Source organism: Tasmannia lanceolata, unplaced genomic scaffold (genome assembly GCF_043159265.1).
Source record: "Tasmannia lanceolata isolate RefF3 unplaced genomic scaffold, GAP_Taslan_0.1 ptg000021l, whole genome shotgun sequence".
Classification (NCBI taxonomy): domain Eukaryota; kingdom Viridiplantae; phylum Streptophyta; class Magnoliopsida; order Canellales; family Winteraceae; genus Tasmannia; species Tasmannia lanceolata.
This window is the reverse complement of record NW_027518698.1, coordinates 6,166,485-6,310,663: the sequence shown is the minus strand read 5'-3', so window position 1 is coordinate 6,310,663 and position 144,179 is coordinate 6,166,485. Positions and strand designations below refer to the sequence as shown.

General features: G+C 39.1%; 3 protein-coding genes, 1 long non-coding RNA gene and 1 pseudogene across 4 annotated transcripts; 3 read left to right on the top strand and 2 right to left on the bottom strand.

Moving 5' to 3' along the window:
• Positions 1-14,321: 14,321 nt before the first annotated feature.
• Positions 14,322-16,776, bottom strand: LOC143855402 (uncharacterized). The gene is made up of 4 exons (XM_077365519.1): positions 16,645-16,776; positions 14,973-15,461; positions 14,754-14,855; positions 14,322-14,666 (listed from the first exon to the last, which is right to left on the bottom strand). Exons 1-4 carry the CDS (start codon positions 16,774-16,776, stop codon positions 14,322-14,324), a joined length of 1,068 nt encoding a protein of 355 aa, XP_077221634.1.
• Positions 16,777-83,352: 66,576 nt separating this feature from the next.
• On the top strand, positions 83,353-118,841 carry CDC25 (Rhodanese/Cell cycle control phosphatase superfamily protein). Its single transcript, XM_077365546.1, has 2 exons — positions 83,353-83,721; positions 118,488-118,841. The coding sequence occupies exons 1-2, from the start codon at positions 83,497-83,499 to the stop codon at positions 118,653-118,655; spliced, it is 393 nt and encodes a 130-aa protein (XP_077221661.1). The 5' UTR covers positions 83,353-83,496; the 3' UTR covers positions 118,656-118,841.
• On the bottom strand, positions 89,961-126,218 carry LOC143855428 (uncharacterized). Its single transcript, XR_013237867.1, has 3 exons — positions 125,788-126,218; positions 121,440-121,512; positions 89,961-90,222 (listed from the first exon to the last, which is right to left on the bottom strand). It is a non-coding gene; the product is annotated as an uncharacterized LOC143855428 (long non-coding RNA).
• LOC143855426 (uncharacterized) lies at positions 91,167-95,953 on the top strand. The gene is made up of 2 exons (XM_077365545.1): positions 91,167-95,488; positions 95,584-95,953. Exon 1 carries the CDS (start codon positions 93,924-93,926, stop codon positions 94,761-94,763), a length of 840 nt encoding a protein of 279 aa, XP_077221660.1. The 5' UTR covers positions 91,167-93,923; the 3' UTR covers positions 94,764-95,488; positions 95,584-95,953.
• A 2,619-nt stretch (positions 126,219-128,837) lies between the features above and the next one.
• On the top strand, positions 128,838-129,233 carry LOC143855401 (putative mitochondrial protein AtMg00860 pseudogene; annotated as a pseudogene).
• Positions 129,234-144,179: the final 14,946 nt, after the last annotated feature.

Below are 144,179 nucleotides of genomic sequence, written 5' to 3'. Positions count from 1 at the left end.
CATTTGCAATTTGGTACCTTGGTGTCTAAAGAGTTGCCAGAAATTACTCATGAAGATGGGATCTCTATCGCTAACGATGGAGATCAGCATTCCGTGTAGCTGGAAACCATGGTCCAAAAAGGCTTGGGCTACTCCAACAGCAGTGTAAGGATGGCTCAAAGTGATGAACTGGGCATATTTGTTGAATCGATCTACGACAACAACTATTACATTCTTCCCAAACGACACAGGCAATCCCTCAATGAAGACCATAGAGATATCAGTCCAGACCCGCGTAAGAACTTGTAAGGGCTGCAACAGCCCTGGTGAAGCGATATTCTCCCCTTTATTGCGTTGGCATTCTTCACACTGAGCCACAAAAGCGACGGACATTAGAATGCATCCCCTTCCAAAACACCGAGCGGGCAAGGCACTTCAAAGTCTTGCGATAGCCCGCATGGCCATGCACGGGCGAGCTATGCAACTCCTGTAATAATAAGGTCTTCATAGGAGAAGTGCTACTGATAACGAGTCATCCTTTGTGTTGTAACTCACCCGCGATCCAAGTGTAGCTGGCTGCTGCTGTGGGGTCTTCTTGTATCCGATGGATAAGCTCCTGGAGTTGCTCGTCAGACTCCCATTCAGCCTTAACTTGTTGCATCCAGTCCATTTGTGGCACTGTTATGGCATAAAGCTCACTTGTATTCTTAGGTAGCTTTGATAATGCATCAGCCACTTTGTTCTCCACTCCACTCTTGTGTGAAATTTCATAATCATACCCAACTAGTTTGGTTAACAAGCACTGCTGAACGGGATTGCTCACTTGTTGCTCCAAGAAGAACTTGAGACCATGATGATCTGTTTTGATTTTAAAGTGCCTTCCAATGAGATAAGGTCGCCATTTTTTAACGGCGTAAACGATGGCCAACATTTCTTTTTCGTAGGTAGACAATCCCAAATGCTTCAGTGATAACGCCTTGCTTGTAAAGGCGATGGGCCTTCCATTTTGCATCAGCACCGCTCCAATACCAACTCCTGAAACATCACTTTTAATGGTAAACTCCTATGTAAAATCTGGTAGCGCCAATACTTGGGCTGAATTCATAGCCTGCTTAAGCTTGTCAAAGGCTTCCTCGGAGCTAATAGTCCATGAGAACGCCTCCTTCTTAAATCTCCTATAGTACCCAGTGAGACCCAAGAATCCTCGTACAGCCTCAAGAGTCTGAGGTTTTGGCCAGTTGAGAATATTCTTAATTTTGACGGGTCAGTAGCAACACCATCATCGGAAATGATGTGCCCGAGATACTCCAACCAGGTTTGGCCGGAAGAGCACTTTGAGCTCTTGACGAATAGCTGATTTTGTTGTAGTAACTGAAAAGAAACATACAAGTGGTGCACATGGTCTAACCAAGTCTAACTATACACGAGGATATCATCAAAGAAAACCAATAATAATTTCTGTAAATATGGTTTAAAAAAATCATTCATCAGACCTTGGAATGTAGAGGGAGCATTCATCAAGCCAAATGGCATGACAAGGGTTCCACAAGCTCAAGCTCAGCCCATGTCTATATAACGGGCTTCGGGCCGAGTTCGGGCCTGACTAAATTAGAAAATTTGCACGCCCAAACTCAGCCCAAACTCCACAACAGGCTTCGGGCCAAGTTCGGGCTTGCCCATCACCTCTTATTTTCTGCACGAGAAAAGACTAAGCCAAGCACAGAAAAGCCAATTTCATAGAAAGCCATTAAACTTGTTGTCTTTGGCATGTGACACCGATTGATTTTTTGCCAGGTTTTGTCTTATTCATTTAATAAATCTGAGGTCGAACTATAGCCTATAGGATATGATGATCCAAACCGTTCATATGGAGTGGGCTGAAGAGGGGCAAAATAAAGAAAGAAAAAAAACCTATTTAATGTCGAACTATAGCCTATAGGATATTAACGTTTAAGTAACCTATTTAATTAATATCTACTGATTTTTAAGGGCATAAAAAATCTTGAAAATTATATAGTAAATATTTTATCGGGCCCGAGCCTATAACAGGTTGGACGACCCTTGATCAAGCTCAGCCCAAATTAGAGTTCGGGCTTCAACTTTTGACCAAGCTTAGTTTGGCTTGTTCTCATTTTAATTATGGGCCGGCTTTTAGCGGGCCGAACGGGCGAGCTTCGAGCTTGCCCATCCCGATTGACAGTCCTAATCATGTGAACGAAATGCAGTTTTGTGAACGTCTGGCGGGTGTACATGGATTTGGCGAAACCCAGATCTCAAGTCCAATTTAGAAAATAGTTTGGCGCCATGAAGCTCATCTAGCAACTTGTCAATTGCTGGGATCAGAAACTTGTCCTTAATAGTGGCTTGGTTTAAAGCTCGGAAGTCGACACAGATGCGCCATGAATTGTCCTTCTTCCTTACCAGAAGAATAGGGGAAGAGAAAGGGTTCGCACTATGTCGTACTATGCCAGCTTGTAACATCTTCTGAACTCACCGCTCAATCTCATTTTTTTGCATGTAAGGATAACAATAGGCTCTAACATTAATGGGTGTGGTACCTAGTACGAGTGGAATCTGGTGATCATGTGATCGTTCGGGTGGAAGAGTTGAGGGTTCTTTAAAGATGTCCTGAAACTCATGCATTAGCTCAACAAGTCTCAGGTCTTCGACGGGGGTCGTATCATCAAAAGTCATGGCACAAAGCTGAGCTAGAGCCCCATGCTTTTGTTTCTTCAATATCTTCTCCACTTTGTCTTAGTTCATCGAATGAATATCTCCATTCTGTGCTCTTCTCAAAACAAAGCGCTTACCATTGATCTAGAATTCCATTTGTAGCTTTCCAAAGTTCCAAATGATGTCCTCGAGCGTTGTCAGCCATTGAATTCCCAACACAACATCATATCCACCTAACGGTAATAGTTTAACATCGGTGTAAATTGTTCATCACAGTTGAAACAGAACCCTTTGGCTCTACAATAGTTCATCTCAGCTTGGGACAAACTCTTGAATGTAGAGGTACCCGAGCCTCCGTCCGTTTTGGTCATTGATTTTGAGATCGCAGCTGGCTTGAACGGCTCTGGCTTGGTGGAATTAGATCATCCACAGCGTGCCAAGGCTTCAACATTTTCCTCCTGGAGCCTTGGCAATCCCAGAGTCTGGCCAATGGTTGTTGGCTTGAACATCTGAACGGCAGTGCTGATCTCTTCCTTCGAGCCACTAATGAAGCACCTGATGAAGAGATCATCGGTAAGGCTTGTGGTGCGTGCTGCTAACTCTTCAAATCGGTCCTGATATTCCTTCACCGTGGACTCTTGGCTCTGCTTTGATAAAGATCCAGTGAAGTCCAAGAGCATTTGGACCGAATCTGGTGCACATGGCATCGACTAGTTCTTTCCAACTCACCCGCTCTTGAGTTTTTTCAAACAAACGAAACCACTGCAGGGCCTTCTTCTTTATGTGGATTGATGCAAGTGGGACTTTCTGCTCTTCGATGATAGAGTTGTAGTAAAGAACTGTTCTACTCAATAGATCCAACCGAGAGGTTCTTCACCATCGAATTGAGGAAATTCGATCTTCGCAAATTTGGTACGTATAGGTCCCTGTGAGCATGTGGCTTTGTGTGACGTGGATTGTGCTGAGTTGTTGGTTTCTTGCCGTGATCCTGCAACTGATGCAGCTAACTGGTCATATTTGAGATCCATTGCTGCAATCAACTCCCGAATTGTCTTGAGATCCATTGCTGCGATCAGCTCCATAATCTCCTTGAGATCGGCTTCTTGTTTGGAAGAACTTTCCCGCAATTTGCCAATCTCTGCCTCCATCTTCTTGTCCTCTAGTTCCATCAGCCATCACTTTACTACACAGACCAAAGAAACGACTGGCTTTGATACCAAATGATAAGACTTTAAGTATAAGAAGAGAAAAAAAAATTCACAGGATAATTTCCCACATTCGGGGGGAGCCCTTTGCAACCGCTTGAATTTTAAAAGGGGGTTTTATTCATCATAATCCAACTCAATGACAATCTGGTTTAATATTTGCATACCTTAACCAACTACCATCACTATATACGACTCCAAACTTATCCTACCAGATTCTACTCCTATCAAATAGGACTTCTATAGTAGATAAACTCTATACCTTATCCTACCAAACTGATACTTGAATCATCATAAGAAACTCCTGTGAAATAGGACTCCCAAGAGTAACAACTAACAAAAAGTAAATAAAATGCATGTAACAGGTAAGCTTTTAAATGATGGTTGATTTCTGCATTAGGGTTTTCATTTCTAGATTCTACTCCTAGGGTTTTCAATTTATGTGGAAGGGCTTTGTCCTTGGAAATCTTAGCATATATGCCATTAGATTTTGAGGGCATTTCTTAAATCAGTTTTGATTAGGATTTCTTCTTGATTTCCTGACACATTAAGGCCTTCTTTGGATTGTAGGAATTTTTCGGTAAAGTTCTTAATTTTTTCACTCGTGAAAAAAGATAACTTTCTTCAGTGTATCTATTACTATATATGATCAAAGAAAAGGCCGTTTATTTTTATTTTTAATGGGATTTGCTAGCGTCCATCGCAGGGCATTTTGTGGATGGCTTGTTGCATGTGAGAGCAGCCACATCAACATCATGAATGAAAACAAAATCTGCAGAAAAGTGAGCCGGTGTGGAAACTCTCACATGCAACATACCATGATTTGCTTTATCAGGTATCAAAAGTGATAAAGCATATCTTGGGTGAAAGGAACATAGGAGTTTGTCGCTAGGGATTTGTCCAAATAGGATCGTCCAGTTCCTATAGAACTTATCACTAAAATACCCCTAGAAGGGGATAGGTCTAAGTGGAGCGAAAAGGGTTTTCCATGAGATGGGAAAGGAGAACTATTAGCCCCACACGAGTTTTGTGAATAAGTGATTGTTTGATAATGAGCAAGGAAGATCCGTCTTTCCGTGTCGCAACTGATTTGATAAGTTACGTGTCCGGTGCACGGAGAATTGCCTTTGGTCCACCAAACTAACTTACTCATGGCAGCCTTCTGGCCTCCCAACGACCTATAACGCTAGTCACTACTCCCACTGGGGCTAGGAAGTAAGCCCCACAACCCATAGCGGCGAAGAACAAATAGACTTGTCTTGTTAGAACTAATATTTATATCTGTAGTTAGAAATACTTTTTTCTTGTCTTTTCTGATTTTTTCTATTTGATTTTTTATTGTGGTTGTACCATCAGTCAGATCTTTCCTTCTTTTTTTCTGTCACTGAATAATTTGTCCAATCCATGGATCTAATTTGAATAGTCTAGTCGTAAGAAATCTTATTACTGATTATGGGATCTTTTCCAGTTTCACTCGGTTGATATTCATTTGTTCCTTTCGATGAATGCAACCACTTGAAGTAATGAATATTATTCAGATTTTGAGACAGAAAAACTCCCCCTTGATCAATCAGTTATTTTGAAATGTTTGACTGGCTACCCACAACCCATGAGTTCCCCTAAGAACAAGCAAAAAAGATCCTATAAAAAAAAGATATAGATGCTCATCAACACACAGATGGCAGATGAAGGTTACAGATTCGGCCAAGAGGAAGAAACTTTTAATATCGTCACTGCTCATGGTTATTTTGGCTGATTGATCTTCCAATTGTGGACCCGAGATCTTGAGGCTGAACCCGAAGGGGGCCTCTCTATCTCCACACGATGGAGAGCTCCTGCCACGGCTCTCTCGAAATGGTGCCATCACAGCATGAGTCATGACGATATATGAGATACCTCTTGATCCAAGGACAAAGCCCTGAGTCAAGACGTACCTAAAACAACTCAGAGTCGCCATCCATGGATAGGCCATGGAACCAATATAACACTTTGTCCAATGGATAAATCTAGAGATATAATTTGGGTTCGTGCCTGATTACAAGTTGGGAAGGTGTTAGGCATCCAACTCGCCTGAGCGCACTCGGTCTCTTATGCCATCTTTATTAACTTTGAGGAATTTTGGGTGAAAATCATGTAAAATGGGAACGAATATCCCCGAGAAAAATGTCTTCCTAAGCATGCATGACCCAGGGATGGGTAAATAAAACGAACAAGTCCTAACTCATCACATCTAATCCTAACTCATCACATCTAATAAAGCAGTAAACATTCACATGCACGGCTACAACTAAACAGGATAATGAGCAGATATGATAAGCTAGAATAAGCAGGAAAGTAGTAAAATAACTATAGCTAAGCATATGAATGACCAGTAATGGAAGCAGTAAAAAGAATAAGTATACTATAACTAAGTGTGTGAGGTGCAATAAAGAAAGTGGTAAAGGAACAAGTATACTATATCTAAGCAGGTGTATAGCAATAAAGGAAACAATCAACACTACAGCTAAGTGTGTGCTAACATGTGAGGCGGTGTAAGAAATAAAGATAATCAAAAGAAATGAATAAATACACTAGCATGTCCCTATGCAAGAAACAATACTGAATAACAAACTCAAATCCTAAAATGCTAACAACAAACCCTAAAACTCTAATTACTTTTCGGACCCGAATCTTGGATGATTTGATATTCCAAAGCCGCCTACGTATCCCTGCTTCTACAGGAATCAAGGCCAAGTAGTTCTTGCACTTCTATTCTAAACTATGATGCCTAACACATCTAGGACTGCTATCCTAGACTCAATCAACTAGACTCGACTAGTTTTTCAAGTTTCTTATGCGATTAGTTAAGTTCAAGTGGATTGTAGATTTTAAGACACCTTATATGTCCTAACTACAAGGCAAGTTTAGCCCTAAGCTAACGCAAGTGGTTCCTAATATCCTATGTGCAACTAGGCTATGTATCCTAAGAAAAATATGAGATCACTAACGCATCATATTCTAGTCATCAATCGGCAATGTGGATCGCTAACTGACCGGACAGAGGCGAGGACAAACTCCTAGCTAGGATAGACTCCTAACTCTAGAGGAAGATCTTTTCGAAAACAGTTTACAAAGTTTGTATTTGAAAGAGTTCTCAAAAGTTTTATTTACAAAGTTTGACTGGACCTGGGATAAGGATCCCAAGCTGCCTACGTACCCCGTCGGAGAGGATCAAGTCAACGTAGTTCGGAAACAGACTTTCCTAACTACTCCCCTAATGACTCTTGACTTTTTCAAATATTTTTAAAGTTTTTCAGATGTTTTTTATGTTTTGATTTCTGATGTTCTTTTATTGTTTTGAAATGTTTCAATATTTTTGATGTTTTTTTGTTGTTTTAAAATGTTTCAATGTTTTTTATTTTTAAAGATGTTTTCACCCTTTCAGCTAAAGTGAACTTATATGACCACACTTCGTGATCCACAGCCTGGCGGAGTGTCAACGCTAAGAACAAAATTCCTAGAGCTAAAGGGTAAACTCATATACTATGTAAGGGTAGGACAGATTCCTATCATCTATAAGGGTAGGACCGACTCCTGTATTCTGTAAGGTAGGACAGACTCTTAAATTTTCAAGGGTTGGACAGAATCCCATGACTTTATGAAAGGTTGGACATAATCCTAACTCCTTATGACGGTAGGACTGACTCCTAACTAGATGACAGACTCTAATCTATAGGACGAACTCCTAACTAAAGGGTAGACTCCTAGTCTATTGGCTAACTCCTAACCTATAAGCTATAAGGAGAGTGCTAGGTAGACTAAAGCAAGTCTCCTAGAAGAAGAGGAGATAAAAAGGGGTGCTAGCGAGACTGTGGCAAGTCTCCTAGACACAGAGGTGGGCTCCAAGTAACCTTATCATTGCCCTAGCAATAAATAAGGGTTAGGCAACTAAGAGACTATGTTAATCTTTAACTTAGAGGGGCTTTATGAATGAGAAGAACTGAAGGAAATTGAAAGTGAAAGCAAAACTCTATCCTTGCTTCCTTTGGAAATTAAACCTAAGAACTCATTATATTCCTGACCCATTTTAAAATACAAAGATAAGTGAAAACTCAACCTGAAAGTGTTAAAGTAAATAATCAAGTTTCAATCCCTATACCAATTAAAATATTCTACTACTGATAGAATACATTGTCACCAATAGCACCATTGTCAGAATTTAGTAATACAAATATCAACTCCTTAAAATGGGTGTCTATATCTACATATCTGCATTATAAATGGATGGACTAATTCTTATAAACCCACAGAACATAACTGTACCTTAGACAGATGAGCTGATTTTTATAAACACACACAACATGACTGAACTATAGATTGATGGGCTGATTTTTATAAACACACAGAACATGACTGAACCTTGTGTAACCTGTAGTACCAAAGGTAAAGTGGAAAACTGAGTTTGTACAATTTGCAATGCCACATGTAAAGTAGAAAACTAACTTTATGCAATTTGTAGTGCCATAGGTGAAGTGAAAAAATGACTTTGGGCAACTGTAGTGCTACTTGTGATATCAAGACCCTTATGAAAACACTGACATAAACACCACCTAGTGTCAACAGTTACACATATTCCACTTGAGTTCTTATAGTAAAATCCACCAAAATATCATAACTGAAGCAAGTATCTGAATTTTATCACTATATACCAATATACTCATAAAAAAGAAAACACTCAAAGGATCTGAATACTCATATAATAACAACGAACACATAACTTGTACTCTACACTTCAGAATACAAACATTTAGAGCAAGAATTTATCATTACCAATGTTATAACTTCCATATCAAATATGTGGCTGAAAAATAAAGCATGTTACTGGAATAAACACCCATGTCAACAATGTAAAGTGACAGAAACTTGAGGAGCAACACTTTGACAAAAGTCATGATCCATCAAACATATATGTGCTAATATTTACATCTACAAGAGTATTATAGTAAGAGACTATTGGGACCTAATCAAAGAAATAAACTTGAATTACTCAGGCAAGAGAAACTGATTACGTCTATTTCCCCCGTTTTTTTTTATCACATGATCAAGCAAACCTTACTCTATCTAGAACTTTGTCTTGCATTAACAAAACAAAATGTGCTCTGAATTTTATGAACAAAGTCGACAAAGCATGCTTCAAATTTTCGAACAAAATTCAACAAAAAGAGCTCTGAAATCTTGTGAATGAATGCAACAAAACGTGACTGAGAATCTCATCAAGAAAGGCAACTGCACATGCTCTGAATCTCATAAATGAATGCAATAGAACATATCTTGAAATCTCATCAATGAATACAAACAAGACATGTTCTGAACCTCATCAATAAATGTAATAGAATGTGTTCTGAAATCTCAAAACATGCTCTGAATATCTTTTGGAATTGTTATCTCTATCAATTTAGCAACCATTTCTTTTAAGAATTTAAACATGCTCTCATAAACTCAATGAATCATTAAGAGTAAATTTTGCATAGGTTACAAAATGTAATACAAGGAATTAGGAAAAGTTGAAAAACATCAGCTCTAAGTAAGTAATTTTAAGGCTGAAACAATTTCATCATGAATTTACTTTTGTTCGGATCAATTTCGTGAATCTCACAAATTCTTCCAGGTGTTAGTCAACATCTAAATCCTCAAGATAGCACTGATATGAAAAATGAGAGATCTCAGCCACAAGATAGAGGAAACTCACACAGTTATTGAAAATTCTGAAATATTCCATAGCAATCAAATGCATATCTGATCAGGAAAAATCGATTCACAATGCTTTTAAAAATATCAAGCCTCAAATTGAAATCGCCTTTCTCTAGTTCTCTCTCTCCTCGAGAATCAACTTTGCACGGACATTTTCGGATCTTAAGAAAATTGATGAACAATGCTAATCCTTCAACCTGAATTATGGTGAAAAACTCGCTAAATCTGAGATTCTTCTAGCTAGAAAAGGGCAAAAACAGATCTAGGGTTTGACAAAAAGCTAGAGGATGAGATTTGGAGGTTTGAAATGAGGAAACAATGGTGTAATCAATAACTTGTAGAATTCAGATATCAAAGAAGAGGAAAATCTAGATCGGACATAGCAAAGTTAGGGTTTCATGCAAGAAACAAAGAGAAAACAAGGGATAACCAGTAGATTAAGGGAAAACAAAGAAGAAAACAAAAGGATTGTGCTGGCCAAAGCTTGCCGGAGAAGATCGAAGAAGATCAGAGAAGAAGAGGATGAAAAGTAAGAGCTAGGTTTAGGGATTTGAATCAAGGAAATATTGAGTAATAGATGAACCTGAAAACAGAACACAAGATCAATAGAGGCTAAGAAGAAAGAAAGCTGACTAGAATTATTGCCGAAGAACGACCGGAATCTGGCCAGAATCTGACCGGAGGCTTGCCGGAGAAGAGAACAAGAGAGGTTAGGGTTTGGTTAATGTTCGAGCTCTCTTTGTTAGCTTTTTTTTTTCTCTAGCTCTGCTAGGGTTTGAAAGAAGCCCTAAAAATTAGAAGAGAATGCCCAAATGAGGGCCTTGTCTCTTATTTATAGATTTTTCCATAATTTTTAATTCCCTTAGGTTTATGAAACACCCCCTTTTTCATATATATTTAAGCTTTGTTATCATTAGATAAGGGTGGTTCAAAGAAAATATTTTAATGAAAAATTATGAAATAAAACCCACCCCTTTAGGTGCCCAAGGATAACCCTCTACTGCAAATCAATCTAATTGAAACACACCTAAACTGGATAAACCACTCCCATCTTTCTACACTATGCTAAACTACGCTACCCACATCGCTCGTTTGCTAGGCAAACCTCAGCAGATTTCAACAAAAATTTGCAGAGACCTAATTGAGACCTTAAACTACCCTAAGGAGAAATTTGGGGCCCTAAATCATTGATTTGATAGGGTTTTTATTAAAACTAACATGTTTAGGGTTCGGTCAAAATAGGGTGTCTACAGATGCCCCTCTTTAGTAGAGCGTGCTCGTCACGCGAATGCCAAAGCTGAACATACAACACATTTTTGCCGACCCGAAATTAAAATAAATCGAATTTTGGTCTTTAGTTTTGAAAATGATACTCACAAGGGTAAATTGGTGTTCACCGTACTCTGACTCTGTAGGCACTAGTGAGATAGCCTCTCTCTGACTCTTAACTCGTCATTCATGATATATCAGTGATATAGCCTCTCTTGCAAAATATCAAAGGATTGATTTGGCTATGAATGAGCTTGAAAATTGAAAGCATTGTTTTAACTACGAGTGATCTTGAAAATTGAAGAGAAATGAGCTTAGATGCCGTTTGAAAATGGACTTAGATGCCATGTGGAAACAGACTTGGATGCTGTGTGGAAACGGGCTTAGATGCCATGTGGAAATGGACTTGAATGCCGTGTGGAAACGAACTTAGATGCCGTGTGGAAACGGACTTGAATGCCGTGTGGAAACGGACTTAGATGCTGTGTGGAAACGAACTTGAATTACGTGTGGAAAAGGACTTGGATGCTGTATAAGGCGGGGTGAGGATGGATGCCGTAGCAGGCAGATGCTGAAGGATTAGGGAAATTGGACTGGATTCGAAATTAGAAGGGGATTTTGATTGACTCAACTGGGGATTGATTGATCATCTCTTGCCGAGAGAAATTAAGAGTGCATGTTCTCTGCTGAGGACAAGACTTGAATGACTTGCTGGGGTTTTGGGTATTGCCCCCCCCCCCCCCCCCCACCGTTTTTTTAAAAGAGAACTGTATTCTACTGATGTGAACTATATTGAAGAAACTAATTTTTAAAAATATTGACTTTGCTGAAAAGAATTTGATTGAGGAGCTAGATTCAAAGAATGTGTTCAAGCTCCTCTTATCTTCATTTGTTGAGAATAGCCATCTCAATTACCATTGTTGGGTTGGCATCTTTTATGACCTGATAGCTCAGGTTATATCAGGTCATAAAAGATGCTCCTAGTATAATTTTCACTTCCATGACAGATTCATAAGAGACCAAAAAGTAATAGGGAACAACAGAAGGCTTTCATTTCATGATTGTTTGAAGTTACAAGATTTTTCTCATGTATAGCAGACTGAATTTGACTGATTGCCCTTTTTTCCGTTTCTGATGACCACTGCCACGAGAATGAGTTTAAGAGCTTGCCAGATGGGACCTTCAAGGAGACACAACTTCATTTTTCCCTTCAATTTTTTTCTTTTTTTACCCCAGCTTTGGGAAGGATACTGACTACACAGGACTCTGGAACTTGACCTTGACTCGAAAGAGAAAGAACTTTGACTAGCAACAAACGAGGACTTCGACGAACACATGACTTAGACTCTAAGAGAGACTTAATCTGTTTCTTAGCCTGATAAATGTTTTAGGATGGTATAGTCTACCACTCTTAGAATCTTTTCAAAGCCATGTTTAAAGGTGTTTCATTCATCTTTTTGGTATTTTTGTCATGGTTATTATCCCTTTAGTTTGCTTAATCTTAACCACCTTAGCCTTGAGAGTGTTAGAAGAAGCTCTGCTGGCCCTTACTCAGACTTTGGAGTAATGCCTCAGAAGAAACGAAAGTCTTGCTGGCTTTCAGAAGTCCTGTTCTTTATGAAGTCACTGCCACGACCAAATCACCTTTTCAGGTTTTTGATCAGCGGACCGCATGCCTTATTTTTTGCCTGGACTGCCTGCCCTTGTAGGTTTTCCATCTAGCAGGCCCAGCACCATGATTTTTGCCTAAGCCGCCCTTTCGGATTTTCAACTTAGCGTGTGAATGACCCTAACTTTTGCCTAGCCCGCCCTTTTGGGTTTTTAGTCTACCGGGTCTAAGACTCCATCATTTTTTCTCTCTTTCTGTTTCTCTACAAACCTGGGCTTAAATACACCAGAAGGACTTTTAGGTAGGCTTGGGTTGAAAAGGGTTTTGACTTTGGTAAGTTTGTATGTATTTCGACCGAATCTGGGCCCTCCAGACTGCATATGTATCATCAAAGAGAATGAGAATCAGGTCCGCGTTGTTCGCCCATTGGGGTTTCATGGTTTGTTTTTGTTTGGTTTCTTTCTTTCTTTTTTTTTCTTTTTGAAAGATCGCGGCCGAACCTGAATTGATCAGGCTGCCTACGTACCCTGTAGAAAGGGATCAGGACATAACGTAGTTCAAATTTAAAAATAAAATGCCCCTAGTTTGTGTGTAACAAAGAAAAAGTTTTTTTAGGCCAAAGGGGGTTTGCAAACAGTTTTTTGACTTTAAGCTTTTTGGCTTTTAAGCTCTGGTCGATCAAGGACGACCTCTTGGTTTGTCTAAGCATAGTACTTCTTTAGTTGATCCAGGATTGTAGGTTCTGTTAATTTTTCTCCATTTTTATCAAGGAGTCTTATGGCTTTTCCAGGTAGGACTTCATCGACAATGTAAGGACCAGACCAGTTTGGCTTGAACTTGCCTTTGGGATCAAATACCGATGCCCTGTAGGACTTCAAGACAAGATCTCCTAGATTTAAATCTCGGATGCGGACCTTCTTGTTAAAGGCCCTTTTTATCCGCCTCTGATATCCCTGAATGTGATATAAGGCTCTAAGCCTCTTTTCATCTATCATCTGCAACTCAACATATCTAGCTCTTGCCCATTCAGACTCTAGAAGATTCGCTTCCATCATTACCCTTAAGGATGGGATTCTCAGTTCAACAGGGAGGACTGCTTCCATTCCATACACTAGAGAGTACGAAGTTACACCTGTAGAGGACCTGATCGATGTTCTGTAAGCCCACAAGGCATACAGGAGTTTATTCAACCAGTCTTTATATGTCTCTGTCATCTTACTGATAATGACCTTGATATTCTTATTCACTGCCTCTACATCACCATTTCTCTAAGCTCTGTAGGGAGATGTCTTATGATGTTTTATCTTGAACTCTTCACACAGGTGCACTACCTCTTTCTTGAAATGTGACCAATTGTCAAAAATCAACTCATGAGGTACCCCATATCTGCAGATGATGTTTGTATTGATGAACTTCACGACTGTGTTAGAAGTTATGGAAGCATACGAAGCAGCTTCTATCCACTTTGTAAAGTAGTCAATAGCTACAACAATGTACTCATGTCCACTTGATGATCTTGGATAGATTTTTCCAATGATATCTATCCCCCATACTGAGAATTTCCACGGCGATGTCAAAGAGTAACTCTGACGGATGCACATGAATGAGGTTTGCATAGACTTGACACTTGTGACATTTCTTCACGAATGCAAAGCAGTCTGCTTCCATTGTGGGCCAATAGAATCCAAGTCTTAAGATCTTTGTTGCTAACATCTTTCCATTCATATGAGGTCCACAGACTCCCTCATGTGTTTGCTCTATGAGTTCTGCAGCTTTATCCTCATCAACACATATAAGCTGTATCCCATTAAATGACCTTATGTATAATTCTTCACCACAAATAATGAAGTTGGAAGCTAGCCTTTGAAGAGTTTTCCTCTCTTTATTTGAAGCCTCTGGCGGTTTCCAGAAATGAGGTTCTTGATATCCATGTACCATGGATTTCGATCTGGACACCTTGATGATATCTCTATAGCATTCACATGTACTGGAGCCCATTGCAACCTCATAGCTAAAGGCTGGGCCTCTATTGTCGCAGAAATATCTAACATTGAAGCCAGAGTAGCCAGTGCATCAGCAAAATGGTTCCTGGTCCTCGACAACTGAGTGAAAGTGATACTTTTGAATTTCTTGACCAGAGATTCTAAGTATGTGTTATACGGGATCAACCTTGTCTCTCTTGTTTTCCATTGCCCATTAATCTGGCAGATGATCAATATTGAATCCCCAAACACATCTATTTCTTGAACTCGCAAAGCTAAAGCCGCTTCAAGTCATGCGATGCATGCCTCAAACTCTGCCATGTTATTTGTGCACTCAAACTGCAACTTTATGGATATCGGGATGTACTCTTTCTTAGGAGATACCAGAACTGCCCCTACTCCTTGACCCTGATTATTGACCGCCCCGTCAAAGTACATTAACCACTTGGTACTCGCAGTCTCTTCTTCAATATCCATGATCTCTTCATCAGAAAATTCAGCTTTCAGAAAAGCATTCTCCTCAACAGGAGCATCAACTAATTGCTCAGCAATGATTCGCCCTTTAATCGATTTCTGAGTGACGTAAGTGATGTCACACTCAGATAATAACAATAACCACCTTGATGTTCTTTCAGTAAGGGCGGGTTTCTCGAACAAGTACTTCAACGGATCCATCCGTGAAAGCAGAAGTACTTTATTCGATAGCAGATAATGTCTGAGCCTCTGAGTCGCCCAAACCAATACTAGACATGTCTTTTCCAAGATGTTGTACTTCATCTCATATTCTAGCATCTTCTTACTGATATAATAAATGGGCTTTTCCTTCTTAGACCCTGCATCCTGTTCAGCAAGCATACAACCCATTGCCGTGTCTGTAATAGATAAGTACAATAGCAACGGTTGGCCATGAATGACTGGTGATAAGACAGGAGTCAAAGATAAACATTTTTTAACTTTCTCAAACGTCTCCTGACACTCCTCATTCCACTTCTTAGGAGAATTCTTTTTCAGAAGCTTAAACATAGGTTCACATGTCATAGTCAAATGAGATATGAACCTTCTTAAATATTGCACTTTTCCAAGAAAATCACAAATTTGCTTTTTTGTCTTTGGTGGCTCCATTTCTTGAATAGCTTTGACCTTTTGAGGATCCACTTCGATTCCTCTTTCACTAACCATGAATCCTAGGATTTTTCTGATGTAACTCCAAATACACACTTACTTGGATTCAAACAGAGCTGGTATTTTCTGATTCTTTCGAAGAACTTTCTCAAACCAACTGTGTGTTGCGGTCGAGTCTTTCCTTTAACAATCATATCATCTACATAGACTTCGACCTCTTTATGAATCATGTCGTGAAGAAGAGTAGTTGCAGCCCTCTGATAGGTAGCACCAGCATTTTTCAAACCAAACGCATTACTCTGTAGCAATATGTGCCCCACTGAGTAATAAATGCCGTCTTCATCATGTCATTAGGTGCCATCTTAATCTGATTGTAGCCTAATAACCCATCCATGAATGATAAGAGAGCATGGCCAGCTGTATTATCCACCAGAAGATCAATGTTCGGCAAAGGAAAATCGTCCTTTGGACTTGGCTTGTTCAAATCTCTGAAATCGACACACATCCTGACTTTTCTGTCCTTCTTGGGCACCGGTACTATGTTTGCAAGCCACTCAGGATATTCAACTACTTGAATGAATTTTACTTCCAGTAGTTTCTTAACTTCCTTATAGACTTTCAACTCCCATTCTGTTTTGAGTTTTCAGAGTTTTTGCTTCTTAGGCTTAACACCAGGGATTATAGGTAATATGTGTTGTACAATATCCTCACTCAACCCTGGCATGTCATCGTAAGACCATGCAAAAACTTTCCTGAACTCCTTCAGTAAGGTGATCAATTCCTCGCGCTCCTCAGAAGATAAAGTTTTGCCAATCCGTATCTCCCGAATTAAGGATTCATCATCAATATTTACGGTTTCAATTTGTTCTTCAAGTGGTTTTGCTCGACGACTCTCCTCCTGTCGGATCATATGTTTGATTTCAGGGGGAGTTTCGTTTGCATCCTCGTCAGAGGGGGAGTCTTGATTGTCATTATTAATTTTTTGATCAGGTTTGGAAGCAGAATCAGAAATAGAAGCAGAAACAAGAATGTACACAAAAGAGCCCTTTATTTCATTCATGGAATCAATGATTACATCAGTTGAACTGGCCACATCAGGCGTTACATTGGACTCTGGGACTGTATTTACAGACTCAATGAAAACATCAACATCAATTGACTCAGAATGACTATGAACAGAGAGAACATCAGACTCAATAGATGACATCTCTTCAAACTAGGCATCGCTAAGAGAGGACTCGCAACCGACTCTAGAAGCGGACTCCACCCCTAAGGTACCTGTATCACAAAAAGAGTTAGTGGAAACAGACTCTATATCAGACTCAGAAACAGACACGTACTTTGAAACGATTGACTCTTTTACGGGAACCAGATTATATTAGAGGACTACTTCGGGAACAACCTGTGTGGTCCAGTTATCAAGTGGTCCCTCAGCTGGGGTAATGCGGTCCTTTGGGTTTATGAAGTGTGTGTCTCCTCCAATCATTGCAATGATTGGTGCCTCAACCTGAAACAGGGAGTCTAGGAGTTACGGTTCAAGGTTCCCAACCTAGTCGGTGTCTTGCTTCTCTGTCTCTGTAATCTGTTCAATGAAAAAGTCCTCTGGCAGTTCATCAGCAAAGAAGATCTCTAGTCCTGGCAACTTCTTCCCAGTCTCATCAAACCACGGCTCTAGAAAACCATAGAATGGACAATTAGCCCCTTCCTTTCTGAATCGGCCGTTCATGGCCATGCTGTACGGACCCATAGGTAATTCCAAACCCTTATGACGTAGCTCGGCCCATTTCAAAATGTAAGCTTTCATTTCCTGGACTTCCTTTCGAGTTGGCTTGTACCCTAACTATAACAACTCATTCACAGTTCTCATTTCTGGCCACTTAGTTAGACCTTGCAGATTCCTTCCTAGACCGGCTCCAGGGATATAACATCATTCTGACTATCTGGACATTAGTGGTTGATAAAAACATGATCTCTTCACTCATGGCTTCCTCTACACTGATAGCAGAGACTTCTAGTGAAAATCCTGTCAAGGTGACATCTCTAGAGTCCTCGTTGAGTGGCTCAAAGGTGATTTGTCCAATTTTTGGTTCAGGGACACCTCGAACTGTGAGCACTCTTTTATTTCTGATAAACTTTAGTTTCTAATGCAGTGTTGAGGGAAGAACTCCAACCTTATGCAGCCAAGGCCGGCCAAGTAAAAGACAGAAGGAAGTTTTGATGTCCAAGACCTGAAACTCAACTTCGAAGATCTCACCTCTAATCTCAATCTCTGTGGCTAATATTCCAATAACGTCTCTTCTGGTGTCATGGTATGCCAATATACCTTGTTCAGACGGTATGAAGTTTTCTGGCCCAAACCCTAAAGTAGTGGCAGTATTCAAAGGACATACGTTCAGGGCTGACCCATTGTCTACTAACACTTCAGATACTTTCTTCTTATTGCACAGTACGGTAATCTTGAGAGGGTGAGTATGGTCTTTTCCTTCTGGAGGCAAGTCCTCGTCTGTGAAAGATAAAGCTTTTGAAGCTTTTGCCATGGCCACTAAGTTGATTAACTCGTCAGGGGTGATTTCAACTAACACTTGTGATGCATTTAACTCACGAAGCACAACCTGTCTGTGTTTTGGCGACGCCATTAGGAGGCCCCAAATGGAAACATTAGCTTGCATCTTTTTCAACTGCTTCAGTAAGTTGTCTTCTTCTTCTTCAACATTTTGTTTTTGTTTCTGATTATTAATTGCCCTTGCAACCCCAACAGGATTTTCAACTCTTAGCTTTGCTGGTTTGAAAATGCGTCCACCACGTGTGACGTGGAGGAGTTCATCGCCTTAGTCATTCAGAAGTAACAGATCATCATCCCCTACCTTAAGGATATACGGAGTTTCAACTTTCCCTCATCATGATCACTAAGTCCTAAGACATATGAGGTTCTATTCTCTTTCTCTTCATCCTCACACTTAAGGACATATGATCTGTTAGAAGACTCAGCATCTTCAACATCTTTCCAGGACAAGACATAAGGTTTCTCTTCTGCTGTCAGCTCATCATCTTCCTCGAATCTCAAAACATACGACTCGTCAGATACAAAAGTACATATGAAAGAAGAAGGATCAATGACAGACTCTTCAGCGCAAATGACATTGATCGAAGCAGGAGGCGGCACTGCATGCGCCGGCAAGGGATTTCTAGTCACATTCAGCAGTTCAGCTGTAAGCTTTTCCTTTCCAATCATGTTCTGTATTTGGTGTTTCAGGGCTAAAACCTATCTGTTGTATGGCCAGTACTACGATGATAATCGCAATACTGATCTTCCCTCCAGTTTTTTGACAACGGATTAGGTAAGGCCCTAATGTCAGGTAATTAGATCTTCTTGTCCCTCAACAACTTCTTTAGAGCTACAGACAAGAGATAGGGAAGATGATCAAAGTGATGAGGAGGCTTCTTCTCCATTGGCTTTCCAACCTCAGTCATTGTCTTAGTTGGTGGTCTGACATAGTTAACGTTGTGCACCTCCTTCGGCACCACCACGGGTCTTTTTCTTTCTCTAACCTCAGATGAAATCCTTGTCCTTAGGCCCTTGGCCAATGCATCCTCTATTTGGGTTCCAGTTTTGATGAGGTGATTGAAATCAAGAAAGTACTGAATGGCCATATGATGATAGTATCGCGGGGATAGATTCTTGACGACAATCTTAATCTGATCCTCATCTGACAATCTGTGAGTTATTTGAGCAGCCTTTCTTCTCCATCTGCGGATGTAGGAAGTGAAGGTTTCATTATAACCTTGTTTCAACATTTTCAAATCTCTCTTAGTAACATCTATTCCCTCCTCCATGGAAAATTATTCTACGAACTTGTTAGCAATATCTTCCAGGGTTCTGATCTCCTCAGACTTTAAACTCAGGAACCACTTCTTAGCTTCCAACTAGATACCTAGGGAATAGTAGGGCAATTTGTTCTGGGGATAATCTATGTTGTTGCAGAAGAGGAATGACTGATTTTAGATGACTTCTGGGACACCCTGTCCCATCATACTTGTCCAAATCTGGTACTTTGAACCTTGGGGGTAAAATGACACCCGGAGCTATCATAAAATCTATCATATTCAAATTTTTCGGACCTTGAAATCTCATACTCTCCACTTCTTGAGTCAGCTTTTCTAATTTGTCGGCTAACCCCTTACCTTTATCAGGCCTATCATGATGGGGAAGGCAGTTTTCTTCTGCATATTGCTCATCGTCAAAGTCATCCTCAACAGTCAATACAGCAGGCCTAGTCACCACAGGAGGTACAAAAGGTATAACTGGGGGTTGCTGGGGTGTAGGTTCCTTAAGGGTAGAACCTCTATCACTTTTCAGACGAGCTATTTCTTCATTCATGGTACTCAATTGTAAGAAAATAGCTTTTATCATCTCATTCATTTCTGGTATAGTATTTCCAGTCTCAGCCATGGGTTCAGGGGTGGGTAGAACTGGTGAAACTATTTCCTGAAAGTTTGAAAAAGGTAATAATGGAGAAGTAAATGAAGTAGGTGACAAAGACTTTCTACTCAGCCTGGAATCAGAAGATTAGTGAGACCAGGTTGGTTTTGAAATATGGGTTTTTTTTGGGAGCTATGATTGCTCAGCGTCAGAATCCTGAGATGGAAGTATAAACACTAGATTAGAACATTGATAATTGGGATAAAATATTCTAATAAAATATAGATAGGATAGAACATGAACACATTTCATTGATGATATTTAAATTTTCATTACAACCACTAAAGGATAACAATCAAACAAGATAAAGTCTATTGGAATAATAAAAAAAATAACGTGATGATTGGATTTTCCGCTTTAAGAAGACTTTCCGGGTTCCTCTTCAATCCTAGCCTTCTTAGGCTCCCTATCTTCTAGTTCATCAATCAAGTGAGGGGGAAGATGAAGCGTCAATTCTTGGAGGGTTTTCGAAGCATTGATATTCAATCTCTCAATATCACTTTTATCTCATGCAGCGACTAGATGTTGGACTATAGACGGATTCAAGGCTTCACATGGAAAAAAGCGGTATATCCTTAGGCTCGCATTGAAGACCTCCAAATTGTCATAAAATTCGATTGGTTATATAAAATGAGGTTTGCTCAAGCCCCATAAAGCGAACATATTGATTTTTATGGGTACCAAGAGTAACATGTCTAACATGTGCATACTGCCAATTAATTTGGTTTTCGTCGATAGACTGCAACCACTGGTACCACTCTTCTTCGCTCTTACGACCAACCGAATGAGTTCATATGGAAAATTTCTCAAGATTGCGTCACGGTTGGTTAGTGGCTTAAAATTTTGGAGCTTCTCGCAGAGCCACACAAACAGCAACTTAGCACACCCGGTAAAGTACTTTTTGCCCTTTTTGTTAGGAGAATTATTAATACGGTCTAGGCCAAAAAAAGTTTTTGCCTCCCATATTAAACTGGTCCACCAAATCTAGAAGTACTAAGGAAGCAGTGTTTTGCTCTCGGTAAATAAGAAAACAAGCAAAGGCACTAATCTAGAGGGCATTACGCAGACACTGCTTGTAATGAGGATCATCAATCTTGGACATTTTGCAAAGGCCTTGATGATTTTAGAAATGTGTACTTCTTTGTCATCAGGAAAGGAGGTATCCACAAAATAGTTTTTCAGCAACCTATTAAATGTAGAAACTTGAAAATCTGAGTAGGTTGGCCGAATCAAGGGACCTTCAGGAGGAATTTCTAGCAAAGTACAGCATTCGTCAAAGACTAGACAAACATCATATGACCCAAAATGGACAACATGTAAGACAGGATCCCAACATCTAGCCGCTACACTGAGAGTTCCCATTCTATTCTCGACATATCCATGTAATGGAACATATCAACAAGCTGAGCGACTGAATCAAACAAATGTATGGGTTCTCAATTTATGGGGATCTCGTAAATCCAATTCTTTAACAAGTCATTCGACATGGTTACTTGACATTCAAACGATACAGGATGATGAGAAAAAAGAAGGGTCAACCTTTAATAGGTAAATACAAGGAATAATCTCAGCAATAAATCATGTAATGATGGTATGGATACACTCGGCAAAATCAACTCTTCCATCAATGATCTCAACCATGATCCGAAAGGTGAATCAATGGTAGGGGACATGGAGCAGGTTTAATCAAAGGAGCAGGAGATCAACCATGGTCATAACAATAGCAAGTAACGGCCACTGACCAGATCTTATTCCGAAGGATGGATAGATATATTTGATTACGATTGATAGAGAAACCATACTAAAGAGTATGTCCTCATCTAATTATCAATACACAGTATATGACTCTTGGAGATAAGATAAAAAACTGAATGTATAACCAAAGAATCAAAGGATAAATCATGGCCATAATGGTGGTGAGTAAGAACCACAGACCGGATAATGAACGAATATGTTTGATTAGAATAGATAAGAGAGCCTTATTAAAAAATAAGTCCTCATCTAATAATCAAAGGGAAGATAACAAAGGATATGGGTCGGACATATAATCAAAGAATCGGATGATAAACCATGGCCATAATGATGACAAGTGGAAGCCACCGACCAGATCTTCATCCAAATGATTTATGAATATATTTGATTAAGATAGATAAGGAAATCTTACTAAAGAGTAAGTTCCTATCTAATAATCAGAGGGATCAGATAGACTACGGCCATGATAATGGCAAATAAAAAGCCATAGACTAGATCCGGATCTGAACAATGGGTAGATATAATTGATTTGAATTAGATAAGGAAACCTCACTAAGGAGTATGTCCTAATCTAATAATCAATATATATATATATATATATCCTAACTAGGGGCACCAACCCTAAGTCTAATCTAGTGGAGTCAAGAAAGTCTCGACTCAAAACTGACTAGTGAGTGCTAAACAACGAAGCAAGTAGCCGCATAAGGCGAACCACTTTCCTATATTACATGGGTCAACGCCGGGCTATAACTAATATCTCATGTGCTAGTCGCACATGTACATCCTACACACACATATATATATATATATATATATATATATATATATATATATATATATATATCTATTTGTGTCAACATATGGCCCCATTATACACTAAAAGGGTGAACTATTGTAGATACTCCCATTTTGCTACGCTTTAAAAAGCGAAAGATTCGGTAGTATCATCGAGTCTTGAGTCCGTATTCAGTATTAGATTAGGCATCCATGCATTTTAGGGTAGATTTCACCTCATTATGGGAGTTTTGAAGTTGATTCACGATCCTAAAGGTCTCTTGGGGGTTCCTTTGGCCTCCGGAAGATGTAAAATCAAGTTTCCAAGTAAGTGAAAAAATCTGCTATTTTTAGAGTTTTCAGGGTTTCCCTCATTTTTGCCCATTTTGCACTACATGGGTATTTTGGTCATTCCTGATGTGTCCCGTTTGAACCCCGAGCTGTGTCCGAGAGATCTAGAGCGATTACATAATTTTAAAAAAGCTGCTATTTTTAGAAACTCATGGGGCTTCCACATTTTCATCATCTTATGGATGTTTCAATCATTTCTCATATATCCAAAACCATCTCGACGGTACAGCTGATGGATTAGGAGTAATTTCGCAAGATTTGGGAAACCTGCTAAATTTAGAATTTCTCAGGGGTTTCGCTTAATTTGGAAATTCTAAGTGTTGAGGGCATTTTGGGTATTTTCAGGGAATACCAAATGATTCTGTTTAATATTGCTCACCGAAAGGACCTAATTTTAAAAGTTTCTATTTTTGAAGTTTGACCACAAAGACTTTCCATTTTTAATTTTTTCCTTTAGGAGTAAACCAATTTGAGGGTATTTCGGATGTCTAACAGTCAAATAGGGGCATTTTGGTCCGAAAAGTTATTTTCCAAAAAAGATGGTCAGATCATGTGTGAGGGATGCACCATAAATGTCAAATGGGTTGGGTCCATATATAGAATGTTGAATTTAGAAAGATTTTATTGGATTTTTACGGAAAAACCCGAAACCCTTGTGAAATGGCCCATTGGGCTAAAGCCCGCAAAGATGGAGCTCATGTGGGTTCACCCATATGGGTCGACCACTGTGGTGGGTACCCCACATGGCTGACCCACATGAGTTGAGCACCCAACCTTGATGATGTCACAATGGTGACATCATATTTGTTAAAAGAAAAATAAAAAGAATAAAAAAAGGAAAAGAAGGAAAAAGGAAAAGATGAATGATTACTTAAAAATATTTTCTTCCAAAAAAGCAATGTGGAATGAGAATAGCATGTCTTGATTGACAAGAAATTAAGATTGGAATCAAATCAAATTTGAAAACAAGAAAGAAAGAAAGCAAGAGGGGAAAATTGGAAACAACCCAAAAAGGAAGCTCTCACATTGAGAACTATTATTTCTCTCTTAACCCTTGCTTTTTTGTATAAAAATCAAAGCAAACAATCATAGGAAAGATTAAAAAAAAATCCAAATTCGTCCTTTTTCTCTTTCCTACCAAGAAAAAAAAAGAAGAGAAAAAAACCTCCTCTCTCTTGAAGTCTTGAAGTGTGTTCATCTTTCTCTCAAGTGTTCTTCACAAAAGGAATTCTTGAATTCATTTTTCTTCTCCAAGGCTATGCTGTGATAATTTAACTGCTGAGATCGTAACCATAATCGTATACTAACTGCGATCGATTCATCATAATTGGAGTGCGTAAATTATAGTATGTTGTTGGCTTCGAGGTCCACTGTCCACGAAAATCCTGAGAAACATGCCAGGCAATAAGATACTATAACTTACGTGCTAAATTATACAAGGGCTGAGAGCACGATTCCCTTCCATGGTTGCGATTTGAGGCCGAAACTTACGAACCATAGAGCCTTTGGTATTCCTTAAATGTTTAGGAATCAAAAATTCTCAAAAATCCAAAATCATTAAGTTCAACAAATCGAATTAACTCGATCCGCGTCTTAGGAGCCGTTGGATTACGGTCTCCTATCGTAGGAACCTTTAGGAACCCTTAGGAACACTTACGTCACGTTGTGTCCTAAGTTTTAGGAAGTCCTAGAGTTAGGAGTCCAGCCTCATCACGGCTGTTTGCTATGGATAGCAACCGTGCCATAGATCTAGTTACACTAGTCACCCATTTTTTCCCTAGGACAAACCTAGTTACCTAGGATGTAGGTTAACCTGCATTAGTCTAAGGGACAACTTGCACTTAGCTAGGACCATATAGCATCTTAGATGAAGTCATAGGATAATAAAATCTTCAACTTGAATTAAATAATTTCTCTTAAACTGTTAAAACAGTCCAGTCTAGATCGGTGTCCTAGACGAGTTAGGCATAAGTAGCTTAGTTCAGGTGCATCGAACTACGATCGACTCTGATTCCAGTGAGGCTGGGATACGTAGGCAACTTGGATACTTGAGTGGCATACCAAGCCCGAGTCGGCTCCACACATAAGTGGTGGGGTTTTGTACATTAATCCTTAAATTAAAAATAATTAAATCACTTAGGACTTTCCATGAAATTAGAATTTTAGGAGAACTTTCACTTAGATTGAATTCAAACAAATTAAGAAAATCAAGATACACATTTAGGAATTACACTGAAATTAGATCTTAGGATGCATGTCATGTAGTTCGCACATTAATATAGAGTTAAATGAGCCATTTAAAAGAAATTCAAAAGAGTTAACTTTTGGAATTGAAGACCGATTATCGAGCAAGAATGGTACATGTAGTGGTAACTCCCCATACCTTCCATTCTCGTAACCAGGTAACGAGTCTAGATTTCTGCTCAATTATCGGTCCTAGATCCCTCATCTAGGTGGCGATTCTGTCACTCTCTTTTGCGTGGAATTCAGATTGCCTTAGTGATCCCAAGTTCACGGAAAAGATGAATTAAATCACACAGTCCTAGGCTCGGCGGCTTACCCCTATCCTCATGGGTACTGGGTTGCACGTTTGTTTGCACCCTATGGCTTGGTTGCTGCTTGCTTGGTTGGGTAATTAAAATCAATAATAAAAAGTACACGCCATTCGCGTGGGTACGAGAGACCAAGAGGGAGTGTAGCGCCTCGCGCGCTCGCGACCCTCTTGCGGGATCGGGTCCCATAGTTTGGCGACTCTGCTGGAGGCCGCCTAACTTCATTAAAACTTCAAAGGATAACTCATTTGAATTTAATTTAACTGGCTTATAAAACACTTTATCTTATATCTTATACTTGTTAGATTAGTTTGTATGTTTTATTTTCTCATCACATTTTACTCAAATTTAATCTAACAAAACCTGAAGGCATCATAGATTGCGCAAACTTATTGCACACACTTACATCACTTGCATCTAAACCCTTGCATCTCACATGCACATACGTCCTACTTTAGGAACCCGGAGTGTTATCTAGCATGGTTGACTGTGATTTCATCACCTGGTGCCTCTGTGCTAGAGAAGCATTCCACTCTTAGCCTAATACCTTTATGGTGCGTAAACGGATCTCTTGTTCACGTATTGATACGCCGGACACTGGTACAGTATATTAAGCATGGATTCGCGCTAAGGGAACTCTTGGCCTTACCCCTAGATTACCCCACACATGCATATAGTATACAAACACACGTGCACCATGTGTGTGAGCCTAGCTTAGGATATCCTACCCATTTTTGTCTAGATTAGGCAGTAGTCCATCTTCCAATGGCTACGATCGGTCCTTAGGTACACAAACAAAGTCAAGAGTTGAGATTATTTCTCCACTCCGCTAGATCAGGATTAAGATTGATGCCTTCAGGTAGCACTTGTTAAAATGTAAGAAGATTAAAAAACTTTCTCTTTGGGATTAGGATATAAATCCCATCATTCCAAAGATTTCATAGGATAGCTTCCTCTCGATCTATCTCTCAGATCTATCTTGCACGATCTTACTAAATCATATGATTATGATATCCTGATTTCTCTCTCTCAATGGCCTAGTCATGCTTGTGTCATTATAGGTCGTGTGACCTATCGCTTAGGCTTTCCCTAGGGCAGTTCATACATCTGGGATGCAGTTTACATATTCAGATTGTTTAGCCTAGATCATCTTTCTCTTAAGATCATTGCATCCCTAGCTTAACGTCAATTCCTTCTGACTCTAGGGGGAACCTTTTTCAAGATCATCTTCTAAATTCCTTCAGAGTTCATTCCGATAATCCTTAAACCAGAGGCATCCCCATGTGCTATCATGTCATCATTGTTATGTTTATTTGTTTTGAGGAACCATCATTTTATCTCTCATTCCTTAACAAGTTGTATTATAATTATCATATCAAATATCAATCATAGAAAAGAAAAATTCCCTGAATGTCAAGCTTACATCTCGTGTTTATTGTTTCTATGTCAGGATTGGTCATCACTGAAAATCTTGGAAAATTTCTTGGGTTTGAACTTATTCTGGATTAAGTGAGAAAATTTAACTTCCCATTTGTGTTGAAAGTCTCTCTATCCACTTTTTCCTACCTATGGCAGATTCTTTGGAAAATTTCCAACTCTTTCATGTCACAGAAACCCTGGCTCTGCTTGTCAAACAGATGAAATAACTTAAGGAAGAGAATCAATACATTAAGGCTCAGCTGGATGAGAAACTTGGCCCAGCCACTATTGCTTCTAAGGACAAAAATTACAGCCTCTATGATGCATTGAAATCGTCTCAAAATGATGCGTTCATAAATATGGAGAAATTCTTCACGAACCTCTCTCTGCAGACAGCCATGGTAGTTGGTGAAGTCAGTCAAGTGAAGAATCAGATACATTATATGTCCACCCATTGTTGTCAATGTCAAAGTTCTGAGCACTTCATCAACATGGATATTATGACTGAAGATGTCACTGCCCAAGGCAGTATTGCCCAAAATTGCGAAAAACCTCTTGAGACTCTAGTCTGTAAGGAAGAGAAGCCAGGTTCAAAACAGAGCAGAAAATTCACTGATTTGCCTATCTCAAGATCTGGTATCTTGAAAGGGTTTAAGGAAAGGGAAAAGGGGATTAACTGGTCACAGGAGCCTATGGTAATCGAATATGATCAACCAAGACCTACTCCTTAGTAAAAGCTCGATAGGCAATTCGCCCCCCTCCCGCTTCCACCATCTGTTATATTGCAACAAGGGTTCGCTTCAGGCGATATATATTTACCTCGCATTAGGGATCCTCCTAATCCACTCCCCAGGACGTGGAAGGCATCTAACACTACGAGTTTCACCGAAGATCAGGGCACACCACCGATCAGTGTATAACTTTGCGACATGTGATCCAAAAATTGATTGATGAGCGCAAGCTATCATTCCAGCAAACGCCAAATGTTGTGTGGAACCATGCCGCACCATTGCCAGATAAGGCTTAGACACATCAAAGTTTGAGAAGCTCAGGTCTAGCTGCAGTAGAACAGGAAGAATCCAAAATTGAAAGTATCAGCCATGATGATGATTCAGAACGAACCAGCCTTCGCCGAGCCTTCAACACCAGACAGTCGCAACTGTTAAAGTCTTAGTCCGTCTGCTATTTTTATTGAGTCTAATCATCTAGTTTTGTCTTCTGAAGTTTGAATAAATTTTTATTTCGGTCATGTCAGTTAATTCACTGTCAGTGCCTTGTCCAAGCGAGTCCTTTTCTGATAATGTAAATCTTGAGCTTGTTCAGGATGAGTCCAATAATGATATAATTTCTTTCCATTCAATAAAGCTTGCTTCTTCATACATTCTAGTGTGTTTGCTTCTAACTTTCATAACAATAAAAATAAGACTCCCGTCTCGAATGAGGAAAGAAATGCCGACGAAACTCCCCTTAGTTTGTAGCATATGCACAAACAAGAGGAGCGTCGAGCTTGGCCTCTTAAAGATAAAACTGAAGTGATAAACATTGGCACTGAAACTTTGATTCAGTGAATGCCGATTAAAAGTACATTACCCTCTGAAGAGTGTGAAGAATTGATAAACTTTTTTCAAGAATAAGAAGATTGTCTAGAAACGCTACAACCGATACCAGGGGCAAGACATAGATAGAAAGGTCAAGAGAATGAAGAAAGTGAGAGACATATGCTATACAAGAGGCATAGAGTGGAAACAACTTTCATATTTCCAATCAATGACCTTGGTTCTCAAATTCATAACATGAAGCCAACAAATTCAAGATAAGAAGTTCAAGCCAAGCATTGAAAAGTGATCATCAAATATCAAGAGTTACAAATCCAAAGATGGAGGATGTCAAAGAACAAGTTTTGCTCTATGAAAGTCGAAAGCACATGTTAGAATCTTGAAAGAAGAAGAACCATTATCTCTTACCTGAAAATGGCGTCAAACTCCGAAAAAAATAATAATAATAAAGAGAACTCATCAACCTAGATCAATTCCAAACCTGAACATTGGAAGGCCTCCTTTGGCCGAACAAATCCCAGAATCATAACCCAATGTCAAAAAAATACCCGTTTGCAAACCCTTTGAGCCTGAATGAATTTTTTTTGAAAATCCATCAAATTAGGGGCATCCGCCCCGAACTACGCAAGACCTGATCCCTACAGTGGGGTACGTAGGCAGCTCGGTTAAACCGAGTTCGGTCGATTCAAAAAAAGAAAAGAAATTCAATCGTTCCATAAAAAAAAGAGGGACCACATTCCAAAAGAAGAGAAGTCAATCATTCCAGAAAAAAGAAAAAAAAATCAATTAACCTTCAAACAACTTATCTTCAAACTAGGGGCATTTGCCCTGAACTACGCACGACCTGATTCTTACCCTGGGATACGTAGGCAACCTGTTCACAGATTTGTTCAAAATCTTTTTTCAACCGTAAGCCATTCTTTGAAAAGCCCTATCCTACATATAAAGTCCTCCAGATGTTCAGAATGAAAGATCTATTCCTAAAAATAAAATAAAAATGATGAATAAGAAAAAGAACGGAGTTTGAAGATCTGCTAGACTGAAAACCTGAAAAGACGGTCTAGGCAAAATTTAAGATCATTCCCCTGCTAAGTTGAAAACCCAAAAGGGCGGCTTAGGCAAAAGCTAAGGAGATAGCCTGCTGGATCGAAAACCTAGAAAGGCGGTTTAGGCAAAAGTTAAGGCTAGCACGGTCCGCCAAGTTAAAAACCCTGAAGAGATGACTTGGTCACGGTAAGAGAATCATTATAAGAAGGCTACAACCGGTATCAAGACTAAAGATAAAAAAGAAGTTCAAGCGAGTTCACGTGTCATCCTAGAAATTGGGGGCATTGAAACCAAGCAATCCTAGGAATGGTAACCAAATCCTTGAGGCATTACTGTTTTAACGCAGAAGTCCAGTATTTATTAATTGAGAAACTACTCTTTGAAAAGATAGACTTACCAAACAAAACGTTAACTAAGTCAGAAGCATCACTGTGTCTGTTAGTGTAGTTAGTCAATCTTTTTCATTCTAAGTTCACTCTTTCGGAGTTGCTCAATCCTTTGAATAATGTCCTTTACCCAAATTTTCTCTTTAAGAAGAGTCAGCCGTCGTCCTTGTGTCCAAATGATGCAACTGACTCGGTGAAATAGGCCCGGTGTCATAAGCTCCCTACGATTGTACTTGCGCCAAGTTAATCCTAAAGAAAAGATCTCGAGAATCTAGTCAAAGAGCTTCGTTTTAAAGAAGATCAGCTCAGAAGCATTCTGAAGTAGAAACATCGGGAAGTGGAGTTTCCATAAGAGGACCATGCCCCAGAAAGGCACCTGAGGCATGGAGCATTTCATATGTGATGATGATTGGGCCAGTTTCTCAGAAACATGAACCCTTAAAATTTTTAATTTCCTTCCTGGCAGTTGAATATTATCCTGGTCAAGAAGTGTTTATCTAAACACCTGTCAAAGGAAAAATCCCACTTCCCAATTTCCAGTAGCCAAGAGAGCCGTTGTTCTAGATTACCAATACCAGGTAGTTAGATCAAGGTTCCAGTTATCAAAATCCCCAGAAGAAAAGACTGACAATCTCTTTGCGAAAAAAAAAAATCATGTTGAAGCTTCCTGATAGCGTTCCTAAACCATTCTCGTTAATCATGTTGCATAGTTCCTAAGGTTTGTCGTCTCTTCATTCGTCAAAGTCTTAGTTTCCCATATCTTCATCGGGCACGATTTCTATTGTCCCCGATTTCATCCTACACCAATTTCAAGCATCTAAAATTCATCAAATTCGAGTTTACCTCAAATTCAAGTTCATGAAAAATCTACAAATTCTTCATTGTCGAATTCATTAATTCATCTCAACTGAAGTTGTCTTACCTCTTTTGAACCCGTACAACTACGGTGTCTCATTCTCTTTGAGTCCATATGACTATGGACTCTTATCATTTTAGGCCTGTATGACTACAATGTCCTATTCCCTTTGAGGCTGTATAACTACAGTGTCTCATTCCCTTCAAGGTCCGTATAATTACGGCGTCAAGTTCCTTCCGAGTCTGTACAATTACGGTCTCATTTCTTTGGAATCCGTATAAATACGGTATTTCATTCTCTCTGAGTCCATTCGAAAATAGTCTCTTTTTTTCTTTTAGCATCATATAAATATGATGTCTCATTTCCTTGGAATCCGTATAAATACGATGTTTCATTTTCTCTGAGTCCATTCGAAAATAGTCTCTTATTCTCTTTGAGCATCATACAAATATGATGTCTCATTTCTTTAGAATCCGTATAAATACGGTATTTCATTCTCTCTGAGTCAATTCGAAAATGGTCTCTGATGAACACATTTACGTGTGAATTGTAGGTAGTAAAAGCATGCATATTCCATTGTTTAGAGCGGTACTACTAAGGTATTTTGGTTGTTTTTTGTGTTTCAAGGTCATTACTGTATTCCACGGAAAATGAAGCTAAGAAGATGAATGCGCAACCCATTTATCACAATGCCCATCATTTAGAAGGATTGGACCTTTTTAAGACTAAGAAATGCAAGGCTTATTGATCTGATGATTCGGTCCTATATGAGGTTTCCAAATCAAATACGATCTACACAAGTGGGTCCACAACCAAGTCACATCGAGATATACAATTATGATGGTTTGGATCATATTATTGAAATAGTTTAGGGGTGCAATCGAATTTCATGGTAGGCAATAAAATGGAGGGTCTGGATTGTTGCATTGAATAAATTGAAGGGTTATAAGTGTCGAAATTTCTAGCTATATCTCAAGAATTGAGTGGGGCCTACCATGTTCTCTAAAGAAATAGAATTTTCTTTAAGTCACAAGTATTCCTATTTCTTATTTCAGAGAAAAGTGAATTTCAGCCAATAAAGCTGCTGGAATCAGGTTGCTGGAATTAATAAAGCTGCTGGAATCAGGTTGCTGGAATTAATAAAGCTGCTGGAATCAGGTTACTGGAATCAATAAAGCTGCTGGAATCAGGTTGCTGGAATTAATAAAGCTGCTGGAATCAGGTTGCTGGAATTAATAAAGCTGTTGGAATCAGTTGCTGGAATTAATAAAGCTGTTGGAATCAGGTTGCTGGAATTAGCAAAGCTGCTGGAATCGAACTGGAATCGAATTGGAATTGAACTGGAATGGAATCAGGTTGCTGGAATTAGCAAAGCTGCTGGAATCAAAAGCTGGAATCAGTTGCTGGAATTAAAAAGAAGCTGGAAACGAATTCATAAGTTGCTGGAATCGGTTATTGCTGGAAACAAAAGAGGCATGATGCCATGTATTACATGTAAAAGTGGGACCCACTTGAAGTCAAAACAGCAGCCCACGTTTCCTTTTGAAAGAAATAGCAATTTCCTAATTGCTATACATGCAAGTGGGACCCACTTGGACATGGGAGGAAAATAGCATGCACTCATTCCCACGTTTTGGTTTGGGTATAACAATAGTAGTTTCTAATTTACTTTGTTGCTATTATATGCAACAATGGTGGGACCCACTTACATTTGCTAAAATTCATTCCCTATTTATATGAGATTTTATATGGTTTCTAATATATGCATAATCATGCTATTTTGTCTTGTAGCAAAAGAGCACCAATTCCCACGTAACAGTAAGAGGAGGAAGAAAAGTCTACAAAAGTTGCTCAAAATTACCAAAAGGGAGTACCAAGTTGCTGAAATTGTGAAGAAAGAAAGGAGGAAGTTTTCCATTATCAACAAATACTCAGAGTTACAAAATTGTCAACTACAGGTGGTGATTTCTAAAAATACAAAAGGATGCCAAGATTGTGTCTTTCCTTGGAGATGAAAATAGAAGGGGAAGAAAGCTACATATTAAAAAAAAAAGAAAACAATTCTCTTCTCTCACACTCTCTAATTCTCTCTACACTCTCTAATTCTCTCTACAGTCTCTAATTCTCTCAACAATTCTCCACCATTCTCAAGCTCTCTCTCTCTCTCTCTTAGGTTTTCTTGTTCTCTTTCATGCTTTTTTTTTTTCTACTCTCAACCAAGGATCAATCATCCACCATTCAAACTCAAGGTGACATTAAAGCTTGAAGGAGGAAGATTCAACCAAAGATTAGAGGAGAAAAAGAATAAGTTCTTTTTGTTTTTTTTGTAATTTATTTTCAAGTTCAAGTTGATGTATTTTTGTTTCAATTCAAATTAGTGGAGAGTTTATTTTTCTTTTAGTTTTATTTTCAAGTAATTATACATGGCACTCTTTCTCCCATCTATCTCTTTTATTTTTATTTTTCTTCCCTTCTTCATGAATAACTAAATCCTAATTACTTAGGGTTTAGTTGAAGCCATGGGGAAGGAGAAATATTTATAATTAAATCAATCTACTCAATTGAAAAATTGTGTAGGATTTTGTGTTTGAAAAATCCCAATCATTCATGCCATTGGCTTTCCCCTTTCGTATGAATGATTGTTGATTAACAAATTTAAAGTTCAATATAATCAATGTAAATTGGAGAGTGGATTTGATTAATTACTTATAAGGAATGACATCCCTTTGATCTTATCCCTTATTGACTAGTTAATCGAATTTTCAACCCAATTCAAGAGTTGTTTTAATTAATCAATCTAATCCAAACCCATGGTGGATTTTAACCCTAAGTAATCTTTTATATTTAATTAAGATTTTTACACTATTCCAAATTACTTTCACAATTTCCCAATTAACTTAGGCCTTTAGAATTTTCGTTTTCTAATTAGATTAGATAAGTAGTTAATAAAGATCATTAGAATTTTGGTACACTTTGCCTAAATTAAGATTTCCAAATCAAGATCGTAGTTGAATTTGATTCTTAGATTGAATAGAATACACGCTTATATATAGTGTTGGCTCCGAGGTCTAAGTCCACGGAAATCCTGAGTCCATTCCAGGCAACATTTTATCATAGCTAGTATTCTAATCGGTACAAGAATAGGATTGACAACTAGATTTCTCTTCCCTGAGTTCGACCCGTATTTACACGATCCGTGCACTTGCGGTTATTTAATATCTCTAACAGTCTCTTATTCTCTTTGAGCATCATATAAATACGATGTCTCATTTCCTTTGAATCCGTATAAATACAGTGTTTCATTTTCTCTGAGTCCATTCGAAAATGGTCTCTTATTCTCTTTGAGCATCATACAAATATGATGTCTCATTTCCTTGGAATCCGTATATATGCGGTATTTCATTTTCTCTGAGTCCATTCGAAAATGGTCTCTTATTCTCCTTGAGCATCATACAAATATGACGTCTCATTTCCTTGGAATCCGTATAAATATGGTGTTTCATCTTCTCTGAGTCCATTCGAAAATGGTCTCTTCTTCCCTTTGCGGATCATACAAATATGATGTCTCATTTCTTTGGAATCCGTATAAATACGGTATTTTATTCTCTCTGAGTCCATTCGAAAATGGTCTCTTATTATCTTTGAGCATCATATAAATACGATGTTTCATTTCCTTGGAATCCGTATAAATACGGTGTTTCATTTTTTCTGAGTCCATTCGAAAATGGTCTCTTATTCTCTTTGAGCATCATACAAAATATGATGTCTCATTTCCTTGGAATCCGTATAAATACGGTATTTTATTTTCTCTGAGTCCATTCGAAAATGGTCTCTTATTCTCTTTGAGCATCATACAAATGTGATGTCTCATTTTCTTGGAATCCGTATAAATACGGTATTTCATTCTCTCCGAGTCAATTCGAAAATAGTCTCCTATTCTCTTTGAGCATCATATAAACACGATGTCTCATTTCCTTGGAATCCGTATAAATACAGTGTTTTATTTTCTCTGAGTCCATTCGAAAATGATCTCTTATTCTCTTTGGGCATCATATAAATATGATGTCTCATTTCTTTGGAATCCGTATAAATGCGGTATTTCATTCTCTCTGAGTCAATTCGAAAATGGTTTCTTATTCTCTTTGAGCATCATATAAATACGATGTCTCATTTCCTTGGAATCCGTATAAATACAGTGTTTCATTTTCTCTGAGTCAATTCGAAAATGGTCTCTTATTCTCTTTGAGCATCATACAAATATGATATCTCATTTCCTTGGAATCCGTATCTATACGGTATTTCATTTTCTCTGAGTCTATTCGAAAATGGTCGCTTATTCTCTTTGATCATCATACAAATATGATGTCTCATTTTCTTGGAATCCGTATAAATATGGTGTTTCATCTTCTCTGAGTCCATTCGAAAATGGTCTCTTCTTCCCTTTGAGCAACATACAAATATGATGTCTCATTTCTTTAGAATCCGTATAAATACGGTATTTCATTCTCTCTGAGTTCATTCAAAAATGGTCTCCTATTCTCTTTGAGCATCATATAAATACGATGTCTCATTTCCTTGGAATCCGTATAAATACGGTGGTTCATTTTCTCTGAGTCCATTCGAAAATGGTCTCTTATTCTCTTTGAGTATTATACAAATATGATGTCTCATTTCCTTGGAATCCGTATAAATACGGTATTTTATTTTCTCTGAGTCCATTCGAAAATGGTCTCTTATTCTCTTTGAGTATCATACAAATATGATGTCTCATTTTCTTGGAATCCGTATAAATATGGTGTTTCATCTTCTCTGAGTCCATTAAAAAATGGTCTCTTCTTCCCTTTGAGCATCATACAAATATGATGTCTCATTTCTTTGGAATCTGTATAAATACGGTATTTCATTCTGTTTGAGTCAATTCAAAAATGGTCTCTTATTCTCTTTGAGTATCATATAAATACGATGTCTCATTTTCTTGGAATCCGTATAAATACAGTGTTTCATTTTCTCTGAGTCCATTCGAAAATGGTCTCTTATTCTCTTTGAGCATCATACAAATATGATGTCTCATTTTCTTGGAATCTGTATATATACGGTATTTCATTTTCTCTGAGTCCATTCGAAAATGGTCTCTTATTCTCTTTGAGCATCATACAAATATGATGTCTCATTTCCTTAGAATCCGTATAAATATAGTGTTTCATCTTCTCTGAGTCCATTCAAAAATTGTCTCTTCTTCCCTTTGAGCATCATACAAATATGATGTCTCATTTCTTTGGAATCCGTATAAATACGGTATTTCATTCTCTCTGAGTACATTCGAAAATGGTCTCTTATTCTCTTTGAGCATCATATAAATACGATGTCTCATTTCCTTGGAATCCGTATAAATACGGTGTTTCAGTTTCTCTGAGTCCATTCGAAAATGGTCTCTTATTCTCTTTGAGCATCATACAAATATGATGTCTCATTTCCTTGGAATCCGTATAAATACGGTATTTCATTTTCTCTGAGTCCATTCCAAAATTGTCTCTTATTCTCTTTGTGCATCATATAAATATGATGTCTCATTTTCTTGGAATCCGTATAAATATGGTGTATCATCTTCTCTGAGTCCATTCGAAAATGGTCTCTTCTTCCCTTTGAGCATCATACAAATATGATGTCTCATTTCCTTAGAGTCCATATAAATACGCTATTTCATTCTTTCTGAGTCCATTTGTGAATGGTCTCATGTTCTCCTTGAGCTCGTTTGTGAACGGTATCTCATTTTTTGAGTCCATTTGTGAATGGTCTTATGTCCTCCTTGAGCCCGTTTGTGAACGGTCTAATTTTTCGAGTCCATTTGTGAATGGCCTCATATCCTCTTTGAGCCCGTTTGTGAACGATATCTCATTTTCTGAGTCCATTTGTGAATGGTCTCATGTTCTCCTTGAGCCCGTTTGTGAACAGTGTCTCATTTTCTGAGTCCATTTGTGAATGGTCTCATATCCTCCTTGAGACCGTTTGTGAACGGTGCCTCATTGTCCGAGTCCATTTGGGAATGCCTCTTATCCTCCTTGAGCCCGCTTGTGAACGGTGTCACATTTTCTTTTAAAAAACCGTTTAAGAACGATCTTTGTTCCTTTTCTTCAGAATCCATTCGAAAATCATATCTCATTCTCTCATTGCCCGTTTGTGACCGGCGCTGCATCGGGATTATTTTTCATTGTAAGTTGCATGATTTTCTTTCTTAGATTGAATTCATTTCTCCATTTATTCTGAACTACCAGCTCATGGTAGCAAGAATAAAAATGATTTTTTTATTACATTACAATTCTAGGACTTCGTTTAGGGTCTTGCATTAGTTAGTATATGTTTGCGTCTAAGTTGCATTTTGTCTAGAGTCCTTTGTTGATTAAAGCTGCGCAAAATGGCTATGTCACTTCTGCTTTGGTATTCGATGACTACGTCATCTCTATCAAAGAGGGGCATCTGTGGACACTCCCATTTTGCTACGCTTTAAAAAGTAAAAGATTCAGTAGTATCATCGAGTCTTGAGTCCGTATTCAGCATTAGATTACGCATCCATGCATTTTAGGGTAGATTTCACCTCATTATGGGAGTTTTGAAGTTGATTCGCGATCCTGAAGGTCTCTAGGGGGTTCCTTTGGCCTCCGGAAGATGTAAAATCAAGTTTCCAAGCAAGTGAAAAAACCTGCTATTTTTAGAATTTTCAGGGTTTCCCTCATTTTTGCCCATTTTGCACTACAGAGGTATTTTGGTCATTCCTGATGTGTCCCGTTTGAACCCCGAGCTGTGTCCGAGAGATCTTGAGCGATTACATGAATTTTGAAAAAGCTGCTATTTTTAGAAACTCATGTGGCTTCAACATTTTCATCATCTTATGGATGTTTCAATTATTTATCATATATCCAAAACCATTTCGAGGGTACAGCTGATGGATTAGGAGTAATTTCGTAAGATTTCGGAAACCTGCTAAATTTAGAATTTCTCAGGGGTTTCGCTTAATTTGGAAATTCTAAGTGCTGAGGGCATTTTGGGTATTTTCAGGGGATACCAAATGATCCTGTTTAATATTGCTCACCGAAAGGACCCAATTTTGAAAGTTTCTATTTTTGAAGTTTGACCACAAAGACTTTCCATTTTTAATTTTTTCCTTTAGGGTGAACCAATCTGAGGGTATTTTAGTCGCATTTGGATGTCTAACAGTCAAATAGGGGCATTTTGGTTCGAAAATTTATTTTCTAAAAAAGATGTTCCGATCATGTGTGAGGGATGCACCATAAATGTCAAATGGGTTGGGTCCATATATAGAATGTTGAATTTAGAAAGATTTTATTGAATTTTTACAGAAAAACCCGAAACCCGTGTGAAATGGCCCATTGGGCTAAAGCTCGCAAAGATGGAGCTCATGTGGGTTCACCCATATGGGTCGAACACTATGGTGGGCACCCCACATGGCTGACCCACTGTGGACCCCGATCCGAGGACGGATGGCGAGGGAACGGGTCCCCCACACCCTCCGGATCATCCACGTGTGAAGGAGAGCTCTACCAAGGAACTCTCAAAACGGATGCCACCCTCATAGCATAGCACGAGTGGCGATATAAAAGAAAGAGATATGTCTCGATCCGGAACCGAGGTTCGAAACCGAGACATACCTGAAATAAACTCAGAGTCGCCATCCATGGATATGCCATGGAACCCTAAAATCAAATCCTCTGTACAATGGATAACCAGAAATATATATGGGTTCGTGCCTGGTTACGAATGGGGAAGGTCTGAGAGCACCCCCGATTCGTCCGAGTGCAAGCACTTGGTCTCTTATGCCATTTATTATTAACTCCAAAGAAGTTCGGGTAAAAATCATCTGAAATGGGAACAATCCTTAAGAATCGTCTACCTAAGCATGCATTTCCTGAGGATAAAGATAATAAACACATATAAAATAAAATGAAAGATGTGCCACCTAAGCATAGCTAGGTTATGAGTGACAAACCTAATGGGTGTCTAAGTTCTGATGTGCAAACACATGCAAGCTACAGCAAAAGGTATAGGATCAGTACGAGGAAGTAAGAAAACACATCCAAACATATAATAACAACATAATAAATCCTAAGACTCTAAATTATTAGCCCGAGTCCTCGGATGGTCTGGTATTCATCCAAAGAAGCCTACGTATCCCCGCCTCCACGAGAATCAAGGCAACGTAGTTCTTCGCGCCTATTCTAAGCTATGATGCCTAAGACACCTAGCCCTCTATCCTAAACTCGATCTAAAAGACCGGACTAATTATTAAAGTTTATCGTACGATTATTTAAATTTCAGTGAATTGTGGATTTTAGGACACCCTATATGCCCTAACTAAATGCAGATTAGCCCTAGGCTAATGCAGGTGATTCCTACAACCTATGTGTGACTAGGCTGTATTTCCTAAGGAAAACCAAGGGTGAACTAGCGTATCCTGCTCTAGTCATCACTCGGCGATGTGGATCGCCGACTGACCGGACGGAGGCACTCCTATAACTCTAGGACAGACCCCTAACTCTAAAACAAGCACACAGCAAACAAACAATTAAGCAACCTAACAAAAGAAAATCCTAACTCTAAAACTCTCTATCTAGGAGAAACTCCTAACTCTAGAGGAAGATCTTTTGAAAACAAGATTAGAAAGGTTGCTTATTCAAAGAAAAAGATTTTAAAATGTTATTTACAAAAAGTTTGGCTGGACTTAGGATATAAATCCTGAGCTGCGCTACGTACCTCGTGGGAGAGGATCAAGCCAACGTAGTTCGAAACGAACTCTCTAACTACTAATTCTAAAACACTCAACACTTTAGGCTTTTTAAGGTTTTTCGAATGTTTTTGAGTTTTAAAATATTTAATGTTTTGGGATTTTTAACTGCTTTAATATGTTTTTGGATTTTAATTGTTTTCACCCTTTTAGTCAAAGACTTAAGGGAAATACACAAAGCAAAACCCTAGGGCTAAACCTTAGAGCAAATAGGGGAAACCCCTAAACAAATAACACTATCAAAAGCAAAGGTAAACGAATCAAAGATTCTCTAATAACACTCCTAAAAAGGACAAATGAGTCAAAGACTCTCTAATAAAATCATCCAAAGGGCGAATGAGTCAAAGACTCCCCGACAGGATCAATAAAGACAACTAGGTCAAAGACTCTAATAACACTATCTAAAGGACGAGCGAGTCAAAGATTCTCCTGCAAAATCAACCAAAGGACGAATGAGTCAAAGACTCTCTGAAAGAAACGGAAACATGATTCAAAGACGCCTAAGAGAGAAAACATGAGGGAAAGACCCCACTGACAACAACTAAAGGATATACGAGTCAAATACTCTCTAAAAGATGGAAACACGAGCCAAAGACTCCAGAAACACCGACTAAAGGATATACGAGTCAAAGACTCTCTAAGAGATAGAATCACGAGTCAAAGACTCCACTAACACCAACTAAAGGATGAATGAGTCAAAGACTCTCTAATCAAAGACTTTCTAAAAGAGAAAGAAACACGAGTCAAAGACTCCACTAATGCTTAATTAAAGGATAAATGAGTCAAAGACTCTCTAATAACACTACATTAAAGACAAATGATTCAAGACTTTCCTATAACACCACCTAAAAGGCAAATGAGTCAAAGACTCTCCAATAACACCATCTAAAGGATGAATGAGTCAAAGACTCTCTAATCAAGGGCTAACTCCTATGCGAATGAACTATCGAATAAGGAGAAGCTCACAAGCAAAAGGAATAAGAGACCTTGTGCATATTTGGCAAAGGTAAAACACCCAGCCGGGCCGGACAGCTACCTAGCCCTAGGGTGCAACAAATGTGCCACCCAATACCCATAAGGATAGGGGTATGCCGCCAAGCCGAGTAAGGTGTTCTCCCAAAACCAAACGACGCACAAAGAGGAGAACTAGCGAGAGAATGAGACCGGGCGGGTCTCCCAAACACACACAAAGATAAGCTCTAAGCGACGAGGCTTGCTCCCAGAAGAGAACTGCCTAACGAGACAAAACATGTCTCCTAGAAAGGAACTCTCTAATAAGACCAAATGGTCTCCTAAAACAGGAAAAGAAACTACCATCTAAAGGTTTCTAAAAACTAGAGAAGTCTACTAAAAGAGAGGGGAGCACTACTTGGACTAAGCAAGTCCCCTGAGGCTAAGCTAACCTTACAGAAACACAAATTGTCTCTCTAAAGGGGAGGCTCCGACTATCGTCATCATAGCCCTCCTGCAAATGAATAGAGAAGCAACACCAAAAGACTAAACAATTGCTGCAAATATTCAGAGCACTCAAAGGAATGAGTTCTATTCAAAGACAAAATTTCATATCATGCAAACTTAACTAAATTACAACTTCAAAGCCTATAAACTGCAGGACAGCAATTATAGAATGATAAGCAATCATTAATTAGCCCAGACCAGCCGCTGGGTGGCCTAATGAAATAAAAATAATATCAAACACTTCAAAGCCAACCACAAACCCCAATACAGGGACTCCAATGAAATCAGATGATGCCAAAGTAATCATCTGATATCATATACATATGATAATATTTCTATATCCCGCCTTGAAATCAGACAGTACTCATGTCGATAATATCGAATAGAGTAGTCATCTGATTTCCTCCTTCAATTAAACAATTTATTTAAACAAAATTAATTAGCCCAGACCAGCCGCTGGGTAGCCTAAAAACTTAACTAAATTACAATTACAAAGACTATAAACTTGCAGGACAGTAATTATGCATTGATGGACAGCAGATATGCCTTTTAGCTCAACTGAAATTACAGTTATAAAGTGCAGAAACTGTGGGATAGCAACTACGCAATTATGGACAGCACATAAGCACTTTTAAATCAACTGAAATTACAATTATAAAGTGTAGAAATTATGGGACAGCAACTGCACAATTATGGATAGCACATAAGCACTTTTAAATCAACTGAAATCACAATTATAAAGTGTAGAAACTATGGGACAGCAACTGCACAATTATGGACAGCACATAAGCACTTTTAAATCAACTGAAATCACAATTATGAAGTGTAGAAACTATGGGACAGCAACTGCGCAATTCTGGACAGCACATAAGCACTTTTAAATCAACTGAAATCACAATTATAAAGTGTAGAAATTATGGGATGGTAACTGCACAATTATGGACAGCAGATATGGGATGGTGAATTCATCCTATCTAGGTAAAATGCATTTTAAGGAAATGATATCGCTAGGTCATGCTTCTACCATTGCCTTTTCATATTGCTGCACTAACACCGCAACTCAAATCATGACAGCAAAGTAATGGGGTTAACAACCCCTTAGTAACTCAACAAGAATCATGTTCTAAAACCTTTAATAGGTAAACATGAGGAATTAACATCCAAATGAGTAAACTCAAGGCTCCAACTGAAAATTGTTAACGAGCTCAAACCATTCGGCCATAACGAAGACTATAATGAAAATTATTCAACAAGTGATTGCAATAAAGGCTTCTTGATAAACAGATTTCATGCCTTTAATAATTAAAAAAAAAAATCATTTAACGAATTGGATCTCATCAACCTGGTATCCCACAGAAATTTATGAACTTTATTAGCCTATTCTAAACAGCTGTATGGCTTAAACAAAACTGAGATAAGAGCAAATATATTTTCTTTGGCCTGTCATCAAACAGAGGCGAGTTATTGCAGGAAATGCGCAGAATTTGTGCCGAAAACAAAACAGATATGTGGCCTAAAAACTGTGCAAAGAATGAGCTGATCTTGTACAAAAACTGGACAGATTTGTAGCCTAAAACTGTGCAAAGAATGAGCTGATCTTGTACAAAAACTGGACGGATTTGTAGCCTAAAAACTGTGCAAAGAATGAGCTGGCAAATGATTTTTCTTAAAAAAAAAGACTTACGAATCCTTAAAACTATGCAAGAGAACAAATGGGAAAATCCGGATCATAGTACATTTATTCCACACAAATATGTACTTGCAGTCCCAACACAAATGTACAGACCCAAGATCAATGTAAATCTGCGGCATGGGCAACTGCAATCTTACAAGTGAACAGTGAGATGAATTATATCCATTTTAATAGAATTCCTCAAATACAAAATTAGAATCTCGATGACACCATGGTTATCAAAACAGTCCTGAATTTTCGCGCAATAAGAGTCAATCAAAACAATGCGATTCTTTGATTAAAATAAAATTTTCCAGAAAACAGCAAGAGCCTGAATGATGTTCCTTGCCACGATGAAAATCAAACCATGCACATATCAGTTTACTATCGCAAATCAGAGAATTGAACTTGACTTTGTTCAATTATCAAAGCAATTAACAAAGCCACTTGATATTAGTTCTCATGTATCAATCGCAAACAACCAGCTATACCTCATGCATATCCAGACAAAACCAATTTGTACTATCTCATACATCAATGACTGATATATTATACACAATTTATCATCCTGTGCACATCAAAACTCATCCAATGATGATCATTTCAACCATCTCTTGCTATCCAAGATCTTTCACATAAAATATGTTAGCGATAGCTTAGGCCCTCAAGGCTACCAAAACCTAAGTAAATGCATAAGAGATTGATCACAATGATCTAAACAAAATCCAATGAAATTTAGCTCTAATCTCTATTTCTAGTATGTAAAAATTCTTCCTGATTCCAAACCCATGATTCATAAGTAATTCTCACAAATCTTAAACTGAGAAAGATTAAAATTCAAAAGAGAAACTAACTTACAGATGTCGACTACAAAGATTATAAACCAGCTAATAAACAATCAATCAACAAAATCACAAAATGATCAAATCAAAATCATAATCAAAGCTACAAATATCACTCTCAAATCAAATTTTTTAGTCTAATCAATAGAAGAAACAAGTAATACCTAAGTCTCTTACCTATTCGAACCTTTTCCCTTTGCTTTCCTTTCTCTTTTCAAATTTGCAATCCTCTTTTCAAAGCTCCAAATCAATCAGATCCCAAATTCTAATCACTTGACCGAATTCTAATGAAATCACCAGATCTACTAATTATTTATGAAGAAAACATGGCCGGATCTGGATCATAAACGATCGGATCTAAAGAATTTTCAAATTAGGGCTTCAGATTAAGAGCAATCAGATTTAAACCAAGAGGAATTAGAGGCAATAGATCACTGGATCTATAAGAAAACTCAAAAAAAAAATGAAGGATCTAATGAAGCTTGAAGTGTAAATGAGCTAGGCTTGCATAGTAAAAATCTAGATCTGAGGTTTAGAGGTGCTCATTTAGGGTTTTGAGGCTTCGATCAAGGTTATATAAATCCAGATCTAGGATTTCTACTAAGGAAATATGAAGAGATGAAGGGATTAGAGATTGAAACCTTGAGATTTTAGGTTTTTTTTTTAAAAACCTTAGATCTGATGCTTAAGCACTAAGAGAAGAAGAAAACAAGGTCTGAAATAGAGATCGAACCTACCGGAAATGTTGAACTGGCCGGAATTTAGATGGAAGATGACCGGAATTTGGATCTCCGACCAACGATCGGAGAAAAACAGAAAGACCCCAATCCCTCTCTTTTTCTCTCTTTCTCTCAGATCTTGTTCAAAGCTTTTTCAACAAATCTCCTTTCTTAACCTCGAAATTCTCATATCAGATTTAACGAAAAGGAAAATAGATCCAAAGTTGCTGAGACTGGATCTAAGATCTCAAGGTAGAAAGTTAGGTTTGTGTTAAGAAGAAGATAGAGATCTGAAGTGGCTGGGCGGTAAAGAAGGTGAGGATGATCGGAGAAGGATTTCCGGCAAACAATCGGGAGAAACAATCGGCGGAAGAATGAAAAAGAAAACCCAAATTTTCTCTCTGGTTTCGCTCTCTCTCTCTGCTCTTTCCTTTTTTACGAAAAATGAACAGTGTCTTTCTTTTCTCGATTTTTTTTTTATATTAAAAATATCTGCTGATATTCGCACCCCCTTTTGATGAGGCGCGCGAATTATTAGCTGCACTCTTCCCGCTTTGTCCTATTAGCGAAAGACAATCGGAATTTCGCACCTCAAAGGCGCACCCCCTCTTCAGCTAATCCACTCCCCTTACAGGTTTACATTATGACACTGATTCACCTCGTTCGCTGATCAAACGAACTCGGATTCCAACGAAATTTTACGGGGACCTATGAGGGACCCTAACCTAGCTTAGGGTGTAATTTGAGGCCCTAACTCACTGGTTTGGCGAGGTTTTGCACCAGCGACTCGAACTTGGGTCCGGTCAAAATGGGGTGTCTACACCCACATGAGTTGAGCACCCAACCTTGATGATGTTATAATGGTGACATCATATTTGTTAAAAGAAAAATAAAAATAATAAAAAGAGGAATGATTGCTTAAAAATATTTTCTTCCAAAGAAGTAATGTGGAATGAGAATAGCATGTCTTGATTGACAAGAAATTAAGATTGGAATCAAATCAAATTTGGAAACAAGAAAGAAAAAAAGCAAGAGGGGAAAATTGGAAAAAAAGCCAAAAATGAAGCTTTCACATTGGAAACTACTATTTCTCTGTTAACCCTAGCGTTTTTGTATAAAAATCAAAGCAAACAATCCTAGGAAAGATAAAAGAAAATCCAAATTTGTCCTTTTTCTCTCTCCTCCCAAGAAAAAAAAAGAAAAAAAAAGAGAAAAAAACCTCCTCTCTCTTGAAGTGTGTTCATCTCTCTCAAGTGTTCTTCAGTAAAGGAATTCTTGAATTCCTTCTTCTTCTCCAAGGCATCATACATTCAAGGATTATTGGAGTGTTCTTTGGATCTTTTTTAGCGTATAAAAGGGTTGGACAAAGCGTATATCTTGAATCACCAACCCTAGAGACAATGATACCGATCAACGGTAAGGATTCCTCATCTTTGTGAAGTAGAAAAAGCATGCTAGGGTTTTAATTTTGATGGATCAAATCAACGGGTTTTTCTTTAAAATTCCAGTATGTTATAATATAGATTATGAGTTTTCAAAATTCAAAATTTGATCCAAAAATTAATTTTCCTCCATTTAAAAATGGTTTTCTTTTGTTTTTATTCAATATGGATTTAAATTAGATTATCAAAGCAAGTGTTTGAAAATATGGTTCTTTTTAAAAAAATAATATTTTCTGAGTTTTATATAAAATACAAAACTACTGGAAACTTAATTTCCAACCGTGGTTCGGCCGTTTTATTTTTCATTCTATTTTTCAAAGAATAACCCCGAAAAGGGTTATTTCTTGATGAATGGAGCCAAAAGTATATCAAATCATGTCCAAATTTAGTGAAAGTTTATTTCCAGTAGTTTTACAAGGTTTTTAGATCACCCAAAAATTTTCATATTTTTTTGAGTTTATTTAATCGAATTATTAATTATTTTACATTTCGGTCATTTTTAATAAATACCAAATTGTTTTAAAAATTGAAGAAACTTTTCAGAATTAAGCTTAATAATAAATGGAAATGGAAGTTTTCATTGAAAAATATTTTAAAACAAATATGGTTTTCACTGTTTTCTAATCGCTTCCCCATTTTACGTGCCATAATTCTTTTTCTTACTAAATTAATAAATTTTCAAACTTTTTCTTTACAAACCAGTAACTTAGGTTACTGGAATGTTAGAGAAATATTTTCAATTGATTTTGCAAAGATTTGATAAGGTTTTACAATTTATTTTAATAAACGGGTTTAAACGCCTAGGAAACAAATTGATCTCTTATATTTAAAAACCAATTTTATGGAATGAATTATTTTTTATAATCTATTATATATCTACTCGAGTTTTTTATTTGATTTTAGGATACCATTAGGTTTGGTTTTTGAGTAATTCTTTGGTTTCATCTGATTTTTGTGTGAATTTAAATGGGCATCAAATCGTAATAACAATCCATGAAAGTCATACAGTAGTCTAATCTTATGATTATATTTATACTGTAAGAGTTTGAGTTGATTTGAAATTGATATGCTATACGTTGCTCTGTTAATCTATAATCTGATATGAATTTAGAAAAATCAGAAATTGTTATCAAATCTTAATGATAATTCATGCCAATTTTTCAATAAGCTCTAGTCATCTATATCTCTATTATATGAAAGTTTGGAGTAATTTAAAATTGATATGATATAGGTTTCTATGTTAATCTATAATCTGATTTGAATTTTGAAAAATTGAAAATTGATATCAAATCTTAATGATAATTAATGAAAATTTTCAAGTAAGCCACAATCATCTATATGTTGTTACTGGAAACGTTTCAACTAATTTGGAGTTTGATTGCTTAGGGTTACTGTGTAATCCTAGCAATCTGGTCTTAATGATATTAAATCACAATTTAATAGGAAATCAATACAAAGATCAGTAAAAATCTCCAAAAAACCTTAACTTTTCATCATAAATTCAATCCCTAACTTTTTTGAAACAGAAACCTTAGGGTTCATAGATTGCCTTTGTAAATTGGCTATGCTGTGATAATTTAACTACCGAGATCGTAACCATAATCGTATACTAATTGTGATCGATCCAGCATAATTGGAGTGTGTAAATTATAGTATGTTTTGGCTCCGAGGTCCACTGTCCACAGAAATCCTGAGAAACATGCCAGGTAATAAGATACTGTAACGTACGTGCTAAATTATACAAGGGTTGAGAGCACGATTCCCTTCCATGGTTGCGATTCGAGGCCAAAACTTGCGAACCATAGAGCCTTTGGTATTCCTTAGATGTTTAGGAATCAAAAATTCTCATAAATCGAAAATTCTCATAAATCGAAAATTCTCAAAAATCGAAAATTATTGAGTTCAACAAATCAAATTAACTCGATCCGCGTCTTAGGAGCCGTTGGATTACGGTCTCCTATCGTAGGAACCTTTAGGACCCCTTAGGAACACTTACGTCACGTTGTGTCCTAAGTTTTAGGGAGTCCTAGAGTTAGGAGTCCAGCCTCATCACGGCCGTTTGCTATGGATAGCAACCGCGCCATAGATCTAGTTACACTAGTCACCCAATTTTCCCCTACGACAAACCTAGTTACCTAGGATGTAGGTTAACCTGCATTAGTCTAAGGGGTGTCTTGCACTTAGATAGGACCATATAGCATCTTAGATGAAGTCCTAGGATAATAAAATCTTCAACTTGAACTAAATAATTTCTCTTAAACTGTTAAAACAGTAAATCTAGTGTAGATCGGTGTCGTAGATGAGTTAGGCATAAGTAGCTTAGTTCAGGTGCACCGAACTACGATCGACTTTGATTCTAGTGAGGCTGGGATACGTAGGCAACTTGGATACTTGAGTAGCATACCAAGCCCGAGTCGGCTCCACACATATAGGGTGGGGTTTTGTACATTAATCCTTAAATTAAAAGTAATTAAATCACTTAGGACTTTCCATGAAATTAGAATTTTAGGAGAACTTTCACTTAGATTGAATTCAAACAAATTAAGAAAATCAAGATACATATTTAGGAATTACACTGAAATTAGATCTTAGGATACATGTCATGTAGTTCGCACATTAATATATAGTTAAATGAGCCATTTAAAAGAAATTCAAAAGGGTTAACTTTTGAAATTGAAGACCGATTATCGGGCAGGAATGGTGCATGTGGTAGTAACTCCCCATACCTTCCATTCTCGTAACCAGGTAACGAGTCTAGATTTCTGGTCAATTATGGGTCCTAGATCCCTCATCTAGGTGACGACTCTGTCACTCTCTTTTGCGTGGAATTCGGATTGCCTTAGTGATCTCAAGTTCAAGGAAAAGATGAATTAAATCACACCTTGCTAGGTTCAGCGGCTTACCCCTGCCCTTATGGGTACTGGGTTGCACGTTTGTTTTCACCCTATGGCTTGGTTGCTGCCTGCTTGGTTGGGTAATTAAAATCAATAATATAAAGCACACGCCATTCGCGTGAGTACGAGAGACCAAGAGGGAGTGTAGCGCCTCGCGTTCTCGTGACCCTCTCGCGGGATCGGGTCCCACAACTATGCTTATGATCCTTGCTCTTGTTCATCACGAATGCTCTAAGCAATGTACAAAGTTAATGGATCACGCTCATTGGCTGCATAGCCCTGGATATAAGTCTCACCCAGCCCCGTACAGGTAATCACCTCCTGCCAGGCCTGACTGCACTTATATCCGGAGGCCGACTCTAATATATATATATATATATATATATAGATCAAAACCAAAAATAAAATAAAACATGAAGTGAAATGTATGAGTCCCTTGTTTTATTACGCACCTACTTGGTGCCCCTGGATTCTAACGATAAGGTTCCTATTTAGCTTGATTTTAGCCCAAATTTCTTCAAAATTAATTAAAATGGCATTAGAACAGACTTAGGCATAACCTCAAGACATCCCCAACAGAGTCGTTAACCTGTGGACCCACGATCTCGAGGCTGGCCCCAAAGGGGGGCCTCTCGATCTCCAAACGATGGAGAGCTCTTGTCAAGGCTCTCTCGAAATGGTGCCCTCACAGCATGAGTCATGGTGATATATGAGATACCTCTTGATTCAAGGACAAAGCCCTGAGTTAAGACGTCCATAAAACAACTCAGAGTCGCTAGCCATGGATAGGCCATGGAACTAATATAACACTTTGTGCAATGGATAAATCCAGAGATATAATTTGGGTCTGTACCTGATTACGAGTTGGGAAGGTGTTAGGCATCCAACTCGCCCGAGCGCACTCGGTCTCTTATGCCATCTTTATTAACTTCGAAGAATTTTAGGTGAAAATCATGTAAAATGGGAATGAATATCCCTGAAAAAACGTCTACCTAAGCATGCATGACCCGGGGATAGGTAAATAAAATAAACAAGTCCTAACTCATCACATCTAATAAACTAGTAAACATTCACATGCACAGCTACAGCTAAACAGGATAATGAGCAGATATGATAAGCTAGAATAAGCAGAAAAGCAGTAAAATAACTATAGCTAAGCATATGAATGGACAGAAACGGAAGCAATAAAAAGAATAAGTACACTACAGCTAAATGTGTGAGGTGCAATAAAGAAAGTGGTAAAGGAACAAGTATACTATATCTAAGCAGGTGTATAGCATTAAAGGAAACAATTCAACACTACAGCTAAGTGTGTGCTAACATGAGAGGCGGTGTAAGAAATAAAGATAATCAAAAGAAATGAATAAACACACTAGCATGTCCCTATGCAAGAAACAATGCTGACTAACAAACTCAAATCCTAAAATGCTAACAACAAAGCCTAAAACTCTAATTACTTTTTGGGCCCGAATCTTGGATGGTCTGATGTTCATCCAAAGCCGCCTACGTATCTCCGCCTCTAAACTGTGATGCCTAACACATCTAGGACCGCTATCCAAGACTCAATCAACTAGGACCGCTATCCAAGACTCAATCAACTAGACTCGACTAGTTTTTAAAGCTTTTTGTGCGATTACTTAAGTTCAAGTGGATTGTAGATTTTAAGACACCTTATATGTCCTAACTAAAATGCAAATTTAGCCCTAAGCTAATGCAAGTGGTTCCTAATATCCTATGTGCAACTAGGCTATATATCATAAGAAAAATAATGGGATCACTAACGAATCATATTCTAGTCATCAGTCGGCAATGTAGATCGCTAACTGACCAGACAGAGGCGAGGACAAACTCCTAGCTAGGACAGACTCCTAACTCTAAAACACTCAAGACATCTAGGACAGACTCCTAACTCTAGAGGAAGATCTTTTTGAAAATAGTTTGCAAAGTTTGTATTTGAAAGAGTTCTCAAAAGTGTTATTTATGAAGTTTGAGTGGACCTGGGATAAGGATCCCAAGCTGCCTACGTACTTTGTGGGAGAGGATCAAGCCAACGTAGTGAAGGAAGTTTATCCCCTTCCGGCAAGATCGCTATGCGCAGCGGAACAAAAATCGCAGTGTGGGACCCGATCCCGAGAGGGGAGGCGCGAACCGCCTCCTCCTCTTGGTCTCTCGTACCCACGCGAATGGCGTGTGCTTTTTATTATTGATCTAATTCATCTTTTTCGTGAACTTGGGATCACTAAAGCAATCCGAATTTCACGCAAAAGAGAATGACCAGAGTCGCCACCTAGGAAAGGGACCTAGGACCTATAAGTGACACTGCAATGATCTGCGGTCTCAGAAATCTAGATTCGTTACCTGATTACGAGAATGGAAGGTATGGAGAATTACGACCACATGCACCATTCTTGCCTGGTAATCCGGTCTTCAATTCCAAAAGTTAACTTTCTTGATTTTTTTAAATGGCTCATTTAAACTCTTTTGATGTGCGAACTATGTAACATGCATCCTAAAATCTAATTTGAATGTAATTCCTAAATGTGTATCTTGATTTTATTGATTTGTTGAGATTCAATCTATGTGAAAGTTCTAATAAAATTCTAAGTTGGAAAAAAATCCTAAGTGATTTAATCAATTTAATTTAGGGTTTTAAATGAGAGAAGAAATTAAAAACTACCATAAAAAACCCCACTGATTGTGTGTGGGGCTGACTCGTGCGAGGAATGTCATCCAAACATCCAAGCTGCATATGTACCCAAGCCTCACTGGGATCAGTCGACGTAGTTCGGTGACCTAAACTAAGCTACATGCCTAAGACATCTAGGACACCGATCAAGACTGAATTGACTGTTTCAACAATTTAAGAGAGATTATTTAGTTTAAGTTGAATAGATTTTATTATCCTAGGACTTCATCTAAGATGCTATATGATCCTATCTAAGTGTAAAACGTTCCCTAACCTAATGCAGGTGGACCTACATCCTAGGTTAACTAGGCTTGTCCTATAGGGATATGGCTTAACTAGTGTAACTAGATATATGGCACGGTTGCTATTCATAGCAAACGGCCGTGATGAGGCTAGACTCCTAACTCTAGGACACCCTAAAACCTAGAACACGACGTGGCGTAAGTGTTCCTAATCAGCTCTAAGGGTTCCTACGAGGTGATACCGTTAACCAACGATTCCAAAAATATGGGTTTGATTGACCCAGATTGTGAAGTTATTAATTTTTAGTTCTTTAAAGGTTGTTAACTCCTAAAATCTAAGGAATACCAATGGCTCTAAGGCTGACAAGTTTCATCCTTGGGTTGCATCCATGGAAGGGAATCAGGCTTTCCACCTCTGCACAATTTAGCATATAAGTTATAGTATATTATTGCCTGGCATGTTTCTCAGGATTTTTGCGGACTACAACCTCGGAGCCAACAACATACTATAATTTAAATGCTTAAATTGTCAAGGATTGATCGCAATTAGGATACGATTAATCAAGCAAGGATCCCAGGAAACATTTACATCTTTTGTAAGAAGATGGAGGAGAAAAGCAGCTCAGATGACTGGCCGCCCTTCTGAAGAAGATCAGATCAAAATTGTGGTCAAGAATTTGTCTCCGCAGTATTACCACTTCATGGCGACGCAGTATTATTCTGATTTCAATCACTTGATCAAGACGGGAACCATAACTGAAGATGCGTTGCTGAAGGGTTCTCTGGCGAAGTCATCTTTTGATCCGAGGAATGGAAAGAAGCCAATGGTAGTTTCAAAGCCTGAAGTTAACAATGTGATTGCTGCTCGCCCTATGAGAAGAGTTGTAGCAGAGACGGAGCAGCCAGCGAGGAAAGCGCCAAGGCATTTTGATCCGCTACCTTACCCTTTATCCGTCGCTCTCAAGAAGTTACTAAGAGACAAAAAGATCACTCTCTTAGAACCGAGACCTCCACCACCTATTCTCCCCAGATATTGGCGTGAAGATCAGCATTGTGCATATCATCAAGGAGTAGGGCACCTAACAGACAACTGCATGGCCTTGAGGCATAAAATTCAGGATATGATAGAAGCGAAAAAAATTGCTGTATTTATGCCGAGCAATACCCGGAATCCATTACCAGCTCATACTGCGCGCCCTCCACCCACAGTTGGGGCGGTTTTTACTGAAGAGCCTATTCTTGATCCTGCTTCCTTAATTTGTGCTATCGCTTCCGATTCACCGACTGTCTTGGGATTTGACGAGGAAGTTGAAGAAGTAGAGGAAGAGAAGCCTTATGTGCTTGGTGGAGATGAAGATGATTATGCTGAGTCTTCTGCTGGTCCCTACATCCTTCAATGCGATGAGGAGGAAGTTCAAGATGCAGTTCCGTATGTTTTGAGCTTTGATGACGATGACTTTGATTTTTTGAACGATCAATGTGACGAAGTCCGCCATGTTACTCGAGGCGGGCGAATTTTCAAACCCGCCGAGTTAAGAGCTGAGAACCCAGCTGAAGTGGTAAGGGCCGCAGAAGCAGAGCAAGCCGAGTTGCGAAGAAGAGGATGAGAACCTTTTACGTCAACTTAAAAAGACCCAGGCTAACATTTCAATTTGGGGTTTGCTTATGGCTTCCCCAAAGCACCGTCAAGTTGTACTAAGAGAGTTGAATGCTGCACAGGTATCTGTAGATATTACATCTGACGAGCTGGCTGGTTTAGTAGCGATGGCTAGGGTGTCCAAGACTCTTTCTTTCACTGATGAAGATCTGACATCTGAGGGTTGCAATCATACGCGTCCATTGAAAATCACTGTTATCTGTAACGGTAAGAAGGTCCCAGATGTATTAGTTGACAACGGGTCCGCACTGAACGTATGTCCGTTAGCCACTGCTACTGTCCTGGGATTTGGGCCAAATGACTTTATCCCTTCTGAGCAAGGAATTTTGGCGTATGACGGTACGAGACGTGATGTTATTGGAACAGTAGCAACCGAAATTCTGATAGGAGGAGAAATCTTTGAAGTAGAGTTTCAAGTGCTCGATATCAAAGCGTCTTTCCTTCTCTTGCTGGGCCGACCTTGGCTCCATAAGGTTGGAGTTATCCCAAGGACAATAGCAGTGGCTAACGGACATACGTTCAGTGCGGACCCGTTGTCAACTAATACATCTGGGACCTTCTTACCGTTACAGATAACAGTGATTTTCAATGGACGTGTATGATTGCAACCCTCAGATGTCAGATCTTCATCAGTGAAAGAAAGAGTCTTGGACACCCTAGCCATCGCTACTAAACCAGCCAGCTCGTCAGATGTAATATCTACATATACCTGTGCAGCATTCAACTCTCTTAGTACAACTTGACGGTGCTTTGGGGAAGCCATAAGCAAACCCCAAATTGAAATGTTAGCCTGGGTCTTTTTAAGTTGACGTAAAAGGTTCTCATCCTCTTCTTCGCAACTCGGCTTGCTCTGCTTCTGCGGCCCTTACCACTTCAGCTGGGTTCTCAGCTCTTAACTCGGCGGGTTTGAAAATTCGCCCGCCTCGAGTAACATGGCGGACTTCTCACATTGATCGTTCAAAAAATCAAAGTCATCGTCATCAAAGCTCAAAACATACGGAACTGCATCTTGAACTTCCTCCTCATCGCATTGAAGGATGTAGGGACCAGCAGAAGACTCAGCATAATCATCTTCATCTCCACCAAGCACATAAGGCTTCTCTTCCTCTACTTCTCTTCAACTTCCTCGCCAAATGCCAAGACAGTCGGTGAATCGGAAGCGATAGCACAAATCAAGGAAGCAGGATCAAGAATAGGCTCTTCAGTAAAAACCGCCCCAACTGTGGGTGGAGGGAGCGCAGTATGAGCTGGTAATGGATTCCGGGTAGTGCTCGGCATAAATACAACAATTTTTTTCGCTTCTATCATATCCTGAATTTTATGCCTCAAGGCCATGCAGTTGTCTGTTAGGTGCCCTACTCCTTGATGATATGCACAATGCTGATCCTCACCCCAATATCTGGGGAGAATAGGTGGTGGAGGTCTCGGTTCTAAGAGAGTGATCTTTTTGTCTCTTAGTAACTTCTTGAGAGCGACGGATAAAGGGTAAGGTAGCGGATCAAAATGCCTTGGCGCTTTCCTCGCTGGCTGCTCCGTCTCTGCTACAACTCTTCTCATAGGGCGAGCAGCAATCACATTGTTAACGTCAGGCTTTGAAACTACCATTGGCTTCTTTCCATTCCTCGGATCAAAAGATGACTTCGCCAGAGAACCCTTCAGCAACGCATCTTCAATTATGGTTCCCGTCTTGATCAAGTGATTGAAATCAGAATAATACTGCGTCGCCATGAAGTGGTAATACTGCGGAGACAAATTCTTGACCAAAATTTTGATATGATCTTCTTCAGAAGGGCGGCTAGTCATCTGGGCCACTTTTCTCCTCCATCTTCTTACAAAAGATGTAAATGTTTCCTGGGGTCCTTGCTTGATTGCTTTCAGATCCCTCTTCGTAACTTCTATCCCTTCTTCCATCGAAAATTGTTCAACAAACTTGTTGGCAATTTCGTCTAAAGTTCCGAGTTCTTCGGGTTTCAGATGAAGGAAGCACTTCTTAGCTACTCCTGTTAGAGACATCGGAAACACCTTGGCGATCTGCTCTGGAGACAGCCCATACCCTTCTAAATTTGAAATGAACGACCTTAGATGACTCCACGGGCACCCCGTTCCATCATATTTATCAAAGTCTGGCATTCTGAATTTTGGAGGAAGGGTGACACCAGGGAAAAGGGAAAAGTCAGACATATTGATCTTCTTTGGGCCTTTAACTTGCATGCTTTCTACTTGTTGGGTCAATTTTTCAACTTTATCAACTAACTCTTTCTCCTTGCCTGGCTTGACTGATTGCGGGATACAGTTCTCCTCTACATACTGCTCGTCAAAGAAATCATCTTTGGGGGACGTGTCAAACCGAACAAAGCCTGGAATCACATTGGGAGGATTTTGGATGACAGGTGCTTTTGAGGTAGCGGCTTTCTCGCTCTTCAACTGAGTAACCTCTTCCTTTAGGGAAGACACCTCTCTTGTAAGGTTCATCATCATGTCTCTCATTTCAGCTAACATCTCATTTGACTCGGCCATTTGGTTAAGACGAGGGGAGACAAGTGGAAATACAGCTGGCGAGATAGGTGAAGAAGATCTATGACTTAGTCTCGACGTAGAAGATTGTCGGGACCAAGTAGGCTGCGAAATGGTAACTTTTTTCGGAGCAATGGCTTTTGTTTAACTCAGACTCCTGAAATGGAAGTAAGAACACTAATTTAAATTAAGATAATCAGAAAGAATGTTATGCACAAATGGAAACAAGAGATAATACAAACAAATCTCTCCTCTGGGTAAGAACCAGCAGTACAAGAATTGTAAGAAGGGTCATGACAGCCCATCAAACCTAAACGGATAACCATCACACTGAGAGTGTTTCAGATAAAAATCCGACAGCATAACGGCCTTACAAAACGATCATGGCATAGTAAACTCATGGTTCATCAATAACCCTAAAGAATAGTGGTCACACTCAATATATTTCGGGTAAAACCCGGCAGCATAACGACTGTACAAAGAGATGTGGTAAGGTAAGTATATGGTTTAGCAACAAGCCAGGGAGTACTAGTAACAGTTCTCATTTGCAAAGAAAAGAAAAGAAGAAATTATTTTCTCTGCCCTAAGCCACCCCCTGGTTGTATAAAAGGGTGGTCAAAATGCACTTGAGAAGGGCTGTACCAGGGAGAATGGGGGGGGCGCAAATTTATCACTTCCCTTTACAAAACCCCATCGAATTAGGGTTTAAGAGGATCGGATTTTCTGAAAAAAGGAGAGACCTCATTTTTATTTTTATTTTTTTGCAGCCGCAAGAAAAAAATCCAGAGGAGAGAGGAAGCCGAGGCACCACCACCGTCATCCACCACCACCTCTGCACCTCCACCAAACCACCACCTATCCACCATCCTTCTCACCCCTGCAGATTTTTTTCAAAAAAAAAAAACCCTCTTCCACAGCCACTTTCTTCTACCCCTAAAACCTCTTTCTCCACCTCCATTACCGCAACCAACCACCACCACCGACCCTACCTCCACCATCTTCCACATCCCACCTCCACCATCTCCTTTATTGATAAACCCATTTCGTTTCCCCCATTTCAGAAACCCACCAACAGCAACCCCCAAAACCTAAACCCTCTTTCCCCAAAACCTAAACCCTCTTTCTCCACCTCCATTACCGCAACCAACCACCACCACCACCAGCCACCATCCTCAAACCCGAAACCCATAAAACCGAAACCCACCTCCACCGAACCACCACCACCACCACCCTTCACAAAACCCTCCTAAACCTTCACCTTCCTCAACCCCCAAAACCCAAACCCATTTCTGCACCTCAACAACCGAAACCCACCTCCACCGAATCACCACCACCACCACCCTTCACAAAACCCTCCTCCACCTTCACCTTCCTCAACCCCCAAAACCCAAACCCATTTTCTGCACCTCAACAACCGAAACCCACCTCCACCGAACCACCACCACCACCACCCATTCGAAAACCCTCTTCCACCCTCATCTCCTCCAACCCTCACCTCCAAAACCGCAACCCATCTCCACCCCAAACCCACTTCGAAAACCCAAATCCATAACCCTTAAACCCCATCTCCTTTTCATAAAAAAAAAGAGACAGAGAGAAAATCCAGAGAGAGAGAAAGAGGGGAAAGCCGATCATCTTCCCCAACCTCCCCGTTGCCTCCACCCGAAATCTGGCCGGCCAATCTTCCCCTCCACCACCGCCACCCCCCATTTAAAAAAAAAAAGAAGGGAAAAACAGAGAGAGAGAGAGATATATATATATATATATATAGAGAGAGAGAGATATATATATATATATAGAGATATATATATATATATATATATATAGAGAGAGAGAGAGAGGTTGGGGGTTGTCTTCTTCGGCCTCGTTCTTGCCAGCCATTTGCTCCGGCCACCGACCCTCCCACCATTTTCTTTTACCCATCAAATCCACTTGGGTTTCCTTCCATTTGCAGCCACAATCCCGCTCTCTGTTGATCTACGCCCCAAATTCGATTCGTCATCATATCTGGCAATTTCGCCCCGATCCGCCGCCTTTGCCCAAATCAGAAGAAGAAGAAGAAAGGAGGAGCAAAAGCTTGAACCTACAAGGCTCCAATTTCAAGTAGTTCTCCCAATCTCTTCCTTCATTTCATTCTTGGTACTCTCTATTTCTCTTTCTGTTTCTTTCATTTCTGATGGTCTTAATTCCACGTTATTTTGTTTTGGTCTTGGAAAACAACAAATGATTGGTGTGTGCTTTATGTATGTCCATAATCTGTTTGATTAAAAGCCTCTAAGTGTCGAACATTTATTTGAGTTTTCTTGGGCCATCTTAGATGTGCCGATTGTGATTTGAGGCTCTATTCTTTGAAATCATAATACTTTTGTCTTTAAATTGTTAAGATGAGAAAACCATCTATACTACCATGTACCTGTCTCTTTTTGGATGTGTGTTCTCATGCCTACTCTAATTTGCTAACTTTTGCCATCATGTACATGTCCTCCAGTTCTATGTCTAGTAGTATTGGAAGTTATTATTTGTGTTCGGGGTCTCCTTCGGTTCTTCAGGATTTCTATCGCCTTTTCGGAAACTCCTTCTCAGGCTAGGGCGATGACGGAATGTTTCTTGAGCCACCCCGTTTCCCTTCATGTCTCTTTGCCTATCTCTTCATTTCTCATGGGCTTAGGGATTTTCCCTTCTTGGAGGCCATCCTTTCTTACAGGGCTTAAGGATTCATTCCTCTCTGAGATGATCATTTTCTGCAAGGTTAGGGATTCACTTCTTCCCTTCTTCGGGTTCATCTTTTCACACGTTCCTTGGGATTCTCCTTGCATTCGGGATCCCCATCGATTTTGGGAACAATCGTCGGGTTTAGGCGATGACGGACGGCAACCTCTTGAGCCAAAACCCCCCTTTCGATCAAAAGGGATAAAAATACATAAAAATCAAATAACAAAAATCCAAAAAATATCAAAAAACACTCAAAGCATATTTCGAAAAGCATTCGAACTACGTTGGCTTGATCCCTTTCTACAGGGTACGTAGGCAGCTTGGGATCGTCATCCCAAGTTCAGTCAAACTTTTCAATAAAATCATTTCAACCCTTAAAAAAAATCATTTCAGCATCTAAAAATATCTTTCAAGCTTTTCCCAAAAATACAAAAAACAAAATGGACAAGGATGGTGATTGCCATGTCACTCGGAGCCTTCTTTTCATTTCATTTCTGATTTTATCGTGGTTTGCTGGTTTTATCGGTTTTCCGACGTTTTATCGGGTTTTGGGATGGGCGAGGACGTAGCGTGGCCCCTTTACAGGGATTGTCCTCGCTGAGCCCAACGATAGGCTATGACGATCGCGAGACTTGTCCGATCTTTAGCGGATCAGGATCACTGAGCTCGATTCCTTTAGAATTGCTCCCTGAGTCTATCGTATGTCCCATTTTCTTTTCCTTGGCATTTTGGGTTTGCGCATACCGTCTATTCTCTGATTCCTTTCTTCCCTCACATCTTTTAGTTTATCGTGTGTTCGTCTTTGGTTCCTTGTGTGTTTACTTTCAGCTTGCTTATTCCTTGTGCGTTTAGTTTCACATGCTTAGCTGTAGATATTTACTGCTTTTCTGGTTATCATATTTTCCATTACTTGCTTAGCTGTAGCTGTGCATGCGGATGTTATTGCTTTCCTAGATGTGATGGGTTAGGAGTAGATGCGGTGAGTTAGGATTTGGATGTTTATCTTCTTTTGCCCATCCTCGGGTCATGCATGCTTAGATAGACATTTTCTCGGGGATACTCATTCCCATTTCACATGATTTTTGCCCAAAACTCTTCAAAATTAATTAAAAATGGCATAAGAGACCAGGTGCTTGCACTTGGGCGAATTGGGGGCGCTTAACACCTTCCCCATTCGTCATCAGGCACAGACTCTTGTATCTCTGGTTATCCGTTGCAACAGAGTATTTCATGGGATCCAGGGCCTACTTCCTTGGATGGCGACTCTTCTTTGTTATAGGTACATCTTGGTTCCGGGCTGGTCCTTGAAACGAGAGGTATCTCATTTACATCGCCACCCATGCTGTGAGTGGCATCATTTCGAGAGTTCCTTGGTAGAGCTCTCCTTCACATTGTGGAGATCTTAGAGGACCGATGCGGGATCTCGTGTCCCTCGCCCAACCGTCCTCGGGATCGGGGTCCACAGGTTCATCTTCCCTAATTTCTTGTATGTAATTATTATTATCGGTTCCCCATGGATAGGGGTTCGATAGTACAAATTAGGGACGAGAAATCGATTTGTGGAGATTCGGTGAAGATAGCACTAGTAGTGGGAGACGAAGGATTATGATTTGGAAGAGGATTGGTGTTGACATTTGGCCCAGACGGGAGGATGAACTGTTTTTGTCTAGAAGGTCTTGGATAGCATGTTTCAAAGCGAGACATCTATCAGTTTGGTGCCCTTTACCTTGATGGTACTCACAGTATTCTCTGTTGTTCCATGTTCTGAGTAGAGGGTTAGGAGGTGGACGGGGTGCAAGTAGAAATATTTTCTTGGCTTGAAGAAGTAATTTCATGATGGTAGTGGTGTTTGCTGGTAGGGGAGTGAATTCCTGAGGTGTCCTATTGACAATAGGAATTCCTGAAGGAGCATTGATTTGCTGCCGAGAAAGGGAGTTTCAGAGATTTCTAGAGCTGGCTTGGCCTCATTAACTTATTTGGATATAGGAGGTTTCTTAGGTTGAGTGGTTCTAGGTTCAGGGGAAGTTTTGCTGAGCCAACCACGAGCTAGAGAGTCCTCGATTTTGTTTCCAGTATCGATGAAGTGTCTAAGACTGGTGAAACTCTGGATAGCCATGGGACACTGGAAAGACAAAGTCAGGTTCTGTTGCATCATGTCAATCTGCTCAGCACCCGCCATTTATGGCATAAACCGGTAAGCCCGTCTGCACACCGCATTCCCAATCGGTAAGTTAACTTTAGATCTGAAACTCTCTTTTGCACCAAAAGGGCACCCGGTTTTCCGAAAGCACCCGATTTCTAGTTCATTGGAAAGCCCTGAACACAAGGAATCCAACGAACCTTACCACGTGCGAATCGAAGTTCAATCGAAAGAGATATGGATGACTGAATGTACTGATAAAAGAAGAAAACACTACAAAAAAAAACAGGCAAAAGACGAGACAAGGGGGAGTGTGACATCACTCAACTTTCTGGGAGTGATGTCACTCCCAAATTCGTCTCAGACAAATTCCAAATTCGTCTGAGACGAATTTGGGTTCGACCCAGATATTTTAAACCCCCTCCCCTATAAATAAGGGAGGGGTAAGTGTTTTTCATCCCTCTTCTCTCTCTCTCTCTCTCTCTCTCTCTCTTTCTCTCTCTCCCCTCAGGTGTATACACCTTCTTTTGGTGTATTTCTCTGTTTTTTCAAGCCCCAAACCCCTGTAGAAAATCAGACAGAAACCCTAGTTAGCTTGCTTTAAAAGAGAGAAAGTAGAGAAACACTAGGTAGCTCTTTTCGGATGTCGGCACTCCGCCGAATTTCCGAACGTTCAAAGCGTCTTTTTTCTTGTTTACGCCGTTGGTTTGCCAAATTTCGCAGAACTTCGAGCTACTTTTCCATAGTTGCGCCGTTGTTCTGCTGAAATTTTGACAAACTCGGAGGCAATTCGGCTATACAGTGCCGTTACGCTGCCGATTTCTCTACAATCTCTGAAGCCTCCCCCTCCAAACAAGCGTGGTTACGCTGCCCAACTCTCCAAATGGTAAGGATAAACCCTAACAAATGTAAATAACGTAATTCATTTACTTTTCTGTTGTATATTTACAAAACGGATACGGTTGGTTTCATCATTCGTGATATCAAGCCCCTTTATCTGCCCTTAATTCGAGTTAATCTGTGTCATGAGTAAGTTGCAAAATCAGGCTCTGTCGCAAGCAACTTACGATATCAATCAGATTAACTATATTTACTTTCTGTTGTGTATTTACAAAACAGATACGGTGGGTTTCATCATCCGTGATGTCAAGCCCCTTTATCTGCCCCTTTTCCATTTAATTCAAGTTAATATGTGTCGTGTGTAAGTTGCGAAATCAGGCTCTGTCGCAAGCAACTTACGATATCAATCAGATTAACTATATTTACTTTCTGTTGTGTATTTACAAAATGGATAAGGTGGGTTTCATCATTCGTGATGTCAATGCCCTTTTTCTCCCCCTTTGTCATCTAATTTCAGTTAATCTGTGTTGTGAGTAAGTTACGAAATCAGGCTCTGCCGGACGCAACTTACAATATCAATCAGGTTTACCGTATTTACTTTCTGTTGTGTATTTACGAAACTTATAGGGTGGGTTTCATCATTCGTGATGTCAAGCCCCTTTATATGCCTTTTACTAATTCCAGCACTTTACAGCCTTCTGCACAAGGTATGAGGTTGAGATGTAACAAGAGTCGTTTCGATACGGCTGATACCTTGTGGCGTAAATCTCTCCGACTTGCTCTTTACTTTTTGCAATTTACAGCTTTCTGCACAGTAAAGTACGAGGTGGTGACATCATAGGATCTCGGACTCACAAATTGCCCCCTGAACTTATGTTATAAACCCCTCTGCCTTACTTTTACTTTCTGTACAGTTGTGGATCCCATCCCGAAGGGGGGTGGTCCCACGAGGGTGTGTTTTGCGATGATGATAGCGCCTTTGTCCATTGGATTTGAATATGATTGCTTTTTCCAGAAATTTAGGATAAAAATCCTAACTTCACGAAAGAAGCAACTGACAAGAGTCGCCACCTAGATTAGGGATCTAGGACCCGTGATTAACTCTGTTAATTTGGTCTACGCTTTGAGTTCTGGGTAAGTTACCTGGTTACGAAGTCGGAAGGTGTACCGCACGAAGTGTACAGCACCGACCTTGCCTAACTTTTAAAGCTTTAATTATTTAGGTTTAACAAAGGGGGTGAATGTGAACTTTATTAACCTAGATGCATTCTAATTTTTTTTTTAGCCATTCACAGTTTAGACTCATGCGGGCCAGGAGTGCATCCTACATGCAACTACATGCCTATGTGCCTATGTGATTATTTTGAGATTGATGAGATTTGATTTGAGTTGAATTTGATTAATTGATTTGAGGTGAAGTGACCTACGCTATATGAACCTAGATCTAATGCAGTGGACCTAAGTTGCATTTTTAGTATATTTGATTTGGATTCCAAGAATTCTATTTTTGGGGAACCTAGAGTATGATTTCTAAGTTTAGAACCTAAAACATTTTTAGAATTTATGATCTTGAATTGTGATTTTCCAACTATGTGAAAGTTCTTATGTTCTTTAAGGCTTTCAAATTCCAAAGAGTTCCAAATTCAAACAAAATAACTAAACATGCAATTTCTGCCGAAGACAAGTAACATGCCATTTTTAAGTGATAAAACATGCAAAGAAACTAAACATGGGAAGCAAAGTAACTAATAATGCAAAATGACTAAAGAACTAAACATGCAATCAATGATTTGAGAATGGGAGAAGGGATGGAAAGAGGGATGGAAGAGATGAAGAAGGGTGTGAGGGAATGGGAAGGATGGAGAAAGGTGCGACTGAACTTGGGAGTGCCAAGTTGCCTACGTACCCCGTGATGGGGATCAAGCCACACGTAGTTCCACCAGGATTTGGGAATTTTACAGCTAAGACTGAATATTGGGATTTGGATTTGGAATCTAAGGGGATGAGCATATGAGATGTCGGCCATGAGATTTGATCAAGTAGGTTGGGCTTTTTAGATCTTGGAATTGAACATCTGGATTTTGGAGCTTCGAATTGGATTTGGGATTGAGGGTGTAGCTTGGTTGAATTAAAATAAGATGTAACTTGGTTTGGTGACGGGAGGGTGATGACTCGGTTTAGCTTGTAGGGATGTGACTCGGAGAGACTTGGTTTGGCTTGGCTCGAGTCGACTGAACCAGGTTGAACAAGGTTGAGCCCGAGTTGGACCGGATTACGTCGGATTGGACCGAGTTGGTCCAATTGGTTTGGGTTGAGCCGAATTGGGTCTAGGTTGGGCAAGGCCAAGTCCGGTTGGATTGGATCGAATCAAGTCGGGTTGGGTTGGACCATGTTAGCTGGGGCTGGATCGGGTTAAATCCGGGTTGGCTCGGCCTGACTCGGATTGGAACCGAGTTGGCTTGCACGTGTACAGAAGCATTGCTGGTCGTTGGGTGTTAGTTTGGTTGTGTGTTCTTGGGGTATAAAGCCTGCTGTTAAACCTAGATGGATAGGGTATATGGCCATGAAGGTATGGGAATATGACATATTGGGTATGGGGTATGAGGTATAGGTTGCTACGGGTATGGGAGCATGGTAAATGGAGATGAGGATGGGATGTGGAGTATACTGTTGGAGGATGAGGTTATTTGATTTCGGGCTATAGAAGTAGGAATGGTTCGGTTGGAATAGGGATGGGATGATGAGGCCAAAGGAGAGGGGTATGGGTTACATATCTATGTAACTATAGTGATGTTGGCTCGGATGAGGTTTGATGGATGGGAATGTGGATGGTCCATAGTCATGGGAGTGGCCTGTTTATAGATGGGATACGGTTGTGGGGGCAAGGTATATGGGGATGTGAATGTTGGGTCTGTTGGGATGCATGGGATGATGTTCTAAACATGAATACACTAAATATGAAAAGTAGTTATGGCTACGGCTTACAGGGTGGGGATGGCTATGGGTCAGCTATGATCATAGGGTGATGGTATGGGATGAGTTGATCGAGTGAAGTACAAGGGTCTGGACATGCTGATAGGGCCGAATTAACTATGATTCGAATCCAGGTAGAGTTGGCCGAATTGGCTAGAATTGGATGACCCAATAGCTAGTTTTGGGGTTCGGGTTTGTGGGGCTGATGCGGGGTCGGGTTTGTGGGCTGATGCGGGTTCAAATTGTGTGGCTGATACAAGGTTCGGGTAGGGGCTGTGGGTTCGGGCTTAGGTGGGGTTAATGGTTGGATTGGATTGGGTTAATGGTTAGGGTCAAGTGAGTCGGGTCTAAGTTAGGAGTAAACCCGAGACTAGCCATGGGCTAACCACGGGGAAGCAGCGTGCGAACCAGGGTGCGGACCAGGGTGAACCAGGGTGCGAACCAGGGTCTAACCAGGGGCTAACCAGGGGGAACCAGGGTGCGGGCCAGGGTGAACCAGGGTGCGAACCAGGGTGCGACCAGGGTGCGAACTAGCAGGGAACCAGGGTGCGAATAAGCAGGGAACCAGGGTGCAACCAGCAGCGAACCTGGGTGCAACCAGCAGCGACCCTGGGTGCAACCAGGGCCTAACCAAGGGGAAGCAGGATGTGAACCAGGGTGAACCAGGGTGCGAACCAGGGTACAACCAGGGGCTAGCCAGGGGGAAGCAAAGTGTTAACCAGGGTGCGGGCTTAGGATATGGGCCGATTGATAATGGAGTAGGTTTTACATAAGTTTGGAGAGGGCTTCAGATTGTAAAAATAAAATAAAGGAAGATCGATTGAGAGAGATGAGAGATGCATCCTATGATTATGAAATTTTCATTAATATGAATCTAACATAAAAGAAGATAAGAGATGAACATGAATGTGGGTGCATGAATAAGATGACCATGAAATCTAGCTCCTACATGAATTCTAATTTAATATGAATCTTAAACTTAAATAATAGTAAATAAACCAACCTCTCCCGTTGTTTGATGTCGATCCTCTCTCCTTTGCCTCTTAAAAAGTGATGAAGATTTTGGGTATCCTTTGAATAGGACAAGATTTGAAGGCGGGGATATGGAGGATTTCTCTAGCAGTTCTCTTTGAGTCTTATTCCCCCTCCCTTGAGAAAGAAGAGAGCATGGGTATTTATAGGTGAGTGATGAGCCAGGTTGCCATCTTTAGGGCTTAGAGGTGTAGGGTGGAGATTGAGTGATGGAAAAAGGAAGGGGAAAGAATGGCCAAGATCGAATTTTTCTAGAATATTCTCCCTCTTCTTTGGCATCTTCCATTTAAGCCATGGCTATGTTCAAAATGGCAAGCATTTATGTGGCCAGGATCAAGCACTAAAGATTTAGGAACAAATCAAGGTCCAAGATGATGCCACTTGTCCTTGGAATCTTTGTGGATTTGGAAGCAAATTTCAAGACAGGGGAAATTTCCAAATTGGTTGCCTTTGTTGAGAATGGAAACGATTTGGATGGTTGCGATTAACTGCAATCTCCATGTGATCGAAAGAACGGGCGAGATCGGGTCTCCAAATATCCTGAAATCTTTGCAAAGATATGGAATAAGATTGGGTGGTTGAGATCAATTGCAATCCTTAGGGGATCAAAAGAATGGATGAGATGATGCCACCAAATCTCCTAGAATCTTTGTCAAAGATTTTCCAAATATTTTAAATGTGAAAATAAAAAAAATGCGGTTTTCAGGAGATTTTGAAGTCCGATTTCGATAATTCTTTCGCCGTTGGAATCGTTGATTTTTCCTCTTTCATTTGAGCCCAATATTGCCGTAGAAATACTATTTTCATAATTTTCGACCACTGCGAGCCTCCGATCTCCGTCGATAGATTGTTTTTCCAAAGATCGAGCAAATCGGTGGTCCGAAAAAACAACTGATTCGATCAACTTTGGGCCAACGGTTAAAACTATTAAACCATGATATTGACAGTGATTGAGACATAAACAAGTTCTGTTATCAATGATTTAATGGGATGATTTCGACGGATCTCGCTTAACCCGCCTTGATCCGTGACTTTTCACTAGTTTTTTGCTTAGTTAAGTAACCCAACGTTTAATCCGGATTTGAGATTAACCTTGATTGATATTATTTTGACTAAATGATCACAAATCCTTGGTAAAGAAATACACCCAGGTCAAGGTCTGCCCTCGATCTGAAGATTTATGGAAATCGGGTCTCGGAATGGAATCAGGGCCCGGGCTGTGAAGTGACCCTAGCTTATTTTGTCCCGATTGATAATCTGTAAAATCAGATCGAGATATTAATGACCTAAAACATATAAATCCATGATAGAGGGACTCTCAAATGGATTTAACACGCTAAATTCACCAATCAGGGTATTTTTTCAATTTTTCGGATCTAATCATCTCACCAGGTACATCTCTTTATTATTTTGGTTTTCAGAAAATTTGAGGATGCATATTTTACCAATGAAATTCCACGGATCAATATATTAGGTTATTGTTGGTTAAAGTGTAGCAAAATGAGGGTGTCTACAACAGTCATTTTCCGTTTGATTCAAGTTAACCTGGTCGTGGTTGTGAGTTCCTTTTGGAGTCGTAAACAGCTTACAACATCGATCAGGTTAATTATCGCTTATTTTCGTTTTCTTTTGTAAATTCACTCCATTTACATTCAGAATTAAGCATAATATAACAGGAGAAATAAGATCAAATCCTTTTATTTTAAATCGTTCCAAAATGCCAATCTAAGTTAAGAGACTGGATTAAGCCGAGCGAGAGGGGTTGCTTAATACATTCCCCAATTGTAACCACAACCCTTACCTGGATATCTGTAAGGACCATACCTTAAGCAAACAAAGTAAAATATAAGGTTCTAGGCCCAGAGAAAAGGAACCTCTGATTACTATTCTTCTAACAAAATTCGAGTCATTACTCATTTCCTTGGAAGAACAGACACAGGTCCTAGGCCCTAGCCTAGGTGGCGACTCTGAGTTTCTCTAAACTTGCGAAGTTAGGACTACGGTCCTGAGTTCGCAAGTAGCGCAGATCAAATAACACCCCTATGTAAAACCCTGTTGTGGTGATCCCCTGTTGTCCTGCGCAAACATGGGAAAAAATCGACTCCCACATGGTTCCATCTTTCAAAATAAGGGCCATTATTTCTCTTTGAAACCTTGACCCCTCATTCATCTTCCATCCTAACCATCATTATGGTCAAAGCAGCGAAGCTCTGCCCAAATAAATCTATCCGTCCCTATGAAGATAGACCTATCATGACCATCTTGGTCACAATCTCTTCCGGCTCTATTGTTTATCGAGTTTAGACTCGTCCTGACCATCATTATGGTCAAAACAGCGGAGTTTTGCTCAAAATTCTGCCTTTCCATATAATGGTAGATTTGTCCTAACCATCCTGGTGTGGGAGCCGGTTTTTTCCCACGTGAACCGGGGCGGCAGGTGATCACCACATCGGGTACTCAGGGAGTGTTAGTTGATCTGCGTTTCTTGCCGACTCGGGACCATGATCCGGACTCCGCAAAAAAGAGAAACTCAAAGTCACCACCTAGGTTAGGGTCTAGGACCTGTACCTGTTCTTCAGATGAAAAGGGGATAAGTATCCGAGTTTCATTAGAGGAACAGTAACCAAAGGGGTTCTTTCGCTCTGGGCCTAGAACTTTTAATTTTGCTCTGTTTGTTAAGGTCATGGTCCTTACAGATATCTGGGTAAGGGTTATGGTTACAATCTGGGAAGGTGTTAGGCACCTCTCTTGCCCGGATGAATTCGGTCTCTTGACTTGATTTGGCATTTTTGAAGAATAATCAGGATAACTTATCATTTTATCATTTATTTGGATTATGCTTAATTCCAGAATGTAAATAAAATGAATTTACAAAAGAACGAAAATAGGCGATAGTTATCCTGATTGAGATCGTATGTTGTGGTATGTCCCGAAAGATCTCGTAGCTGACCACAATTAGGTTAACTAAAATTGAACGGAAAAGACAGTACATAAAGGAAAAGAAACTCTGCATTTATAATTCCCTCCGTTTGTCCAACACCGTGGAGCGTCAGGGCTCTCGTCTCAATCTCGTTTGCCTATGGTAGGACCGGAGACAGAGTGGTGGGATAAAGAGAGGGAACGTAGCCCTGTGTATAGAGAGGAGAGGAATTTACGTTACAGGATTTAGGACAAAAGGAGCCCTAAACCCTGTAACTACCCTGCACTGATTTTGTAATAGAAGTGCAGAAAGCTGGAAAATAAATGTAAATTTACCGAAGGAGCGTGAGAGCTTGTTGAGAAACCGGCGGTGTAACGGTGCTGATTAGACGAAAGGACTTTGAATTTGCCAAGATTTCGGCAGAATAGCGGCGCTTCTTGGATGAGGAAGCTTCGGGTTTGCCGAGATTTTGGCAGAACAACGACACTATTTAGATAATAGGGCCTCACGTTCTTCGAAATTAAGCAGCACAACGACGCTATTTGGATGAAGGGATTTCGGGTTTGCCTAGATTTCGGCAGAACAACGGCGCTATTTAGATAATATGGCCTTGCGTTCTCTGAAATTCAGCATCACAATGACGCACTTGGACGAATGGACTTCGGGATTGCCGAGATTTCGGCAGAACAACGACGCTGTTATGGAAAAATAGCTTGTAGTTCTGCAAAATTCGACAGAATAACGGCGGTATTTGAAGGATGTCGCTCCGAGTCTTTAGAAATTCGGCAGAATGCCAACGCCCAGTGTGAGCAACCTATGAATTTCTCTACTTTCTTCTAAAGCAAAGAAACTAGGATTTTCTGATATTCAAAAGGAATTTTTGAACTCAAAAACCAAAAAGGGGGGAAACCAGAGGATAAAAACTAATCAGAAGATTTTTAAATCTTTAAAATCTGATTTTAGTCTTCCCCCTATTTATAGGGGGACGGATCCCAAATTTGCAGAGTGAGAAATTTTCAAAGCTTTAATCGTCATTTGTTGCTCGTTGTCTCCTCATGTATTTGAAAATTTTTAAAATGTGAGAATGCTCATGAAATTTGGCTTAAACTTGAAAATATCTATAAATCTCATGATTGTCATTTTGCATTTGTAGATTCTAATGCATCTCATATACATGATTGTGTTGTGAATCCTAATGAGCATTTAAAATCTTTTGATATTGATACAAGATTTCAACATTTCAATTTCCAATTTGCAAAAAGAGATAGATTCTTTAAAAATAGAAATTGATGATTTCTCACTAAAAATGACGCATGAAATCAAATTAATGAAAACTTGATTAGTGTTAACAATGTTTTGATTCAACGATGTAATTCATTTAAGAAAGAAAATGAAAATTTATTTTTTGAAAACCATGATTTGCAAGAAGAGACGAAAACACCTGAAAATCTTAAATCTTCTTGTATTGTTACATGTCCTTCTACATGTTGTATTACATGTCATTATTGTGGTAGATTAGGACATTATAAAAGTGATTGGATGTTTAGGATTTTACCTAAAAATAAAATGGTATGGGTTGAAAAGAGTATTTTAGGTAAATCTAAACAAATTGGAACCAAGTTTGTTTGGGTTCCAAAGGCAACAACCTAGTTTTTCTATGCTTTTGCATTAGATTAGGGGCTTGTGCTTTAATTTGAATATCTTTATGATTTTGGTAGTTTGTGCCCAAGGTTCTTGTTTAGATTGTTATATCTTTACCTTGGTAATGTGTTTTGATGACCCCCACATATATTCTATTTGTATTTCAAATAGCGGGAGATTTGATTTAGGGGAAGCTTGAAATTATGTTATTTTTCAAAACCCCATTTATGTTTCTAAAGCCTCCTTGTTTTGAATTTTTTTTAAATAGGGGGAGTTTTAGATTGTTTCATTCCTTGATTTAGGGGGAGCTATACATTGCATTTTTTAATCCCTTATATTTAAACATTCATCCCTTCTTTTTTGATGACAAAGGGGGAGAAGTTTTAGGTAAGTTGTGCTAAAATGTGGCAATCACCGTGTGTGTTGTCATCATCAAAAAGGGGGAGATTGTAAGCCCAATGGTTCTCACCGTGGCAATCTTCTATGTTTTGATGATTCCTCCCACAAGTTGATTTGTGTTGTATTTCTAATGTGTTTGATGTTTAAGTGCATGTATTAGAAATCAAGGAATCAAACACCAAACTCAAGGAAAATGGCATGGATCGTGGCATGAACCAAATGAAGAAGATCATTTGAAGCCAAAGGAAGATGAAGGCTTGGAGCATTTCATAAAGACCTTGTGAAGCCAAAAGAATGGAAGAGTTGATCCATGATGGACTTGAAGCCTTGAAGTTCAAGAGAAGATTGAAGTGCATGACAAGTCAATTTAGTTTGTATTCCTCTCCTTTGTTTTAGAGATGTCAAAGGCACTTAACATTGTTTTCAAATTAACTTAAAAATGTCTTTGAAATCTTAGAAAAATGCATTTGAAAATGTATTTTTAAAGTGCCCAAAGACCATGGCCCAAAGATTGAAGTGCCCAAAGACCATGGCCCAAAGCCCCTGAATTTTGTAAGTTAAAATGGAATTTAACACATGGCCGGTCGATCGAGGTAAGACGGTCGACCGCGGAAGCAAGGCTGGAAATCCAGCACTTGCATTCCAATAGCGGGCCGGTCGACCGCGGATATGTTTCTGTTTCAACAGAAACAATCCAGCATGGTTGGGGCGGACAACCGCCAAGGGTCGGTCGACCGCGATAGTGTTTTAAGCTTAAATTTCAGTCAAACAGGGAGACCTCGCCCGGCGACCGCCACTGTCTCGATCGACCGCCACTGTTTGAAATTGAAAATAAAAAAGAGCGCCGATAGGGGCCGGAGACCGCTGTGGCTCGGTCGACCGCGCCGGTCTGGCAAAAGAGCCGTTGGGGCTTGCGCAGGTTGACTTTTTCAACCCAGTTTATTACAGTTTTACCCACAAACGGTCATATTTTCAAATGGGCTATGTTAGAGAATTTAAATAACCGCAAGTGCACGGATCGTGTAAATACGGGTCGAACTCAGGGAAGAGAAATCTAGTTGTCAATCTTATTCTTGTACTGATTAGAATACTAGCTGTGATATAATATTTCCTGGAATGGACTCAGGATTTCCGTGGATTTAGACCTCGGAGCCAACACTATATATAAGCGTGTATTCTATTCAATCTAAGAATCAAATTCAACTACGATCTTGATTTGGAAATCTTAATTTAGGCAAAGTGTACCAAAATTCTAATGATCTTGATTAACTACTTATCTAATCTAATTAGAAAACTAAAATTCTAAAGGCCTAAGTTAATTGAAAATTTGCGAAAGTAATTTGGAATAGTGTAAAAATCTTAATTCAATATAAAAGATTACTTAGGGTTAGAATCCACCATGGGTTTGGATTAGATTGATTAATTAAAACATCTCTTGAATTGGGTTGAAAATTCGATTAACTAGTCAATAAGGGATAAGATCAAAGGGATGTCATTCCTTATAAGTAATTAATCAAATCCACTCTCCAATTTACATTGATTATATAGAACTTTATATTTGTTAATCAACAATCATTCATACGAAAGGGGAAAGCCAATGGCATGAATGATTGGGATTTTTCAAACACAAAATCCTACACAATTTTTCAATTAAGTAGATTGATTTAATTATAAATATTTCTCCTTCCCCATGGCTTCAACTAAACCCTAAGTAATTAGGATTTAGTTATTCATGAAGAATGGAAGAAAAATAAAAATAAAAGAGATAGATGGGAGAAAGAGTGCCATGTATAATTACTTGAAAATAAAACTAAAAGAAAAATAAACTCTCCACTAATTTGAATTGAAACAAAAATACATCAACTTGAACTTGAAAAATAAATAACAAAAAAAACAAAAAGAACTTATTCTTTTTCTCTTCCAATCTTTGGTTGAATCTTCCTCCTTCAAGCTTTAATGTCACCTTGAGTTTGAATGGTGGATGATTGATCCTTGGTTGAGAGTAGAAAAGAAAAAGAACATGAAAGAGAACAAGAAAACCTAAGAGACAGAGAGAGAGAGAGCTTGAGAATGGTGGAGAATTGTAGAGAGAATTTGAGCAGAAGACAGAATGGAGAGAATGGAGAGAAAGGAGAGCATGGGAGAGAATGAAAAGAGAGTAGAAAGAGAGTATGTTAGAGAGAAGGGAATGAGAGCCAAGAGAGCTTTTTAAGGGAAAGAGCAAGAAAGTGATGGGCTAAATTGAACCACCACCACAAGATCGTGCAAGATAGGTAAGAATCCCAAACAGATTGCCATTCTCATCCAATATTGGAGCAAAAGAAAAAGAATACCTTCGTGACATCCCAACCTTCCATAATTTGTATTCCCAGCCAACAATCACCCATACAATTTCCTTCCTTGTGGCAAATTGAACATAGAAAATTTCCAACAGCATCATCCCTCTTGCTTACTTTCTTTTTTAATCGTTGGATGGCAACAATTACAATTGCTAAAAAATAAATAAAAAAAAATATATATATATATATATATATATATATATATTCATACGGTAGCTGCTGCCATGTTGTGGAAATTAAGAAGTTGTTGTTTTAGGAACCTGTATTTCTGATAAAGACACTCACCCACTTAATAGAATATAATTATTAGCAATTTAGGAATGGGAATTTGGCATGGAAAGAGAATCCCAAAAATTCCACACGTCACTTTCTTCCCTCTTATTTCAACACCTAACATGATTTCTCAAAATTCTAACGTGACCACTTTCCAAAATTGTCGTTTTGTAAATATTTCCCAAATCAGTTCACACAACACACAGAATGGCATCTCTTTTTGTCTTTTATTATGCATGCTAATTTCATAATGACATGCATGTCCTTCCATTCCCACGTTACCAATTTCTTAGAAGCTTCACAACTATTTCCAATTAGAATATAGTTACTTTTCCAATTTAGCTACTAATTTAGTTTGCCCCCACACGTATGGTTTTCACGTGTGTGATGTTCATGTGTGGCTCCATCAACAACCGAGCATGGGACCCAATTGCACAAGTCTAATGGGTTTGGATAATATAAATGGGCCGCATGTTAAATGGCCAAAATTTATATCAAGGGAAAATCATCCCACTTTTAATCCACTGTAAGCCCAATGGTTCCCACCTTGGCAATTCTCATCTTATTTTGATGATTCCAATACACAAGTGATTTATGATCACTAATGTGTTTGATTGTCTAAGTTGTAGATCATAATTGCTTAAAGACATCATTGCTTGGATTAAGGCCAAAGAAGCTCGCATTGGACCGCTTATGAAGGCCAAAGACATCGGAGATCCAAGACAAATGAAGACTTGATGAATCGCATTGAAGATCGAAGTCAATTTAGATTGTATAAAATCCAATCTTAGTTTTAGATTTTAAGAGGCATAACTAAGGAAATAAACACACACCCAAAATTTATATGTGATTGTCTTTGTGGTGTTCCAACACCTTGGAACCCTCATAGCAATCCCAACTTGGTGTTAAGTTGGAAGCCCAAAAATATGAAGTGAAAATCTGCTCTTCATAGGCTTCTCGGAACTCCGAGAGAAATTCTCGGAACTCCGAGAAATGGTCCAGTAGACTTTTTTTCATCTTCTGTTTGTATTCCCGGAACTCCGAGATTTTTTCTCGGAACTCCGAGAACACTGTAACGGTCATATTTTGAGCCGTTGGGAATTTTGCTGGAATTACCACAATGCCATTGAACGGTCATATTTTGGTTTTCCTATATATATGGGCATTCTAAACTTCAAGATGATTAATCCTAACACTCTAAAAACCTACTTGAACATCCTTAGAGTGAATCAAACTTGTTTATGCCTCTCATCATCTAAGATTAGGATTTGGATCTTTAGGCCATATTTGTACATCTTCTGCAAAATTATAAACCCTTGTGAGGGATTTTTGTTCTTTCTTTCTTATTCAAGAAATTGTATTCGGGCGAGTGTTCGGAGAAGCGTAGCCCACTCTCCGTGGTGAAGATTGCCACCAAGGTTAAAGGTGATCGGAATTTGTAATCGGCACCGATCTTCGCCGAAGTTAAGAAGATCTCTTAGTGAAGCCATCAACGGGTCTTTGTTGGTGGAGTGGAGTAGGCCTCGCGTTTTGAGGACCGAACCACTTTAAATCTCGGGTGCACTCTCTCTTGAACTCTAGCTCTTTATTTTGCATTGCACCTCTAGATTTAACTTGTGTGCTTGAATTCCATTTTGATCTCTTAATTTCCAATTTAGGTTTGAGTTCTCAAAAAGATTAAAACTTGTTAGAAACCTAATTAATTCTCACTCCTCATAGTTGCCGTACTAGGGACCACCCTTGGATTTTCATCCACTCACTTTTAATCCACTAACCCTTTCCATTATTAAACCCCATAAAATAATCTAAACTGTCCAATTAATTGATCTATACCTCTTATTATGTTGGGACACAATGGCAAGTGACCGCTCCACCTAAATCATTTCCATATGCTAATCCGAGCCGTTCATTTGATGGGGTTACAGTGTAGACGGATTGCACCCTTTAAATTATGTCCATAGGGTGATCCACACCATCCAATTTGTAAGCCATAATTCCGGCATGAGATGATCTAAACTGCCCGTTTGGCGAGCCATCAAATGGATGATCCGAACCATTCGTCTTGTGGGCTGCAATCTAAATTAGTTGTGACCCCAATATTATTTCCAAAAGATAATCTGAACCGTCTACTTTATAACCTACCAGTTAAATTGGTTGCACTCCTAAAATGACTATCCAAGGCTACTTTGAACCAATCAATTGGTAGATCGTAATATAATTTGAACCCTTCAAATTATGAGCCACAATGATGTTGATCCAATAGTTGTTTCCACTCTTGAATCTTTCTTTGGAGTTTCATCGCTTTAGCTTTATTTTCCACAATAATTCATAAATAACCCTGAAACACTAAAAACACAAAATACCTTAGTAGCACCGCTTTAAATGATAAAAAATGCATGATTTATACACCTACAATTCACACATAAATGTGCTCATCAGGCTATATATAAACTATCCAAACCTTTCTAAAGCATCTCTCTTGAACTTATTTTAAAGATCTAAAAGAGTGAATCAAAGTGTTTTTAATGCCTCTCTCATCTCTAAGAAGGAAGTGGATTAGGCTTATATTTGTAAATCTTTTATCCATCCTTTGTAACCCTCTTGAAGGGATTTATTTTTCTTTCTTTCAAAAGATCATTGTATATTTGGCGAATGCGAAGGGACGCGTAGCCATCTCAAGAGCGAGTGTTGGAGACGCGGAGCTTTCTCCGGTTCGTGGCGAGTCTTGCGAGGCGTAGCTGAACCAAGTTGTAATTGGGTTGATTCCCCGCCATTAAGGGAATCCATAGTGAAGCTATCAACGGATTATGTTGGTGGAGTGGACGTAGGCCTTGGTGTGAATCCTTGGACCGAACCACTATAAAATCTCGGGTGCACTCTTTCTATCTCTTTGTGCATTTGTGGTTTGTTTTCATTTGTGTGCTTAAAGGTGTTAATTTGCCATTGTTTTTAGTTTTCGCATTTTATTTGGCAAAAGTTTTTAAACCCAATTCAACCCCCCTCTTGGGTTGCCATCACCCCTGGGATTTCACATTGTAATCAGCCTACATAGAGGCAAAGTGAGCTACATCTTTCTCTTCATCATTGTGTTGGTGAAAGGAATGCCGTGTTTAAGTCCCTTGGAGCGTTTGTGCTCGGATTGTATTTGGCGAAAGGGGTGTCGTATTTAAGTCTCTTGGAGCGGTGGTACTCATTTTAATCGGTCGGTGTGGCTAAGAAGATCATTAGTGGATTCCTCAAGAGATCAACTTGGGAAGAGTGGAGTAGGTCTTGGGTTTAAGACCGAACCACTTAAAAAACTTATGTTCAAGCTTACTCTTGTCTCTTCTCTTCTTCACTTGTGATAAGTTCATCAACCCTTAGCCTTAAAACTAATTCATCTTTGTAATCAATCTAAAACAAGTAGAAGAAAGTTTTTCAAAGTTTCTTAAATTTTCAAGACACCCAATTCACCCCTCTTAGGTTGCTAAGTGGAATTTCACTCTCATTATATGATTATCTTAATCTTTAATTCAAAGTGAATTATATATGGTTTGCATGAATTTAAACTTTAGCACAAGATAAGCATATGTAGTGCAATGTGTAGTGACATAGAGGAATCAAACGCATGGTACATGTAAAAAGATTGGAGAAAGAAGTATACTTGTGAAGTGCAAACCCCCTCGCCTTTTTTTAGTTTGTTTGTTTTGAGTAGTTAAGTTTAACTCCCCCTACTTAACTACCTTTATGCACACACACACACACACACACACACACACACACACACACATATATATATATATATATATATATATATAGTAATCAAATAGGCATGTTCATGAACAAGATGTAGGCTTTTGCCAAAGTTTTAGATGTCTTTATTAGGGGTGATTGTACTGTTCCTAAAAAGGGCATAAGTAACAAATGAGTGATTTTTAAGTTAAGGTTTGGACATATAGTCATGCATCAAATATGAAAAACACAATCAAGTACATAGTATAAGATGGGTATACAAAAATCTATTCAAATTCTTTTACTTGATTAAGTGTCAACATATTCAAACCACTTATAATATCACTGAATCTTTCTTCACTTAGTGGTTTGGTGAATATATCAGCAAGTTGATCATTGGTATTGATATAAGAGATGACAATATCTTCCTTTTGGGAGTGATCTCTCAAGAAATGATGTCTTCTATCAATATATTTGGTCCGAAAATGTTGAATTGGGTTCTTGGTTAGATTGATTGCACTTGTGTTATCACAGTGGATTGGAACACATGTAAACTTTAAATCATAATCTTCCAAAGTGTTTTTCATCCATAGGATTTGTGCACAACATGTTCCTGCGGCAATATACTCTGCCGCTGTGGTAGAGAGAGCAACATAGTATTTTTTCTTGCGGAACCAAGACACCAAGGATCTCCCTAGAAACTAACAAGTGCCACTAGTGCTTTTTCTATCAATTCTATATCCGGCAAAGTCAGCATCCGAGTATCCTACTAGGTCAAAAAAATTTAGCTTTTCATATCACTGACCTAGACTAGGGATTCCCCTAAGGTACTGGAAAATTCTTTTAACTGCAAGTAAATGTGATTCCCTAGGGTCTAACTAGAATCTAGCTCATAAGTATACACTAAACATGATGTTCGGTCCGCTAGCAGTCGGATAGAGAAGACTCCCTATCATTCCCCAATATTTCTTTTGATCAACCTTTGGTCTAATGACATCTACGGCTAACTTTGAAGATGTGCTCGTAGGAGTGGACTTTGGTGGAGAGCTTTCCATTCCAAACTTCTTTAGCAGTTCTTTTGTGTATTTTTCTTTGTTTTATAAGGGTTTTATTTTCTAGTTGGTATATTTGTAGACCAAGAAAATATTTAAGTTCTCCCATCATGCTCATTTAGAATTCATTTTGCATGCATTAGGAGGATTCTTCACACATACTCACATTAGTTGACCCAAATATGGTGTCATATGCATAAATGTGGGCAATGAGTATGTCTTTACTCTTCCTTTTGATAAGCAAAGTCTTATAGATTTTCCCATCTCAAATCCTTTGTCTACTAGGAATGAACTTAGCCTTTCATACAAACTCTATCAGCTTGCTTTAAACCATAGAGGGCTTTATCCAACCTATAGACATGGTCCGGGTGCTTGAAGTCTTCAAATCCTGGAGGTTGCTCAACATATCCTCCTCCATGATATATCCATTTAGAAATGCACTCTTGACATCCATTTGATATAATTCCCCATTGACAAGCTCTACATAAGTGATCTTTTATGAAGTTTAGTTTAGGTAATCCATTTACAATCTCTTTTGAAGATTGTAGATATTAGTTCCATGTTTTCATGTTCTAGTCTTTCATGCCAAATTTATGAATTGTCTTCAAAGTATGAGAGATATTTCACTTTTAGGAAATTAAGTTCTTATAGGATTAGTGTGCATACATTACCATCTCTAGATGCAATAAATTAAATTTTGTTATGATTTGCACATCTAATAATACACTTATCATTTTCAAACAAGACTTTGTTTCCAACATCACATAACTAGCTAATACTAAGCAGGTTATGAATAAGACCTTCTGCTAAAAACACTTCTTGAATAACAATGTCTTTAAATGAAATTGTACCTTCACCGATGATCCTTCCCTTTCCATTGTCTCCAAATGTCACTTTGACTTGTTCCTTCATGGTGAGTGATGTGAAGTTGGAAGGGTCTCTAGTCATATGCCTTGACATCCATTATCCAATACTATTTGTCCAAGGTGGATCTACTTCTCAAGCATACCTACAAAATAACAGTTCATGTCGGTGCCTTACGTACCAAACGTTTTTGAGTCCTTCAAGGTTAGTCTCATATAAAGCATCTTTTCTAATCCAAACATAATTATAGTTAATTAACTTCTTTATCTTACATGCAAATTTGTAATGGCCAAGCTTTCCACAATAGTGACAAGTGGGAATGAAAGTGTTAGACCTAGCATGTGTGTGTGTGTGTGAGGATGATGGTCTAGCAAACTTATTTTTATATAATCCATTCCTTGAGAAGTTTTAGTATCCCAAACCAACCTTCTCAAGTTTGTAAGAGCCATAAGAAAATTTGTCAAAAGAAGTCTTCAATTCATTACATCTTAATGAAACTCTATCATTTTCATCTTTCATAACTTTTGTTTTTTAATTTTATCACTTAATGCTTTTTTTCTAAGACAAGATTTTCATTATTTGTAGCCTGCACATCTAACTCTTTCTTTAAAGTACCAAATTCCGTAGTTTTTTTTTTAAGAGATTTTCTCAAATCTTCATTCTTGGAAACTTCACAATGCAAGGCTTCTAGGAATTTCTCACATGCATTGAATGACTCTTCATTAGTAAATGAATCATCTAAATCATCATTAAATTCATCACATACCTCATCTTAGTGAGTCCCAAATCCCATGAAGCACACTTTAGTATCCTCTTCATCACTTGATTCCTCTCCTGATGAACAACTTAGCCCATCCCAAGTGGCGCTCATCCCCTAGTTGCTTTCCTTCTTCTTCCTTCTATATCTATTATCATTCTTGTTCAAAAGGCAATTTGGACGAATGTGTCCAACCTTCTTCCATCTAAAGCATCTAATGGGATCTTCTTCTTCTTTCTCTTTCTTGAAGTTTTCTTTCTTTTGAAGTTTCCCTTTTTCTTCCTTGCAAATTGACGAAATATCGTGGCGAGGAGTGCATGTTCTTCTCGCAAGACTTGAACCTCATTCTCACTTTCACTTTCACTATCCATTTTGCCTTTGAAAGCAACTATCTTCTTCTTAACATCTTTTTTATATTCTCTCTTCTTCAACTTCATTTCATGGGTGATTAATGACCCCATAAGTTCTTCCATCTTGATGTTGTCAAGATCCATGGCTGCTTCGATGGCAGTGATATTTGGATCACATTGTTGAGGAAGAGATCGGAGTAGCTTGTTCACCATCTTTAGATTTGTACTGATTTTTTCTAAACCTTGCAACTCATTTACAATGTAAGTAAATCTAATATACATTTCGGAAACATATTCATCTTTTTCATTGTAAATGGTTCAAAATCACTTGCTAACATATTTACTTTGGTCTTTTTAACTTGGAAGGTACCTTCATGGGTTAGCTCCAATGTATCCCATATTTCCTTAGCCGTTTGAATGGTGTATATCATATTAAACTCTTCGGGTGAAAGAGCACAAATGAGGGCATTCATTGCCTTAAAATTAATACTGGATTCTGCCTGTTCTTTGTCATCCCAAGTACTTAGGTCTTTAGTGGGTTCCTTATAGCCTACTTGGATGACTCTCCAAATTTAAAAGTCTTGATCCCTTAAATAAATCATCATTCTAGACTTTCAATATCTATAGTTGAATCCATTGAAAAATGGAGGCCTAGAAATGGATTTACACTCTACATTTTGAGTGGAGGTTAACATGGTTCTTTTTCTCATTTAGAATTTTTAAAAAATAAAAAATTCTCTTGTAAGATCCTTGAGCTCTGATACCAAATGAAATCCCAAAGGCAATCCAAGAGGGGGTGAATTGAATTTAGAAAAACTTTTTCAAAACAATTTATTTTCAAAACAAAACCTAACCCTTGTTGATGAAAGGAAAGATGTTATTGTGCACCAAAGATAGAGTTGGAAAGAAGATGAGAGGAAGAAGATGAAACTTGAACACCACGATTTATAGTGGTTCGGTCCTCAACCAATGAAGCCTACCCCACTCTTCCCAAGTTTGTCTACTTGGGGGTTTCCACTATCTTGGTATCCTCCTTTGGGCCGGAACCAAAGCCACGTTACAAGTCGAGTCTTTAAATTCTAAGGGTCTTAAGCAAGATGCCCTTTCCGCTTCTTTACAATGGTTGAAAAAGAAGAATAAGAACAATACACCTTTTCCTCTTTATATGATTATAATGCAATAAATAGCTCTCTTAAATTTCTCCAAAGAACTACAATTGAAAGCCTAGGGAAATCTTCCGCACAATGTTAAAGCAAATTCAAAGTTCTTGAAGAAGAAAAGATGAAAAAGCTTGAAAAATATTAAATGAGAGTAAAGATTGTGTTTGAAATTCTATGAGACCCTAGATGGCAAACCAAGAGGGGGGTGAATTACAAAGAAATGGAAGCTAAACAAAACAAAGAAACAAGAACAAAAAACAAACTTACAAAGAAAAAAAACAAGAACACACAAGAGATAAGTTACAAAGAAATTGTTCGATCCAATTTAAAAAAACAAGATTTGCCCTTGTTCAATCCAATTTAAAAAACAAGAACAAAAAACAAACTTGCAAAGAAATGGAAGCTAAACACAACAAGCACACACAAGAGATAGATAGAGAGAGTAAAGGAAAGAGTGCACCGTAGTTTTTAAGTGGTTCGGTCCAAGGATCCTTTCCAAGGCCAACTCCACTCCCCCATGATCTTCGAAGGTTTCACTACCAAATTCCCTTAACGGTGGGAATCAAACCAAAGTTACAATCTGAGATAGCTCCGCGTCTCACACTCGCTCTATGGAGATGGCTCCGCGTCTCCACCAACACTCGCCCTTTACAACAATTAAAGAAGCTAAGTAGAATCTCTCACAAGGGTTTATAATGAACAAGAAATATATACGATGGAAATCCTATGTCCAAATCTCACTTTGAGGTTCAAAGAGGCATAAATGGGTTTACAAATCAAGAGAGTGTTCAAAAAAGCTTAGGAGTATTCAAGATCCCCTAAACAAGTGGGTTTAACTTGTATTTATAGTGGAATAGAAAATATAGCCATTTGAGGGTTTTCAAGGCCAAAAGAAACTAGCTGTTATAAGCACAATGGATATATTTCCGCGCTCAGACGTCGGGTTTGGACCAGAGAGCAAAATTACAATCTGGTTCCAACCAGATGATCGGGCAGAGCTTTAGTCCATCATCTGGTTCACTGTCTGAGATCTAATTTTAAAAATGCTTGTTTGGGATCTTAGGCATTTTGTCAATGGTCTATTTAACCTACATAGGACCTATTGGGGTGTGTTTTGGTGCCTCTAAAAACCCTTAGTGAGATTGGACTTTACAAACTACTTTGAACTTGAAAAGCACTAAGTCTTCAAATGGTCTTCATTGCTTCAAGTCTTTTGTCATGGATCAACTCCTTTGGCTTCCATGATCTTCATGAGTTGTTCAACCATTCTTCTTGTGTTTGGCTTCTCAAGATCTTCATGCTAGGTTCACGCCTTGACGCATGCTTTCCTTGACTTCTAGTGTTTGAGAGAATATCTCCTTTGCATGCACTTAAACATCAAACACATTAGATATACAACACAAATCAACTTGTGTTTGGAATCATCAAAACAAGATGGGATTTTAGCCAAGGTGTGAACCATTAGGCTTACTGTGTTTCCAAGTGCAAAAAGTGATAAATGTAACAATAAATGTCATATTTATAGCCCATATGTAAATATGACCATTTGGGGTTAATTTGGGCAATTTTTCAACTCAAAAAGGTCCAAAACAAAACTAGCCATTATAGCCCCGATGGTTATATTTTTTGCAGACCCTGATCAACCGGCCCTACTCAACAGACCATCGTTTGTTTACTAGTCCTTTTTTAATTTTCAGTGTAATATCCTCTCGGCCGACCAGCCCTACCTCGGTCGACCGAGCTACACATTTTGTTCATCTTTTTATTTTTATCCCGTTGGACTCTCGGTCGACCTATGGTGGCCCGGTCGACTGTTCCTGTTGAATTTTTCAATATGAATTTTCTTTTTGGCTAACTTTTGGGCTTTAGTCCATGGGTCTTTACCTTATCTTTTAGCATTATGATTTTAGCATTGTGAGGGAACTTATTTGACCATCTTTGAAAGTGTTTTGTTATGAAGAATGGTTTTAAAAAGTTTGATGAAAACCTTTGAAAGTTTGCAAACCCATGTGAATTGGATCTCCAATACAATGTAAAACAAATTACTTGTCTTCCTCTGATTGTCTTGGCTTGTCCACGAGAACTCTTGACTTTAGCTTGTGCGTGTGACTTCCTCTCTTTGATGAGTTCCTCCACTTTGAGTCTGTGAGTGAGTCACCAACATTGGTTCATCTTTCAAGCTTTGCCTTGGGTGCTCTTGCAAGTTATGGTTTCCAATGATAACCTGTCTAATACAAAACAGTTGCAAAACACATTAGTAACCTTAATCAATTTCGGTTTGTGTATCATCGAAAGATAGGTAACGTTGAACCTCATGCTAACAGTTGCCGTTACCGACTTACGCATCGGATAGTCTTAGGAAAGTCCAAACTCCGGGTGGTTTTCTGATGCTCGTTCGTGTGTGCAGGTACCTTAGTCCCTACAGTCATCTCAGCCTTTTCAGCCATCTAACACCATAAGATTCCATGAAATTGAGGCTGTTAATCTAGCGGGCCATCATCAAATGCACAGCTTAGACTCACTAAAGTCACCGAATGGGGATTGATCCTTGACCCAAGTCGTCCCATCCACGCCATCCCGGTTTTAAAAAAACAAACGAAATGGTTTTCTTCCAAGCAACTCTCGGGTGGTTTTGTACAAATACATAAATAGAGAGAGAGAGAGAGAGATGGCCGGAGGAAGTGTATCCTACGTCACAGCTTCTCAGCTGCTAACCCTTAAACGGCAGCCTAATGTGGCGATTGTTGATGTGAGGGACGATGAGCGAAACTACGATGCCCACATAGCTGGTTCTCTTCATTACGCTAGCGAAACCTTCTCTCAGAAAATTCCCAATCTCTTACAACAAGTCAAAGGGAAAGATACCCTCGTCTTCCATTGCGCTCTAAGCCAGGTGAGTCCGTTTTGGCGTGCAACCCAGTTGAATTTTGGTATCAGATTTTGTGCAAACTGTAATTTAAGAACCAAAATGCAATTGGGGCTGCACACCCAAAGATACCCTTTGATTTTGTTTTCTGGGTTTTGCTCTGTATGGAATTCTTTATATTTTGAATTGATTATTTGGGTTTTCTTTTTTTATTTTCTCTAGATGGTGTGGGTAGACCCTCTACAATTATTTCTGAGAATTGTTCTATCTTTTAGGTTGTTTCTTCTCTGATTGATGTCGATATGGGATGTTGGATAAGGAAATGACTTTATTTTCCTATTTTATTACGACTTCTTTTTAGACTATTGTCATCTATGCTCTGCTGCTACCTGATCCATAGAATTATTTTTGAGTCGATTTGGCCTTTCTATGCTGATTCACCACCTGCCTTGTGATGGGTTTTTCTGATAAGCAGTAAATGTTGATACAGATTGGAAAAACATGTTGGGTTTATGACATTTTATGTGCCCTTGCAAGACCATTTCTTTACCAATAATCTAATTCCATCTAATTGTACTCTAATACATCATGTGATTGATGGAATCTTGGGAAATCCCTTTAGCCGGTTTGGATATTTATTTTCATGTCGAGCTGGGTGTCTTTGACCTAATTTGTGTCACGAAAAGACCATGGAACCCATCACAGTGGCGATAGGACCATGAGACCTGCAGATGTAATCTTTAAGCCCGAGAACATGGTACTTGGGACTGTTCCACTAGGGTATGTCTGAAGGGATTGGCTCCCTTGAAGATGGTGGTGTCTTAGGAACACATGGACTGGTGTTTGGTGTGTCTCATGCTGGAATGCACTCATTCACAACATGTGGAAATACACACATGTGTGGGGGATCCGATATAGTAATTCAACAGAATTGGGCTTTTTATATTTTCCGGAATACGTTTGAATTACGTGCATTGTAGTACAATAGTATGTATGCAGTATACTTAATTAAAAAGGTTATTGTTGTGAACTCTTAGGTATGGGACGTAAGGCAACGTACGGGATGGAGTGGAGAATGCCCATGCTAGGACTCATTGCAATGTGGTGATCGAAGTTGAGGACTCAACTGTGGAATTCATAATTATTTTATGTTTAATTATATTTAATTGGGCTCCTAATGAATGCACGATAATTAAATATAATTACCTGATTATACTTGATGTTGATCAATCAAAATTGGAATTTTTATCGGAATATTTTTTGATAAAATAAGCGATCTAATTCTTGTAAAAATTTTATGTGATTAAATATTTATTTTCTCAAAAATTGCATCATGGGAATTGGGCAAAATGATTAAACATTTTGGCTGATCAAGTCGAGGACCATTTTAAAATGTGGAAGTACAGAAAATAAGCGATGTAATTCTTGTAAAATTTTTGTGTGATTAAATATTTATTTTCTCAAAAATTACATCATGGGAATTTGCAAAATGATTAAACATTTGGGCTGATCAAGTCAAGGACCATTTTGAAATGTGAAAGTACAGAAATATATGAAATTGGAAAAACGTTAAAATCCCTTTGTTTAACTCAATTCAAAATTGGGGTTTAATAGATATATTTGATTGGGAAGCTTATCAGAGGGTTGTGCACACCATCTCTTTAAAGGAGCACCGACTGATGATGGGTAAGTTGGCGATTAAAATCACTGGTTAAAGGGTAGACCAATTTGCCCCTCAAAAAATTGAGAAATTACAAACCGTGATAGAAATTCCTGGGTTTTAGGGACTGTGTATAAAAGTTAAAGAGATCACACTCCTTGGCACTTTCATTATCGTACAATTCTGGAATTTGAAATTGGAACAGAGCATCGATGGGCTCGAAGGTGAACATGGACTGAATCAAATTGGTCAACGATTCAGAATGTTCAGATCCGCGATAGAACATCCCCCTACGCAATGAATCGAGGTACGCTTCTCTCTCTTTCAGTATCCAACAAAACAAGTATAGGGTGGCTGTTTGTGACAATGACTCAACCATAAGATATCCATTCATGCATGCATTAATTAACTAACTTCTAAAGATGTGATCTGTTTCTTGCTTGTATATTGGGGTTCTTGGCTTCCTTCAGGGTTCTACATGTACTTCTAAAGATGTGATATCTTATATGAGCTGCTCGGGATGTAGCACATCGTTCTTTGAATTTGGATGTTTTTCACATTCAGGGGAGAAGATTTATTGGATTCATATTTATGGTAGTTCTTTCTGTAATTTTGGGATAGATTGGTGAGCGATGGCACTCAAGGGGGACCCTTCTATAGCTTGTGAAATAAATAGCCAACAACATAGCAAATAAATTCGTACATCACCAGCATTCCTTAGGAATGTAAATTTTTGAAATTTAAACACAATAAATAACCATAAGCAGATTGGCTTTGGGGTTAGTGCTAGATTTCCCCAATGATAACTAAGTGTGACTTCCAAAAGGTATCAATTCTTTCTCTCACTAACACCATTCTACTAAGGTGTATGAGGACATGTACTCTCTAGGTATGAGATGCTGGGAAGCGTAGGGGTTGACAGGTGGTGGTTAAGATAAGGATGACTGATGGTAGGAACGTAGAAGGTGGTGTAGCTAGAAGCAAGGTTCTGGTTTCTTGAAAGGAAATGGCTGGGTTGGGGTTTTCTAAGAGGGGAAATTTGGATGAAGAGGGTCCTTTGGAGAGTGAAAAGGAGGGACTGTTCTAGCTAATTGTTAAAGTTCAGAATTCTCTGGACTTAGTGGGATGCAGTAAAAGCCAACTAGGGTGGTTTACTTATTGGTTATCAAGGGTTCAGGTATTGCGTACTTGAGCGATCGGATGGTTGTGGAATCATTAAGACTGAATTTTCTTGGCATGTATGATGGCTGAACTGATAGCGAAATTCAGAAGAAACTAGTTTCCTGAACAATCAGCAAACTGAATTTTCTGTTGTTGGAGGTGGCTGCAATCTTGTGAAGTTCAGTAACTCTGAACTTTTAGAAGAGAGGCAGCAGGGACTGTTGCGGCTGTTCGTGTAGCAGAATTTCAGCAATCGGATGAACACCTTGTTAAATTTTTGGACGTAAACTGAGCCGCAGTGGGCATGATCCTCATGCGTTCGAATACAGATAGGGGTTGGAATGAGTAGCACATGATGGATTTTATCGGCTGAAAATTCAGCATTGAGCTCAACAGGGAGTGGCAAGCTGAGTTGGAAAGAGATGGAAACTGAACTTGTTTCAGTTTAGACCAGTGATGGATGTGGCAGTTCTCACCAGAAACCGCATGGCTTTGGTTTGTACAGCCAAGAACGACCAGTCGGATCGTAAGGCAATGGTGGTTTGCATTGAGACGGTTAAAACTCCTTGACCAAGTTCAGGCATGGGTGCTAGCCAAAGCCTCTGTGATTTCCAACTCAAAGTAAACTTCCTAAAAATTCTATCTTCCATGTCCAACTCAAACTTCTCCTAATATAATTAAAATTATACATTAGCAAACTAATTGGACGTAATTAAAAGAACGCAATTCTAATTGGACGTAATTAAAAGAACAAAATTCTAATCTTTTTCTCTCATTGTGATGGAATCGACAAGGTATATCAATCTTGAAGACTCTCAGATCTTCTGACAATCTTCAGATGATCGGTTTTCAGATAGTATTCTTCTACAATAGTCTCAGCCTGATCATTGATTTGAAGTGTCTGATTGTTAATCCGAGGGTCTTGAGCGGTCCGATCAGCGGGTAGACGGATTTGAACGGATGCAGCTTAGAGTATACCTGTCACGCCCCAAACCCCCACCCTGGGCGTAGGACATGATAGCGCCGTACACCTGCAAGACAAGTCCCACAAATGTACGAGGCTACAAAGTAATAACAGAAGTAAATCTGACATTTCATAACTGAAATGTCCAAGTCTCAATTAATGCGGACCCAACAAAGTCAAATCAAATCTCAACTCTCCCCTGAATCAAAGTAAAATAATAAAATCTTTACATTTTATTCAAGTACTCACTTCCTAATGAATTGAAAATAATAAACTAAATCTCCAAGCCAAATCCGGTTCAAAAGCTAAGCGTCCTGTTCCTCGTTATTCCCACGAGGGTCAAGACCTGAAAAATATTATATAACCACAGTCAGCTGAAAAGCTCAGTAAATAATAAAGCACTACTCTAAGTACAGATCTAAGCATGCCAAGGCTCAATATGGGTCAGATAACATAATCAAAGCTGAATACTGAGGTCTCAACTGAATAATAGGCACAACATTAATTATAGGTGCATGTCAAATAAATTCTGAGTTAAAGGTGTATTAGAGCAATTCAATATCAAAGTTATGGTCAAAGCCAAAAAGGTGTTCAGAATTCAAATACATTTCAGAATCATCGGCATGGTCCAGAAGACATGATATTGCTTACACCGACAGTCCACGGTGTTGGAACTAGTTCCTCAAAGTTCAGATACAAGGCGACAGGGCTAGCGTTTTATCCCATTGACGGGCCAGAAGTTCCAGTGTACTACCCCCATGGTGGGTTTCAGAGTTGCCAATTGTACTACCCCCATATGACAGGGTTTCAGAAATACCCAAGCCTCCACAAAGTGTCCAGAAATAGGTCTAGCGATTCATATTCAAATAGTTCCAAAGATTAAAAGTTCAAACCGATAGTTTCAAAGGTTCAAAATTCAGAACGGATATCCATAACAGTTATTTCAAAGATTCAGAATAATAACGGTATCACACTAAATAGGTGAAGTAGAAATAGGCATGCAAGACCTAAAGCTATTTCAGAGGTTTGAAGGTATCAATATGAGGTTCCAAAGTCGATATCAATTCAAGGTGCATAGGGTTTATGAAATACTCAAAGTAGTACGTTACTACGTACCTCAATAACGAAAACTTTTCCTCTTTCTTAATCACCTTAGTTACCTGCAATTAAGAGTATGGATATTCTCCATGAGTTTCATTATTAATTTCACTCCTATCAGACATATACGTCCTTCTACTGACACAAGACACCCTTTGATGCTTAATTGGAAAAGAATCGGTAAATCGTCGTATGGTTATTTTTAGTATTTTGAAATTATTTTGGAATTACCATCATTATAAAGTTTCCAAAACCTTCTGAAACTATTTTTAACAGAAAGAACACGTTTCCGGCATTTCCGTAGAGTACAGGAGCGTCGAAAACAGACGAGAAACGAATAAGTTATGAATTTCCGAAGTTTAAGCCGTCGGGGGAAAAATTGCCGTGCCGGACGTCCGAGAACTTTTCCGGACGTCCAGGAATCTCTCAATTTGCCCAACCATACACAGACAGATGATTGCCATTTTTGCCGGACGTCCGCCTCTGTGCGGACCCAGTTTTCCCCGAAACACGACTTTTCACTCTTTTTGACACTAAAACGACCATAACTCATTCTTTTGAACTCCAAATCGCGCGTGGTCGGATCCGTTGGACTTGTATCGACGAGAGGAATCCATAGAACCCAATTTCACGCTTTGAAGTTCTCAGATCTAGTTACCAAATTTAATCTAAGCTTTTAGGGCATAACCCAAACCTAGATTCTTGGAGTTTCAAAACTAAATTCTTAGTTTCTTAGGGATCCATAAATTTATCCCTAAATTCTTATATAATTCATTATACCAAACCTAACAATCTAAATCATAATAACAAGTCTCATTAGATCCTAGTTTTAGGGTTCTTTTTATTCATCTAATCAATAAAGATCATAAGTCTTACCTCGATCTGCGATCTCTCTTAACAAATCGCGCTCTTCTTCTCCTTCTCTACGCAAATCTCCTCTTAGGGCTGGAACAAACGGTTTAGGGTTTCTTAATGGCTGCACAATTCTCCTTAAGAGGCTATTTATATGCTTTCCTAAAGAAGCCCTAATTCTAATTTAGCTCTTGATGACAAAAATACCCTTCTGTTCACAAGGGGGACGAATTTTAAGAGGGAGGGCAAAATTGGGTTTTTACAATACCTTCAAAGTATTACCTTGCATTCTCAAATCTGACTATTTTTTTTATATATTTTCATATATATATTTTTGAATGATTATATATTTTTTTATTGTGTATGCACTTATTATGAAAAGACATTCATTTGGATTTTTACCTAGAGAGCATCAAATATATTCATGTACTTCTCGAATGGTCATCTACGAAAGAAATAAAGTACCGGTATCCTCCAACCGCTCAACGAGAGAGTGGGGGGTGGGGGCCACAAATCACTATGAATCAAGTGAAAGGAACAAACGGCACTTTAAGAATTGGAAAATTCGAACCATTCAAAAAAAAAAAAGAAATGGAAAATTCGTTCTACAATGTTTTTATAGTTGACATGCCTCACATTGCAAGCTTAACGGAGACGGCTGAAAAAGAAGGGAATAACGTCTTCATATATTGAAATGAGAAGTGACCAAGACGGATGTGCCACAGATGAATCCGTGCTTCATGACTACACCGATGCCATGTCGAGTTCCAATTGTATTCCTTGAGGCTAGACCCTGAAAAACACAATGATCATGAAAAAACATAATACAGCAATTCATATTTTTGGTAAGGCTACTAACAAACAGAAGATTGGTAGTAAGCTGATTTTAGGCAAGGCAGCTAACATATATAAGATTGGTAGTAAGCTGAAGAACATGATATAGTAGATGATAAGGAGAGACAATCACTATAGTGATGTCTCATATCCCAGATATATTGGTTAAGGAGCCATTAGCAACTCAGACTTTGTCTCGTCCTAAAAGCAACCAATACAAAAAACGAAAAACATATCAGTCATATGATTAGAAGCTCCAAAGTCAATGACCAAGGACTCCAGGAGGGAGAGCTGTTATGGTCTGATGAGGCATGAATACCTTACTGAACATATGCATACAAGGCAAAGGCTAGTGCACGTTCACCATTTGAGATAGAAGGCGTCTCACATGCTCCATCTTTGTCTTGGATGATGCTATATCAGGAGATGCACCGGAAGTACTTGTTTGAGTAAGTGGAGAGGAGACAATCATGTGTTTATTAAGCTTATGATACTTAGCCCCTTCAGTGACACACAATGACTTCCCATTTCCCAACTAAGTACCACACAAATGGAGATGTGGAAAAATATAAAGCTTGCTTTGTTTCCGAAGGATATACACAGGCATATGGAGTGGATTACTTAAAGACAATTGCTCATGTGGATGGGTTGAACTCTGTTTCATTTCTATAACAGTTAATCTCAGGTGGCCCCTTTACGAGCTTGATGTTAAGAATGCATTTCTTCATGGAGACTTGTAAGAAGAAATGTATATGATTCCTCCATCAAGCTTTGTATCTCAGGGGGAGAAACGACAAGTATCCCGACTCAAGATGTCTATCTATGGCTTCATGTGGTCCCCTGGGGCCTATTTTGAAGTTTAGTACTTCTCTACTATAGATTAGGTTTAAGAGAAGGTGTGCATATGACTTTTTTTTTTGTAAAACAAAGGCGAGAAGGTAATCTGCCCAAATTGTGTATGTAGTTGACATTATACAATACAGAAGATGATAAGGACAACAATTGAAGTAGTCTCTGCAAAAGCTCTTTGCTGGTAAAGATCATGGTCGTCTTTCGATGTTTTCTATGTATTGAGGTAGCTAGATCCTATCGCGGGGTTTTCCTATGACAGAGAAAGTATGCACTGGATATCCTAATAGATATTGGCAGTATGGGGGTAAAACCTATCGACACCTATGGAGGTTACTCACAGGCTATTTGCGAATGTCAGTCAGCCTCTTAACAATCCAACCAGGAGATTATTGATAAGCTGATATACTTTACCGTGACTCGTCTTGATCTCACCTATGCTATTAATTTCATTAGTCAATTTATGCACTCTATAAGGACTTCACACATGGAAGCGGTCCATCATATTCCAAAGTATCTGAACTCCTCTTTAGGTCATTGGATTTTATTCAGAGACAGTGGAAACCTAGACACGTTTGTTCATACAAATGCAGTTTGATTTGGTTCTCCTGATGATAGAAGATCTACTTCAAGATATTGTACATTTGTGGGCAGGAAACTGGTTCGTTAGAAAAGAAAAAGCAAATTATTGTGGCACGTTCCAATGCAAAGGATAAATATAGTGAAATGGCTCTGGCAATGTGATTTATGGATGGAAAAGTTAGTTGATCACCTTGAATTGAGAGAAAACAATTTATGCCCATGTTCTGTGACATTTTTTTTTTATAGGTAAATTGGGCTTCGAGGTCGAAGAACAAAATCCTGACCATTGAGCTAGAGGCTTAATCCCGATGCTCTGTGACAGTTAAGCGACCATAAATATAACCTCCAATCATGTATTTCATGAGAACCAAGCATACTTAGGATAGATTCTAGAGAGATATCTATTCCTTATATTCATTATGGAGATAAGTTGCTGACATGTACGCTAAAGCTCTTCCTAAGAGCCAACATCAATTTATTTCATCCAAACTGGGATTTCTCAACATCTATTCACCAGCTTCAAGGGAATGAGTGAGTATATACACTAGTGTCACAATGTTTAAGTATGTGTCTCTTTTCTTTTTCACTTAAGTCTATGTTGAACTCGAAATTTTACAAAAAAAAAAAAAAAAAGGTAAAATCCTTTGCTAAAATAAGAGAGAAAAAAGGGGTGGTTATATGTCATGTTGTTCCCAAAAATAAATAAAAAGGATAAACAATAAGTTAAAATACCTTAATGAAAAAGAACACCAAAAAGGAACCACGGCTAACGGAAAAAATCCCTAAATTTAAGGGAACAAGATAACTAACTCTCGGAAAAGAGGAAACACGTCACTCACATTTCAAAAAGGGGAGTTACATAACTTCCCACAAAAGAGGAATTTGTGATCGTGGAATTTTGGATAAGGGATGAGGTGGCACCATAGTTATAAATTTCGTTTCGTTTCGTCCGAAATGGACGAAACATTTCGATTTCGGAACGAAAACGAAATGAAATCATCAAAATTTCGTTTCGTCCGAAATTTCGGTCAATTTCGGTCGAAATTGACCGAAATTCGGGATTTCGGACGAAATGGACAAAATTTTGAATTTCGTCCAAAATTCAAAATAACGGCTAGTTTGACTGGATTTTGCAGAATTTACGACAATGCCCCTGGAACGGCTCTTTTTGGTTTTTGACCATTTTAACCTCAAAATGTGACCGTTTATAGCTGTTGGGAAGGGTATTTTAGTCATTTTTAAATGCACAATCAATTAAAAACTCTATAAATAGCCTTTTCCCTATCTTCTTATCCTCCACCTTCACATAAGTGATTTTCTTTCTTTCTCTCCTTCTTTCTCTACTTTCACTTACAAGTTACATTATCTATTCTACTAAATTTCCTACAAGTCTACCCTCTTCTTCAACTCAATCCAAGTCTATTTTGGAGCAAAGGGAAGGCAATCAAGGTATACATTCAACTTACCACTACAAGAAGTCAAGAACTATTTCCAAAGGCTTATTTCAAGTGAATGAAGTCTAATTTTTTCTTCTTCTCTTCAACTCAAGTTCAACCTCAAGGTTCTCTTTATTTCTTTCCATTTCTTTTCTTTTATTTCTTACTTCATTTGTCACCTTCTACTTCATTTTTTTTGTAATTTGTTTCAATTTTCTTTCTTCTAATTCATTTTTTCCCTTCTTCTACTTCATTTTAGAATGAGTGGGTCGGGCTCGGGACCTTCTGCAGGAGCATCCTCTATTGGTTCGGCACCCGCTAGATCGGATGACCCGGCATGGGCTTACGGTACATTGGTTCCGGGTCAAAAAAATAAAGTAACTTGCATATTCTATGGCAAAGTCATATCGGGAGGAGGTATAACCCGCTTGAAAGAACATTTAGCGGCTGTTCCTGGTGAAGTAGCATCATGCAAAAAAGTGACTGAAGATGTAAAATATCGAATGAAGCAACTTTTAGATGCAAAGAGAAAAGAAAGGGCTAGGATGAGCCTATCCAGAGCAGAGTTGGAGATTTTTATGGCACACCAGATGAAGAAGAAGAGCGGGATGAAGAAGACATTGGCACACAATTACCTCAAGTCCCTCAACGAAGAGGTAAGGAAGTTCTTGTAGAACCGAGTGGTACAAAAAGGAAGAAGGGAATCACAGGATTGATCAGGAATTTCTTTGCAGCACGAACAACCCCTGGAGCCCAGCCAAGCATTAAAAGTGCTTTGGCTACTAAAGAAACAATGGATAGAGCAGACATGACGGTTGGCATGCTTTGCTACGATGCCAATCTCCCTTTCAACGTTGCGAATTCACCTTTCTGGCAACCTATGTTTGATGCTGTGAATGCTGTGGGTTCGGGTTACAAGGCACCTACTTATCATGCTTTAAGGGGTCCCATTTTGAAGAATACAGTGGATGAGGTAAACAACTACTTGGAGGAGATTAAGATGTCATGGAGATACACTGGCTGTAGCATTATGGCAGATGGATGGACAGACACCAAACAACGTTCCCTAATCAACTTTTTGGTGTGCTGCCCTAAAGATGTCATATTCCTCAAATCCGTTGATGCATCTGGGATAGTGAAGAATGCCGATGAATTATACAATATCTTTGCAAAGATTGTCGGAGAGGTGAATCCGGAATATGTGGTGCAATTTGTAACTGACAGTGAGCCAAGTTACAAAGCTGCTGGGAAAAGACTAGAAGCCGCATTTGGTACATTCTTCTGTACTCCGTGCGCAGCTCATTGCTTAGATCTCATCTTGGAGCATCTGTGCAAACCGACTGTATTTCCTCACATAGCAACCACAATTGAGAGGGCTCGAACGATTACAAAGTTCATCTACAACCATGGAAGCCTCTTGAATTTGATGAGGAAGAAGTTCACAGGTGGGAAGGAGTTGTGCCGCCCTGCTGCAACCAGATTTGCTACAAATTTCATTAGCATACAAAGTCTGGTGTTGAATCGGAAAGCACTTCAGCAGATGTTTGTGTCTGATGAGTATAGTACTAGTAGGTTTGTCCAACACCCACTGAGTGAAGGGGTAGTTAGTACTGTGTTGGATAAATTTTTTTAGGACCAATCCAAGTACATTCTAAACATCAGCGAGCCTTTAGTGAGAGTGCTGCGCTTGGTAGATCGGCAGGACAAACCGGCGATAGGTTACCTATATGAGGCCATGGATAAGGCCAAAGAGAACATCGAGGAGAGGTTGAAGAGAAAATCAGATTACAATCCCATCTGGAGGATCATCGACCAAAGATGGGATAGGCAACTCCACAGTCCTCTCCATGCAGCAGGATATTTTCTTAACCCTGCTCTTTTTTTCACTCCTACCTTCTCTAGGCACAGTGAAGTAACCAGAGGCTTGTTGGCATGCATCACTCGACTGGTACCTGATGAAGGTACACAAGACCTCATCACCAATCAGATTGAGGATTATCGAGAGGCTAAGGGTATGTTTGGAATGAAGCTTGCAATCTGCAACTGAACGAAGTTGGGACCAGGTATATTTGAGTTTTTTGTTTAATTAAGTATAATTCATTTTAACTTTCAGTTTCTCAACAAATAATGCTTTACTATTTGTTACTTTACAGTTGCATGGTGGAATCAATTCGGAGGAGACGTGGAAGAATTACAGACCTTTGCGATCAGAATCCTCAGTCAGACCTGCAGTGCGACTGTGTGTGAAAGGAATTGGAGCACCTTCGAACACATTCACTCTGCAAAGAGAAATAGGTTGGAGCACCAGAGATTAGATGACTTGGTGTTTGTCCATTACAATCTTAAGTTTCGAGAAAGGTATACAACGTAATATAATGTTTTCAACTCTCACCTCATCACTTTAAGCTTTTAAGTTTAACCTTTGATATTAAACTTAATGTTTTCCTTTTCAGGGACTTGTTGAGGAAATCATCTTCCACTAGTGACCCTTTGAGCATAGACCATCTGGATGTCATGAGGGATTGGGTTGTAGATGAAGAAGATGTCATATTCACGCTGGAAGACATTGGGTGGGAAAATCTTGAAGCACCTACTGCTGTGGTTGGGGCCGGGGACGACGACGACTTTCTCATGCCTCTTGAAGAAGATGTCCCTACTGGTGGTCCAGGTGGTGATCACGGCGACGACGACGACGACGACGAAGAAGACATTGAGTATGATCATCCGGGTTATGATGACTGAAAGCTACTAGCTATTGTCTATGTTTCACTTTCATGTATCTTTTTTTTAATGTTTTTCTATGTATCAGACTATCAGTTGGACTTGTGCAAGACTTTATGTGTTTAAGTAATGAATATGCCTTTTGGGACATATTTTGGACTATTTATTAGTTTTTCATCTTTTTCTATTGATTTTTTATTTTTTTGGATTTTTCTCATATTTTTTAATATATTTTTTGTGTGAACGAAAAGTTTCAACCGAAATGCACCGAAATGACCGAAATCCCACCGAAATTCCGTTTCGGTGGCCAAAACGAAATGGCGACCGAAACAGAATTTACAATTATGGGTGGCACCCATAACGGCTCCAAGAAGGGAAACTTGAGATCGTGAAATGAAAGTAAGGGATGAGGTGACACTTGCCAACTACTTCAAAAGACCTCTATAAATAGAGGAAAGATCCTTTGGAAATGGATCTGATCCAATCCGGGGGAGAAAAAAACTACGAAAAGGAAAGATCCTTTGGAAAAGGATTATGATCCAATCCTGGTGAGAAAAAGCTACGAAAAGGAGAGGGGATCTTTTCGGGAGAAAAAGCTACGCGAAAGGAGAAACAGAAGAAAGAGAAGAGAAAAAAGTGAGAAGGATTATTGCCTAATAATTTCTTTTTTTCTTCTTTCTTTCTTTTGTAGATTTTCTCCGGGGAAGAAGAGCTTTCACTTTCATGAGAAGGATGAAGAAAATCCCTTTAGAATCTCTTCTTGAGACTTTCTAAAGTTTCATTTAGGATCTCTTCCCAAAGACTCCCTAAAGGGAGAAGACCTTTCTTCTTTTGGAGAAAGATGATAAAGACGTCGTTTTCCCAAAAGATAAAGACTCATTGTTTTTTCAAAGAATCACTTTCCAAAGACTCTCTATTCCCTTTAGGATCTCTTCCTAGTGAGTTAGGGAGAAGACCTTTCTCCTCCAAGAGAAAGATGATAAAGATGAAGGTTCCCGGCGGTTTCCCAAAAGAAAAAGACTGCAGTTTTCAAAACAAAGAAGACCTCCTTCGGGAGAGAAGAAAATCCTTTTAGAATCTCTTTCCAGATACTCTCTAAAGATCCTTTTAAGATCTATTCCTAGAGACTCCCTAAAGGGAGAAGACCTTTCTCCTCCAGGAGAAAGATGATAAAGATGAAGGTTCCCGACGGTTTTCCGAAAGAAAGAAGACCTTTCTCCTTCGGAAGAAAGAAGAAAATCCTTTTAGATACTCTTTCTAGAGACTTTCTGAAGGTCACTTTAAGATCTATTCCTAAGAGACTCCCTAAAGGGAGAAGACCTTTCTCCTCCAGGAGAAAGATGATAAATATGACAATTCCCCAAAAGGAAGACGAAATAAAGGAATTCTGTCCGAGAGGATCTGTTCACAAAAATTAGATCTTTCAAAAAGAACCTTTTTTCTGGAGGATAATTAACTAAAAGTTGTATTTAGATAGGGAACCTCTTGATGGATAATCAGTGATATCTTCTTTCTTCAAGAAATGTAATTAACGGCCATTAGAGCCTGAAGTGTACGATCCCTACCAAAATTAATAAAACCTCTTCTCGTAAGAGGGAAATTTGATCCCAATGCATTTTATGTGTGTGATTCTCTTTTTTATACATGTGAAATTTGTTGCGAACATTCCATTATTAAAGGCATACTTGTAGTTTGTAGTTCTCATCTTCATATTATTTTTTTAAAAGATGACATATATTATAACTCATATGAGAATTACAAAATTTAGGGACCAGAAGTCCCTTTCCTATTAACAATGTCTGGGATCGAGGGGATCACCACTCGGCCATAAAAAACCAAAAAATCCTTAACTTTAGCATCCATCAAGATACATCATTCGGAACCTCTCACCGAACAAAATACCTATATACCAACACCCCTGAAGAATCCTTCAAAATTCATACATATACTTGACAAAATGAAATACAAGTGTGACAACCCAGGGGGGGTGAATTGGTTAATTAAATATTTTGGCTTAATTAGTTGGAAGATTAAAGTCAATTTGCCAATTTTAAGTTGATTATATCAAACCCTTGTACAAATAACAAGATAATAAAATTATGGTTTAAATATTGCTTATCATTTATATTTACTAACCCTCGTTCAATAAATCATAAACACTAGTTAGGGTTAGAGTTTTCCAATCACCAAGTAAGAAGAAGGGAGAAGAGGCAATCCACAAGGAGCACACGATTTTTATGGTGGTTCGGTCTATCAACAAGACCTACTCCACTCTTCCAAGTTTTCCTCCTTGGGTACTCCACTAAAATGAGATATTACAATCTCCAAAATTACAAGCACCTTCTTCAACTCCAAGGGAACAAACCCTTTTTCCGCACGAAGCCTTTGGCGAGGACACACCCTCATACGCCAGATTCACCTCTGTTAACGGGTCGAATCGGAGACCCTCAAGAACAATGAAGAACTAAAAAATAGAACTCTCTTAGCCTCTTGATAGGCTTGATACAAAAGTTTAAGTTCACACACTCTCCAAAGAAAATACAAATGTAAAAGCCCTATGGAGATCCTCTTGATAGATGAAAATGCAAGTTTAAGGCATAGAAGAGGAGAAACCCTTTGATGTGAAAATTTAGGTTCAAGTAGATGTGAAAAATAATGCCAAAAAGGTTGTTTAGAAAGGTTTAGATAGTGTATATATAGCTCACTTGAAAATATGACCGTTTGGGACTTTGGGGGCAATCTGGTAAATACTGGGTCAAGAAAAAGTAACCTGCGCAGGCCCCAACGGCTAGTTTGCCAGACAGTGGCGGTCGACTGAGGTACGGCTGTCGCCCTCCCTTATCGGGCTTGCTTTTTTATTTTCAAATTTTATACCGTCGGGGTCAACCGAGCGACGGCGGTTGCCCGACAAGGGCAATCTGTTTGATTAAAATTTTTAAGCTCAAACACTATCCGCGGTCGACCGGCCGCATGGCGGTCGCCCGCACAAACCATGCTGGAAATGTTTCTGCTTGACAGAAAACTTTCCGCGGTCGACCGGCCCGCTTTCAAAATGCAAGTGCTGAATTTCCAGCACTGCTTCCGCCGTCGCCCGGGACACCCCGGTCGACCGGCCTTGTTTGAAAATTCATTTTAACATATAAAATTCAAGTGTCTTGGGCCATGGTCTATGGGCTTTAGTCTTAGGTTTCAAACACATTTTTGGGTGTGTGTATGGTTTCCAAAGATGTATGGTTTCAAAAGATGTAAAAATTGTTTTAAGAAAACCATTTGAAAACCTTTGAAAGTGCATCAATATAAATTCAAGAGGAGTCCAAATACAATCTAAAATGTAAACCTTGAGTCTTCTTTGATTGCTTGGCTCCTTCCCACTTCCTTGGACTTCTTCGACTTGCGAGTGAACATCTTGAACTTGACTTGGTTCTTGTGACTTCATTCAATCTTCAAGATATGTTGAGAGGTGCATGAGGTGTCACCACTGTTGGTTCATCTCCAAGCTTCTACTTGACACTTGGCTAGGCAACTTGTGGGATCTTCATCTTGAGCTTCTTGACTTGGACATCTTTCAATGATGATGTCTTCAATGCAGGTGCAAGCTCTTGGTTCCTTTGCATCTTGATCTGCAAGCCATGTGTTAAGAAGAGTTGTGTAATGGCGGTATAACAGTAGATCAATGGTCCTCCTCACTATATGCACAAATATAATTTACGAGTGTAAAACATATGGTGCATATAAAATGTGGACTGCCTAATCAATTCCAAACTTCTCCCCCTTTTGGCAACAACAAAAAGGAAGGGATATAACTGTGAAAGTACAAGTGGAGTGTCAAAGTGAATAATAGCTTATGTGAGCTATTTATATGATATATGATATGACATTTAAGCTTATAGAATGCTTATCAGAAGATTTGAAAGAAGAAAAAACAAAGTAAGTTGCATGATAAGCCATTTTTTTAAAATTTTGTTCTAAAGATTTACAAGATTAGGCACAACAATGAGGGCAATAGATCTTGTGAGCACATCACAATGATCTATATAAACATAAATATGATACCATTGGGCTCTCCCCCTTGCTGTTTGTCATTGGCCTTAGGTGAAACCTAGAAAATAAGGCATTACAAGGCAAGATGATTGAAAAAGGTGATTGATTTGAACTCTTGGGCTACATTCATATAGAGGTTTTCTTGACGAAATGCAGACAAGTCTCTTCCAGAGCATGGATATGCTCTGAACTATAATATAACTTTTGAGTTTGCAAATTGCTTGCCCCTTAGAGTTAGACACTTGATGATTCTGAGTTTACATTTTGAAGGTGATGTTATAAAAGGTAAGAGCTCCCCCCGACTATGTGCATATTATCTAACTATGACATTTTAAAGCACATAGGACCATAGATTTGGATTTTGACACCTTTAACCACTCAAATTTGCTCCATTCAAATGAAGATTACAATTTGAATATGAATGGATGATTATTAGACAAATGATTATGAACATGAAGCTAATACAGTCTAATAAACACATGGATAAGAGAATGAAAAGAAAGAAGTATACATCCATGGCAGACAAAAGGTCATGTATATATAGATAGATGAGAAGAAATAAAGCTCCATATACATGAACCATGATGGAAGAGACAGTCCCTCTTCTCACCATTTCAACCATCAGAGTTTCAAAGATGGGTGTGAGAGCCTGGTGCTACTCATCACCTCTACAACATATAGGAATATACAAACTCTGAACATGATCAACCAAAAATAAAACATAAAGCCCCTATGCGCAACATCTAATACATCCATAATCATGCCACATATGGCATATCCATCCACAACTTCATGAAAATAAAAGACCCTACTGGGCATCAACATCCATCAACAAGACATAAAGCCCACATTGGCACCATCCACCACAGGTCATAAAGCCCTGTAACACATCCAGACATAAAGCCCATACTGGGCATGATCAACATCCATGAAAAAGAAGAAATAACATAGTCCAAGAGCCCGTACAGGGCATGAAGAAGAAAATATAAAACATCTAGAGTCAAAATCCCATCCTGGGCAAGAAGAAGCTGAGTAAAGCTGAACTCACTGAGGAGGACCCTGGTCATGATGTGGAGACCTGGAATAGTATCTGAAGCCCTGGCTCCTCTTATAGGCTTGTAGCATCTCAACATGTTGCTCATCTCTGGCTCTCCTATCGACCCTCAGAAACTCCATCATCTTAGAGTGATCGGTAGCTCTCTGACTCTCAGCAGTGGCAAAGCTAGTATTCAGGTCGTCGAGTCCTATCCTCTGGAAACCTATATCACACACAAGCTGCTCATATGATCCAGCTGTGGAAGCCTGGCGCTGCTGCTCCTGTGCTCGAACCTCTGCTTGCATCCTGGCCACTTCTTCAGCTTTTCTCACGGCCTCGTCTACCTCATCACCTGCCACCCCACTAGGACCACTGCTCCCTGCTCCTGGAGTAGGGATTCTCATCTGAGTAATGGTCGTGTGGTTGAGAATAGGATCCATATGGCAGGCCTCCCTGACCTTTTTTGACAACCTCATCCATATAACCTAGAATAATGAATCCTAGGTTCAACTTAATCTTTTGCATAATGCAATGAATCAGGAGGGCTTCACTGCATCAAAATTTCATACACATCCTTGTAAAGTGTTCTTCAATTTTATCCTTTTCCCAAAAGAAGATCCTTCTGCCATCATTAGGCACATCAATCCAACTACATAAATCTTTCAAATTTAGGCCAAATTCCCTTTGAATGTAGGTGTTCATCACAACTCCACCATGGGCAATGTCAAGGTTTGCATAAAAATATCTAACTAATTCGGGATAAACCACAGCGCTATACTCAAGAAAGAAAGTCCAACCTTGAAATTCGAAGAGCGATGTGAGATCGTACTTTTGGAAGTCTTTGAAGACGACTTTCCGTCCGGAGATGATAGCTCGGCTGATGAATACCTTGTAGCGATCCTTTGCTCGCTTGTTGAAGAAGTGTTCAGTGGGGAACACCTCTTCCTCGGGTTCATTCCTAGCCCGCTTGCCCTTTTGCGCGGTCGTTTTTCTTGAGGTAGACATTCTAGGTTAGGGTTTCTAAGAGAGATAAGGAAAACAAGAAGAAATTGGGGGTTTTGATGAGGGATGATGAAGAATGGATAGACAAGATGGAGAACAAGAGAAATCAAGAGATTTATGGGAGAAATGAGGAGATATGTGAAGAAGACGAACTATGGGATGATTTAATGAAGGAAACAAGAAATGGAAGATGGAAAATGAGAAATCAAGAGAGGAAGGTGGATGAAACTCACCGAAACACCCATTTTCTACCAAAAATAGCTTTGGGGACTAAGAGGAGCAAAAACCCTAGGAGAAGAAAGAACGGCGGAAGGTAAAGAAATGAATCGCGGAAGGACTTTAAGAAGCAGTTTTTGACACCCGCGGTCGACCGAGGTACCGCGGTCGCCCACCGCGACCTACCTGTCCCTTTTTAATTTTGGCTCTGCGACCATATGCAGTCGCCCACCGAAGGTCGGTTGACCTCCGCGTACCGCCTGGACCTTTTTATTTTTGCTATTCTATCCCATCGCGGTCGCCCGCAGAAGCTCGGTCGACCGCACAACCTCTGTTTTCAATTTCTTGATATTTTTCAAGGGATTTTGTGGTCTATTCAATTTTCTCCTATTTTTCTTTCTTCTACGGGATTATGATGAACTTGTAAATTTGTTCTATGGGCCATGTGAGGACATCTAAAAATTTATTTCTATTTTTCTAACATTTTAGCTCATGTGAATGTTTTTCTTGGATGTTTCATTGATGGATTTTACTAGATGAAGAGAGTAAGACATGTTTGATCTATTTCTAGCAAAGTGTTGACATGTTGATTCTTCTATTTGTGGATGCTAAGTGCATAAAGATGTGATTTTGCACTTAGATGGACTTTTCTTCAAGAATATATTCAATTTTAGCACAAGCATAGTCTAGAGAAGAGTTTTCTTATTTTCTACTTAGACTCATCATTTGAACTTTCCAAGATCCATACTTTGTTTCATCAAAGATTGGAGGAACAAGATAGGATCGGCCTTCCTCAAATACTATTGGGGTTGTCATAGATCTTTCCTCTTGTGATTTTTAAGTTAAAAACATTTTTAAGAGCCTAAGCTCTGATACCAAATGAAATACAAGTGTGATAACCCAAGAGGGGGGGGGGGGTGAATTGGTTAATTAAAAACTTTGGCTTAATTAGTTGGAAGATTAAAATCAATTTGCGAATTTTAAGTTGATTATATCAAACCCTTGTACAATTAACATGATAATAAAATTAGGGTTTAAATATTGCTTATCATTTATATTTACTAACCCTAGTTCAATAAATCATAAACACTAGTGAGGGTTAGAGTTTACAAATCACCAAGTAAGAAGAAGAAGGGAGAAGATGCAATCCACAAGGAGCACAAGATTTTTATGGTGGTTCGGTCTATCTATCAACAAGACCTACTCCACTCTTCTAAGTTTTCCTCCTTGGGTTCTCCACTAAAATGAGATATTATATTCTCCAAAGGTACAAGCACCTTCTTCAACTCCAAGGGAACAAACCCCTTTCCGCACGAAGCCTTTGGCGAGGACACACCCTCATGCGCGGGATTCACCTTTGTTAACGGGCCGAATCGAAGACCCTCAAGAACAATGAAGAACTAAAAAATAGAACTCTCTTAGCCTCTTGATAGGCTTGATACAAAAGTTTAAGCTCACACACTCTCCAAAGAAAATACAAATGTAAAACCCCTATGGAGATCCTCTTGATAGATGAAAATGCAAGTTTAAGGCATAGAAGAAGAGAAACCCTTTGATGTGAAAATTTAGGGTTAAGTAGGTGTGAAAAATAATGCTAAAAGGTTGTTTAAAAATGTTTAGATAGTGTATATATAGCTCTCTTGAAAATATGACCGTTTGGGGGCAATGTTGTAAATACTGGGTCAAGAAAAAGTAACATGCGTAGGCCCTAACGGCTAGTTTGTCAGATAGTGGCGGTCGACCGAGGTACGGCTGTCACCCTCCCTTATCGGGCTTGCTTTTTTATTTTCAAATTTTATACCGTCGAGGTCGACCGAGCGACGGCGGTCGCCCGACAAGGGCAATCTGTTTGATTAAAAATTTTAAGCTCAAACACTATCCGCGGTCGATCGGCCCCATGGCGGTCGCTCGCCTAAACCATGCTGGAAATGTTTCTGCTTGATAGAAAACTTTCCGTGGTCGCCCGGCACTCCCCGGTCGACCGGCCCGCTTTCGAAATGCAAGTGCTGAATTTCCAGCACTGCTTCCGCGGTCTCCCGAGACACCCCGGTCGACCGGCCCATTTTGAAAATTCATTTTAACATATAAAATTCTAGGGTCTTGGGCTATGGTCTATGGGCTTTAGTCCTAGGTTTTCAAACACATTTTTGGGTGTGTGTATGGTTTCCAAAGATGTAAAAATTGTTTGAAGAAAACCATTTGAAAACCTTTGAAAGCTCATCAACATAAGTTCAAGAGGATTCCAAATACAATATAAAAATGTAAACCTTGAGTCTTCTTGGATTGCTTGGCTCCTTCGCACTTCCTTGGACTTCTTCGACTTGCGAGTGAACATCTTGAACTTGACTTGGTTCTTGTGACTTCCTCCAATTTTCAAGATATGTTGAGAGGTACATGAGGTGTCACCACTGTTGGTTCATCTCTAAGCTTCTACTTGACACTTGGCTAGGCAACTTGTGGGATCTTCATCTTGAGCTTCTTGACTTGAACATCTTCCAATGATGATGTCTTCAATGTAGGTGCAAGCTCTTGGTTCCTTTGCATCTTGATCCGCAAGCCATGTGTTGAGAAGAGTTGTGTAATGACGATATGACATGTGAAATTCCTGTATAGAACACAATACCTCAAAGCAACACATTAGTCCATAAATACTAATCAATTTGGGTTTGCTAGCATCAAAACAACAAGGAAAGGTGAATGATTGAACCCATGGGAACCCTTGGGCATACACAAAACATGTACATCTTCTATTAAATCTTGGGAAAGCTTCCCTTAAGATGAGCATTTATGTAAGTCCGACAGAAGCCGCTCAATCACAGTAGCGAAGACCTCCTCATCATAGCCAAGAGCTCCTCATCATTTGGTTCCTTTTCTTCAGATGCCCTTTTCCGATTGATCATCGCCTCCAACTTCTGAATCCCCGACGCTTTATCTCCTTCCCATCGGAGAAGCCTCACATTCTTTTCATCTGCAAGTACCTTAGAAAAATAGGGGTGCTTATGCATGGGTGAGTGAGTTTCTTTAACGTCGCGCGACCCAGTTACACTAAAAAATACATCCGGCCTTCTATTGGCCGCCTCCTTGAAAAGCTTCCATTGTCTCTTCAAGAAGTCCTGAATGACTTCTCTCGGTGTAGGCGATAAGTTGGAAGCTACCTCTTCATTGTATACCATCGCTTTTATCATGTTTAATGTTTCCTCCATCTCACTTAAATCCACAGACCGTTTCCTCTTTCGACCTACCACCAGAGAACTCGAGAGGGAGGGCTGGGCAACGGATGAATCGTTCGGATTTTCAATTTGGTATCTTGAATGGTTTCTTTACCTCCACTCTTACTATTTAGAAGGGACGCGAAGAGACGAGCAAGGTTGCTTTTCCTATTTTGGTGATACACCGCCTCAGGATGACCATAGACCAAGGAACAGGTGTCCACACTCACATTCGTGGCGTACAAAGATCTCACCCCACCATAAATGGGCTTTAATGGCGTGGAAGTACTCATTGCCATCCATCCAATCTCAAAAAAACCTTTTCGACTTCCCATGATATATTAAAACCCCAAAATTGAATACTTTTATTCAAAACTTTTAAAGTGCCTTAGGTACTTGTCCCAAACCAGGTATCTTAATCACTCCTTTCATTAAAAGAAATGATCATTCCTCCATTTAGCGTCCTCGTTACAATACCGATGTCATAATTAATAAACGTGAATATAACCTTCCTTGACGCTATCCCATTCTCCAAGCACCGTCAGAATACTCCCAAGCCAAAGGCTTGGGAGGGATACCCCAACTTCATCCACAAGCGGCACATATCTTTGGTAGCTGAGAAACCCAACCATAGCTCCCAATGTTTTCAAATTTATCCTTCAACCCTCTGAGGAATGCTTCTTTGGAGCCTCCGCTTTTCTCATGCTTAACTTTCCATAAGAACACCCCCATGATGACCGGACATTTGCTGCCATGCATAATTAGATTTCACCTTTCGAGATCAGGATTTTGACCCTAGGAATGCCCCAGGAAAAGATAGAGTCCAGAGGTCCTTGGCCTAGTGCTCCCAGACCTTCCGTAGGTTTCGCAAAACTACCCTTCCTGGTCAACGTACGTGCAAGGCTGGCACGCCTAACACACCAAGGAGATTGTTTAGGCTGAATACCCTTCAGCTTGAAACCTTCTTTAGTGGGACTCGATGAAGTGGGTAAAGGGCATTCTTGTCTAGATTGATTACTTGGTAATCCCAACGCACTGTCGTCATCCAGAGGAGGAGACAGAGAGGGGGAAGGAAATTCACCCTGCAAATGTCCTGACACTTCAACTAAGGAATGGAAGTTGAAATTTGAATTCAACGAAACGGGCCCCACTGGATCAACAGTCCTTCTGTACTGATTTTTCCAAAAAATCTTCACCGGCTCCGACGGAGGCCTTTCCTGTAAAGACCCGGCCCCACACGGGCCTAGAAAGTTAATAACCTTCCGGCCCCACACTGGCCTAGAAAGTTAATAACCTTAATTAAATCTGGACTGTAGATCCCTAGACCAAAAGTCACAGTGTATTATCGTTTTTTTAAGTATAACTAATTTTTGGGGCATCAGATTTTGTCCGTTCGACATGATTTTGGTCCCGGTAGATGGGTATTTATTGATGGATTTTTTTTTGAAAAAAGCCCCTAAACTATTGATATCACCCAAAGGTAATTATAAACAAAGATAATTAAGAATAATAAAAGGATATGGTCTCATATAAGCCTTAGGTATGTGTGTGTCACATGGAAATATGGATTGAGGAAACTTAGAATTTGGTATAGAGGATTTCTTACTCTTTCAGATTCGGTAGCAATCCCTACTCGGACATAGAGGATTTCTTACTCTTTCACATCACAAATAACTAAGGTAGGTGACAGTAACCTAAACTTATACTCTTGAGCAATGATTGATTTATATGCATGCAATGAAATTCTTAGTAGACATAGAATTGTCATGATAAGGATGTAGTTAAGATGATTGTTCCTTATTAATATACATCGTGCTCTCATGTTTTATTATACTAGTAGCATGCAAATGTTGAAAAATGATGCTATGCTAGTAGCTTGGAACAGATGAAATGTTATGATTCCTTGTTAAAGGAAAAAGGAAAATGTGTGAAACAATAAAATTGCTAAAAATATCTTTTAAGATATTGGAAAGAAGAAAAAAAAAGGATATGGATGATATGCTAGTAAAACTGATAAGAGACAAAGACATTGGGAAAATAATTTGGTGGATTGGGCAGACATATGAGTCGTCCAAGAATAATGAAATTTCGAGCCGGCTTTGGGTTTTAATGCACCCCCTTGGCGGTAAATGCATCCTTTTAGACCATGATGACAGGAGGCAGAGTGGCTATTAAGCACGTCGTAAAAAGTCCCTCATGCCCACTACCTGAAGACGAGGGTAGTGGAACGTATTGGGGGCGGGATAACAAGCTAAGGGAGCTTGATTGTCTTGGGTGAGTCGTCTCATGCATTAATAATGATAATAACAAAAATATAAATTTCTCTCTTGTAAAACGTTGTTGTGTTGCTAGAATAGTAGTTTTAAATTGATTTATGCCATATAATGTCCCCCTATTACCGTTCATGATTTCTTTAGAAATAAATTATGTTACATGTTCACCTATAGAACTAAGTTGTATGCCTTTAAATTCAAGAGTTGTTTAATTGTATTTGTTTAAGTACCGAATGAATCTACATAGTTCTTTGAACTAACACAAAAAATCCCCCACTGGTTTTAATACAATGGACAACATCGAGAATAAATGGGGAGCGTAGGAAGAGCGTGCTGAGTCATTGGAGTGTCTAGTCTTTTTCATTTATATTACTGATGTCAGTTTACTCTTGCGAAACACTCTAAGTTTGATTTAGATTAATAATATTTGAGTTCTTTGTTATTTAGAAAAAAATTTATTCCGCATTTTTCACGAGTTACATTTAATTTCTGTCTTTGGTGGCGATTCGGGTTTATCTGAAAATCCGGGTCGTTACAGTTGCTATCAGAGCATAAGTTTAGTGATCTTAGGTGCGCCTGTGAGTTTGGGTACATCATAGGAAGGGTAGATGCAGACAATGAGCAATTAGGAAATAACACAACAGATTTGTGTGTGCCGGGCACATGAGTTAATTGTGTTGTAAGAAACCACTTAACGGACTCACGTGCATTGGGGACGCCTGGTTGACGTGTGAGCGAGTTGTGTGGTGGAAGATAAAAAGTTTAGGTGAGAGCTCTATGGGCGATTTAGGCGAACCAGGAACACTTAGTAGGTGAGGGTTGGTTATGGTGGTATGGGACAATGTAGTCAACACAAACATATTGAGAGCTTGGTTGCGTGAGGGTTGACTATGCTTGTATGGGACGGTATAGTGGACTCAATCGCGCTGACAGTGCTTGGTTCATTTAGAAAAAAAATTTATTATGTTATTCTCTCACATAGACTAGGATAATCTTGTAGTGAGTTAATTGTGTGACGAAGTAAGATAGGCTCATGTGGACTGAGGGAATTTAGGGAGTCGAATTTTAGGGGCGAAATTCATTTAAGGGGGGTAGAATGTAAAGACCCGGCCCTACACGGCCTAGAAAGTTAATAACCTTAATTAAATCTGGACCGTATAGCCCTAGACCAAAAATCACAGCGTATTTTCGTTTTTTTTTAGTATAACCAATTTTTGGGGCATCAGATCTTGTCCGTTCGACATGATTTTGGTTCCGGTAGATGGGTATTTATTGATGGATTTTTTTTAGAAAAAAACCCCTAAACTATTGATATCACCCGAAGGTAACTATAAACAAAGATAATTAAGAATAATAAAAGGATCTGGTCTCACATAAGCCTTAGGTATGTGTGTGTGTGTGTCACTTGGAAATATGGATTGAGAAAACTTAGAATTTAGTATATCATTGTGTGTTCAGATTCGGTAGCAATCCCTACTCAGACATAGAGGATTTCTTACTTTTTCACATCACAAATAACTAAGGTAGGTGACGGTAACCTAAACTTGTACTCTTGAGCAATGATTGATTTATATGCATGCAATGAAATTCTTAGTAGACATAGAATTCTTCATGATAACGATGTAGTTAAGATGATAAAACATGAGACCAAGCACTTCTCACATTTTTCTTTTTCCTTTAACAAGGAATCATAACATGTCATATTTTCCGAGCTACTGGCATAACATCATTTTTCAACATTTGCATGCTACTAGTATAATAAAACATGAGACCATGATGCGTCTAGAAAAAAAAATTGATTATGTTATTCTCTCACATAGACTGGGATAATCTTGTGGTGAGTTAATTGTGTGACGAAGTAAGATAGGCTCATGTGAACTGAGGGAATTTAGGGAGTCGAATTTCGGGGACGAAATTCATTTAAGGGGAGTAGAATGTAAAGACCCGGCCCCACACGGGCCTATAAAGTTAATAACCTTAATTAAATCTGGATCGTATATCCCTAGACCAAAAATCACAGTGTATTTTCATTTTTTTTAGTATAACCAATTTTTGGGGCATCAGATCTTGTCCGTTCGACATGATTTTGGTCCCGGTAGATGGGTATTTATTGATGGATTTTTTTTAGAAAACAGCCTATAAACTACTGATATCACCCAAAGGTAACTATAAACAAAGATAATTAAGAATAATAAAAGGATATGGTTGTGTCACTTTGAAATATAGATTGAGAAAACTTAGAATATGGTATATCATTGTGTTTAAGATTCGGTAGCAATCCCTACTCGGACATAGAGGATTTCTTACTCTTTCACATCACAAATAACTAAGGTAGGTAACGGTAACCTAAACTTGTACTCTTGAGCAATGATTGATTTATATGCATGCAATGAAATTCTTAGTAGACATAGAATTGTTCATGATAACGATGTAGTTAAGATGATTGTTCCTTTTTAATATGCATCGTGCTCTCATGTTTTATTATACTAGTAGCATGCAAATGTTGAAAAATGATGTTATGCCAGTAGCTTGGAAAAGAAGACATGTTATGATTCCTTGTTAAAGGAAAAAGAAAAATGTGGGAAGCAATAAAATTGCTAAAAATATCTTTAAGATATTGGAAAGAAGAAAAAAAAGGGTTATGGATGATATGTAAGTAAAACTGATAAGAGACAAAGACAATTGGAAAATAATTTGGTGGATTGGGCGGAGGTATGAGTAGTCGAGGAATAATGAAATTCCGAGCCGGCCTTGGGTTTTAGCGCACCCCCTTGGCGGTAAATGCATCCTCTTAGACCATGATGTTAGGAGGCGGAGTGGCTCTTAAGCACGTAGTAAAAAGTCCCTCATGCCCACTACCTGTAGACGAGGGTAGTGGAACGTATTGGGGGCGGGACAACAAGCTAAGAGAGCTTGATTGTCTTGGCTGAGTCGTCTCATGCATTAATAATGATAATAACAAAAATATAAATTTCTCACTTGTAAAATGTTCTTGTGTTGCTAGAATAGTAGTTTTAAATTGATTTATGCCATAGCATGTCCCCTATTACCGTTCATGTTTTATTTAGAAATAAATTATGTTACATGTTCACCTATAGAATTAAGTTGTATGCCTTTAAATTCAAGAGTTGTTTAATTATATTTGTTTAGGTACCAAATGAATCTACATAGTTCTTTGAACTAACACCAAAAATCTCCCACAGGTTTTAATACAATGGACAACATTGAGAATAAATGGGGAGCGTAGGAAGAGCGTGCCGAGTCATTGGAGTGTCTAGTCTTTTTCATTTATATTACTGATGCCAGTTTACTCTTGCTAAACACTCTAAGTTTGATTTAAATTAATAATATTTGAGTTCTTTGTTATTTAGAAAAAAATTATTCCGCATTTTTCGTGAGTTACATTTAGTTTATGTCTTTGGTGGCGATTTGGGTTTATCCGAAAATCCGGGTCGTTACATTTCCAGATTCGGAGAACAAATCCTTGAAGGTCCATTCTCGGCGAGGGGGGGGGGGGGGAGTATAATGTCGGAGCTCAGCTGAGGTCCAGTGTTCTGGATTTCAATTCCGACTATGTGACACTGACCCGAGATCCGAATCTGAACAAGGGATGGGGATAACTTCCACCATAGAGCAAGAATTTTAGCGGACACAAAGTTCATACATAGGTTATGTCCCCCTTCCATTTTCACTTTCAGAACTCGTTCGAATAAATTTCCTAAGGCTTCAACCATTGATGTGGCCCAAACATGTAGAGGGATGCCATAGAAATTAACCCAGAGCACATCTGCACCTTGAATATATGCTCTGTTCCTGGTGGATAGAGAATACAGTTGACTACGCCACACCTTTTTTCCTTTAGCCAGAATCTCGGAAGCCTCCTCCTCCGATTCGAACATAAAAAAAACTTCATCCTTTGATAGGGTACATGGGCAAGAGAGGGAAGGGAAATCCTAGGATCTTTTAGCCCACAACCAAAGATCGTTAAGGGTCCCAGACATGTCTTTCCTCTTCCCTATTAGACAAGCTTTTAAGGTTTCCAATCTCGTTTCCACCTCCTTACCCGAAATAGTTAAGTATGAAATACCTCCCTCGACCGATGAAGAGATCATCCCCGAGTCAGCCCAACGGTCATCTTCCTTACTAGCGTTAGCCGAGGAGGCTTCCGGGTTGATATGATTAACACCAGAAAAGCAAGTAGCTCCCTTTTTTATCCAGATGGCACCTCCGGCAACTGCCCCTCTGCTTCTTCCTTTCAACAAACCCCTTCGCGGATGTGAGCTTGTAACTCCAGATGGGAGATCCTGAATGTTTTGCTTACACCATCGGCAACAACGCCGCCATTTGAAGTTATAATATGCACAAGCTAAGCAAAACCAATCCCCCACCCGCTTCCCCATTCTCCTCCTTCAACTCTCATCTTCATATTATGATTCATAATAAAAGATAGATGGTCCCACTCATGGGAGACAAACTTCCTCTCCTCTCTCCTTTTTTCTCTCCTCCATTCTTTTCTTCTTATTTTACAATAGGACTGTAGTGACTTCTTACATCAGCACTAGTTTTTCTCAAGGCCGATTTAACCAAAAAAACAAAAACTTGAGTATCCCAATGCCACAGAGGCCATCTTTCTCCACAAAAGATACATGAATCTCTTCTAACATCAGTAATCCATGAAGGCAGTCAAAATTTTTAGTCTTTCCAGTTCCATCTACACTACCCCCTCAACGCCTCTCTCAAAACAAGCTTTTATAGAAAGGGACTAACCTATTTAGAATTGGAAAGCATGGCACAGCAAAATACAAGACCACCACAAATCTCCCCTAATATCCTTTGCACACCAACCTTCAAAAACCTAGTACTTGATAAAACACGATTTTAACATACTAATGGACCTCTATGCTCCCAAGCCTATACCTATAGCTTTCGAGTCTCGTCTATCCCATTTCACCACCCCTCTCCATACTACCCAATGATAATTTTGTGCCATTAATGCATCATTTACCTCTCCCAGTCTCCAATACGGTGTCCTTTAATCTTAAATTTGATGCCAATTCCTCCACATTTTTTGGTTTTCTCAGCTATCATTATCTCAGGCCTGATGAGGGAGAGACTTTGCTGCTCTTAGGAACCTTAGAGATTATTAGGCAAGCTTATCTTCTTGCCAATCACTAAAAAGGATCTAATATGTGTTGTAATGGGTTGTTAATCAGTGTATACATGCCCGGCAGTGGCTGCCATATCTAGATAATGTACTTTGGCCCTTTCCTGTATGGGGATACGAGATACCTGTCAAGGGATTTTCAGGCAATTTTTGTAGATAAATTATTGTGTGCTTCAGTTGATTTAGATGGAATCTGTTAAATTTTATGATGCCTATTGCTATTTATTTTAATGTGATTAGAACTCAGTTGGCTGGAATTCTTGAGGTTTTTTTTTAATGGTAAGAAGTTTTGAGATTCTTACAAAACCAAAAAATGACTTTGCAGTATTATGATGGGCTCCTTTAGCCAAGACACCCGATATGATGCCCTATGAACCCAACAAGAAGCAGCTACCAGCTTTCTTCCTCCTGTACCCTTATTAGATTGTAACGTCATATCCCTGGTTTCCTATAACTAGTATGTAACCTTTAGTGTTAATACAATTGCACTATTTCATCAAAACAAAAGAGGAGAGAAAAAGACACACCAGACAGAAATGATGTGCAACGTTAGGTTCAATAAACTTCTCCAATTATCTTTAAAAAAATGATATTGAATATTGGGCTGTTTGTTTCATATCTCAAATATGATGAATATCATCAAAATGTAGGCTCTGAGGTAAATGTGTAAATTGCTCATTACTGTGTGTAATGACTACGCTGACACATGCAGTCACATCATCAAGTGTCTCTCCAGAGTTGATCTTTCCTAATCAAACCTTGTGCTGGAAATCTGAGGTTTCGTAAATTGCAAGCTTATTGAGCATACCATCCAAGTCATTTGCCACCCTAAATATATGATCCCCCAACCAATTAACAAATCTACAGGCAACTCTTTTTCATAACAAACTGAAAAAGACTTTGTTGGGAGGACCATTCAACGAAATGGGGCTGACTTTGTGGAAGAGGAGGGGGAGACGGAGGAGCCTGCATGGGGGCAGGAGGAGAGGGTACCACATCGGGAAGAACTGGGAGAAGAAGAGGAACCGAAGGGACCTGTGGAGGAGGACTCGCAAAATACGGAGCAGATTCGAAGAAGGTAACATCGGCAGAAACAAAGCACCGACGAAGGCTAGGACTGTAACACCTGTATCCTTTCTGGGTGCGGGAGTAACCTAGAAATACACACCGCTCAGCCCGGGGGTCTAGTTTGTCCACACCTGGGCCCAGCTTGTGGACAAAACACACACAGCCAAACACGCGAGGGGTAAGAGGAAAGGGTTCACCGTGAGGGTGAATGACCGAAAATGGGGATTGATTGCTTAAGGTTGACAAAGGAAGACGGTTAGCGAGGAAGCATGACGTAAGAATGGCATCACTCCAATATACCTTAGGAACATGCATCTGAACAAGAAGAGTACGTGTCATGTCCAGAAGGTAGCGCAACTTCCTCTCAGCAACACCATTTTGCTGCGAGGTGTATGCACATGAGGATTGGTGTAGAATGCCATGAGTGGCTAAGAAGTCCTGAAACCCACTCGAAGAGGAAAAATACTCTCTAGCATTATCTGTTCGTAAACACTTAAGGGGACAATCATATTGAGTAGTAATTTCAGCATAAAAGGTGCGGAAAGCAGTAAACACTTCAGTACGATTTTTAAGTAAGTAAACCCATGTCATTCGACTAAAATCATCCACAAAGACAATAAAGTATGTATATCCAAAACAAGACTTGGTCCTCGAGGGACCCCATACATCTGAATGAACCAACGCCAAAGGTCTCAAAACTCTACTATCAAGTCTAGAAGGGAACGACACACGATGGTGTTTCCCGAGTTCACACGACTCGCACTGAAATGACTGAAGGCTAGAGGAGACAATGGAGGTCTGCCTGAGACGCTGAAGAGATGGATGACCAAGACGACAATGCCATTGATAGGCATCAATAGAGCTGCTCAAAATGGTGGGAGAGGGATGGCACTGGAGGTGATAGAGGCCGCCTAGCTCACGACCCGTTCCAATCGTCTTCCCAGTCGAGAGAGCCTGAAAAACACAATATGAAGGGAAAAATGAGACAGAGCAATGCAAAGATTTAGTAAGCTGGCTGACTGATAACAAATTAAAAGGAGAGGTGGGAACACACAAGACAGATGATAGAGTTAGACCCTCATGGGGTGACAAAGAACTAGTACCAGAAATGGGAACTTTGGTGCCATCAACCAGAGTGGCAAAACGAGAATGAAAAGGAAATGACTGAAATGATGTAAGGGATTGAGAGGTACCCGTCACATGGTTGGATGCCCCAGAATCAATGATCCAGGAGCTGGAGCTAGTGAGAAGGGAAGCAGGTGCACTACCTGACTGGGCAACCGTGGCGGATGGAGGGTGGCTGCTAAGGCGGAGACGCTAAAGCTCCTCATAATCAGCTCTGGTGAACTCAAAAGGCTCGTCTGGAAGATCTAAAGTAGAAGGCTGGAATGTGCTGTCAGTAGGGGACGCAGCAGAGAGGTGGGCAGCGTGGGAATGACAGAGCTCTAGATGAAGCACGAAGCAAGTATCAACACGATGACCATCCCTCTGACAGTGAGTGCAATATGGCCTACCACGACCACCTGTACCACGGCCAAAGGAACCAGTGCCACGACCAAAAGGACCAGTGCCACGACCGGAAGAAGTCCCAGTATCATAAGAAGCAAGAGCGGGACCCTATGAAGGAAGCATAGTGGAGGAGCCTCCCGGGGCACACTGCTGAGCACGGGAGTAAATCTCTGGGAGAGAGGGAATGGTTCCTGAGCCAATCATCTGCTGCCGGGCCCAAGGACTCAAGGTAGTGTATAGCCCTAAGCTGATCCCGCTGACGAGCTAGAACCGTCAGATCTGAAGTGAGGGGCATAAAGACATCGAGCTGCTGGCATAGAGAGATAAACCGGTTGTAATGGTCGGAGAGGGATAAGTTGCGATGTTCAAGACGAATCCACTCAGAGTAGGTCGCACAGATGCGAGTGAGGTTATCAACCCCAGAGAACATGAGAGCAGCATGCTCCCAAATGTCCTTGGCAGTCGCTAAGTCCATCATCGGCCGAGAAATATGAGATGCCATGCTCTGCCATAGTAACATGCGAACCATCGCATCATCCTGACGCCACCGGTCATAGGATGGATCTAAGGAGGGTGGAGGACCCCGCTCAATGAGAGACACTCTGCCGCGAGCGAGAAGATAGGTCTCAATAGCCCTCCTCCAGCTAAGATAATTGGAGCCGTCAAGGCGCTCCGAAGTCATCTGGGGAAAGGACTGCTCAATAGAGGGAGAGTACACTGTGGGATGGTAGCTCAAAGAAGAAGGAGCCCCGGGAGGATCAGTCACACTGTCAGTAAGGGAGGGTGAGAGAGGAGGATCCGAAGTATTCGATGGATCCATCGGAAGAGAAAAAGCTCACGACGGCCCGAAAGGAGATGAAATATAAGAGACAAAGAGAAGTCACAAGGCGACTCCATCAGACGAGCGCGGCTCCGACGACACAAGAGAATGAGGAGAGGCATATAGAGACAATGCACATGAAGGAGCATAGAGAGAAAGATTCGGGCCAATGCCGAGAGGAAATCGGAGCTGCGAAGAAGAGGAATAATAGAAAGAGGAGATTTAGGCCATGAAATAGGGAGTGGGTGAGGGATTTAGGGTTTTTTGAGGTAGAGGATTTAGGGCTTTAAGAAGGGGAAATTAGGAATGAAGATTTTGAGGTTTTAGGAGGGAGAAGAAGAGGGAAATAGAGAAAGGAGGGAGGGGAGAAAGAGGGACAGCAGGTGGGGGGGGGGGGGAGTGGAGGAGGAAGAAGAAGAAGAAATAGTGAGGGGGGGCAACCAGGGGGCGCGTGCAGGGGGGGCAAGAGGAGGAGGAGAAGAAGAAGAGAGGAGGAAGAGAGGAAGAGGGAAGAAGGAGAAGAGTGGGAAATGGGTTTAGGTCATGGGGTTGGGTGGAGAGAGTGGAGAAGAAGAAGAAGAAGAAGAAGAAGAAGAAGGAAAAGAATCTCCAATTTGGTCCCTAGGGCACAAAAACCCTTAGGCTTTGATACCATGTTGGAGAAGAACCAAAATGAGAGAATGGAATGAGTTAGGGTCTCTCCCCTTCACTCAAGTATATATAAGATGGGAAAGAGGAAAAGACTACTATGCCCTTATGGCATACATACATAGGAACACACATAGATATCCAACAGTTTCATATCTCAAATATGATGAATATCATCAAAATGTAGGCTCTGAGGTAAATGTGTAAATTGCTCATTACTGTGTGTAATGACTAAGCTGACACATGCAGTCACATCATCAAGTGTCTCTCCAGAGTTGATCTTTCCTGAGCAAACCTTGTGCTGGAAATCTGGGGTTCCGTAAATTGCAAGCTTATTGAGCATACCATCCGGGTCATTTGCCACCCTAAATATATGATCCCCCAACCAATTAACAAATCTACAGGCAACTCTTTTTCATTACAAACTGAAAAAGACTTTGTTGGGAGGACCATTCAGCGAAATGGAGCTGACTTTGTGGAAGTTACTACTGTTTGCCATGATTTGGCATATTTGAAAGGAGAGAAATAGTAGAATTTTTAAAGAAAGGAGTGTGAGCCAAATACTTCTAGAAATTAATTAGTGAAAGAAGGAAGAAGGACAAGCCTGCCTCGAGATGGGTCCCAAAACTCAACTTTGTTGGAAGTGAAGAGGAAATCCAGGACAAGCAGGGATTGGTGGTATTATTTGAGACCACAACGGGAGAGCAATAATGTCTTTCTCGGGCCCAGCTGGGACATGTTATGCAAACAAGGCTGAGGCAAAAGCATTTCTTTGGGGTTTAAAATGGTATGCGGATTCTTTGCAAATTCTGGCTTGGGACAAGAAATCATTGGAGGAGACTCTCCAACGTTGTGGCTTGGGCTACGAAGAAAGCAATAGGCCCTTGGAAGATAACACATGATTGCAGAAATTATAGACCTTGCGTGGAGTATTGGCCCACAGTTCCAACACAGATTGTAGAAGGAGGTAATACAGTTAGTTATTTAAAACATAGAGGTAGAAGGCGGCGAAGAGCAAAATCTGTAAAATTCAGCTTTTTTGTTGCTGTGGGCAGTAATTTTCTGCAGGTGGTACCTAGACTGATAGGCCGTTCCATATAAGGTTTTCAAGGGAAAGAAGAAGTGGTATGTGGATCTGTTCATTCAAAAAAGACAGGACCGAGGGTGGTTGCTGCTGTAAGTTGCTTGGGGAGAGTGAAATCCCTGTATATTGGGTTGACTTGTCCACACCTTGTAACTTGCTTTCTATAATGAATAAATGTCATTTAAAAAGAAAGAAGAAAAAAAACAGGCAACTCTTTCACAGAATCTCAATATTGCACTTGATTTCTTCAATCTGAAGAACAAACTGATGCTCTTTGACTGAATCCTGAACTAGATAAATGAATGAAGCATAGTACTATATGATCATATTCTGCATTGACTGATCATTCAATATAGTTTATGCCAAGGATGTCAAATAACTAGTGAATAACATAACCTTGGCTATACATTGTTGTACTTCTCTGTGTGAGATTTTGGACAACTTGCTCCTTCATGTAAATCAGCATAACAATTTCGCAGAGAGGGAATCCTGTGCAATTACTTGTAAACTTGCATCCCTCTACTGTGGATTATATTATTCTCAACTTTGTTTGCTTGGTTTTGTAGGTTCGCGGCCCTTCCTGTGCAAACATGTTTGCAGATTATCTGTCAGAAACGAAAGACGTGGACATAAAGAAAGTCGTGGTTTTGGAACATGGTTTCAATGGATGGGAAGCCTCTGGTAGACCTGTCTGTCGCTGTACTGATGTCCCCTGTAAAGGCATCAATTCATAGATATGTTGTGCACAATTTGAATGCCGATGGGGAAGAAATCATGCTACAATTACTTTGCTACAGTTTATAAAAAAATTGCATTACCCTCTATTTATAATTGTCATGCAATTGAAATATTTAGCATGACCATGAATCATCTGCTTTGTTAGTGAACTACAAACTAAGACAGATTTATTTTGGATCTCAGATTTGGTCTGCATTTGTGGATCCCTTCTTATGAAAGTCTAAAAAAGGTGGTTCAAGAAAAATTATAAGCTTGGTTTTAGCTATTTGGAGGACCAATTGATATATATAATCTCCAAAAGTTTATAGAACCCAGTATTTGATATCTTGATAAATATAACATGTTTGTACATATGATTAAAAAAGTGTATAGAAGATATTTAAAAAAAATGTTCCAATTAAACAGGGCAAAGGATAAAAGACAATGTCAGCCAAACATGACAAACTGGCTGTAAGAATTATGAGGAAATAGAGAAATTAGTGATATGATTTTATTTAAGACAACCTTATCCTACAGCCAAACAAGCCCTAACAACATCCTAGTTTCTGGCTTCATATCAATCATTATCATGAGTCATGACTATTATACAATATTTCTTAGCAAACCAATGCCCTTTTTCAAATATAAATGGTTTATATGAGATCCTACTTTATGTTGCTTCCATAGGTTGATTTTTTGCAAAATATGATTCACTGGAGGATTTCAGTAGAAACCCTATATTGGTCCCCTATTAGAATTGTTTAAAACTCTCTCGATTGCACGTGATAACAATTTCAACCACAAGTTGGATGCTACCTTCCCTTTTGCAGAATCCATTTGATATGATTCTTGGAAGAAAATCCTTGATAATTTTATAATTTTTTACATTATTGATACTAAATCAAGATATGGAATGTACATTTATTCTTGTTGAGTGGACATTTTTTCCCTTGCGCATTGGCTACTTGTAAGCCTTTGCGTCATCTACGCTGCATGGAGAGCGGTGATCTTAAGATTCTTAACAATCCACTTGGAAGTTTCTTTAACGCTCTGTTTGGATGCTCAAGGATTTTCCTAGCAAAAAAATACACTTTTCTTCAACTTTATGGTGCTTGGTTGCCAATTTAGCATTGAAATCCTTGGAGACTACCAGAAAAGTTTCAAAGGTAATAATTGCATGTCTCGTGACGTAGCACGAATGTCTCCTTATACTTCCCAAGCCAAATTTCTAAAAAAAGAAGGAATTTGGCTTGGAAAATTATGCTTTTTCTCCCTCTTTCTCTCTCTTCCTTCTCTCTCTTCTCTTTCTTTGGTGGTAATGACACCCCCTCCACTGCCCTATGAGGTTGGCAACCAAACTCTACTAATAACTATTCTACAAGGTAAATCAAATGTTTGTCTCCTCCCTAGTGACTACTTATACCACTGATCTAAAAGGTAAACCACCTGGATCCAAACAGAGATACATCAATGAGAAATTGGACAGATGGGACAATACTCCTAACAGTTCAATTCAATGGAAGTTTACCTATTAACTGTGGACTATTATTTATGGGAAATGATTTATGCGCTCAAGTGTTTAGATAAACACATGCTCCACTTGTTTGTCGTGTAGTATTTAAAGGGATGTGAGAGGATATTACGGTTCTCAAAAAGTTCTTAAAACCCTTTAAATACTACACGACAAACAAGTGGAGCGCGTGTTTATCAAAACACTAGAGCGCATAAATCATTTCCCTTATTTATTTACTACCAAGTAATAAGATTGTAGGAAAGAGCCTTTTTACGTTTTGCACATGCATAAGAGTTTTCTTTTAATGAGAAAAATACTACAACAAGCTTTCAAGTTGAGAGAACCCTCACGAGATATGTGGGAAGAGCCACTTTGGATACCTCTAAAATTTATTTTCATGTAATCTTATATGCAAAATATGGCATTTCCATGTTTGAACACGCCTTGACTTTATTTTATTTCTGAACATGTATAGTTTTTTTTTTCAATTTTCAATAAAAACACAAAAGAATTAGTTATAATATTATATGATGTGAGGTCATAAATAGGCTGTATCCCACAACAACGTTAATAGGTTGTATCTCATAAATCATCTCCATGGGATGATCATAACCCTCTCATGTCTAAAGGGACTGTACATTATAAAAACCTCTACAGATCAGAGGGTTAAGATCACCCTATGGAGATGATTTATGGGTTATAGCCTATTTTCGTTGCGGTCCATTAAATGAATGGTTTGGATAATCGTAAGTCAGCCCCACTGCACTTTCTAAAATAATACACTAGTAGGGGTGTCAACGGATCCACTTCGGGTCGGATCCACCTATGTCACAGTCACGATCCATTCAAATTCCTTATCGGTCGGGTCGGACTCGGATTGTTCTTCGGATCCTAATTTCCAAGTCATGATTACGATCCATTTTAATTCGGACCGTCCATCGGAGTGTCCTATTATGTCCCACTAAGCTAAGTAAACAACTATTTTTTTTAAAACGAGTAAGAATGGCAGTCCACTATTAGTGTGTCTCTATGCATTTTCTTCTACTAGATTAAAAATTTATCTATGTTTAATCTATGTGTAAAATAATGCTTGTAAACAATAAAACTAATCAAAATTACATACACAAATATAATGTATAACTATTATCAAGAATATGATTCATAACAATAACATTCAGTAATAAAAACTGATGAACTAATGATATATTCATGACGGCATATATGTTCAATAGACCAGCATAATGAAAGTAAAAACTGAGAAAATGAATCAAGAAAAAAAAAGACTCACCATGATAATCCTCACCAGCATGACGCGGAACCATCCAAAAATAGTATTGCTCTTCTAAAGCATTTCTAAATTCCTGCAAAATCTAAGAATTGTGTATACTTTCAACTGAAATAGGGAAACTTATAATAAGAAAAATGATGCTTGACCAAGACAACAAATCAAATGAGTCATTTGTAAATAGTTCACTAATAATAACATCAACCCACCATAAATACATAGGTCTGCAAAAGTTGACAAGATTCGTGTAACCACAAAGTAATAAATAAAAATATCAAACTCAAAAACACAATGTTGCCATGTTGGTTTTGCAATTGGCACAACTAAACCAAAAATATCTCCAATCCATTGTTTTTGCGATTGGCACAACTAAACAAAAAAAATCTCCAATTCATTGTCGATATACCCTACACCAACATACAAAGGAACAAAATAATTAATTTAAATATATGTGAATCATAAATTCAACAATGCAAAACAAAAAATTAAGTCGTCTAGGGCAATGCGCAAGATGTCGTTTTAAGTGAGTAGTTCCACTAGTACTTGAACCCGTGAGATTCCTCTTACAATGTTTGCATTTAGCCCACAAAACCCCATTTGAATCTTCTTCTTTTTCAAAATCATTCCAAATGACTGACCTTAATTTACGTCGTCTAGGGCTAGGTGGTGAGTGATTTCCATCATTAACATCATCATCCACAATATCCTCAGACATTGTTGAAATAATTTCTTGTATAACATGTAAAAATAACCATAGATATTGTTTAGCTAGTTTAGCATCATTCATTACAATCAAGAAAGATACAAGGCGAGATTAATACAGGAGAATGTAAATGAGTTTCTGAATTGTACATAAAAAGCATTCATAAACAAAAGGCCATGTTTGGAAACCATGAAAACTTATAGAGCGAGGATTTTTTCACCCCACGTCAAAAAGTGTTAAGTCTGCCCACAATTCCGCTAAAAGGGGAGCGCAATTAGATGGGCCATAGGATGATCCAAAACCATGAAAACTTATTGCCTTCACTTTATTAAAAGTACAGTATTGCCTGCACCATAGGATGATCCAAACCGTCCATTAGATGGGCCACGGCTGAAATAGGTTGTGTCCCAAAAATCATTTCCATAGGCTGATCCTAACCCTTCGATCTGAATGTTAGAGGGTTGATCATAACCATCTAGATCATTTAGCCCATTAATATTTAAGAAGGCCCAGCCCAATTCAATGTATAAACATTGCTTAAAACAAAGAGATTCTAACTTCACAAGGGGTGAGGAATAGTTCTTAATCCTCACCATCTGCAAAAAGACTCTTCTACAAATTCCAGAACCTTTTTCCAACACTATTTCAAATTCAAAATTTTCATTTCTGAAATTTAATCCTCCAACAATCTGACAAATGGGTCTCAATTTATCTCTTTAAAGCTAACGAAAGCCCTCAAAAAGGTATGCTTGATGCTTCAAAATAATTTTCTTGATTTTTCGGTGTTTATTTTTTGGGTTGTTTTTTGGGTTTTGGGGAATCTCTATCTAAAACCATTTTCCCTAAAAAAAATTTCTGTTTTCTGCTTGAAATTCATGTACTGGGTTTTGGGTCTTTTCCAAAACCCTTAGTTATTCACTGTAGGTTTCTTTCTGAGAAGGGTTTGGATGTTGCAGGCTATGCTATGGTATTTTGGGGAGATTGAAAAAAATTTCTGTCATTTGAGGCAAGTGGGTCTCCTTAATTTTACCCCTTTTCGAAGTCTTGGATTTGGTTTGGGGGGGCTTTGAATATTGGGAATCAAAGAAGCTGATATCAGGTTAGAGATTGGGGTTTTGATTTGTCCCTATTTTTTGTGGATAGGGTTTATGGGTATCTCATGAAAAAAAAGAAGCAAAACCCCCAAATTTAATGCATGTGTTTTCTAGGGTAATATGTGAGTTTATGAACTAACATAATCAAACCTTACCTTCAAAGCTTGAGAGATACACACCGTTGTTGTTAATGGTAGAGAAAAGAACAAAACCCTAAAATCCCTTTTTCTTTCCTCCGTGAAAAGTGAAAACTGAAACGGTGAAAGACTGAAAGTAAAAGTTAAAAAGGAGGAATGAAACGGCTGAAAAGTGAAAAACTGAAAGTCTGAAAATAAGGAAATCCCGCTGCCTTATCCTATTCATTAGTGATAAGAGATGTTTTGACCAAAATACCCTTCATAGAAATAATAGCATTTACAAAATTTGAAGGGTATTTTTGTCAAACATTTCGGATCGTGACTATCCAATGGGCATCTCTGCCGTGCCCATACCCAATCCGAAATTTTTCGGATCCCAGATTTTAGGGTCCGAAATAAGCCCATGGATCCTATTCGTATGTTTAGATCCCGTTCATTAACGTTCGGATTCGGACGATCCATTGGACCGTCTGGATCCATTGACACCCCTATACACTAGACTTCAGGCGCACACGTCATATATCTCTTATTAAATATAGTATATAAGAGTACAACAGTATGCATTATGCTTTTATATGTATCTTTATATATAATTTCCTAGTCCATTCTGTTTTTTCTATGATTTTATAATTATTTATATCTACTAATACTTTAGTATAAAAATCAAATAAAAATATATTAAGAAGAAAATGTGTAATCATGCCACTTCTGTGGATCGTTCAACCACTCTCAAATGTACAACAAGCTTTCAAGTTGAGAGAAGAAACCTCAAGAGAAGAGAAATACCTCTAAAATTTATATTCATGTAATCTTATATTTAAGTGATTCTAAAGTTAAGTATGATTATTTCAAATTATGAAGGATCAAGAGAAGAGAAAAAAGAGCCACTTTAGTTACCTCGTAAAATTATTATTATTTTTAAATTTTTTTGTAGGTAAGCTGGGCCTGGGATTGAACCTCTGAACAAAGTTTTGACCTTTGAGCTAGAGGCTCAATCCATCTAGAAAATATGATTATTTGTAAATGATGGTCATAATAGCTTTAAGAATGATATATTTAGGGAAATGATATATGCGCAAAGTGTTTCGATAAACATGAGCTCCACTTGTTTGTCGTGTAGTATTTAAAGGGTATAAAGAGCTTTTTGAGAACCGTAATATCCTCTGAAATCCCTTTAAATACTACACGACAAACAAGTGGAGCGCTTGTTTATCGAAACACCTTGGCGCAGATATCATTTCCCTATATTTAATAGATTTCAAGAATGCCTTAAAGCTCCATTTGCAAATAAGATTAGATTAAAACGGAAATGATATCTCACTCCCATATTCTGATAATTATTGGCACTCCTCACTGTTAAATAGTTCTATGATGGTTGGTTGCTAGCTCATTGGGAACTGTAAGAGGCATTAAAAAAGTATAAATTAAAGAGAAGAATGTTATTATGTGAAACTTACCGGTTAATCCAAAAGCTTAAGCTGTTGGAGAGAGGCATTGTTAATCTTTTATACTTTATAACATATTATAATTAATGGGAATGTGAATATCAATTCTCAATTAAAATAATTCCCAATTAAAATAATCATAGAACATCATGATGGGACCCTTATTGGACTACTGTAAGATTTTAAGTTAGGTTTCACCTCCATTGCAACTAAGGGCATGTTTGGCAACCAAGAAAAGTTATTTCATGGAATATTAACAGGCTAATTGATACATGCTTATCTTTTCTGTGCTAATCTTTCCTTTGCTGCCACGTAGGATTTGTTGTTAGGGTGAATAAGGAGTCCTGGCTTATGTGGATACATGTGGTAACTGATAAGCCTTAGCCATAAGTATTAATCAGTTAGATGAGATGAGTTAAGAGTCAATTAGGAGTCTTTAATATTTTATTATTTCTTTAAGAGTCCTGTTTGTTTGTCTTGTTATTTTTTTAGAAACATGTAACCTGACGTTTGGGAGGAATGAAGAACTTTGTTTGAGAAAGTGTGTCTGGTGCTCAAAGGAGGATTGATCCTTCCCTCGATGTAGATCAAGAGGTTGATCTTCCCTCTAAGAAGATGAAAAATGTTGCGAACTGATTTAGGTTCGTAACAAGTGGTATCAGAGCATGACGATCCCGCGGTATTTAGAGGAATAATGGATCATTGGGAGGAGAATATACAAGAGATCAAAAGGCTTCTAGTTTCATTAAGTGCCAGTTACGATCGAATGGCGTCGGGATTCATCCTAAAGCCAGAGGAACCTCCATGTCTAAAGAAGAGCGAAGCTTTTAATAAATGCAGTAGGAGCAATATCGAAAAGGCTTCCATGGAGGAAAAAAGAAGCAAAAGAAGAAAAGAAAAGAAAAGAAAAGAGCGAGAAATCAAAAAGAAGAAAAAGAGAAAAAGCCACAAAGGAAAAGCGTCGATGATTACCAGCGTCGTCAATTCTGACAAGGCTGTCGCCAAAAATTCTACCGTTTTCCTGCAATTGGTCAGTGCGATCGGAAAGATTCTCACCCTCAACCATCCTTACGTCAAGTCCCAATCATTTCAAAAAGACACAACAAAAGAGCTACACAATACAAAGTAAGAAGGTCACCGATATGAAAGGGATTTCTCCTTCAACTGTTCGGTTAGAGACGACCCATGAAGAACTTGCGATGGATCTAGGGATGAAGAGCTTGCTTGATCGCTCACACGATCATCGGATCTCACTTCATAAGGACATCAAACCAAAGTTCAAGATAAAGTTCATGGCCAAATTTCCAGATGTGAACCTTGAGGACAAGGTTCCATTTTAAGGGGGAAGGAATGATACATGCTTATCTTTTCTTTGCTAATCTTTCCTTTGCTGCCACGTAGGACTTGTTGTTAGGGTGAATAAGGAGTCCTGGCTTTGGTGGATACATGTGGTAACTGATAAGCCTTAGCCAAAAGTATTAATCAATTAGATTTGATTAGTTAAGAGTCAATTAGGTGTTTCTAATATTTTATTATTTCTTTAAGAGTCCTGTTTGCATGTCGTGTTATTTTTTAAAAAACATGTAACCAGACGTTTTGGAGGAATGAAGAAATTTGTTTGAGAAAGTGTGTTTTGTGCACAAAGGAGGATTGTGATAGCAATCGTGGACTGGCTAGAAGATCTAGAAGATCTTCTTGATATGCTTTATTTCATGCCATGTTTAGCTTTTATTTCATGCCATGTTTAGTTCCTTAGTTTGGTAGGTTTCTTCTAGATTTTATTGCTTTTGGGAACTTCTATATTAGTTATTTCTTCTTTTGTAAATCTCTCCATTTATGAGAGATTATTTCCTTTTGTAAATCTCTCTATGTAGGAGAGAATAGTTGATTGAATAAGGCATGATAGATTTTCTTCAAGCTTTGGCTTAGGAGGTTGGTTTCCCTCAAAGAAACCTATAGAATCATATTAATTGGTATCAGAGCATCGATCCATGGCCACTAACAAGGAGAGGATTGAGGTTCTCGAAACCAAGGAATAGGAGACCACAACCTCTCTACGGGAGCTCACTACGGCGGTCCAAGATTTGGTAGTGGCGATGGCTACTATCAGATCGCAGAATGAACAATTACAGGCATCCTTAGGCATCCCTCTCCGTGAGAATGTGATGCCGCAGAAGAGTGAGGGCACGCATGAAAGTAATGTACAACGACCACCCAACTTGCAAACAGGGACTAGTGCGGGCAACTTTTGCACGCTTGGATTTTTCTAGATATTCCGGCACCGAACCTACAGAATGGCTTCATCGCGCGGAACAATTTTTTCGCTATCAAGATACGCCGTTGGACCAACGCGTATTGCTCGCTTCGCTCCACCTAGAGGGGCAGGCGAACCAGTGGTTCCAATCTATAGAGCGCTCCTACCATTATATTGTGTAGGAGATGTTCTTGAAAGAGCTGTTGGTAAGGTTTGGCCCCAACGAGTATGATGATTTTGATGAAGCCTTAGCGAAGTTTCGCCAAGAAGGATCCTTGCGGGATTATCAATGGGAGTTCAAATGCCTTTTCAATCGGGTTCTAAATTGGTCAGAAAAGGCGCTTGTTGGTTGTTTTATTGGGGGACTTCGAGAAGATATTGTAGTCGGTGTGCAGATGTTTCGCCCCACTACTCTCACGGCTGACATTGGGCTAGTGCGCATGCAAGAGGAAAAATTGCAGTGCCTTCGTCGGAGCCAACGCCCGAATGCGGGTGGATTTGTGAGAGCACCACCTCGCCCTTCTCCCCCAGCAATAACGTTGACCCCAACGCCAACTACAGCACCACCGATTCGTCGGCTCACATGGGCTGAGATGCAAGCCATGCACGATAAGGGTTTATGCTACAATTGGGGTGAGAAATTTGGCCCAGGTCATAAGTGCAAGTCACAACAAATTTTTTTGTTGGTGGTGGAGGACGAAAAAGGCGAAGAATATCATGAGCGTGACACCGTTCCAGAAGAACCTGAAATTTTAGTTCATGCTTTAGATGGTGGGGTCTCTTCCTGTACTATGCGGGTAATGGGGACGGTACAAGGAAGAGCCGTTTCGTTTCTAATCGACAGCGGCAATACCCACAACTTCATCAACAGCCGCCTTGCTCAAAAAATGAGGTACACAATTTTCCCCTCTCCGGCATTTCAGGTGATGGTAGCAGATGGTAACAAACTGCAGTGCGCTGGCCGTTGTTCGGACCTTGATGTTGAGATTCAAGGGTACTGTTGTAAAACATATATGTATCTCCTGCCAATTAACGGTGCTGATGTAGTGTTGGGGGTACAATGGTTAGAGAGCATTGGGCTGGTACTATGCGATTGGAAGAAATTGACCATGGATTTTTCAATGGGTACTATAAAACATCATATCGAAGGTCAATGCCCTCCGGGTCCTCAACGGGCTTCTCTTCATTCTTTAGAAAGCTTCATTCGGCATGATGCCCCATGTTATTTATTATTCCAGCTACATGCCAATGAGGGTAACTCTCCCACTCATGCATCACCTACAAATGTTCGGCCATATCGCTATCCGCACTTTCAAAAAAGTGAGATAGAGAGATGTATGAAGGAGATGTTAGAAACTGGGAGATGTTAGAAGCCGGCTTTATACGCCATAGCACTAGTCTGTATTCATCTCCGGTGTTGTTGGTCCATAAAAAAGATGGCACTTGGCATTTCTGTGTCGACTATAGGGCGCTCAATCAGATCACCGTCAAAGACCGTTTCCAAATCCGGTGATTGCTGAGTTATTGGATGAACTTCATGGCGCCCGTTATTTTACGAGGCTCTATCTCCGCTCCGGATACCATCAGATCCGTGTGAAGGAATCAAACATTTCCAAGACAGCCTTTCGCACTCATGATAGTCACTATGAATTTTTAGTGATGCCTATCTCCGCTCCGGATACCATCAGATCCGTGTGAAGGAATCAAATATTTGGGGCATATCGTTTCAGATAGAGGGGTGTCTGCCGATCCCTCGAAAATCTAAAGTATGCTTGATTGGCCCATTCCAAAAAATGTCCGTGAGCTTCGTGGATTTTTGGGCCTCACTGGGTATTACCGTCGTTTTGTTTGCAACTACGGTAAAATTGCTGCTCCTCTCACCTCGCTGTTAAAAAAGGATGGGTTTGTGTGGACAAACGATGCAATGCAAGAGTTCAGCGAGCTTCGCAATACAATGGCTCAGACACCGGTCTTGGCGCTTCTTGATTTCTCTAAACCGTTTGTGATAGAGCGTGATGTGTCAGGGGTTGGCATAGGGGTCGTACTAATGCAAGCGGCTCGACCTATAGCCTACTTTAGCAAGGCTTTGTCGGGATGGTCGTTATCCATATCCACATACGAGAAGGAGATGCTCGCTATTATTGTTCCAGTCCAGCGTTGGTGACCCTACTTGTTAGGTCGCAAATTTCAGATTCTAACAGACCATAAGAGTTTGAAATTTTTTTCTTGAGCAATGCATTACCACTCCGGAGCAACAAAAATGGGTGTCGAAGCTGATGGGTTATGACTATGAAATAATTTACAGGGCTGGCTGAGAAAATTTAGCTACTGATGCCTTATCGATGTTACCCGACGCAGCTGTACTTGCAACAATCTCCGCACATCACGTATTAATTTTGGATGATCTTTGCCAAGAGAACCTCCATAATGAGGAGCTCAAAAAAATCAGGGAACAGTTGCAGCTTGATCCATCGCTGCTTCCACATATCTATTAGAAGGAAGGGGTTTTATACTATAAAGGGCAGTTGATGTTAGCATCTGACTCACCATTGCGCTCGGGTTTGCTTGTGGAGTTTCACTCGTCGCCTACAGGAGGTCATGCAGGATATCTGCGCACTAACAAGCGTATTTCTCAGAACTTGTTTTGGAAAGGACTCACAGGCGATGTTAAACGCTTTGTTGTGGGATGTGTTGTTTGTCAAAAAAATAAATATGAGACGTTTGTTCCGGCGGGGTTGTTACAGCCACTACTGATTCCAGATAGAGTTTGGGAGGACATTTCGATGGATTTCATTGATGGATTGCCGGTGTCAGCGGGTAAGACGGTGATTATGGTGGTTGTTGATCGTTTGTCTACATATGCTAATTTTAGTGCTCTCGATCATCCATATACAGCACGTGTTGTCGCGGAAGTTTTTGTTCGCGATGTTTCAAAGCTTCATGGCATGCCATGCTCCATTGTGAGTGACCGAGATCCCATATTTATCAGCAGTTTTTGGAAGGAATATTTTTAGCTACAGGGAACCCAACTGAAGATGAGTTCCACCTACCATCCTCAAACGGATGGCCAAACGGTGTCCCTCAACTAGAGCTTGGAGACATATTTGAGGTGCTTCACTGCTGATCGGCTGAAACATTGAACAAGATGTCTTCCTTGGGCAAAATATTAGTATAATACCTCTTATCAAACGACAACGAAGATGACGCCATTTGAGGTGTTATATGAGCGTCCTCCACCTGTCCTACGGTGATATATTACTGGTACGTCAGCTGTTGACCATGTCGATAAGGCTTTATGTGAAAGGGATCAGTTACTGCGTGACTTCAAGGATAATCTAGTAATGGCTCAAAATCGCATGAAGGTCCAACATGATAAGCATCGTACCGTGTGTGAGTTTCAGGTTGATGATATGGTACACCTCAAGCTACAGCCCTACCTCCAATCTAATATGGGTGGGCATGTTAATCAGAAGTAGGCTCAGCGCTATTACGGGCCTTACAAGATCGTTGCACGCATTGGCAAGGTAGCATATCAATTGGAGTTACCGGAAGGTTTGCGTATACACCCGGTGTTTTACGTGTCAGTGTTAGAAAAACATGTCGGAACCGTTGTGCCTACTTCAAGTGATTTACGACCTATTTCTTCTGACTAATTATTTCAGCCTGAGCCAATTGCAGTTCTTAACTATCGTTAGAATCGGCAAGGAGGGAGAGTCATCACAGAGGCACTATTGCAATGGGTAGGTCTTCCTACCGTTGAGGCTACTTGGCTTGATTGTGACGATCTTAGGAACTAGTTTCCTCACTTCAACCTTGAGGACAAGGTTCATCTTGAAGGAGGAGGGAATGATAGCAATCGTGGACCGGCTAGAAGATCTAGAAGATCTTCTTGATATGCTTTATTCCATGCCATGTTTAGCTTTTATTTCATTTCATGTTTAGTTCCTTAGTTTGCTAGGTTTCTTCTAGATTTTATTGCTTTTGGGAACTTCTATATTAGTTATTTCTTCTTTTGCAAATCTCTCCATTTATGAGAGATTATTTCCTTTTATAAATCTCTCTATTAGGAGAGACTAGTTGATTGAATAAGGCATGGCAGATTTTCTTCAAACTTTGGCTTAGGAGGTTGATTTCCCCCGAAGAAACCCATAGAATCATATTAGATTGATCCTTCCCTCGAAGTGGATCAAGAGACTGATCTTCCCTCTAAAAAGTTCAAAACCGTTGTGAACCGATTTGGGTTCGTAACACTAATTGTGAAATATAGGCGAAGAGGGAGAGATTTGAGAGGATAAGGGTGAAGGGAGCATAAAAAACACCTCAAAAATGGGAAAAAAATCTAATTTGAAGTAACATAATTTTTTCACTCATTCTTAGGAATTTCTTATGCTGTCATACTTGTGCCCTCTAAATATCTCCACATGCCTCCTTCTCAGCTCCTATTATACAACTGGGCCCACTAATATTCCATGGAATATTTTTTTATGGTTGCCAAACATGCATTAAGTGTGTCGTTCGAAATCATCCTTTCACATTTTTATGAAGGGCTGAGATGAATCTCACTAAAAAGCATATTTTTCTAATCTTAGCCCTTCACACAAAAAACAAAAAGAAAACAAAACGGAAGGCTGATTTATGGCAACATAGTTGCAATGGAGGGGAAACAGACACGTGATGACTTTCCCATTGAGGCACGGGTTCATAGTGACCCATTTCCATGGCGATCAATATCTAAAATCGTTCCATAAAGACTCGACATTTAGGTTAGAGTCTCATCAAGTCGGGCTCTTCACGGCTCATCTTCCAAGCGACACATTCTTCAACAACATTCAACCATCATCATCTTCGGTAATATTGTCAAGATACATCAGTCGATTACTTCATCGGATATCAATGCAAAAAAATTTGGATTTCTTAATTTCACTTTGTATAAAAAGAATAACCGACCGCATGTGTGCGATAACAGCTGAATATAAAGGCCCATAGATCTCCTTCCCATTCCAAGTTGGGAGAATTTTTTTTAAAAAAATGAGTTACACTTTAATTTGATTCCATTAAGTCTAGATATGCTGTATCACTCTGGTCACTTTACTACAGCATGACTGAAATAAAAATATTTGTACCCTCCAATCGTTCATTTCCTGATTCATGTCCAAGTTTGTAGTTGTTTCATGAAATGCAAAAGTAATAGAAATTGGTAGAGAGGAATGTAGTAGCTAAGAGATTAGCATAGTATAAAGGAAATTCATGAGTGGCCAATACAAAATCAAAAGAAACTCAAAACCATAAGTTGAGAGTCGGGGCTCAAATCAAGCTTGATTTGCCTCCTTCATTTCCTGATTCATGCCCAAGACTGTCGTTGTTTCATGAGTAGGAAGTATTCAAAAATGATAGGAGGAAAGCGACTTGATAAGAGGTTAGCATAGGAGAAAGAGCATTCCAGAGTGACAAATACCAAAGCAAAATAAATGGGCAATAATGAAACAAATCATGAATTCTTTTTTAAAATCTCATCTAAAAAAATGAAAAGTCTTACATATCTGAGATCTTCCACTAAGAAAGAAAAGAAGAAATAATGAAGGAAAGAGCAGCTAATATTAAATGGTTGCCTTGAGAATCCTCGAAAAGACCATGTTAGATAACCATTTGATAGAAAAAGAAAAAAAAAAGCAACAAAACTAAGGAAGAAAATTGTAAGTATTGAGTACTTGATTAATTCTTCTGTTGCTAACAAAAGAACAATTTAATAACTACAGATTTGTTAACCCTTACCTTGTAAATTTGTTGAAGACGGGGAGGGGGCTGTTTATAGTAAAAATTGTGGGCTCATTTATTATCATAATCCTTACCGATCGTATCATATGCTCAAGCTTAGGGTATACACCACCTCTAATCTAATCAGGCGCATGCCCATTGATTCAATTAGCTCACAAACCAAACATATCATCTATAGACTGATATTTTTGAACACCGGTTGGGGTCTGGTCAAACTGCTGCTTGCGGTTCAAATAGAAAAGAAAAGAAAAGAAAAAGAATGATAAGTAGAACAAAATGTATCATGTGCAAATGAATTTGGATGTTCATGCCTTTCATAAAATCTGCTTCAGCGGGTATGAAATCCCCAGCCAAACAAAGAAAACCCTTTTTAACAGCCGGAAGAGAATAAACCCATAAACCATTAAATCAGCCTCACCCTCTAAAAAATGCCCTACCACATAGGGCATAAAAAACAAAAAAAAAAACAAATTCCAAAAAATTAATACCCAAGTGAGGCTGGCAATTTCACCTGTGAAAAACGGGGATCTGCCCCGCCCCGCACGGGGCGGGAATTCTCTGACTTGGAGCAGGGATGGGGACTAAAAAAATTCCCCGAAGCGGGGATGGGGCCCGCCCCGTTCCGTTTTAATATGCAAGCCATTATCAATATCCTCTTATTTTAGTATTTTTTTTGTTAACAGTAAATATTTCTTTTAGGCTAGTGATATTGGCACTACCATATTTTGAAAGTGCACAAACACAGTTTGTCCTTTTCTTTTCTTTTTTTGGGCGTTAAATAGTGTTTTGAGGTAAGGATTTTTTTGTGCGGGGCGGGGATGGGGATTCGATATTCCCCGTGCGAGCGGGGACGGGGAATTTTTCCTTCCGGCGGGGACAGGGAATGCAACATCCGGCCCTGCCCCGTTGCCAGCCCTACTGGGAAACACAGTGCAATTTGTGTCCCAACTCACTACCCAAAAACTTCATAAGATCTAGAATCCTTATATGATATGCATTACTTGGGCAAAGGAGAGAGGTGTTTTGTGGTGAAAGGCAGAGAAAAGGTTTCTACAACAGGTTGCAACGCTGTTTTTGCCCTGTCTGGTTCACCTCAAACAGAGCCTTTCAATGAACTGGATCCCCAGGGTGGGCAGAGAGATGGAGAAAAAAAATTAGAAAACATGGGTCGATGGAGGAGAGAGAGATTACGGCCAATTAAGCACGTAAAAGATGGGCGGAATCGGGGGAAAACTCATTAAGAAGAACAATTACCATATAGCATGCAAGGTAATCTGGCGGTGAATCTTTACTTACTATTTAGGCTTTAGGTAATAAATGTGGAATAGGAAAACGTAGCTAGAGAAAATACTGGAATACCAAAATAACAATTTTTTTTTGAGTTTTTTTTGGAAAATTCTAAGTGCCACGTGAGATTGAGGCTGGATGGGGGGCTGTCCACGTCAGCGTTAACAGTGAAACCCCCATCCTCCAATATTATAATAGATAGATTCTAGAAGTTTGGTTACTATCATAGACTTTAATACTTAAAATAGAATGGTATAAAATGAAGAGGGGTGCAATTGTTAAAATATGGGAGTCCAGATATCATTTCCCACTAATGAGAGAACCCCTTTATTTTGCCATACCTTCAATACTCTCATAGTCTCATCGTGGCTGGTATATACGCATAATTTTGGTGTGTTTCTTTGAGTTGTTAGGGTAATGTTTGCTTGGAAGCTTTGATTTAGAATTAGAGCAGTCAGCAAATGTGATTAAATTAAGGGAAATGATATCAACACAACAATACTTTAATAATTGTACAAGCTCAGCTTGTCTTTTCCTTTTAATTGGTTTGTAAGAGCTTTTTGGGAACTGTAATAACCCTTGACAACTCTTTAAATACTAAAAGACAAGATGACTCAGTGCAATTATCAAAACATGGTGTTCCTGATATCATGAATTAAAGTTATGAAAATACTGCATATACACCAAAAGTCCAAGTATTCAACATCTATTGACCACTCAATGTACATGCGCAGATTGATATCGATCATCAGATCAAATGCGCATTGTGTACATCAAATTGGGGAATGTCATTGTAATCAAACATATGTTGATTTCCAATCCACATACGTTCAAGAGGGCATGTTAGAATAAGATGATCCTTAGATTGTTTAGGGTGTAGATTAGGCAATTATGGTAAATTAGGTAGTTAGCTTTGATTAGGTTTTTTTCTCTTGAGCTTTGAATGGATTTACCTCCCTAAATCTCGACTAATTGATTAGGATTATTTTCCTAATTCTTGTCTTTATCTCCTTTCTATGTTTATCCCCTTGTTGAATCCCCAAATTTTAGGGATGTCAATAATCAACGCTTATGTTGGCTTGTTAGTTTTAGCTATCTTTTATGTTTATCTTTTAGTTTTGTTTTATTTATCCTTTATTCTGATTGGTTGTAGGGTCCTGGTTGTGTTGAAACTTGAGAATATTGTAGATCTTTATATGCTCTCATCTCTTAATAAAAAAAGGAAGAGAAGATTTCAACCTAATTTTGTGCTCTTGTGCGAGGGACTGGTTTCCCAAACGAACCATTATTTCATCTTTTTCTTGTCTATTTCTGGGTACCTATCATTTTGGTATTAACGCTGGTTGATCTTGGAATGACAAAAATGAGTCAACTCAAGAACAATTTAGCCATGGAAGAGAGAGTGGAGAAGTTGGAAGAGACCGTTAAGATGTTTTCCAAGTTTATGGAAAGTCAAAACCAGATATCCGTTGAGTATGAGGTTTCTCGTGACAAGGCTACCTCTTCCAAAATGATATTAGGAGGAAATGACACATCAAAGTCTGGAACAATGGGTGGATCTGTCCAAATGAGATTCATCAGACTCGAGTTTCCTCGCTTTGATGGTCTAGAAGGTCCTACGGGATGGATATATCGCGCATAACAATTTTTTCGCTTCCATCAAACTGCAGAAGACATGAAGATACCTATTTCATCGTTCCATCTGGAAAGTGAAGCGTTACAATGGTTCCAATAGTACGAGAAGGTTCACAAAAATATGGATTGGAAGGACTTGAAGATAGCCTTATATGTTCGATTTGGGCCTACTGAGTTTGAGGATTTCGACTCAACCCTTAATAAGCTGCGATAGACAAGTACGGTTAGAAAATATCAGAAGGAGTTTGAAAAATTGTCAAATATGGTGGAAGGATAGGCTGAGAAGGCCCTAATTGGGACTTTTGTGGGAGGTCTCAAGGATGAGTTGGCAGGAGAAGTTCAAGTCTTCCGTCCGAAGACATTAAATGATGCTATTGGGTTAGCGCGGATGATGGAAGAGAAAATCCAGCATGGCCAGATATTTCAAAAGGGTACAGTGATTGGGCATGAGTACCCAACATCAGATTCGAAGGGTCCTCGAAGGCTTACAATGGGCGAGATGAAGGAGAGATGTTCTAAAGGGTTGTACTACAACTGTGACGAGCGATTTGTTCCTGGTCACAAATGCAAGTTTCCTCAATTTTAGTTAATTCAAGTTCTTGACAGTGATAAGGAAGAAGAAGAAAATCAACAGCCTTGAGGACAAGGTAATTTTCAAGAGGAAGGGAATGTTGAATCCCCAAATTTTAGGGATGTCAATAATCAACGCTTACGCTGGCTTGTTAGTTTTAGCTATCTTTTATATTTATCTTTTAGTTATCCTTTATTCTGATTGGTTGTAGAGTCCTGGTTGTGTTGAAACTTGAGAATATTGTAGATCTTTATATGCTCTCATCTCTTAATAAAAAAGGAAGAGAAGATTTCAACCTAATTTCGTGTTCTTGTACGAGGGACTTGTTTCCCAAACGAACCATAGTTTCATCTTCTTCTTGTCTATTTCTGGGTACCTATCACCCCTTGAGTGTTTTGTATGATCACTCTTTGGGCTTTGATTGTAATCAAAGAAGATTAGTGAAAAATCTCCCTTTTCTACACCTGCCACTGTTGCATTCACCTGATTCCCTGTGGTTGCTCCGTCAATGTTGAGCTTGACGAATCCCATGGAGGACGCTTCCACGAGATTCAGCATCCTCTAATAAGTTTTGGACCACAATGAGCAATCCATATCTGCGCAAGAGTAACCTTCTCAACCATAGATGATTCTGTGATAGGCCGCAAGCTTCTCAACCACAATGAGCAATCCATATCTGCGCAAGAGCAAGCTTCTCAAGCATAGATGATTATGTGATAGGCCACAAGACAGGGGGCATTATCTAAGTCTTTCAGTGAATTTTTCATATAATCAAACTAATGTTGCAAATATCAAATTTCGGGGTTACAAATAAGATGAGGTAGTGGACTTCCAAGAGAATCAAGGGATTAAAACTGCACGGGGGAGAAATTTTTGAAAAAGAAGAAGCAAGGGATGCCAATTATCAAATATGAGATCTAACATTAACAACAAAGGGTGCTAATATCAATCTAGAGAGGGGTTTATTGGAAAGGACAAAAAGGACAAAAGAAGAGTTGGAGTGAGACTTCTCTCATACTGATAACCGGAGAACCGTGCCAAGGCATGCAACCATAGGCTTTAAATCTCAAGAATGGTGAAGGTAACAAAGAATAAATTAAATAATGAGACTTGTCCCATCACTCTTGATTTTCTAATATTTGAGAAGTGTGTAGGGCTTATAGGCTTTTGGAAGGCTAAATGTAGGTGGCGGATGAATATTATAAATAAATAAAAACAAATGAGATCTTAGCCCTTCCTTTTCCCCTCTCTTCTCGTTTTTTTTCGCTTTCTCAAACATTTGCACGGATGGATGCTTCGTCGTCCAAGGGGTATGAGGAACTCATCAACATACAAAAAATAGCATCCTTCTCAATGGATCTGAAATTAGGTGGCCTAAAACGAGGTGATGGCGTCTGAATCCGGGTCTGCGATCGCGCGGTCGGTAGAGGGTCTCCGCGTTTTGGTCCTGGTAGCCCAGATCAAACCCCTTCCTGACTTGGGTGTCGAAGTGGTCGTCCGGGACCCACCCCGGACCCCCTGACCCCCTTTGTTTGTGATTGCAGACCCCGCAGAGGCCCTCTACCGACTGCGCGATCGCAGACCCGGATTCAGACGCCATCACGAGGAGGTGGTGGAAAATTCACTCATGGATGTTGAGAAACAGGCCATCACATGGCCATAAGAACGAAAGGAAGTTGCGGAGAAATTGCAGACAAGAGGGACGAGTTCGGGAGAAATAGCTCAGCAAGGTTAAGGATGAGGATAATAAGGTGGGCTACAAAAAAATTGAAATACCAACTATAAGGAGATTAATAAAGGAAAAGAATACATAGAGAAATAAGTGGAAAAAGGCAGGGTGGCAGCCTAGATTACCGCCCGCCGGAGATGGAAGCTTCTCGTGTTGTGCTTAGGAGAGGTCTGATCGACCTGCTTTGATATCATGTAAAATGTTACGAACCCGAATCGGTTCGCAACACAATTGGTATAAGAGCGGTCGATCTTGCAGCATGGCTACGTCTTCAGAGATTTGGGAATCGATACGTAAAGATCTGCAGGAGATCAAAGCACTTCTTTTGGAAATGAAGGAAGGACATCGACGGTTTGCGGTAGGCTTGAACAAAATCGACACAACGGTCGAAAAAGCTTGCATGATGAAAAAGAACAACGAAACAGAAAAAAAAGGAGGAAAGAAGAAGAGAGAGAAAAATCAGCTAGAAGAAAAGGCTAAGAAACCACAAAAGAAAGTTTGGCATCGAAGAGCCAGTTCTCAAATTGCCCAACACCATAAAAAAAATTCTCGCCCACAGCCATTCATGCGTCAACATCCAAATCATTCCAAAAAAACACAACGCAGGAGCTATGACGAACGCCGCGATGAGATCGGATTGAAAATGGAGTTGTCTCAACCATTGATGATGACATACCACAAGACGAAGAAAAGAAGAAAAAGAGGGGGTCAGAAGAAAGCTTTAGGGAAATGCTCAAGATCTGATTTTTCACTGGTTGGGCCGCAATATCCAACCTTGAGGACAAGGTTGATTTCAAGGCGGGTGGAATGTTAGGTGCCTAGATGGGTCCCACTTAGGATGGAATAAATTAATTAGATATTTTAGTGAATAATATCAGATCTTACCAGATCTAGTTATGTTAGATTAGGATACCTATTTAGATTAGGATAATCTTTATTTGGCTACTTAGTGGAATAGGTTAATTAGATATTTTAGTGAATCAGATCATATCTTAATATATTTAGTAGTTTGGTTAGATTAGAATAATTTCTAATTAGCTATTTCTATTCTTATAATAAGATCTTTCTAGATCTTTTTATGTTTATCTCTGAGTGTTTTATATAAGCACGATGTTATTGTTAATGGAAATCAATGAAGAAATCTATCTTAGAAATTGTGTCTTTTTGCACGAAGGAGGATTGATCCTTCCCTCGAAGTGGATCAAGAGGCTGATCTTCCCTCTAAGAAGATCAATCACGTTACGAACCGAATCAGGTTCGTAACAATTGGTATCAAAGCGGTCGATCCTACGCCATGGCTATATCTTTAGAGATTTTGGATTCGATGCATGAAGATTTTCAGAAGATCAAAGAGCTTGTTTTGGATTTGATGGAAGGACATCACTGGTTCCTGGAAGGCGTGAACAAAACCAGCATAGCGATCGAGTAGGGTTGCACAATAAAAAAGAAACGGAGAAATAGAGGATGATGAGAAAAGAATAAGGCAGAAAGAAATCAAATAAAAGAAAAGATGAAAAATCCACAAAAGAAAGGTCATCGCCGAAGAGTCCATCGTTCATCTCAACCCGTCCAATGCGATCGAAAAGATTCCCACCCACAACCATCGGTGCGCCAGCATCCAAATCATTCAAATAAATTGCAATGAAGGAGCCTTGATGAACGACATGATGATATCGATTTGAAGATAGAGTCGCCTCAACCATTGATGATGAAAATAGTAATTAATCGCAAGACGAAGAGAAGAAGAAAATGAGTAGAAAGAAAAAAGAAAAAAAGAAGAAGAGAAAATAATTTTAGAAAGTCCTACACATCTTATTTTTCAAGCTTAATTTCCAACCTTGAGGACAAGGTTGATTCCAAGAGGGGTGGAATGATACGTGTCTAGATGGGTCAGATTTAGAATGGAATAAATTACTTTGTTATTTTAGAGAATAAGATTAAGATCTGATATATTTAGTAGTGGATAGATTAGAATATTAATTTAGATTAGGATTCTATTCTTATAATAAGATCTTTCTAGATCTTTCTATGTTTATCGTTAAGTGCTTTTTATAAGCATATGTTATCTTTAATGGAAATCAATGAAGAAACTAGTTTGAGAAATTGTGTCTTGTGCACATAGGAGGACTGATCCTTCCCTCGAAGTGGATCAAGAGGCCAATCTTCCCTCTAAGAAGATCAATTGAGTTGCGAACCGATTCGGGTTCGTAACATAAGATTTTGAGATTTCACTAATTTCTGAATGAATTACAAAGAGAATCAATGGTGCATATATAGAGCACTTACATGATGAACATAGAAAGAAGAAGATGATATACATGGAAAGAGTTTAAGTGAGAAAGGAAAGAGATAATCTAAATCTAATCTAGTTACCTAATAAGCCTATCAACCTTAATTTGCCACCAAATTCAATCAAATCAAATATCCTACTTTATTTAGGTTGCCTCATCTAACCTACTTTCCTAATCTTCCACCAAGATGATCCAAGGGTGAGATCTTCATAACACTTCATCCCCAAATAGCCACATGTATATAACATGTCATGTGGTATTCCATGAAGTAATGTTTCATTTCATATTATGAACAAACTTCTCTTCATTGCAAGGCTCATCTGGATACTAAAATGTAAGTAATCCATTAAAACTCCACTTTGGTTTTAGTTCATCGTAGACTGAGCATTATAGTCATTAACACTGAGTGGATTTTAAAAACTAAACTTCTTCCATATGGAAATCTCAAAAGACATGACCCGTTGTGCGGTCATGGGTTAAATCAATTACATGGAGTTGATTTTGATGACACTTTTAAGCCCAATGGTTAAGGTAGCTACAATTCAGATTCATCAATTGGAGGTGAAAATGCCACTTTACAAGGCTTCCTGCAAAAAGGTATAAGTTGAGCAACCATCATAACAAGTGAATCATATTCCATTTTAATCAAGCTCTCTAAGCGTGTATAGTCGTGCGAGATTCTTAAGACCACACAGACTCATGGTAGACTACGTACTTTAAATGTGCGTATATTGATTGACTCTCTAAAGCCTTGAACTTTGAAGGCGTGGACACTTGAGACTCATGTGACTCTTGAAATACTCATATCTCATGGAAAAATTACAAAAATACCCATATATCATGAGAAAATGATAAAAAATACTTATGTCTCATAAAATGACAAAAGTACCTTTATCTTGTGGAAAAATGATAAAATACCTGTATTTCTTAGAAATTGAATAGTACTCATACCTGATGAAAAAGGGATTTGCTAGGGTCCATCGCAAAAGGCATTCGCAGCTGGTCTGTTGCACGTCAAACCAGCCACCTCGTGAATGGAGACAAACGTTGGTTACATTTCTTTATGTTATTTGTACCAATAACCGGTTTATGTACGTGCTTCCTAACCACGATTTTTTATTTCTTCCAGGCATTTCACCTCGGAATAAGAAATTGTACCGATATTAGATATAAAATAAATAGTAAATAGGTAGTAATAAATAGAGAAAAATGTAGAAATAAATAAATAGGGGAGTTATACATTTGTGTATTGATAAGACCATTCACTATTTCTTGAAGCTCGATTTCTCCCCCGGATGAACCATATAGCACGATAACCGGTACACCAGAAGTGCGTCCTTCCTGGTCCTCTCATACTAGGGAAGGTTCTCTCAATGCTCTAACGCCCACACCGAATATGGACCGAAAATATGAGTTTATCGGAATTTTGGTCTAAAATTCCCGAAAAATTAGCTTTTTATGATTACATCGGTAATAATCCGGCTTTTGTCTCCATTCACGAGGTGGCTGGTCTGACATGCGACAGACTAGCCGTGAAATGCCTTTTGCGATGGATGCTAGCAATTCCCAATGACAAATTACATAAGTAGTCATTTTTATGACATAGGGTGTCCCACCCCATTTTACGGCAGGACTAATCCCTATGGATGCACGCAATCACTCGTAAACCACGTGAATCGGGTAACTCCGAGAGGACTCGAACTTGTGTCTATGGGGAGCAAACCCACGGCGCTAGCCAACGTGCCAAGTAGTCATATCTCATGGAAAAGGACAAAAATACTCATGCTTACTGAAATATGAGAAAAGCACACATATCGAATTGCAAATGATAAAAAAAACCCATATCTAAAGAAAAATAATTAACCAAAGTACCCCTATCTCATAAAAAATGACCAAAATACTCGTCTCATGAAAATATTAAAAGTACCCCTATCTCATAAAATATGACCAAACTATCACTATTAGAGTTTTTGTATTGTGTGTGCGCACGAAGTCAAATACTTTTCAAAATGTACAGTGGGGCCCACTTCACAGGATGATCCAACTGTTCATTTGTTAGGCCACAACGTAAAAAGGTTGTACTCTGTAGATCATCTCCATAGGATGATCTTAACCCTTGAATCTATGGAGGTTTCTATAATGTTCAATCCATGACAATGCATGCATTTTATGTGGGAAAACTACTAACAATGGAATGTATTTGGTGTGATATAGTATAAAGGATAAACCAAACCTAATATTTTGGCATGGCTATTCCTTATAAATTCTTGTATATGTCAATTTGCAATTATAGAGTAAACTCAAATGAAATTTGAAAAGAATGCCAAGTGTTGAAGTAATTGTTTTAAAGGATCAGTTGAGATATTGGAAGAAACTAATTGAAATCTTTATCGTATGTATATCTATTGAAGGTAACCATTTTACTTTTTCATTGATGGCCCTATGTGTTGCATGTGCTTTTATATTAATTTGGGTTCTGTAAGAATGTGCATTTTAGCAGCCTCTAAATGTAAAGTTTTCCACACAGGCTGCGATACCTTTTATAGGAATCTGATGTTGAAATATCCTACAAGAATGGGAACTGCTAGTCATTGGTTTATTAGAATTATCATATAGATTAAACGTTATATTTTGAAGGTAGGAAGGTCATAGTATTTGCAATCAAATCCTCTCCACATCACGGCTGGAAACTGCTCACTATGTCTTTAGGAATTGGGTCATGTGTTTGGGTTAGATATTGCAACCAGTCCACCACATGAATTTGAATTAAGATATTTCAATGACTAATAATCCTGGAATTTATTAACTTTGGACTTGGATTTTTTAAATTACCACATTTACAACCATTTGCAAGATATTATTTTCATCTTTTGTTATGCCTTGTTTATGAGCTAACTTAAAAATGCATGCTATTTTATTTTATACAACAATTTAAATTTTGATATGAAGTGCAATGGATGCGATCCTAAGCAAAATAATCCGTTCTTCATGAAAGCTGCCTTACTGGTTGTAAGAAGTAATGATATATTTCAATCTAGGATTTGGACATGAGGAGTGATAAATCGACTCCCAAATATGATAAATCGACTCCCCATGTGTCTTTCTCTCTCCTCTGGGTTAGAGAGAGAAAGAGGAGAGAGATAGACACATGGGGAGTCGATTTATCATTTTGGGGGTCGATTTATCACTGCCCTTTGGAGATTTCTCATATTCATTGTCAATGAAACTAGAAAGTCAACTTCCTATCAAAGCAATCGGTTCGGCATGTTTTCAAGTTATTCACCAGCTGTATCCAGAAATTATTCTTCTTCTTTAGGACACAGTGGGGGTATACAGTTACTAGTTTGAAGATTCTTGGATTACTCTTAGTTCACCTAGCTTATGTTTTGGATGTTGCTTCTCATGATCTAAAGATATATCTCGGCATTTGCCTTCTCTATTTATACCTTCTAGATTTTCTACTTTTCTCTTTATTGAAGTCATGTACATTCTAGATTTTCTGCTTTTCTCTTTATTGAAGTCTTGTACATTGGATGCTATTGTATTTTGGCCTCTTTTTTCTTTGTATCTCTAATGAAATACTTTCCATACATTTTTCCCTCTTTAATACGATTTTTGCTTAGATAGTGAAAGAACTTTCAATCAAGTTTTAGCGTATGGGTAAGATGAGTTGAAACATTTATGAATCTGTTAAAATCTTAAAAGAATTTTTTAAAACTTCCTCTACTAAAAGGGATTAGTGACTAAAAATAGTATGTTAGTAAACTTTCAATTTGTCGCATTTTTCTTTTCAATCTAAAATAACTTCCATCCCAAAATTTG

Coding starts and splice junctions, on each gene's coding strand:
- LOC143855402 (XM_077365519.1), bottom strand. CDS start 16,776: ATGTCATCTATTGAGTCTGATGTTCTCTCTGTTCATAGTCATTCTGAG. Junction 15,462..16,644: donor ATGTGGCCAGTTCAACTGAT/GTAATCATTGAT, acceptor CCTATGTTTAAG/CTTCTGAAAAAGAATTCTCC. Junction 14,856..14,972: donor AGCAATTAGTTGATGCTCCT/GTTGAGGAGAAT, acceptor GTCAATAATCAG/GGTCAAGGAGTAGGGGCAGT.
- CDC25 (XM_077365546.1), top strand. CDS start 83,497: ATGGCCGGAGGAAGTGTATCCTACGTCACAGCTTCTCAGCTGCTAACC. Junction 83,722..118,487: donor TCCATTGCGCTCTAAGCCAG/GTGAGTCCGTTT, acceptor TTGGTTTTGTAG/GTTCGCGGCCCTTCCTGTGC.
- LOC143855426 (XM_077365545.1), top strand. CDS start 93,924: ATGGATAGAGCAGACATGACGGTTGGCATGCTTTGCTACGATGCCAAT.